General features: G+C 36.9%; 9 protein-coding genes and 1 long non-coding RNA gene across 12 annotated transcripts; 5 read left to right on the top strand and 5 right to left on the bottom strand.

The window, feature by feature from the left end:
* Positions 1-817: 817 nt before the first annotated feature.
* Positions 818-2,749, bottom strand: LOC144196108 (uncharacterized). 2 transcript variants are annotated; one of them, XR_013326214.1, is made up of 5 exons: positions 2,662-2,749; positions 1,995-2,103; positions 1,258-1,335; positions 1,117-1,194; positions 818-1,053 (listed from the first exon to the last, which is right to left on the bottom strand). It is a non-coding gene; the product is annotated as an uncharacterized LOC144196108 (long non-coding RNA). The 2 variants fall into 2 exon arrangements; XR_013326213.1 differs by lacking the exon at positions 2,662-2,749 and adding an exon at positions 2,247-2,635.
* Positions 2,719-4,533, top strand: rnf181 (ring finger protein 181). The gene is made up of 6 exons (XM_077716098.1): positions 2,719-2,853; positions 3,064-3,155; positions 3,540-3,670; positions 3,749-3,864; positions 3,939-4,013; positions 4,072-4,533. The coding sequence occupies exons 2-6, from the start codon at positions 3,070-3,072 to the stop codon at positions 4,129-4,131; spliced, it is 468 nt and encodes a 155-aa protein (XP_077572224.1). The 5' UTR covers positions 2,719-2,853; positions 3,064-3,069; the 3' UTR covers positions 4,132-4,533.
* Positions 4,534-4,623: 90 nt separating this feature from the next.
* tmem150aa (transmembrane protein 150Aa) lies at positions 4,624-10,400 on the bottom strand. Its single transcript, XM_077715344.1, has 7 exons — positions 10,253-10,400; positions 9,446-9,493; positions 9,294-9,380; positions 8,725-8,792; positions 7,826-7,953; positions 7,071-7,248; positions 4,624-6,997 (listed from the first exon to the last, which is right to left on the bottom strand). The coding sequence occupies exons 1-7, from the start codon at positions 10,315-10,317 to the stop codon at positions 6,696-6,698; spliced, it is 876 nt and encodes a 291-aa protein (XP_077571470.1). The 5' UTR covers positions 10,318-10,400; the 3' UTR covers positions 4,624-6,695.
* Positions 10,401-10,450: 50 nt separating this feature from the next.
* idua (alpha-L-iduronidase) lies at positions 10,451-25,645 on the bottom strand. Its single transcript, XM_077715348.1, has 15 exons — positions 25,103-25,645; positions 24,608-24,748; positions 24,425-24,507; positions 24,253-24,360; positions 24,070-24,165; positions 23,785-23,987; positions 23,393-23,572; positions 23,102-23,312; positions 22,401-22,619; positions 22,186-22,307; positions 21,974-22,099; positions 21,836-21,912; positions 21,657-21,757; positions 21,116-21,229; positions 10,451-10,540 (listed from the first exon to the last, which is right to left on the bottom strand). The coding sequence occupies exons 1-14, from the start codon at positions 25,237-25,239 to the stop codon at positions 21,129-21,131; spliced, it is 1,905 nt and encodes a 634-aa protein (XP_077571474.1). The 5' UTR covers positions 25,240-25,645; the 3' UTR covers positions 10,451-10,540; positions 21,116-21,128.
* LOC144195598 (potassium voltage-gated channel subfamily V member 2-like) lies at positions 13,144-16,274 on the top strand. The gene is made up of 2 exons (XM_077715342.1): positions 13,144-14,986; positions 15,583-16,274. The coding sequence occupies exons 1-2, from the start codon at positions 13,658-13,660 to the stop codon at positions 15,847-15,849; spliced, it is 1,596 nt and encodes a 531-aa protein (XP_077571468.1). The 5' UTR covers positions 13,144-13,657; the 3' UTR covers positions 15,850-16,274.
* Positions 16,406-17,681, top strand: atp5meb (ATP synthase membrane subunit eb). The gene is made up of 4 exons (XM_077715347.1): positions 16,406-16,549; positions 17,068-17,122; positions 17,195-17,293; positions 17,393-17,681. Exons 1-4 carry the CDS (start codon positions 16,514-16,516, stop codon positions 17,416-17,418), a joined length of 216 nt encoding a protein of 71 aa, XP_077571473.1. The 5' UTR covers positions 16,406-16,513; the 3' UTR covers positions 17,419-17,681.
* On the top strand, positions 18,910-21,012 carry LOC144195601 (purpurin-like). The gene is made up of 6 exons (XM_077715346.1): positions 18,910-19,077; positions 19,152-19,265; positions 20,004-20,140; positions 20,232-20,344; positions 20,428-20,640; positions 20,720-21,012. Exons 2-6 carry the CDS (start codon positions 19,152-19,154, stop codon positions 20,728-20,730), a joined length of 588 nt encoding a protein of 195 aa, XP_077571472.1. The 5' UTR covers positions 18,910-19,077; the 3' UTR covers positions 20,731-21,012.
* A 591-nt stretch (positions 25,646-26,236) lies between the features above and the next one.
* On the bottom strand, positions 26,237-37,246 carry LOC144195597 (poly [ADP-ribose] polymerase tankyrase-1). 2 transcript variants are annotated; one of them, XM_077715340.1, is made up of 28 exons: positions 36,761-37,246; positions 35,836-36,060; positions 35,433-35,528; positions 35,269-35,305; positions 35,039-35,114; positions 34,147-34,167; positions 32,770-32,864; positions 32,619-32,685; positions 32,346-32,532; positions 32,127-32,248; positions 31,766-31,857; positions 31,587-31,665; positions 31,345-31,516; positions 31,180-31,259; positions 30,920-31,065; positions 30,287-30,452; positions 29,988-30,207; positions 29,278-29,387; positions 29,008-29,196; positions 28,674-28,920; positions 28,512-28,594; positions 28,300-28,420; positions 28,138-28,235; positions 27,967-28,041; positions 27,396-27,501; positions 27,059-27,245; positions 26,806-26,962; positions 26,237-26,737 (listed from the first exon to the last, which is right to left on the bottom strand). In XM_077715340.1, the coding sequence occupies exons 1-28, from the start codon at positions 37,191-37,193 to the stop codon at positions 26,651-26,653; spliced, it is 3,774 nt and encodes a 1,257-aa protein (XP_077571466.1). In that variant the 5' UTR covers positions 37,194-37,246; the 3' UTR covers positions 26,237-26,650. The 2 variants fall into 2 exon arrangements, with proteins under 2 accessions (XP_077571466.1, XP_077571467.1); XM_077715341.1 differs by lacking the exon at positions 34,147-34,167.
* Positions 34,645-57,595, top strand: htr7c (5-hydroxytryptamine (serotonin) receptor 7c). Its single transcript, XM_077715343.1, has 3 exons — positions 34,645-34,771; positions 39,265-40,000; positions 56,167-57,595. The coding sequence occupies exons 2-3, from the start codon at positions 39,537-39,539 to the stop codon at positions 56,903-56,905; spliced, it is 1,203 nt and encodes a 400-aa protein (XP_077571469.1). The 5' UTR covers positions 34,645-34,771; positions 39,265-39,536; the 3' UTR covers positions 56,906-57,595.
* Positions 57,596-94,983: 37,388 nt separating this feature from the next.
* On the bottom strand, positions 94,984-99,992 carry LOC144195371 (outer mitochondrial transmembrane helix translocase-like). Its single transcript, XM_077714964.1, has 9 exons — positions 99,757-99,992; positions 99,589-99,687; positions 99,319-99,439; positions 98,399-98,599; positions 97,909-98,015; positions 97,084-97,173; positions 96,889-96,939; positions 96,636-96,808; positions 94,984-95,832 (listed from the first exon to the last, which is right to left on the bottom strand). The coding sequence occupies exons 1-9, from the start codon at positions 99,925-99,927 to the stop codon at positions 95,703-95,705; spliced, it is 1,143 nt and encodes a 380-aa protein (XP_077571090.1). The 5' UTR covers positions 99,928-99,992; the 3' UTR covers positions 94,984-95,702.
* Positions 99,993-121,896: the final 21,904 nt, after the last annotated feature.

The raw sequence follows: 121,896 nt of genomic DNA, 5'->3' as shown, positions 1-121,896 counted from the left end.
AAAGCCTTACTATACTATGTCGTTTTTTTGAAGAAAAAAAGCCTTACTATACTATGTCGTTTTTTGAAGAAAAAAGCCTTACTATACTATGTCGTTTTTTGAAGAAAAAAGCCTTACTATACTATGTCCGTTTTTGAAGAAAAAAGCCTTACTATACTATGTCGTTTTTTTAAAGAAAAAAGCCTTACTATACTATGTCGTTTTTTGAAGAAAAAAGCCTTACTATACTATGTCGTTTTTTTGCGATAAAAAGCCTTACTATACTGTCGTTTTTTGAAGAAAAAAGCCTTACTAAACTGTCGTTTTTTTTTGAAGAAAAAAGCCTTACTATACTATGTCGTTTTTTGAAGAAAAAAGCCTTACTATACTATGTCGTTTTTTGAAGAAAAAAGCCTTACTATACTATGTCGTTTTTTTTTGAAGAAAAAAGCCTTACTATACTATGTCGTTTTTTTGAAGAAAAAAGCCTTACTATACTATGTCGTTTTTTTGAAGAAAAAAGCCTTACTATATACTATGTCGTTTTTTGAAGAAAAAAGCCTTACTATACTATGTCGTTTTTTTGAAGAAAAAAGCCTTACTATACTATGTCGTTTTTGAAGAAAAAAGCCTTACTATACTATGTCGTTTTTTTTTGAAGAAAAAAGCCTTACTATACTATGTCGTTTTTTGAAGAAAAAAGCCTTACTATACTATGTTGATTTTTGAAGAAATTGGAATAAGAAGAAAAAACCTTGGTTCAAATCCTGCTAACTTTTCCCACTGAAAGGTACCACAAAGTACTAAGTATGATTCTGGGAATGACAAGAGACAAAACAACAAATACTACTATTTAATCTTGAAGAGTGGTGGCACAATGGTTAAGTCATCAGTTTCCCACTTCACTGGTCTTGGGTTCAAATCCAAGTGCATGCAAAGATTTTCCCAATATATTATTCAGGTATATGATTGAGGTAAAAGTACAAGTGCTACTCCTTTCTCCAACAGGGTGGTGGCCCAGTGGTTAAGTCATCAGTCTTCCACCTCTGTGGTCCTGGGTTCAAATCCCGGTGCCTGCAAAGATTTTCCAAATATTATTCAGGTAAATGAATGAGATAAAAGTATAAGTATTACTACCTTCTCTCACAGAGTGGTGGCCCAGTGGCTAAGTCATCAGTCTTCCACCTCTGTGGTCCTGGGTTCAAATCCCAGTGCCTGCAAAGATTTTCCAAATATTATTCAGGTAAATGAATGAGATAAAAGTATAAGTATTACTACCTTCTCTCACAGAGTGGTGGCCCAGTGGCTAAGTCATCAGTCTGCCACCTCTGTGGTCATGGGTTCAAATCCCGGTGCCTGCAGAGATTTTCCAAATATTATTCAGTTAAAAGAATAAGTTCTAATGCCTAAGTGTTTAAGTGTATAAGTCTTCACTGGTGGATGAAACATTTTAACAAAAAAATGACTAAGTGTTTCACCCCATTTCCTTGGATAAAACGTTTCAACACCCATGTATAAGTGGGGCACGAGTTGGTGTAGTGGGTTGCACACTCGCCTTTGCACGGAGAGAACGTGAGTTCGCTTCCCGGTGTCGGCGGTTCACTGACCAAGCAAGCGGTCGAGGGTCGGCCGAAGGCCGACCCGAGAACGCCTTTCGCACATACAGGTCCATCAAGTGTCTTCCGAACTGCCGAAGGCAGTTCGGAATATAACCTTTTGCTGAAAAGTATGACTAAGTGTTTAATAAAAATTAAAAAGTTTTTCTTTTTTTTCTTCTTCTTATTCCAATTTCTGAACTACATGCTGTAGTGATCAGCCAAACGACAGCGGGATTCGAACCCAGGTCTCCCAGACGGGAGTCCCGTGAACTAACCTCTGCGCCAACCAAGTGGCTACACTTTTCTTTGTAATCATTTGAGTGTCTTGAGAAGAAGTCCACAAAAACAACTAAGTGAAAAAGTGTCCCAACCGGGATTCGAACCCAGGTCTCCCACACGGGAGTTCGGTGAACAAACCTCTGCGCCACGAAGGAGCTACGATTTCCTTTGTCATCATGTGAAGATCTCCTCTGCCACCGGGTCAGGTTGTCCTGAAGTCAGCTGGGCTCATGCACCCTGCGCGACCCTTTAGGGGACAAAGCGGTTCAGAGAATGAATGAACAATCAAAGTTGGTCTCATTTCATCATGCTATCAAGTTAGGTGATGCTCGTTGAAATCGGCGTTTCAAAATGCAATAAATAAGATTTCATGTCAAAATAGCTCAGTACTTATCACTCTTCCGTCGTTCGTAGACGCATTGTTAGAGTTGGGTCGCTTTTCTATCGACTTTAGCATTCTTTTTTTCTATGAATTATGCTTCATCTGTGACCTAGAGACGGTTTCTGTCAACAATTGGGCAACTCGTGTTGTTGTCGTGCACCGTCGCACGCCGATGACGTCGAATGCTGCGCTCCAATACGATTTCGTCTGAGTTCTTAGGGATACATCCACATTAAAACGTCACTGGTAGCCATTTTTTGTGTGGCCCCTTGCGGGACTAAGTCAGCCCTTTGCTATGTGGCAATGGGTCGACTCGCTGGTTTCCATTATAATAATATAGGAATAGGTCAAATTATGTTATTGAGACTGTTTCTTGATGTCTTTGAAAAGAAGACGGGGAAAAGACAGAATCCTTACTCTTACCTTCGTCGAAATAACTTGCTTGTCGTGAAAGTTGCAGGACATGCTTTCTTTCCAGCCCCATCGTGCATCTTTTCCATCAGCGAAGAAGAACTCAGTAGCGCTGATTGGACGTGAAGCAGAACACGTGACCGAGCCATTGGTACCCGGAAGAATGACAAATGTTTATTGTTGCAAGCGATTTGGATTTTTAAGGTAATAAGTCGTCTCTATTCCAAGAAAACGTGTCTAATCGCAGTAATGTTACGATATATTTTCTCATTTTTTAAAGATAAGTGGGAAAATATTCTCAAAAAAACAAAGAATTGGAGCATTTTAAGGGGTTGCAGCTGCGTGTCACATTTTTGACCTCCCAAAAAGTTCTTTTATTCCATCTTAATCGTGATTTTCCTATTTTATCCATAGAACAACATGGCATCGTACTTCGACGAACATGACTGTGAGCCCACTAACCCTGAGGAGCAGTACCGTCAGAATGCGCTTCTGGAACTTGCCAGGTGACTTTCAAATTAGGTGGCTACAATATTGCCCAGTTCAAAAAAAACAACAACCAAAAAACAATCAATATGATCATAGTGTGGCCTAGGCTGATATTCTTGACTTTTTTGCTGTTTAAAGTAATGATCTCTTTTTTATGCAAAGTATTATTTCAGTAGAGTAAATATGAGACTTCTCCCAATCACATGATTAGACATCCGTTTTTTTTTATACCATTCTTATTGGTTGAAAATTGTCGTGTTTGTAAGATTTTTAGGGACTACAAAAAAGATGACATGGATATTTAAAGTAGCCAAATTTGTTTTATACTATGCCACACATTAATTAAAAAAGAGAGATAATCAAGAAATATCTGGTAAATATAGTTCTATTACCATTTGAAGGTCCTTGATGCAGGGTTTGGACTTGATGGACTCTGGAGATTCATCAGACTGGAACCAGCGTCTTCCTCCTCCTGCTGCCAAAGTAGCTGTCCAGACCTTAAATGTAGTTGTTATATCTCCTGAGCAAGCAGGTACTTGAAGTGAAAGTACAGTTTTAGACAGTCAAATTACCTGTTGTTGTGATGCTTTTTTTTGCTTTGCTTTTGCAGACAAAGCTCTGAAGTGTCCTGTTTGTTTACTGGAATTTGAAGAACAGGAGACAGTTCGGGAAATGCCTTGCAAGCATCTTTTTCACTCTAGCTGCATACTACCATGGCTCGGCAAGGTACATACACATATACATTCATACACACATACAGCTTTTAATATAACTTCTATTTTGACTTTTAAAAACACAAGACTAACTCCTGCCCGCTGTGTCGACTGGAACTTCCGACTGATAATCCAGACTATGAAGAATTCAAGAAAGACAAGGTAAGTGTGTGTGTCCGGAAGTGTGTGTTTGTGTTAAGTGTGTGTCTCTGTCATGTAGGAGAGAAGAAAACAGAGGGAGCACAGATTGGAGGACCTCCATGGAGCAATGTACACATGACCAAGACAAAAAAAACTCTTATCAGTTGGAGAAAGTATACCAATGCACATGTTTGTAGCCTTCATTATGCAGTAGTGAATCTATGTTCTTTGTATAATGACAACCAAACTCTTAGTGTTATATAAATTGTCAAATCCTCATTTTTTCATCCTCCAAGTCCAATTCCTATTGATTTCCATTTTTTTAATTTAAAAAAAATGCAAACCACAATCATTTTACATGACTAAAATTATTAAAATGTTGATATATTTATGAATAGTAGGCCTTTTATTTAAAAAAAAACAACTTTTCTGTTCTTTATGGCCAATGTGGTCAATGTACTGTATCATCTAGAAAATGTTTAAAAGAGAACTAAAGACTTGAAAGTTTAGAATTTTGAATAAAAATCCATTTGTTCTACGATTCAAACTTTTTTGAACATTTTTTTAACACCAGCATTTTTTTTTAAAGATTTAGCAAACCACCAAACCCTAAAAAATCCCCAAAAAGACGTCCATAATTTAAGATTTTATTTCATATTGAATATAAATCTCTGTCAAATTAAATACCTAAATTATAGACAAGGCATAGATATTTACAGAATGTTAAAAACAAACCAAAAAGTGATTTGGAGCTTTCATTGGACATAGTGACCGAATTATAGATATTAATCACTTAATATTTTCCATCAATTTTCTATTGAGAAGCACATGAAAATGTTTTACTTTCAGTCATGGGCCATTTAAAACAAAAAAAAAAGATATTTTTGCACATTTTTCGACCAAAAAATAAGTCCAGTGTTCAGTGGGACAGATTGTATTGATAATAACGTTGAATTATGAATCCAAACATGTTCTAAATGAATACAAGCTGCCCATAAAAGTCACAACTTGCGACTTTGGTTTTGAAATGTTGAACAAGTTTAAGGCTCAACACAAAAGAAAATGTGTTTCCCTGGCACATAATGAGGGATAAGGCTAGAATTTGTTTCATTTTCTTCAAATAATATCACAAAAAAACAATAAAAATTGGCAAGGGTGCCAAACGCAAGTGGAAAAATCAATTTTGGATGATTTTGCGCGTAATATTGAGTACAAAAATGGGCTCAACAAACAAACTAGCGTCAAAAAGGTCCAGCCTGGCTTCAAATGTGGTACTTGTAAATATATTTTAGGTCAATTTCTCATTTTGATGGCTTACAACTGTTGAAAAAAAGGAGTTTGGCAACAAAGACATTAGCATTAAAACTAATAACTTTTTTTTATCATTTGTGACGCACATGGTAAGAATTATGAAGTATAAATGAGGTTAGAGTGAGGAGAGGGCATAATATTAACCCCTGAAGTAACAGGACAAAGTGTTAATTCACTTTTTTTGTCTGTGGGACGAGTTATGAGGTGAAAGGTTATGTGGTTAAAAGATGAGGTCAGATTACTACCTGGATCAGAATATTTAGCGCAGTGAAAAATGTTGAAATCCAACGTATTTTTGGCGAGTTTTTTCAGTTTTGCGTTACACGCCGAGTTTCTTAAAAAGGCATTTTTGATAGGATTTCAATCAACTACGATTTAGCCTTTAATGGTCACGAATTATTTTACTCTCAAAAATATGAATTCCTATTTTCTCCTTTAAAAAGTGCAGAAATCCGTAAAGAATTGTGGAACTTTAACACAAGGCCGTAGGAGCTAACAGGATAAAAAAAATTCAAAAATAAAAATAAAATATTAAACCCTCTATCATCAAGGCAGCCCAATTTTTTTTTCAAAATGAATGTCCCCACATACCTTCCTGTCACATTTTGAGCCTCCCATGGAATGTTCCCCCAAAACGTCTGCCCCCGTCTTAGCGTCAAGCTTCCAGCCAATCCGCTTCAAGTATCATGCTGCTAACAGAAAACACAAAAAATGTTACGCGCGAGAAAAAAACAAAAACAGACTAACAAACTAACTAAATATCCTATGAGCAACCATCTAGGGAACATTCCACCATCCAATCAGGACCATCTACCAGAACATCTTGACAATTCCTGATGGAAAAACAGGCTCGCTCAGTCGAAGCTGGCTCTCTTATTTTGAAAAACACATCCATTGGATGGTTTGTCTTTCGTGTGGCTTCTTTCAATTCTTGTGAGGAGTTGAATCCGTGACCGAACGTTTAGTCACCGGACGTTTGGTCGCCGGTCAAATATACTTAGATATTAATTTCTCTCTCTTAGATATTAATCTCTCTCTCTTAGATATTAAACTTTCTCATGAATATAATTTTGAGAGCTGGTTTCAGCATTAAACTCTGTCACCATTTGACCGGCAACCAAACGTCCGGGCGACCAAACGTCCGGGCGACCAAACGTCCGGGCGACCAAACGTCCGGGCGACCAAACGTCCGTGCGACCAAACGTCCGTGCGACCAAACGTTCAAGCATCAGTTGAACCTGCTTAGCATTCAAGCTAGCTTATACCTTGAAGGCTTCCAGTGGGGGGGCTGAAGGGAAAGATATCACAGATGAATGTTGACTGAATTTGTTAGAAAACGCAACAAGTCCTTCTCTTAGCATGCTATCCCAGTCCAATTTCCAGGTGAGCCTCTCACAACATGGCTATACTCTCGGGGGTACAGTTGAGATGCGTGGATGTACTGCTACCCCCAGGGGATTTGAGACCCTTGGTGGCCCCGCTCAACGCCGAGTCCCTGGTCCCGGGGCCCAGCATCACCCCCGAGCCGTGGCGCAGGCACTGTTGCAGGCCGGCAATCATGGTCTCGCCGGTGACCGTCCCGAACTCGTAGGTGAAGGTGCCGTAGAAGACCAGGATGTCCACGGTGAACACCCACTCGCAGATGGCGGCGGCGTGCTGGAGCATGAAGCTCTCGTGGACGAAGAAAATGCCGCCTGGGGAGACGGGGGAGTTAAGGAGTGACGGGGGATTTACGGGCTTTTTGATCAACACGGGAAAAAAGGATACTGAGCACCAGGGAGACCATGGCCGCCAGAGCCAGCGTCACGCGGAAATGGGCCATCCAATAGTCAAGAGCGCTCACGGCCACCCGGTAGGTGAGTACGCACTGCAAACACACGAAGAGAAGACCCGCTGGGAAGGCCACGCCGGCGCCCACGTAGTGAAGAGACTTGGCGTGGTCAACCTGGCAACAAATAACATGCGTACTCATCTAGGATGTTCAAAACAGCTGGATTGAGAGTACCATATTTTCTCGCGTATAAGCTGTACCCTTAAAATTGTCTTAAAATCAATGAATTTTACAATTTCTTGCGTATATGCCGTACCCTTAAAATTGATGAATTTTACGTATATTCACAAGTTTGACCTCCAGATTTATTGTTTTAGTAGAGAGTACAAATGTATTACTTTGAAGGGAAAACCTTAAGAATAATCATCGCACATGCAATGGCAAGGACAAGTGAGCTATTTCACGTTTTATACAAGATACGTTTTTGTTCTTGAATTTCATTCATGGACATCAAAATGAATTTTGTCAAGTGTTTTATCTGATCTCATCTTAAAATAAATGACTACATGGCGTTTTGTGCATGGCCAGTCTAATTTGTGTGCATATAAGCCGTACCCCCAATTCAGTCATCTTTTTTTTTTAGCAACAAATATGTCATGTATGCTAGAAAATACGGCTATATACTCGTGTCAAAAGAGTTCAAATACACAGTGCATGCACAGAGCCAATGGACTGAGGAGTTGCCATTTACCTGGAAGTTGCCCACCATAACGAGACCCACTGCATTGGTGCATCCCGCCACTAGGGCGCTGGTGTTGATCCAACATCTGTGGCTGTGTTCTACCAGCTGGGCGTAGCGCAAAAGGCACACCATCACCACTGCGGAAAAAACAAGCCATCACAACAATCGACAGGGTTTCCTTCCAAATCAATAAAACACATTTTAGCCCGTCGTAAAAGACATTCATAAAAAAACTACCCATTGTGACGTAGCTTTCGGCTAAAAAAAACATACAAAAATACATAAAATCTGAAATATCAACATTGCCAACCACATGGCGGCCATTTATACACTGCAAAAAGTTATTTTAACAAGATGTGGGAAATCTTTTGTAGGTTGATTTCCTTCACTTAAGCATTTTTTTTGTAGTTGACCACCAAAAAATAGTTTGGGCTGGGCTTATATACTTTTTTTTCGGGAAAAAGATCCGGATGAGAAATAGAAGAAGGCTATGGAGGTTGCATGAAGGAGACAAGGCAGTGAACATATGTGGTGTGGTGGAAGGAAGGAAAGCACATTTATTATTGATTTAGTGAGCTCAGGCTATTTCAAGCCCCTCGGCAGCTCTAGACGCTGACATGGGCACCATGCAGCAGCACAATTACAGACACACACACACATACTAATGGATGACAATCATATTCATACACACATTATTTCTATGCGTGTGTAAAACTCTTTTTAGAAGCTTCGTAGTAATGTGAATTTTTTAGTCAAAATGCTTTTATAGTATTTGTTACGTTTCATTAAATTTGTTTGTTTATTCTTTGTAACGTAAATTAACTTTGAACATGGTTTAATATTAGTGTACGTGCACAAGAAAAACAGCATTTATGTTTGTGCTTATTTGATGTAAGTGTTGGTCTTACCCATAAAGGCTCCAACATTGGCGATGAGGCTAAACAGGCAGCTTTCAGGGGGGTAAGAACCACATTTACTGCAAAAAAAAAACAAACAAAAAAAAACAAGAAGACAAAACTGTTAACAAAGCTTAACGCACAGATCCAAGATGGCGGTGCTTTGTTTTTCCTCAGTCTTCACTAATTTCATTATCTGCAGCTATTGTAGAATGAGAATAAAAACTTTTTGACTTGACTTTGTGTATATTACATAAAAAAATAGGCAAAAAAATGGATCTTTGATTGACCAGTTTTGGCTTTTGGTGGCCATTTTCAAGCAATTCTCTTTCATAAAACTTCTATATTTACTTCACCATCCCCCTATTCCACCATATTCATTTGACATTGACCAATAAAGCATGAGAATTGGAAACAATGTGTAAGGGGTTGGAATAATTGTCTAAATAACATCTTTGGGTCTCGTGTGAGCAGGACGGCAATGAGAATTGCCGATATTAGCGAGCCGTTACACCATGTGCTTATCGAAATTTGTTATTAAACGTATCTAAATCGCTGTAGAGAAAGGTAGAAGAGCACACCTGATGAGGGGGATGTCCTGGATGGTGCAGCAGGTCTTGGGCAAGCCTGGTCTTAGAGGCTCCTCTGTGCATGTGACATTGTAGGACCTGAAACCAAGCTAGCTGTTAGCTTGTGGCCACATTTCTCAAATAAAATAAAAACATTCACTTACCAGTTCTCCACAGGACAAACATGGCGATTCATAACGGCCATGGCATACCTGGAGAGGAAACACGTCAAGGTTAGATAAGAACACAGATAGCCAATGAGATGCTAGCTGGTGGAGTGTCAAATTTCCTCGCATATAAGCCCTTAAAATTGCTTTAAAATGGTTTAATTTTACAATTTCGCTCGTATAAGCTGCCCCCTCATTAACAATTTTCATAGTCATGGTTTTAAGGGTACAAATGTGTTACTTTGAAGGGAATCTTAGAAATAATCACATATTGCATTTCTGAGATTCTAAGTATGAATCGAAAAGATCGTCCGCATTCCGAAAGGGTGTTGCCTGTTTGTAGAAATTTTTTTTATGCAAAAATAAATTTTGTTTAGTGTTTTATGTGTTTATCTTTTGTCTATTTAGAAATAAAATTCTGTCAACTTGCAGTTTTGCGCGCATATAAGCAAGCCATAGCCTTGATTCAGTCATTTTATTAGCGACAAATACAGCTATTATGCGAGAAAATACAGTAGATAAACGCCATAGTTTAAATTAAAGTAGATAAGTACACTATTTTCTGAAGCAGTACTTGCAGTCCTGCTCATACTGGAGCAAAGTTATTTTAGTAAATCAATTTTCGTGGGTATACAAGTGGCTTTACAAGAGTACTTCATACCTAACATGTTTCAAAGTTTAACAATGGGGCATGGTCAAGTACTTTGTAGAATGCGTAGGAAAAATACATTAGGAAAAAAAGCAGCTGTGAACACACAATGTAAAATATAAAGGATTAAAATAAATAATAAAAACTGTACTCACACTATCCATATCCCTGTGATGGAGAAGGCAGACAGGCTGACCGGAAGGACGATCCAGGCAGTCATTGGGCTGGTGGTGAGCTGGCTTTATCCCAAGCATGGGGTGAGAGGGTGGCTTCGGGTTGGAGTGGCGATGCGACACGGGCAATCAGATGGGGGCGGGTGGGGTCGCGGGGTGACTAACATACGGGGGGACACACGGGGAAGGGGGGAGGGAGGAAACGAGAGGATAGAAGGGGGATGATGACACGGCGCGCCTGCTTCAGGAACCTTGCGTCCCGCCTTCAACCTAACAGAAAAAAACAGAAAAGTGTGTTGACTAACACATTATGTAGTATATTTTCCTCCTAATACAAATAGGGATGTCCAAATGTTGATTTTTTGAAAATTATACTTCAGATTCCATCCCTTTTAAACATTTGGGTGATTTAAAAATCCAACACCCATATTTTTAGATTAGTAAAAAGAGGCAAAAAAATGTGACCAGTAAGTATGAGTCCTTTTTTTTAGTGGATTCTCTTTAAAAAATGCTGTGTTTACAAATATTAAATGACGCTATATAACAATCGTTGGTTGCTAAGGAGTAATAGTCGCACTGAATGGACAATATTGCTGAGTGGTTTAATTTACAGTAGTAAAATACGACTAATGTACAGGATCTGATCTTGTGACTAAATCTGATACTGTCCAATACTCTAAAAATAGCCTTGTCGGGCATGGATATTGATACTGTAAGATAACATTAAGATAAACTGACAAAGTCGCTTGGCAATTGCTTGACAATTGCTTGTTCATATTGTATCAGTTTTTGCAAGTATAAAAACATCTTTATCATAAGAAACTTGCCCAGAGTTTGGTCGTTGTCATGGAGACTTGACACTGATTAATCAGACTTTGCCCAAAGTTTGGTCGTTGTCATAGAAACCATACTCTACCCTGTTTTCCTATATAAAGACAGACCATCCTCTCAGCTCTCCCCGATCCTGCAGTCTGGTAATAAACCTATTCCCTATTAAATTGATCTCATTCTTTCTTAACCTGCTCCTGAAGTTGTATTTCAGATCTATCAGATACCAAGTATTAGATCATGGAATCACTAACTACAATGGCAATAATAGCATGTTTTTGAAATAATATATGTCCGAAAATCAGAACTGATCATGCCATCTGTGTAAATGGAGGTTGAAAGTCATCTTGCCCAGACATTTAATTGATAAAATAGATTCATTCAGAGCAGAGTGTCGTCTTTCCGTCTGCTGCTTGTTTGGTGGACAAACCTGAGGTTTGTTACAAATGTCAGCGGAATTTTTGTTTACACACAAACCTCCCAGCAAGCCTAAACAAACCGGATGTTTTCCAGCTTTCTAGTTAACTAAGGTAGTAAACACTAAGATAAGAAGTTTTTAAAAATGTGGCAGTCTTGCCTAGTAGTGGGGCAAACCATTTACATTTTTCTCAAACTATTTTACACATCAAAACATTTCAATTACATGTATTTTCACTTTAAGCAAGATTCTTTCTGCCGGAATACACTTGGTAAAAAAAAAAATATAAGTTTTAAAAATTCAATTAATTGATACTTTGTGCCAATATATTATTCTATACCTTAGAGAAGGCCAACAAAAAACAATACATGAGTCCAGTTAGAAAACCCCTTCATTCTTGACCATAACACCCATTTTAACAGGTCTTTTGAGTTATAAGATAGCGTTTAATAGGGAAAAAATATAACTTGTCATCCTTCCATTCTACATCAATGTGATGAGCAAGCAACAAAGTCACGTGACACTATTTGCAGAGAAGGACCCTGAACGCAACACGGAGTGTCTTCTTATGTGTTAGGGGCCACCACAAACACAACTCGGAACCGAGCCCGGTTAACTAAATCTCTCGGCCCTTCAATGAAAAGAGACACGAATTAACTTAAACACAGTCAAATAGATGTTAAGATCGCGATTCTTGAATGTCCAGACTGCTCAAACGAAGTGGCGTTAATGTTAGCCGCGTTAGCTCGGACATCTCTAATTATAGGGTGCACTTGTCTTAACCGGGTGGTCTTTCCGCTTGCCTGCATCCCAATTCCCGCCAACCACTGCTAAACTGCTCGGCAAAAAAAAATCCAGTATTAGGCTCAGAAGTAGATGTATACACGGAATAAAGTGTTTTTGTGGTTTTGTACCTACCTCCAGCCTGCAAGACCCTCAACCGCACACAACCTTGGTTTCCTCTTTAGGAAAATAGCGTTCTAAGCTAATCAGGCGTGCTGCAATTTCACTTCCGTTTTAGTCTTCAAAATAAGATAGAGGCAGTTTTATGTGTGCATATTAACCTGCATTATTTTTTGGAAAGAAAAGGAGAAATAAACTGAAAACGCTATTCATAAGACTACAGATAAAAACCCATGTAGTTTTTGCCACAGTAATTTCGGGAATACGTATAGCAAAAAACTAGATGGAATCATAAAAGTTCTTAATGAGATGAACAGTTTTGCCTTATTTTTAAAGAATCACAAATACTGCTGTTTTAATGTAACTTAACTCACGCAGGTCCGGTCGATTCAGGCAGTACACCAACAGTAAACTAATTAAAATAAAACTGAAAAAGTCAAAACTAATAAATAATTACATTTAAATCTCTAAAAATACATCCAAACATGCCAAATTTTGTAATCTACCAAATGTTGTTGATTTAACAGAATCCTAAACAGCTCCATCTCCAAAATATCAGTAAAAAATAGTTTTAAACCTGACCCTTGTGAAGCAGAAACCCACTAAAATACAGAAAAATACATGCTATTGTACACAAAAAACAACAGATTAATCTGCAAAGGCCATGACCTTTGCACAACAGTGGAGCTGAACCCCCCTTCCCCTCATTTACGTATAGAAGGGGGCTTAATACCTTAATACCACAGTCCTTCTTAGCCTAAGATAAATGTAAACCTTGAATTGACTATTCCATTGTTTTCTAACCAAATTCTTCTCCATTAATCATAAAAAAATCCTAATTTTGACTAATTACATGCGACGAATCTCACAATAACAACCATTAAATATAAATTTTACTCCGATATGAGCATATTCCAAACTTGCACCAACATGGATGCCATTTAAAAAAAAATGTTTTACTCATAATCAAAAAACACAATGACCACCAACCAATGGCATGAAATATAGCTTATAATAAAGGCGGTATTGTTGAAATATGCCAGCCTTTCCACATTATGGCAGACTGGGAGATCAGCAGGGGATAATAGTATTTAAATGTCCTGTAAGTACATGGATCCTCTCAGTCAGCAACATTAATGGGGCCACGCCACGAGGCATACAGCTCACATCCTCCATCCATGCTTAGGTAAAATAATATTCCTGCTAGCTAGAAGCAACATTGGTAGCCTCTGTCTGGCATGGGGAGCACCGACAAGGTGTTAAGATTCTTCAACAGAAGACAAAGTCTCTTTCCCAACTACAAAGTCAAAGATTCCACCAATAACCGGAGATCCTCTGAGGTCGTTTACCCATCGGCAAAGGAGAGTTGCGTGAGAACATGGAACTCTTTACAAGAACTCAGCAAAGACATCTACGATATCTACGCTGAATACGAAGAGGAAAATGACGATATCCAACATGGCAACTTCAGACAGATTTCCCCATCCAAGAACTATACAATCAACATCAACGTAGGCGGGACGCCATTCCAAATCGCCTACAAGATGGCAGCCAGATACCCCAAAACCAGAATCGGACGACTAGCCACTTACACGGACCACAACATGAAACTGGATCTATGTGATGACTTCAACGTGACCAACAACGAGTTTTTCTTTGACCGAGACCCCGATATCTTTCATAGTATCTTCAATTTTTACCGTACCGGCGTCTTGTGGATCAAAGATGAACTATGCCCTCGCAATTTCTTGGAGGAGATCAACTACTGGGGTGTGAGGATCAAGAACACCCATCGTTGTTGTCGAATCTCCTTCGAGGAGAGGCAGGACGAACTGAACGAGCAACTGAAGATCCAGAGGGAACTAGAAGCCGAAGTTGAGATCGAGGAGAATGAATCGCTTTTCCAAGACATGTTTTTGGGCCACAAACGAAGAGCCATCTGGAACTTAATGGAAAAACCATTTTCTTCTGTCAAGGCCAAGTTGATGGCCGTTACCTCCAGTCTGTTCGTCCTTATCTCACTGGTCGCCATGACCTTAAACACAGTGGAAGAAATGCAGTACAGAGCTGCAATGGGCCAACTCAGTGGGAAAACATACTGGGAATATGTAGAGTCGCTTTGCATTGCCTTCTTCACTATGGAGTACCTACTACGCTTGGTATCGACCCCAGACCTCAAATCCTTTAGCAGAAGCGTTCTCAACACTGTGGACCTGATTGCTATTCTGCCTCAGTACCTCCAGGCTATCCTGGAGTTCTTTGACAACAAGGAAAACTACTTAAAACATGAGGCGGACATCCAAGCTGTGGGGCAAGTGGGAAAACTGGGGCAAGTTCTGCGTATTATGAGACTGATGCGGATTTTTCGGATTTTGAAGCTGGCGCGACACTCGACTGGTCTGCGGGCGTTCGGGTTTACCCTAAGACAGTGCTACCAACAAGTGGGATGCCTGTTTCTTTTCATCGCCATGGGGATTTTCAGCTTCTCGGCTATGGTTTACACTGTGGAACATGATATGCCGCAGACAAACTTCACCAGTATTCCTCATGCGTGGTGGTGGGCATCTGTGAGTACCTCCAATCCAATGTATCTAATGTAGTTATTATTATTTTTTTTAGTATGATTGAGTTCAGTACCCGGACGTTTGGTCGAATGGACATTTGGTCGATGGACAGTTCTCTCTCTCTCATGATTTTTTTCATGAGAGAGATTACCAGGTAGATGCCTTTCAACAGTAAACTCTCTCTCTCTCTCTCATGATTATAATTTGGACACCGAGCGAATCCGGCGACCAAACATCCATTTGACAAAACGTCCGGGGACCAAACGTCTGGTCGCAATTGAGTTCAATGGTGTTATGCCTGGAAGTTGTCCTTAAATATTAAAAAAAGCAAAGTGCTTCAATCTTAAAGATTATTTTTTTGTAGTTTAAAGTAAAATACAACAGAACTGGAATCCATTATAGTGCATTTTTTTTTATACATTTTACTGACTTTTGGCCACAGCCTGAAAAGGTTCCCAGGTTGGAAATTATGCTACTCAATCTTTCAACAGTCACTTTCCATTAACATATCATTATAATATTGAAATGTAGGTATGGTCATCTTATCAAAAATTATCATGCTTACCATTGCCGTTCTCTCCGTTCGTTACCCCTGGCAGGTGAGCATTTCCACGGTGGGCTACGGCGACGTCTACCCCGAGACCATCCTGGGTCGTCTCTTTGCTTTCATCTGCATCGCTTTTGGAATCATCCTGAATGGTTTACCCATTTCCATTCTCTTCAACAAGTTCTCAGACTACTACTCCAAACTCAAGTCCAACCAGTACACAGCCTCTCTGAAGAATCGAGGAAAAGTGAGGTTTGCCGAGAGGTCTTTTCAGAAGATCAACGACTGCTTTGGAAGTGGACACCACCATTCCGACTGAAAAAACGGTCTACTTGAATACATGCGGGTCCTATATTGAAGTGTCATCTGATGTCATCAATCAATCTGACGTCATCAATCAATCAATGTCATCAATCAATCAAATCTGTCATTACTTTTAGTGAAACAAATCATAACCAAAACACCAATAAATTAATTGTTGTGCTCTGTTCCCACCAAAAAGCATTTTTTTTGCGCTTTCATCGATAATTTTCTCTTATACTATTATTTATTTATATATTACATGCTTTATTATTTTTGACATGTACTGTTCTGCTGTTGAGATCAGTTATTTTCTCAATTTTGTTGTTTTTGTTCAATCATAATAAATTAATTCAGATTCTACACAATGTGATGTATGCATTGTGAATTGAACCATTTATGACGTGTACATAACGTTTTTATTTCTAAATCATTTTTTCTTTCCCTCTAATAAAAATCTAGCATGCCAAAAGTTGACTACTTGTACTTAAAAAGTAGATCTTAACCACCACTACTAAACGTCAAGGTCGCATTGTTGTTGTAGTGTACTTATTTTCCAGAAAACGGCGCTATTGAGCGATGTCGAGTCTATCCGCATTAATGGCCGAAGAAGTAGTAAATCCAACCTCCCAGAATTCATTGCGGCGATAAAGTGACCTCTGCTACTAGCCTATCGTTGAACCATGGCTCCTCCGGTTGCAGTGTCTCCACTAATTAAGGTTTGTTTACATTGCGATGTCGTGTAAATGGCAATATCGTTTCTTTACATAAAATTTTATAAAATATTTAAAAATATTTATCTTAGATTGCCACCTTAAAGCTGCACGGAGTGATTGAGCTAATGCGCCTGCTAGCTAAAGGTGGATGTGTTGCGCTTTCTTCTTGCATTATAATAACCAAATCACAATAAATCATTACAATTTTGACCTAAAACGAGATTAACATGATGTCAAAAAAATTTAAAGGCGTTGAAAAAAGAAGCGGAAATTATCCTGTTTTGGACCTAAACCGGTCCTCGGTTTACGACGGATGACAGCTCGTAACCCGAATTTGTTAACCAAACGCATTAGTCTCATCCCAAAATTTGAAAAAGGAAACATTCGACTTATTTATTAGGAGTTTTAGGTCAACCCTTTTAAAATGTTTCAATACGCCCATCAAATAGTCTTTTGTTGACAGATCTCCAAGAGAATAATGTCAAATGCCAATTTGATTTTGAATTCTGTTTGTGTTCCAGACCGCCAGGTATTCCGCATTAATTGCTGGCATCTTTTACGGCAAGAGGAGATATGGTAAGATACCCCGATCGACCACCTATTTGAGACATCTACAATCTTAATTAATTATCTGCTTCTCTCTTTTAGATCATTTGAAACCAATCGCAGCGGAGGAGAGGAAGATCGAAGAGGAGGAAAAGAAGATCCGTGAGGAGCAAGAACGGATTGCTAAGCAGCTAGCAGAAGGTAAACAACTATCTGACATTTTTCCGACAAACTCAACGGTGTATCATAAAATGTTGCACTTGTAAACATAACTAACAATATTAATCTCTCCCTTAACAGCAAATGAAGACACTATCCTGAAATAAAGCATCACTTTCAAGTCCAGTTCCTGACTCCTCACTTGTTTCTCGACCATGCAATTAGCTTTTGTTTAGTTTTAATTTATTTTTATTTTTCCCTGCTCCTCTTAGTAAACATGTAAATAAATGGCGCCCAACCTTGTTTACGTACATCGTTAAAAAACATTTCCTCCATCCATTATGACATGTTACATAATTTGAACTACACAATGGCAAGTTTTAGTGTGTACATATAAGAAAATGTGCTCTGGAATAAATTCATAATGGCATACCTTGTCTTGAAACTGCTTTTTAATGTCGGAATTTTGTTTAAAACTGCCCATGAAATGTGTAAACATGATAAACTGTCCGCAACGACCTCACATGACGCTTATCCAGACAACGTGAGGTCATGAGCGGGTAAGATGTTGTGCACAAAGACAGAACTTGGCCTTACCTAACAAGTCGGTGGAGTTTACTTAAAATAGCGTGTAGCTTTTACTTGGCTAAATTTAGTACTCACCTATTGGTGTGCTTACCTGGCAATGTGTATGTAAATAGCTTTACTGTAAATGTTTCTTTCAAGTGACATGTTGTGATCTTATAATATTAACTGGTACATTTGCAACGTAATAAAAATAAGTGCTTAAATGGTGGTCTGTTTCAAACAGGTTGTTTGTAGGGGCGCGTTTTGAGGAAAATTAATGTTAGAAATGTTACATACATAAAATATGCTCTCCAGATGGGAAGTAAATTCACATGAATTGAATCAGTTTGTAATTTTAACCAATTTTCTATTAAAAAAGACAGTCTTTCAATTATTTAGGTTACTTATATTTAACTACTATTAAATAGTTACATGGGGCTACAAGCAAAAGGTGCACAGGAACTACAAATATTGCAAAAATGCACAATAAGTAGACAATTTATAAGGTCATTTCAAAGAAAAAAGTTAGCCAACAACATACGTAAGACTATTGAACACATTCACTGCCAACCCAAGTCACACAATTTGTCTTATAGTTAAGAAAAGAGGGGAATTAATATTGAAAACGCCTCATGACAACAATGGATGTCTAATCCATTTAAACTGGGAGCGATTTAACAATAAATCAAATACAAATACATCAATTTCTGATTACAGAAACTTTAAAAATGGAATGGGAGAACATGCAAACTCCACACAGGTTGACCAACCTGGATTTGAACCCAGATCCGCCACTGTAAGGGCGACATTCTAACCACTCATCCACCCCCCCCCCCGAAAAAAAATCTAAATAGTGCATATAAAGCTAGAGTAACTATTTAAAATATTTTTTTAGCAATTGTAATATTTATAAGCAATCTATTATTAATATTATTGGAGTATTTTCCATGTGTCTGGGGGTCCAGACAGTTTCTCAGCCCACCTCTCAAGACCAATCATTATGTATGTTATTATGTAGCGCTGCAAATAATTACATAAAGCCAACACGCGGCTGAACGTGGACGCTCACCAGATTACGACAGAGGATTTTTCTTAACTGGATTAACGGTAGATTTGTGCACTGCATTTAGGTTGGAGACATGAAAATAAGCTATGAGTCAGAGCGGGGTTCGGGTATAAAAACGCTGCAAATGCTGACTAGTGACTGACAAGGCAACTGGACATTTCTGCCTCAACTTCTCGATACGCCAGAAAGAAAGGTAAGGCGATGCGGTCTTGTTTGCTAATTTTTATTTTTCCTTCATGAGACTAATGTTGTCTTTGGTTTAAAAAGATGGATTTCCAAATGTACGCCCTGGTTATGCTGCTCCTGGCTTTTGTGGAACAAAGCCTGGCGAGCTGTGTTGTGGACAGCTTTACGGTCAAACAGGACTTTGACCCCAAAAGAGTGAGTATATATATTATTATTATTATTTTTTAAAGGTATACAGCAGCTGTAGTCTCTGCAGAAGTTATTTAGTGAAAGTTAAGTTCCTTGGATGTACTGAGTTATCTCCTGTACTTTATTATTTGTATTATTTTTAGTTAGGGAATGTAAGGAACCGTATTCACCGGACTATAGACTGCATTTTTTTTCGTAGTTTGATCAGGGCTATGATAGATATTAAAGGGAAACTTAGAAATGTGTTTTTTTTTCTCTCTGTCTGACCATGATAGTCTGTATAGATTTTTTTTAGGTTAGAAGTTATCTAAAAAAAAACTGTTACCAAAGCATACTCAGCTCGTTTTTTCCCCTTTTGCTATTTTTACAAATTGTTTCTTATCAAATAAAAAAATAAACTTATATATATATATATCATATATAATATACATTTTCCTCTTCATTTTGCATTGTTTTGGTACTAAAAGTCATAAACTAGTCTGGCACAGTACAATAAAAATATATGTCTCACTCCTAGAACATTAAAAAGTCTCAAAAGTCTGTGCAAAATATTGCTTTTCTGCTCTCCTTAAATTTTCCATTTTAAATATCACTTGCAAAAGTATAAGTAGCTAAATTAGCAGTTTTATCTCGCAATTAGAGCAAAAACAATGACCTATCTAAGAAAGTATTTGTACTCCCACCTCTATCTTCGTGACTAAGCGCATTTGTTAAGAATGTTTCTATCTTTACTTTCGCCACCAGTATGCCGGAAAGTGGTACGCCCTGCAAAAGAAGGACCCCGAGGGCTTATTCCTTCAAGACAACATCTCTGCCGAGTACACCATCGGAGACGATGGCTCCATGGTGGCCTCCTCCAGGGGCAGAGTCACTTTGTTTGGGTGAGTAAAGTCATTTTCACCCAGTATTGAACTGCTGTTATTTCCTCCTTATTTTCACTGTTTAACTTGTTTCCCAACAACATTCCTTCAGATTCTGGGTTGTTTGTGCTGACATGGCCGCTCAGTACTCTGTGCCTAATCCCGAGAATCCAAGCAAGATGTTCATGAACTACCAGGGATTGGCTAGCTATCTGTCCAGTGGAGGTATGTATACACCCTCAAAAAATCTTTTAAAAAGACAATTTACGAGTTCCACTTCAATAAAAATGGCTTCCATCCTCCTCTAGGTGACAACTACTGGATCATTGACACCGACTACGACAACTACGCCATCACCTACGCCTGCCGTACCCTGAAAGCTGACGGAAGTTGCGAGGACGGTTACGCCCTGGTCTTCTCCCGCAACCCCCGTGGCTTGGCTCCTCCCATCCAGAGAATTGTACGCCAAAAACAGGAGGAAATTTGCATGGGTGGGCAGTTCCAGCCTGTTCTGCAATCCGGTATGTATTCACAAGGCCGTTTAGATTTGCATTAAATCTAATCTCATAGACTATAAATCCATTTATTTTCTGTTTTCAGGAGCTTGCTAAAATGTCCCAAACAACATCCATCTAGTCACCGTGCCAGGAAGGAATTCAACCCTCCGTAAAAAAAAGCTGAGCCAAGATATACGAGAATAATCCGATTTCAGCTAAAAATTGTAATTGTTATTTCAGTTTTCATGAGGTTAAAATATTAAGGCAATAATGATTGTATTAAATCCCATTCAGTTGAACTGTACAGAAATGTTAGTGTTTTCTAATAACAAAAACTACAATGTCCATGACTTCATTCAAAAAATAAATTACCGTCACAACAAAGTGAAAAAAGAACTTTCCGAGTACGACTCTCATTTGACATTAATTTTTTTTTTAAAAAGAATTCAGAGAAAGATGGGCTGAACAATTGGGTGTATAACTGCTTAAAAATGAATACCTTATATATGTGTTTAAAGCTCCTCTGAATACTGCTCAGGCAGGGAGTACATTCCGGGCTTGTTCCAGTAATCCACAGCCCGAATTCTGTAACTTCCGCTCACCTCCTGGTCCCCTGAAGAACACAACATTATTAACATAAGGCTTACATTTGTGTATTTTATTTTTCAGAAAATAAAACAGTGCATAATAACTCATACTGCCCAGTTAAATTTAAAAAAATAAAAAATGCGGTTTATAGTCCGGATAATACAGTACTGAAATTGCAATAACGTAAACCCCACATAAGACATTTTTAACATAATCTATATCACTACCAAATCCATGAAAGTGCTAAAAATAAAAAGTTAACTACATTTTTGTACTTGGAAGAAAATGGCAAGTTATAATCCGCAAAATACGCTAGTTATAATTCATGTTAAAATTGTTTTACCTCTGCTCACTGTTGCCAAGTTTTATTAATGTCCTTTAAATAGGAGTTATATGGCAAATACTTTAGTTTATTGAGTGGTGAAAATATCCAAAAAAACCAAACATCTTACCGGGTGAATAAACAAATGATGTAAAAATGGTGTTGTGGCTATTAATCCTCCTGAAATCCTTGTGAATTGAAGAAAACTCCACCTCAAATGTTTGAATGCACCTGAAAAATCACAAAAAAACACTGTAAGGAACTCATACCACCATTGTATCCAATCACAAGATGTGTTTAGGCACCCACTTGGAATCCACACAGCTATCGGACCAGATGATGAGGACTTGGCCTTTGGTGATTCTGATGAATCGCAAACCATTGACCTTGAAAAGAAAAATTGACATGCGAAATGACTATTGGACATTTTTGGGCGCTAATACCCACCTGGTTGGGAACTGCTTTGGGTCGGGCACATAAATGTATCAACAGGACCGAGGGAACTTGCAGTTTTGCTTTTAAAGTGAGCGTGTCACCTTCGGGGACCGGTAGTGGTCCAACAATGACGGGTTCCTATGGGTCCAGGGGTGTCAAAGGTCAAAATAGACATATCAGTACTCTTTCAATACGGTGTAAATAAAATAGAGCCATCTTCAAACCTGGGCTTTCCTAATCTCCATGAACTGCTCTCTCGTGGGGTAACTGGGGCTTCCCATCTTCTGCCATGTTTGGTAAGGGTTACTCACATTATTATCCATAAGGTAGGTGACATAGACCAGCCCTGAGAAGCAAATAAAGAGGATTTCGAGGTTGGAAATAACTGTATTTGCTACAATTATAGTAATAGTGAGTCAACAATAAGTATGCAAATTACCTTTGTGAGGCTTTAGTCCTTTTAGAGACACGACGACAACGTCAGTGGTGGAGGATGTACGGTTATCGTCACTGTTGTAGACCAATAAGACTGCCTGCCAACTATCTGGACCTCGGGGGAATTCCGGTTGGTGGGTACTTGCCAGGACTCCTAAGGTGCCACTCTGAACATCATTGGCTTGTGAGGAGTTCGAAACTTGGGCTAAGACCTGCGTCTCACCTGGAGGACCAATTACGAATTGCATATTAGGTATTAAGGAGCATTTGAATGAATTAAAAAAAAAAAGTTTCTATTTATACAGTAGACAGGGTTGATTTTTTTATGATGTTTGATTACAATTTTTAGGGTTCTCAATGAAATTTTTGGAGAATTTTGCAATACACAGGACCATTTACGAATTGCATATTAGGTATTAAGGAGCATTTGAATGAATTAAAAAAAAATTAGTTTCTATTTATACAGTAGACAGGGTTGATTTTTTTTATGTTTGATTACAATTTTTAGGGTTCTCAATGAAATTTTTGGAGAATTTTGCAATACACTGTCAATATTTGTACAGATAAGAGCCCAACTATATAAAAAAAATAATAAAAATCCTGGAATTTATAGTCCAGAAAATAAAATGACGTTTAAGGTAAAAAAAGTGTCATATTTGATGGAAATATCATGCAAGATATAATGAATCGGAGAAGGTCAGTTACCAAGCAGAGCCAGAAGGCCCATGACGGTGAGAATGGGTTTTCTGATGAGTTGCACGTGAGGAGGCTGAGTGTTGTTGACCTGAAAACGAGCGGTCAGAGTGCGCTGAGTGAAGGGTTGAGGGTGATAGCTGAGGAAGGCGTTATCGTTGCTCAGCAGGGCATAATTCACGCTAGTGTTTGCAGACAGCAATTCCTGATGCTGACTGATAACCTGTTGACATACAAAAAAACAGTATGCCATCAAATTTACTAATACAACACAGGAGGCACTGGATAATCAGGTATGGTTACCTTAACTGCCATGGCAGCATAGGTCACATCTCCTCTCCACTCCTGAGGTCGGGACCAGCCCACCAGTGGATCGGCCTCATCATTAAAGACAGGCCGGCTTTGGAAATGAGGAAAACGTTCCTGGATCTCCTCAACAGTCTGCATCTCCTGCTGCAAGATTGGCAAAGACTGACCTCCTCCCTGGAGGACAGAAAAATGAACAGATTGCGTCATGATGACTATTGATATGATTCTGTTTGATTTGACTCAATTAGCGTACAGTACTTATAAAATGTGGATGAAATTTTGCCTTACAAACGCATATGGAAATTAACAGCAACTTGAATCAAGTCAGAAAAATGGAGAAATGCGATTTTCAGGAGATATTCATGTCACGTTAATTCCCTGAATACCTTTTTATGTAGGGCGATGTAGTCAATCCGGACCCCCGTTTTGCCAGTAAAGTAGTTGGTGCCATTGTAGCAGTGTTGTAACATAGCCCAGCAGAAGGGTGAGCGTGGGGGTGAATGACAGGAGTCCCCTGGACCTCCAAATCGAATTAAGTTGCTGATTGCCCGTAGGCCCTCCGAACAGGCATCGTAATAATTCAGAAACCCTGACGAGATAACATGAGGGTCGGATTACAGTTAAAAATTGGAGAGGCAAAATGTGTGTATATGTAATAATGAGTTGTTCACCTTGAATTGACATGCTGACATTATCAAAGTCATGGTTGTTGGGTTCGTTCCAGGTTTCAAAGTTCCATTGGGAAACGGTTCCAAGACCATATTTTTCTGTAAACAAAAAAAATTAAGTTATCTTTAATTTCTTAGAGCTTTGTTATCCTCCATGGAATGATGTTGTAACTGGTATTCACTTACCAATGTATCTCTTAGCTATAAGAGACACCAAATTCCTCCACTTGAATACCTGAGCTTTGTCTTCAAAGTCAGTGAAGTAGTTTGAAACACTTCCCATTAGTTCAAAACCTGAAAATTAACATCAAAATGTATCAGGAAAAACTAATAACTCTCATTTTTAGGATGTATCAACCTGGTCGGAGTCCATTAATCCATAAGAGATCAATTAGCTGGTCTAGTTTTGTAAAATTGTATTGGGGTTGTCCTCCAATATCTCTGAAAACACAAAAGAAAACGACGGTTAAGAACAATGATATGTTTGATATGTTACTGCAAATTTGTCTGAGGATCTTATTATTATTTATGTTTCACTTACTGGGCAGTGACCAGCTCCAACATCCAGTGGATTCTGACCTGCTGGATCCCTCCATGGGGGACGGAACCCACATAGGCAAGGTTCTGTTGCTGGTCTATGCTCAGGTCAAACTGGTCTGCTTGAGTATGAGGGAGTGGGGGGCTGCAAACAAAATATGGATTTTACCAGCCGTCCTAAACAGGCATAATCATTAAAAAAAAAAAAAACAGTAAATGGGATTTCCAGAATGCACTACTCCAAACATAACATAATTCTCAACATTAGTTACTTTGATCCATATGCTATATTGGGGAAAAATCTAGATTAATGCACAGTATTCTGTCTACCAAACATTATGTGGTATTGCATTATTTAAAAGTCGTTTCTTATTTGTTTAATACAACACAGGTAAATCTCATTATGTACTTGTAAAATGATAATACTATAAGCATTCAATTTAATACTCACTTGCCGAGGAAATAGTTTGGTTCATTATTGGAATGATTGTTTACTTACCAGAAACCAGTGCTTTTCCAAAAGTGTTTTAGTGGTGCTAAAGGTTTTCCAACGTCAACGTTGACGACAAAAAATTGAGGAAATGCGTCTGTGATATAGAAAATGAGTGAGAAGGCAAGCCATGTGTTGTGCTGCATTTCTGCAGCGAACGACTTAAAAAAGCTGCGTTGGATTGACTTAAAAAGTAAACAAAGTATAAATAAAAATGAAAATAAGTATATAATTTAACTATAGGAGATAACAAACTTGCATTAAGTGTATACTGAAATACCACCAAAAGACGAATCGACATCTATTAAAAAGCAGAGACGCCGTTTTCGGAATCACATGACCAGGATGACGTCAACATTCCGCGACTTACTTGTAGTTCCCTATTTTTCTCCTAGTTAAAAACATTTGGAAATTTCGAACAGGATTCACAATTAAAATTCTACATGACAAAATGTGCAAATAAAATACTTACTTCTTTGCTGTAAAAGTAACAAAAATATTGTCAAACTAGTTGTCAAACTACAACACAACTATATACTCCCCAGAAAACAATTTTAAAAAGTACTAACAACAAATTGTTAATGTGACATTTATTAAAAAACAAACAGACAAAAGGAAGTGGGGGTAGAGAAGGCCTAAAAGGAAAAAAAACAATTAAACTTATGTTCAACTCATGATACCGGTGAACAGTTATAAACAATTTACACAACCTGTACAAATATTTTTATCTGAAATTTTCCATTTAAATTCAAAATAACTTAAATAGGTTTCTATGTAAAAGTGCAAATTCTTATGCTTGAAAGACCAACGGTAACAAGAGGGATGCATTGAAGAGTTCACTTACTATCAAGTTTAACATCACAAGCATATTTCAATACTAAGCTATTCCGTCATATATAATGCATTAATTGTACAGCATCCATACATATAGAATACCCTTAATATTACACGGGTGGGGGGGCGATTGTGATCAAGCTGTGTTATTGAGTGTACTGTCACTCTCGACAATATTATAATGCCGATTCAAAATATACCAACTTTCCCTCAAGTTGTGCAACAAGTTAAAAAAAAATCTGAACCATTATTTTCCGTATACTCATAGTCCACGTTACAGAATATCAATTTTCATTGTTTTTTTGTTTCTTCTAATAAATGTCTACCTTAAATCTTCTGTACATCATGAATCCATATGTGGTTGTATTTATAGTCCACATGATTAAAAAACAAAACAAAAAATAAACCTGGCACTTTAAGCCAAGCTTGTTTATCCACAGGCTTCAAGCATTGATACTAAAGTTTGCCAAACTATCAAGAGAAGTGACCCACACACTACTGGGCCTAACATGCTCCTGTATTAACATGCAACTGATGCACAACAAGTGAGAATAGGAAAAGGAGAAGAGTATTACACAGCACTTTAAGTCATGATCACTTTAAGCAGCTACTGGAGAGGAAGAAAAAAAAACAACAACTGGAAATGTATCACGTGACTCCGGCTTTGCTGCACTGTCAAAAAGAAAGAAAAAAAAAAGCACGGATTCATAGTGAAGAGACCAACTATGACTTCTGCTCGGCTCCTGCGGCAGACTGGGCTGCACTCTCTGGTTTTAAAATCTGGTAGGTGATGAGGTACTCTGGGAAGGCCTGGGTAAAAAGAAAGAAAAATATGAAATTTTGGGACTATATGTGCTACTTTTTGCTTTAAAACGTACCTGTTCGCCTCTGTAAATCACATACTCGGCATAAGCCAAGCCGTTAACGCTGGGTCGCCCAATCACGGAGTGATGTCCTGGGGGTGCATGAGCCATTTTCATGGCACTGAATTGTAGGAAGGATTTTCCAAGAGTTACCCTGCAGAACAACATCTGCCTACAAGTAAAAAGAAAATTAAGAAAAGTTAGAAAAAATGATCTGTTTAAAGAAGATAAACATGAGTTTTTGAATTTTTTGCAATGGTTGGTTGACCTGTGGCAAAGGTAGCAGGATCGGTCTTTGTGTGTTGGGCAACCTGTACCCCCGCCAATGCCGTAAACATACTGGTTGCTCTTGGAGGAGTTCTCAGCAAAGTAAATGCCGGCCCCGAACATTCCTCCAATGTAAGCGTGACGCTCATCAAATCCTTTATGGATGATGGCATTGATAAATGGGGAACCTGTGGAAGACAGTCTTAAGGTGAATTGGTTGGGAAGGTCTTTAAACTTATGTTCTAAGCAGAACTAATGCAAAAAACACAACCGGACGTTTTCAAACAGATAAGCCAAGAAATTCAACAATGAATAGTTGTGTAAAAGGATGAAAGTACCATGAAATAGCATGCGCTCATTGTGGTGGTTGTGGTTCTCATCTGCAATCTCCTTCTGCCTGTGTGTGTAACGTTCCCTCAACTTCTTGTTGACCACTTTTTGGATCTGTGAACCAAATATGAACATTCAAGACATAATTTGTAGTGAAATATATATCGGGGTGATTCAAAACACAACTAAAAAGAAAAATACACGACAGCAATATTCCCTCTAAACTGCACGCATGCGCAATTGCGCACTAATCTCGTCTTCTCTGCGCAGCAGCAATCATATGGCGGGCAGTAAATAAAATCAAATTTTTTTTGACCCCTTTCCCCATGATAGCGCTGTTTATACAGTAACCAGTGGGAGTAGCTCTGTCCACTCTTACGTTGTTTGTGTTTTACAGCATGTTTTACATGAAAAATTAGAGGGAACATTAACATGCACCTGCTTATGGCAGGTGTGGTAATGATGTGCCCATAGCAAGCAATGATGATGTCACTAACACTGTTACTCAGTGCGCTCAAGGAGGGTTGTCTTTCTGCCCAGACCAATGAAAAATTAGAGAGACCATTGCACAACAGATACCTTAATGATGTTGTATCTGCTGAAGACGCCACCCGCATTTCCACCATCTCTGTGCTCTCTGATGGTGCTCTGCATCTGGGCAACACAAATCAAAGACATTGTTTAGAATTGCAACGATGTAATCCATCATCATTACCCAAGTGAACATCAATCAGTGCATCCCCGACTCACTTCCTCCTCCACTGATTGGTACTCCTTGTCGTCTGGGGCAAGGTCTATGAGAATAGTGCCCTGGCTAGCGCAGTGGAATGTCAGATATGGATTGGCTCCTGCAAAGAGACAAAAGCGGTTAATTTCATCAAAGAGCTAACAACCTTCCAATGTCCTTCTCGCCTTGCTGACCGCCCAGCAGCCTCTCGACACCCTTGATAAGTTTGTGACGGTGCCCGTAGGCGTTGATTCCGATTTCCTTCAGCTCTTCGTGGCCCATGTCCACCAGGACATCCAAAGTGATCTAAAATAAGATGACAGGTTTAAGAAAAGAGCTTTATCTGAAACTATGATTAGAAACTTCCCCCAAAAATTCAACACAGTCCATTTCCCACCTGCTCTCTTTCAAAAATATCCCTCAAGTGCTCCAGGCCCAAACTCTTCATGAATTGACTGATATTCATGTCCAGCATTGTCACTATTTCAGGAAAAAAATGTCACATAGTTAGTTATAAAACGACATTAAATAGAAAAAGAGCAAATTTGGCAAATCTTACATTCTCCTTCTTTACGGTCATTGCCTGCGGCGCCATCTGCCACGCCTGAGCTCCCACCGGCGGCCCCGCCGGCCAGCTCGTTAAGCGGCCCGGCCAGGTTGTCTATACTGCTGGCGGCTGATAAACACGAGGGCGTGGACGCCGGGGATATGACGGAGGCGCTGACCACCGTGGCTTGTGGCTTGAAACAGCTCGGTAGAGCATCTGGAGGCATGGCGTCCATAAGGAGGGCTCTGATGTCGTCGGCCTAAGGGCGCACACACACACAAGATGAGATGATTAAAAGTGACGTGACCTGAACAACCGTGGGATAGAACCTTATGATGTTACTTACCGTGGCTAGGTCCAGGGCAGTTTGCCCTTCTTGGTTCTTCATGGTCGGATCAGCTCCGTGAGCCAATAGCAAGGCACAAAGCTGCGTGCGGCCCTTCTGGGCGGCCTCGTGCAAGGGTGTGAAAGCCCATTTGTCGGTGGCGTTCACGCATGTATTGTATTTGATGAGCAGAGCGGCGATGTCGACGTGCTGAAGACAAAAAAAAAAGAAAAACGTTTAAGTGACAGCTTTATGTTTGGATGTGTGGGAATAAATGGAATTGAGCCTTACGCCATATGAAGCAGCATTATGGAGCGGTATAAGGCCTCCCTTGTCTTGGGCGTTGACGTCCGCGCCATGTTCGAGCAGATATTCAGCAACTTCGAGGTTGTTGTAACCAGCTAGAGAGAAATCAGGAATTAATGGAACATAATTAGCATAGATAGGAGTTATGAACTCAAACCAGACACTTAAGATATACAATTTGCAAGGTTATTATAGGTCATGAGAAAATGAACAAAATGGCAAAAAGCGGCATTATTTTGTCAACTGCAATAAAAATGAAGGAGGAAAAAAAACCTAATTGTATTTTTTATTAGTCCATTGAACTGAGCTTTGAAAAAAATAAATAATAAATAACACTAGGAGCTCTCTTGAGAGACCAGACCTTTAAAAGGTAGTACCGTATTTTCAGGACTATAAGGCGCACTTAAAAGTCTTAAATTTTTTCCAAAATAGACAGGGCGCCTTATAATCCAGAGTATTTTATACATGTAAAAAAAATTAAAATGTGTTATTCATTGAGGGTGCGCCTTATAATGCGGTGTGACTGATAGTCGTGAAAATACGGTAATTTATTTTTAACTTGTTCTTATTTCTAATTCAGTGAATGGTTTTCATTTTAATTTAATTGTTACAACGACAAATACAAAAAACATACGTAACTATATATCATTATTCTTCTCTATTCTATACAAGCAAGAAAACTGAATATTTATTACCTGCCAGGTGAAGTGGTGTGGAGTTTCGACCTTGAGTGTCTCTACAGTTGATGTTTTCCGGGGAGCAAAGTTTCTGGACACGAGCTAGGCAGCCTTTTTTGGCGGCATCCAACAGCGCAGCGTCACCCCTCAGCAGATCCTGGATGTCAGTGTCTCCATCCTTTACCATGTCTAGTGGCATATTGCCGTCACGGTTCTTCTTGGAGGGATCTGCTCCATGCTGCATGACGAGACGTATAACAAGACCATGAAAAACTTCAAGTGTTACTGCATAGATCAGGAATTGAAAGGGTTCTCACTTTGAGCAGCAGTTTGCAAATCTCATATTTTCCCTTTGCTGCTGCCTCGTGAAGGGGTGTGAACTTCCAGAGGTCGGCGACGTTGACCGAGGCTCCGTGTCTTACCAGAAGCTCAGCAACTTCATAGTGTCCATATGAGCATGCATTGTGAAGAGGAACGAGGCCACTGAGGGGAGGAGAAAGGGAAAACTTCAACAAGATTTCACGTGGGCTGGACCATTTGATATAATATTTAGATTTTTTTTTTTTTTAAATAAATAGACTAAAAGAACTGGATTAAAACCCCTGAATATTCATATATATACATTAAAGATCTAAAACAATGTTTATTTCAGCTTTTTAAAATATATTTTTAGATTTTACAAATGTTTTTTGAACTAAAAACAAAAAATTGATTAAAAAATTACAATTAGTGATTTAAAAGGGGGAAAATCATGAAATTGAATATACATCTATACTCATTTTAATTTGAAACAGAACGTGATTTACTTTCCCGGGCCACACAGAATGATGCGGCGGGCCAGATTAGGCCCCCGAGCCGCTACTTTGACACATGTGTTTAATATAATGAGATTTAAAACTTTCACCACATAGTGCAAAAATAACAACAGACAAAGAATAAATGCAACGCACCCCTTATCCTTGGCATGGACATCAGCTCCATGGTGAAGCAGGTATTCCACGACAGCCACTCGGTTGTAACCAGCAGCAAAATGAAGTGGAGTGGAGTGACGGCCTTCCAGATCCCGACAGTTAACATTTTGAGGGGTGCACAGTTGCTGCAATACAAAGAGTTCAGGTGTGAATATCGGCAAAAATTTACAAAACATTTTCAGGAAACCAAATTTGTTTCTTAAAATACACCGAAAAGACCTCTCAAGGCACCAACTCACTTGCACCGTATCCAGATCGCCGGCTTTAGCAGCCTCCAGAAATCTGTAGTCCACATCAGAGTTCCGTGTAGGAACATTTTCTGGAAAACAAAACAAGATATTCAAATGACTGGCAACGAACCAAAGCTGGAACAACAGTTGTTGACAGGAGTCCAATTCAATTACCGTTGAGAATCTGTTGTACGGCTTCGTTTCCCATCTGGGCAGCGGTAAAACCTTGCAGTGAGACAATGGACGGGTCGGCGCCATAGCTTAGCAGCAGCTTGCAGGTTTGGATGTGTCCGGCTAGAGCAGCTCGGTGCAGAGCGGTCTGTCCCAGTGTGTCCACTGCATTCACCTGAGGTCGGATTAAGTAAACGGGTAAATGTCAATGTAAAAGATTTCTTGAATGAAATAGAAATGCTCACCTTTGCTCCGTGTTTCTGTAGCACCTCCAGAATATCATTATGCGCTCTCTCAGCCGCAACATGCAATGGAGTCATAAAGCTGCGACAAATAAGAGAACAAATTGACCCTCGCTCTACTTTGTCATAGCCACAGTTATAAACATGACAATGTAAAGTGTTGAAACCAATTGTAGGCTTACTCTTTGTTCTTCTCATTGATGTTTGCACCTTTACGCAGCAGCAATTCTGTCACTTGCTTCCTTTTTGGGTGGGGGGAAGCTACTGCACAATGCTGCAGTTAAATAAAAAGGAAAAAAATATGAGTAAACAAGCTCTACTACATTTAAAAATAGAGTTTTGAGGTTTAGTGTTTAATTACAATTCAATAAATAGTTGTACTGAGGCATCACAGTATGTTTTACCACAAATGCTGGTTATTTTATAGTATGTGTATTAGTGTTGTTTCCTTTTGTGTTGAAGTTTTTGATTTTCTTATTACTTTATGACTTATAATATAATATATAATATTTTTTGTTAAATAATAATAAGAGAGGTGTTTACCAGAGCTGTTTCATTAGTTTGAGGATGTTTGAAGCCGATGATTTCCAGAGCCAAGGTCTTCTTCACTTTAGTCATGTCAGCTTCCCGAGCTGCCTGCAGCAGTGAATGACCTTTGAACTCATCTAGATGGAATGAAACAATCATTTTAGGACACCCAACCATTTCCGGTAAATAAAAAAAAAAATGCAATTTCAAAGTTTGCATCTTGAAACAACTCACAGCTTAGCCTTTCTTTCAACTCTGGTGTTGGAGCCATGTCCACAGCACTTTTACTATGACAGTTGAGTAATGTCGGGTCAGCCCCGTGGCTTAACAGCAAGGAACAAACTTCCACGCGATTCTTAGACGCCGCTTCATGGAGGGGAGTGAATTGCCACAAATCCATTGCATTGACACATGCGCCATGCTGAAAAACAACAAAAACATTTAAAAAATTAAGACTAAACCTCATTGACAATCCTAAAAATGCAAGTCAATGCCCTTTTAACTAACCTTAAGCAGAAGCTCAGTGACTTCAAAGTGACCATAGGAACAAGCATTATGAAGAGGAACCAGTCCGCTGTAGAAAAAAAAAACAACTCCAGTTGAGAATCAAAAATAGCAACAATTTAGCAACATCCAAGAACATTTACTGTAATCTCACCCTTTGTCCTTGGCATGAACGTCAGCTCCGTGTTGAAGAAGGAGTTGAACAATGCGGACTCTGTTGTAGCCGGCTGCCAAGTGGAGGGGCGTTGACTATATAAAAAAAAAGATAAAAATAAAAAATAGGGGCATATTTGCAGCAAACTTTGAAATAAATATGGCTAGTGGACTTGTAGACTTTTGCGTTGCCTTCGATGGCCATAGGAGAAAGCGGCTGATTGTGAATCATTAATTATCATGTGGTAACAATCAGAAATTTTACTCAAATTGTCATCTGACAGAAATAAAATAATAAACTCAATCATGAAACCTAAAATTGGGAACAAAGCTTCTATTAGGCTAGCAAAAATTGCATAAAAAAATTATAAAAATGACATTGATACAATCTGAAGTAATCATTTGGCCAGTTCTAATAAGGATATAAAAAAAAAATAGAAGGGCATGCAAAGAGCTGTTGAAAGGAAGAATAATTGTTCATGGAAGAAGCATTTAAAGCAAAAGTGCTAAACCATAATGTATTTTCAGCCAAGTGCGATATTTGAGTGAAAGCCATGTCTTTAAAAAAAAAGTCTTGCAAAGATTGTGCTTTCCGGTCATTCTCAAAGAAATTTCCATGCAGGGGATGAAAGCAAGGGAAAAATAAACAATTCAGTCATTCTCAACCTAGAAATTCCCAGCAGTGATGATTTATGAAGGAAAAAAAAAGCTGGAAAAGGAAACTGGCAACCTGACCATCCTTAGGTTTACAGAATCAAATGAGAAATGGCATTTGGTCAAGAATGAGATGACGAGCAGTCATTGGCAAGGAAATTAAAAAGAAAACATGGCCATAGCACTCCAGAAAAGTTAAAAAAAAAAACATTTTTTTGCATTCCAGCAAATTGATTAAAAGTAAAAAGTTACCAAAATTCACCAAACAAAAGAACAAGCCTTTAAGCATGCACAAGCCCTCCTCAAAAACCAACCAAGAACCCAAACAAACAACAAAAACCCCACCAAAAACAGTGTTCAGCCCGGATGAGTGAAGAAGAAAAAGGACAGATGTGAAAATAAAGCAGGCAGTGAAACAAACTGATCTCTTCTCCAAACCACCCCCCAAAAAAAGTTATCACCATTAAAAAGGTCGAGAAACGCACTCACATGCCACACACCCACGCAAACCCACACACGCACATACACGGACGAAGGAGCATCAGGGGTGTGATACATGAGTGACCCACGCACCCGTGATGTGCGATTAATCGAGTGACAGCCAGCTTATTGTACAAAATAAAACAATGGATTAAATAAATAAAAAAAGGGCGAGGGGGCGGGTAGGGAAAGACCACAAGAGTGCAAATCAATCAAGTGGCTGTTATCAACAAGGTCAACTTACCAGCATTTTTTGAGATGTTGACTGATCGACAAATGTTGCCATAGTCACACAAAAAACAAAATGGGAAATAAATTACAAAACGGTAGCATCGGGTCACAGACAATTCTCCCCTCCAAAAAAAAAAAAAAAACACCAAAAACAACAACAAAAATGAGGCAAAATCGCAAATTACCATTTGATTTGCCACTGAGTGACAGCCCTTGTTTTTCAGTGTTATACGATTGGAACTCATTAAATATGAATTAATAACAGCACAGGGAGGTATGAATGAAATAAGTTAATATTTGGTACTGTTAGCAATTTGAATGCAGACCCATTTTTAGCACTAAAAGAGTGAGGTCTTATTAGTCTATATGACATGGCAATGAAATGGAAATAAAAGGTTACATCGACATTAGCGATGCTTTATGGTGACGTCCGAAAATATGCTTTGAAGTGTACGGTGTGTTGTCCTAGTGCAATTGATATTGCGTTAAAAAAAAAAACGTTGCAGAAAGAAAAAGACAATAGTAGCTATACCTGTAACCTGAGAAAAGGGAATTTAATGGGGAATCTCACTTGGGAGAGACGAAGTGTTAATATAAGTGATGCTGAGAATTACGCAAAGAAGACACATTTCAAAAAGGTGAGGACAGCAATGCTCCCAAAAAGAAACTATATATAAATATATCTGCTAAAAATGAGGCTTAAATAAGTGTCAACTCAAATGTTACTACTCGGATAAATAGACATGTTTAAGTTAGAAGTGCATTGTTACTAAATATTTTTGCTAAAAGCCTAATTATACATGATTAAATTTAGTGAAAAAAAACATACATTGATTTTTTTGTCATTTTTTATGGTTATGGGGATTTTTTTTTTTAGGAAGTAGATGTAGTCATATTTAATTTACCTTTCGACCATCACTGGCATGACAGTTAACGTTTAATGGTGTCAGAAGAGCCATCAGTTTTTCTTCATTTCCACTCCTGGAATGATAGTTTATTGACAGAAAACAATTCCAAATCAATAACAAGACAAATAGCAGAAACTATCATAAATGAGATCAACTAGGAATGGGTTATATCTTCATCTATTATTAGTTTCATTAGTGCCTTTTGAGTGTATTTGGTCTTTTCTCACCTTGCTGCTTCCAGGAGTTCATCCTTCTTGTATTCTCCTGTTTGGAAATTGATTTTTTTAAAAACGTTAGGTGATTTCATATTTTAAAATCTCACTTGACAAATGAGTGATGCTCATTTACAAACTAAAAATATATATATATATATAGTTGGGTGGAAAGTTACCAGTAAGCACTGTCTTGGCAGAAGGGTCGGCAAGATCCAGTGCCGATTTTCCATCAGTGTTGCGAATGTTTGGATCGGCCCCGTGCTGGAGTAACACTACATTGGAAACAACAACAAAAAAGAGTTATATGCTTAAATTTCAAATGTAGGTCAAAATGTATAAGGAAAAAAAATCATCCAAAACAGAGAAACATTAGAATTCCTGCAAATTTAAAGCCTTAAGGCCCTAAAAAATGTATATTCATCTTAAATGACATTGTGCAAATTGGTATGTTCCAAACACCTCATAATAGCAGTTGTAGTGACACCTTGGATTGAAAAATAAAGTTCAAATCATAGGCTTTTATGCAAAATAAACATTATTTTGGTTGGAAAAAAAACATAATTGGAAAGTAAGCCTTACCTATGCACACGTCAATTTTTCCTTTAATGGCCGCCTCATGCAGAGGAGTGTAATTCCAATTATCTCTGGCGTTGGGGTCTGCACCCTGGCACAGAAGGAGGCCCACAACCTCAGCATGACCGAAGGAACACGCATTATGCAAGGGGATGAGTCCCCCATCATCCCTGGCATGGACATTGGCCCCAGTTTGGAGGAGATGCTCCACCACATCTTTTCGACCAAAACCTGAAGCAAGAACATTTAAGATGTTACTACTTATAAAGACAAGGAAAAAAAATCATGTAACGAAAAAATAGGTGGTTCAAGTTAGAAGTTTTAGCATCATAAATGAAAAAGAATGAATTGTAAACATTAGCTGGCTTAATTCCTTCTATATACTTAATTCACTAAAACCCTGGACAGAAAAAAACGAGGATTATCTTGTTCTATTAGTTTCTTACATAAAACAACCAATTTCAGAATAACTGGTTTAATTTCTTGAATTTGACAGTATTAAAACTAAATGGAAGAGGATATACATAGTGCGAGAAGTCCAATCTATCGGAATGTTAAGTAAAATCGGCCTTTACAAAGATTGGTTATCGTTGCACAACTAATTCAGACAATTGCAAAATAGAAGTTGTGTTGCTAACGTTTAGGCTAAATAATGTAAAATAAAATACAATTATTAATCTGGATGGAAAACCACATCCTGTTGTCCCATTTTTTTTCTGTACATTGGATGCAACACGATACGACGTAGTTTAGTTAGCATCTTCTGATGGATTATCTTCTTAAGGCGTCAGCATCTTTCTCTAAAAACATTATATCACTTGATCTAATAACAAAAAAAATAACCACAAAAGCATTCCACAATCATTCGAATTAAACAAAAAGGACAATGTAGCCGATTGCTATCTCGTTAGCCTAGCTTAGCTATACTTACCCGCAGCAAAATGCAGAGGAGTCGATTTTCGGCCGGCCATATCTTTTGCGTTAACATTCACCGAGTCGACGAGCCGCTTCACTCTCGACACATCTCCATTGCGACAAGCTTCAAACAACTCCCGGAAAGCACCACCGACTCCGTTGATGGCATCGGCCGGGCTTGTGGCCCCAGAACCGGGGCTGGAGACGGCGCTACCTCCGGAGACTGTCGTGCTTGAGCTCGCGCTGTTTGCCAGGACCGGGGCAGGCGGGTCCGGAGAGGCCAGAGCGCCTTCAATCGCTCCGTTGGATTCCCGATCGCTCTCATGTGGCGAACCGATCCCTGCCATCGGGCCAACAGCCGAAACGGCACCCGAGATAGAAGTGTTTCTCGGTGGGGATTGTAAAGTAGTCTGTTGCTGCTGCGCTGCTGAGCGACGAGACACCGCCATTACAGCAGCTCGCAAGCAACAATAAACTCTGTTCCGCCTTTCCGGTGAAAGTGGTCTTACTTCCGGTCCTCTTCACATACTCATAAACCAATTCCAATGCAACCAAAAACTTTTCGAAACTATTACATGTCTTTAAACTGTTATATATATGGTAATGCTTTCTGAATCTAATCAGTAGTACATCCAATTCCACTGATATTAAAACCTGTTTTAATTCCTCTCAAACAAACGAGACCACACATACAAGTAGACTGGGCATTTAATGCCCTCTACTGGTCAATACCAGTATCTGCAAGGTCAATCCATGTGAATCAAAATCCAACGTCCTCAATCAACATTATTATGTATCATATGAAAACAGGCCATTTATACACAAGAAAAACACAATACATCCATTATAAATGAAAATGAAAGAAAATCATGGATATAAAACTGTCATCAATAATTCATGAAACATGTATAAAGAAATCTACACTGAGCTTCCAAGTTATATTAAGCCAAAAGTGGGTCTTTTCCTTTCTAGATCACAAGGTTTCAAGGGAATCAACTTAATCCTTTCAACACAGGCAAACAGCAGACTGTCAGACAAATACGACAAATAAATCATGAGTGATAAATATACACAGTTTGTCATGGTATAATCTCATAAAATGCAGTCTCCTAACTATAATAATATCATGATATTCAATGTATTTAGTAGTATTCCTATTATAAGGCACTAAAAACTACACTGACCTTCACAATGGTTGATTTGTGTCAGCAGCAAGAGTTTGCCTTGCATTCTTTTCACCCGGGAAGTCTGACCCATCCTCCCTGACATGTACAGATTAGTAATAGCCTTAGTGTAAATGGACCAAATTTTCTTGACAGCGGGAAGCCTGAGAGAAAATGGCATTTATCTGATGTGACAGTCATTACAGACTTGCCTGTCACGACTGCACAGTAGATAATTAGGAGTCAGCAGCTGAGGCAGTCGTTGGCCGCGTCTTGCGGGTCACACCACAACTGTTTCTGCCTGGATGAAAAAAATAATGATGCAACATAGCCAAACTCCCTCTTAAGTTTTACAAGCTGTTCTAAAGGCATCTAGTAAATAATGCCATTTCGAGCATTGGTCTGCAACCGCCGGTCCTAGGACCGGTACTGGACCGCGAGCCACCTGGTGCCGGTCCATCAGGGAAGTAAATATTGTGTTTGCAATCTCGTCCTCCTGCTTAAAATGAGAAAAGTTGTTTTAATAATATTAAATAATTGCTGTTGTGCCTGTTATTTAGTATATGAAATGATGCTAATAACATTGAGTGTGTGTGCATGTGTGAGAGAGGAGTGAGAGAGTGATACAGAGTAAGAGAGAGTAGGAGAGGGAGTGAGAGAGGAGAGTGAGAGAGAATGCGACAAAGTGAAAGATTGAGAGAGTTGGAGAAAGTGAGTGTGAAAGAGACCGAGAGAGAGAGAGAGTGTGGAGTGAAAGAGTGATAAGAGAGTGAGAGGGGGAGTGAGAGAGGAGAGAGAGAATGTGACAAAGTGAAAGATTGAGAGAGAGTTGGAGAAAGTGAGAGTCAAAGAGAGTGAGAGAGCGAGCAAGGAGTGAAAGAGTGATACAGAGTAAGAGAGTGAGTGAGAGAGTGAAAAGATTGAGAGAGTTGGGGAGTGAGTGAGAGAGAGAGTGAGAGGTGGGAGAGAATGCGAGAGTAGGAGAGTGAGTGAGAGCGTGACAGAGTGAAAGATTGAGAGCAAGTTGGAGAAAGGGAGAACGAGAGAGTGAGCAAGGAGTGATAGAGTGAGCAAGGAGTGATACAGAGTAAGGGAGTTGGAGAGAGAGAGTGAGAGGGGGATAGAGTAAAAGAGAGTGAGCGAGCGAGAGCGGGACTGAGATAGAGCCAGAGAGAGAGAGAGTCGGAGAGGGAGAGAGAGAGAGAGCAAGTGAGGGTGTGTTTGAGAGAGAGAGAGAGAGAGAGAGAGAGAGAGAGAGAGAGAGTTGAGTGTACCAGGCGACACGAGTCGACGTCATTCTCGTGACACGCAAGTGAGCGAAGGAAAAGGCTCTTCACATTTTGCCATTTCTTTGCAGTTGAAGGGAACCGTGAGCCCTGTAGGGTGGGTACGCCACCCCGAGGGAGCACCTTTACAAGTCCCCATTACTTACCCCCAACCCTTACCCCCACCCAAGTGCGCGCACCGTGCCCCCCCGAAGGAAGACGAGGACAGCCGCCTGCCTGGACGTGGTGAGAATCGAAGGAGGAAAAGCAGGTCCCACTCCCAGACCTCCAAATATGCGCGTTGGAGTGCGCTGGCGAGCTGGCGAGTCGTCCTTTCTTCACTCCATCCATTCGCCTTGTCGTGATGTTCAACAGTTCCGCGGAGCTCCCTCGCAACAAGAAGGAGGACCACTTGGAAGTTCTCAATGGCACTTGGCAACTTCTTTACAACGTCCTGGAGAACGTCGCTCCTACCACTATGCGCAATGAGACATGCGGGGAGCAGCTCCTCCATTTCAGGCGCCCCGAGAAGATCCTCATCGGGGTGATGCTGGCCGTCATCACGGCCGTGACCGTCATGGGAAACACGCTGGTCGTGATCGCCGTGTGCGTGGTTAAGAAATTAAGACAGCCTTCCAACTACCTCCTGGTGTCCTTAGCCGTGGCCGACTTGTCCGTGGCTATTGTGGTCATGCCGTTTGTCATCGTCACCGATCTGACCGGGGGACAGTGGCTCTTTGGCGAAGTCTTTTGCAACATATTCATCGGCATGGATGTCATGTGCTGCACCGCCTCTATCATGACATTGTGCGTCATCAGCGTGGACAGGTACACTTAACATGGCCCCTAATGAACTTAAATTACCCTTTCAAAAAAAATAAATAAAATAAAATAAAACAGTGATTGGACGTTTGGTCGCTGGACGTTTGGTCGCCGGACGTTTGGTCGCCGGACGTTTGGTCGCCGGACGTTTGGTCGCCGGACGTTTGGTCGCCGGACGTTTGGTCGCCGGACGTTTGGTCGCCGGACGTTTGGTCGCCGGACGTTTGGTCGCCGGACGTTTGGTCGCCGGACGTTTGGTCGCAAGTCTTTTGGTCCCTTTTGGTCGCCGGTCAAATGGTGACAGAGAGTTTACTGTTGAAGCCAGCTCTCAAAATTATATTCATGGGAGAGAGTTTAATATCTACGAGAGAGAGAGAGAGAGTTTAATATTTAAGAGAGAGAGAGTTTATTATCTAAGAGAGAGAGTTTAATATCTAAGAGAGAGAGTGTAATATCCAAGCACTGTTCAATATCTAAGTACTGTTTATCTAAGTACTGTTTAATATCTAAGTACTGTTTAATATCTAAGTACTGTTTAATATCTAAGTACTGTTTAATATCTAAGTACTGTTTAATATCTAAGTACTGTTTAATATCTAAGTACTGTTTAATATCTAAGTACTGTTTAATATCTAAGTACTGTTTAATATCTAAGTACTGTTTAATATCTAAGTACTGTTTAATATCGAAGTTCTGTTTAATATCTAAGTACATTTGACCGGCGACCAAAAGGGACCAAAAGACCAGCGACCAAACGTCCGAGCACAAAAAAAACTGTGAATTTACGTCATCTGTTGCTAAAAATTGTCTGTCCAATCCATCCTTTGTGCGCCCAGGGGTGCCAAATTGCAGCTAATTCGCATCCAGACTGTAATTAATTGACCATGCGCTTTATTAGTCATCTTGACCAGATCATGGGAAGTGTTTAACCAGGCGTTTAGGATCAGCACACTGCACAAATGCAGCTGTCAGATTTTTTTTGTAGATGTTCCACGTGCAATTCCTGTGCATGTTGCTTCATCATTTCTTGCCCCAAGCAAACTAAAGTACTTTGATTTCATCTTATTGCAGGTTTTGATATATCCAAACATGCATATATATTATAATTATATTAGATTATATGAATTTGGGAACATGTAGAATTAGTAAGTGGTCTGGTGATGAGTGGTTAGTGGGTCGGCTTTGCAGTTCTGGGGTCTGGGGTTCGATTCCAGGTGGGTTTTCACTGTGTTCTCTCTGGGTTTGCATGGGTTTTCTCTGGGTACCGTATTTTCAGGACTATAAGGCGCACTACATTATAAGGTGCACCCTCAACTAATGACATTTTATTTATTTTTTTACATATATAAAGCACACTGGATTATAAGGCGCCCTGTCTATTTTGGAGAAAATTTCAGACTTTTAAGTGCGCCTTATAGTCCTGAAAATACGGTTTCATCCCCAAAAAAGATGCAGGTTAGCCTGGTTGAACACTGAATTGGAACTAGCTACAAGTGATAAGTTGTCCGTCTTCTGGTGACCTGCTATTGGCTGGCCACTAATTTAGGGTGTCCCCCGCCTGAAGTCAGCTAGGATAGGCTCCAGCACCCCCTGACCCTGGTGAGGATAAGTGGTTTGGAAAATGAATGGATGTATATTTGTATTGGATCCTATGGTGACAAATAAACCGGCTATGGGTGTTGAAATTTATAATGAAAAGTCAAGAGATTACGGTTTAGATTAATCCAAACGTAACATCAAATCTTGTAATGTTGCTGAATGAAAATGTGCCGCGTGAACGCAAGGACGCATGTGAGTGTGGGAGAAGGTCATCCAGCCAGTGTGATTTGTTCAAGATTGGTAGCCAGTCATTTCTCATTAAAGGCACATTACGGAACTAATGGACATGATAACAGAAGGATAACAGCTTTTTGTTGAATTTTAAAATGAATCAGTGTTGGGCACAGGTGTCGAAGTGGTGGCCCGCGGGCCAAATCTGGCCCGCCACATCATTTTGTGCGGTCCGAGAATGTAAATCATGAGTGCCGACTTTCTGTTTTAGGATTAAATTAAAATGGAGATTATAGATGTATATTATATTTCCTGATTTTCCTCCTTTTAAATCAATAATTGTATTTTTTTAATGATTTTTTTCTGTTTTTAGTTTAAAAATCATTTTGTAAAATCTAAAAATATAGAATTTTTTTTAATTTTCCACTTTAATATGGAACATAATGATTAAAAGAGATTTTCCATTACTAAGCAAAAAAAGCTCAAATAAACATTGTTTTAGATCTATAAATAAAATAATAATTAGGGCTTTTCATCCAGTTCCTTTAATCCATTTATAAAAATAAAAAATCTAAATATTATATCTAAAATGGGCTATTTTTTTTATTTTTAGTAACATGGACATGCAATGACAGGATTCTTTGTTTTGGATGAGTAAGTTGGTAGGAATGTATTATGTCAGTCTTTGTGAGTTTGTTAATGTTATAGACATGGTGGAGCCAGATCCGTCGTGTATAGCCCCAATAAATATTTAATCTTAAGGCTTACATAGATGTTTTTTCGAGAGCACTCTGGCGCAATTCATGATTTTCTGACCTTCCAAGTTTAGAATCTAATCACAGCCATATAATACAACTGCAATCCCAAGCGAATTGCCAAGTCTGGGCTCCCAATAACAGCCACCACCACTATGTTAACATTAAGTTAGTACTTTTATCAGCTATGAACGTGCGTCATCTAAACGCGATTTCACTGTGGCTGTTTGTGTAGAAGAATTTTATGACATTTTAAACACGCTTGGTTTGTTTGATAACTGACTAGAGCTGCTATGGTTTCAGGGTAATTCATTGACTTGGATGGGATGGCCATTTATTTGGTGTGAAAGTGTTCTTCACATCACATCATTTGCCTGCAATGGCGTCTTCCTTTTAATTATGAATTTTTTTTCTCCCTCATACATTTTATATCATTGGAAGGACATTTTCTGCAAATGGCAGTTCTGTGCACTTAAGGGGGGGTCAGGAGAGGTTATAAAATGAAGAAAATCTCTATAGGAGAAATTGTTTGCCAATGGTCGGTAGAGTGTTCACATGGGAATGGTTCGACATAGAAAAGCTTGAGCAAAATGTGTTTGTTTTATTATTTTTACGTTACAAATTACCATATTTTGCTGTTTAATATACCCGGGTATATTAAATGGCAGGGGTATATTAAATGGCAGGGGTATATTAAATGTCGGGTATATTAAATGACAGGGGTATATTAAATGGCGCACAAACAGGAAGGTACGATCCACTACGCGACAGGTGTCAAAGTGGTAGCCCGGGGGCCAAATCTGGCCCACTACATCATTTTGTGAGGCCCGAGAAAGTAAATCATGAGTTTCTATTTTAGGATCAAATTCAAATGATGATAGATGTACATTATATCTCCTGATTTTACCCCTTTTTTTTTAAATAAATCATTGTTTTCTATTGTGTTTCTAGTTCAAAAAGTATTTTGTAAAATCTAAAAATAAATATATAAATATTTTCCTTTTTCCACTTAAAAAATTATTTAGTTTGCATTTGAAATAAAAAACATGATTGAGAGACATTTTCCATTACTAAGAAAAAAAGATCAATAAACATTGCTTTAGATCTATAAAAACAGAGCTCTTTTAATCCAATTTTATGAAAACATATTAAATGGCAGGGGGTATATTAAATGGCGCACAAACGGGAGGCTCAAAAAAGCAAGAATCATTTAATAGACCCGGGTATATTAAACGGCAAAATACAGTAGTTTTGCCACCATGAGTCGACTAATCGACAAATATCGCCTTAGAATCCAAAACTCCCAAATATAATTTTTCATATCTATCTTGATCCTCTTTTCGTTTCTCTTATAACTCTTCTGTCTTCATTGGCTTTTATTCTTTGCTTCTATCTACATGAATTTATAATTCTTGTGAATTTGGTTGGAAAGAAGTGTCCTTGAGTCTCAAGGCACTTTAAAATAAAGTGTATTATTGTTAATCATGTATCCAAATGGATCGACAACTTCTTTTATCGTCTTTTAACAAACATTGGGTTCTCATTGGGATGTTAATAGTGGTGGCGAGAACCTTGGCTAACATAAACGACATGTCACAGCCGCTTGTTAAGTCGTTCTTTTAAAAGACATTTGCCGCGACTGTGCTTCAATTCGGCGTCCTTTTGTCGATAATGAGAGTGTTAGCTACCCTTGCTATTAACTCAGTGGCGAGAATCAATGATAGTGAAAACATTAGCGTGAATGTTCATCTCTTGTCATTATTCGGTGAGCGGAGTGTAGTCAAGTTCCTTAGGATAGGCTAAATTACAGGTGTCAAAGTGGCGGCCCGGGGGCCAAATTTGGCCCTCCGCATCATTTTGTGCGGCCCGGGAAAGTAAATGATGAGTGCTGATTTTCTGTTTTAGGATCAAATTAAAATAAAGAGTATAGAATGTATATTAAATGTCCTGATTTTCCCCCTTTTAAATCAATAATTGTAATTTTTTTAATCATTTTTTTCTGTTTTTAGTTCAAAAATCATTTTGTAAAATCTAGAAATATATTTAAAAAAGGTAAAATAAACATTGTTTTAGATCTATAAAAAACTGAATATTCAGGGATTTTAATCCAGTTCTTTTAATCCATTTATATAAAAAAATATTTAAATATTATATCCAAAATGATCCAGTCCACATGAAATCGAGTTGACGTTAATGCGGCCTGCGAACTAACATGAGTCTGACACCCTTGGGCTAAATAAACAAATTGCAATAAAAATATACAATACAATGAAGTCAGAACTGCTATCTTAATTGGCAAAGTACTGTACAATAATTGCCTTAGCGGGTAAAATGTACTTTCATGGCAATCATCGTTAAGTACATTCAGATTCTAAAGTACAAAGACATTATATGGTCGTCTTCTAAAGAAGAAATGAATTCCCATTAACATTGTATTATATTCTCCATACATTTAAAGAAAGATTGACATGTATGTACTCCATTCTGACCCTTTAAAAAGTTCAAATCTGTTTTGGTTTCATATTTTTTTTTATCTTCCCTGTGAGTAATATGTTACACTTTAAATAATTCAAAAGTCAAGCATAAATGATTGATTCAAAACAGTGGGTAGAGAGGATGATTTTTTTTTTTTTTGGGGTTACCGGTCGTTCCTTAGATGTCTAAGAAAAGTCGTGTTGACGGAAGGTAGGACGACCAAGTCGAGAAAAAAAAATCACTTAAGTGAAAAAGTAGAAGTTGGAGATTCTATTTTCATAGCCAGCGTAAGTGCGGTGTTCTATAAATCGCATGTGAGTGGATTTTCATTTTAACGCAAAAGTACATGTACTTCGAAATTGGTTTGTTTTACTACCGTATTTTCATGACTATAAGGCGCACTGCATTATAAGGCGCACCCTCAATGAATGACATTTTTTCCATATATAAGGCGCACTGTATTATAAGGCGCACTGTATTATAAGGCGCGCTGTATTGTAAGGCGCACTGTATTATAAGGCGCACTGTATTATAAGGCGCACTGTCTATTTTGGAGAAAATTTAAGACTTTTAAGTGCGCCTTATAGTCGTGAAAATACGGTAATTGCTATTGACTTCCAGGTATGAAGCACTCACTCACTACACAGTCACCTCTAGAGCCAGCCATTGTTGATGTTTTGTACAAAATCTTGCAGTGGGGGAGGAGCTATGTGATGTAAGATTTTGTAAACTAAGATGGCATCTGCATATTTAACAGTATTGTTTCAGTTCAGGCCTTTGTGTATTTTTTAATATCCGATAGTGGTGGTTTTTCGTTTTTGGTTTTCTGTTTTTCCATATATAAGGCGCACTGGATTCTAAGGCGCACTGACTATTTTGGAGAACATTTAAGACTTTTAAGTGCGCCTTATAGTCGTGAAAATACGGTATATCTAGTGTCAAAGGAAGTACTTTGGCTTCATGTTTTATTATGATTTCTTTTTTTTTTGGGGGGGGGGCGACCACTAACTGTCCCTATAGCGAATGTAGCTTGGGAATATCCACACACACAAAACACACACACATGACCTGACATGGCTGACGCATCCTCAGGTAATTTGATGTGACGCCCAACTCTGCTCTCAGGCATTTTTCTTTCAAACTTCTACCTTTAGATGGATTAGGTTCTCCCAGCAAACTAACACGATCCGATCAAAGGCAGTTCATGTTTGCGAAAGAATTCTTTGAAAAAAGGGCTGCATGTGTGTACGTGTATTTTTTTTAGTCAGGAAATACAATATTATTGTGCCGGAATCCTAGGGATCACAAGCATAGTTAATGCGACAAAGTCGTCGCTATTTCATGCTGAGTACACTTCCAACTTCAAAGCGACCATTCAATTGAATTCCATCTGTGCCAGTTAGCTGGTGGCTATCCTTTGCAAAGTTTGTGTCAATGAATATTTTCAAATCCCATCAAATAAAAAAATGGTTGGGGGAAGGCATTTTGCTGGTTAATCATTGATAAGTGCTGCTTGTACTTCAAACTGAAGTTGTTTTCTCTTCTGTTTGACTACCGGTTTGGCTTTTACGATTACAAAATAACCTGAAGTCAAATAATTTATGTGTGTGTACGTGTGTATGTGTGTGTGTGGTTGTTTCAGATGTGTAAATTTGAATATGCTGGCAATCTGCTTTGGGAAAGTAGTTTCCTCATTAAAAATCCTTTTCTTGTCTTCCTAGGAAATATTTAGTATTGTATTTATATTGAAGTATTGCTACTTTTGACATGTATTCTATTTTAAGGAGTGTAAAAATAATTGGGGAATGCAGATATAAGAAAATACATTTTAGACATAAATAAGTAGGTAATAAATAAGTTAATATATAAAAAAATACAAAAATATGTATAGATAAATACATAAGCAAGCGTGTTACTGGAAAAAAAAAGAAAAAAAAAAAGAAAAAAAAAAAAATATATATATATATATATATATATATATATATATATATTTTTTATATATATATATATATATATATATATTTTTTTTTTATATATATATATATATATATATATATATATATATATATATATATATATATATATATATATATATATATATATATATATATATATATACATACATATATACACACATATATACATAAATAGATATATATATCCACATATATACATATATATATACACATATATACATAAATAGATATATATCCACATATATACATATATACATATACATATATATATATATATATATATATATATATATATATATATATATATATATATATATATATATATATATATATATATATATATATATATATATATATACATATATACACACATATATACATAAATAGATATATATATCCACATATATACATATATATATACACATATATACATAAATAGATATATATCCACATATATACATATATACATATATACATATATATATATATATATATATATATATATATATATATATATATATATATATATATATATATATATATATATATATATATATATATATATATATATATATATATATATATATATATATATATATATATATATATATATATATATATATATATATATATATATATATATATATATATATATATATATATATATATATATATATATATATATATATATATATATATATATATATATATATATATATATATATATATATATATATATATATATATATATATATATATATATAAATAAATACATAAATAAGCGTGTTACTGAAATATATATACATTGTCAGGCGTGTAAAAATAATTTTAAATGCATATTTTCCCATCAGATTTTCTATTTTTATATTTACTCTCAGTTGAGAGAGAGTTTTAAAGGCATTCAGTTAGTTCTTCCTGTTACTGTTGACCTTCCCCTTTTCAGGTGATTCTAAACCACAGAATTTGTTACCGTACTCGCATTTTCTCATGAAAACAACTGCGCATTTGAAAATGATGCCAGGAAAGAACTTTGCATCTGTTGCTGATGTGTCAGCGAAAACCACATACTTGCTCTTAGTTGTTTAAGTCTTACTTTGAGTTTGTGTACATTCTATGTCTGATAAAGCTTTATTTTTTTTAGAGAAAAATAAATAGAACGACCGCACAGAAGTACAATAGGAATGTTCCTTTCTATTATGAAACTTGACATGGAGGATGATGGATTACTAATAACCAGGAAGAATAAAAAAGGGTGAAGTGCTTAGTGAGTTTTGTATTGCACAAAACAAGCTTCAAGTTTGTATGTTACAATGATGGAATCCATTATTAGTCCATACTAAACACGAGGCTAGTGAGTGGTTTTAAATTGGGTGAGATAATGGATTTTTGTGTAGTCTTTTTGATAAAGAAAGATACATTGCCTTCCTAAGTGAGGGCTCTTAGGCAAAGGTGTTCATTTTTAAAGTCATATATATTTGAATACAACATTATGGGAGTGTATATTTTATTAATATTGTTGAGGTATATAATGTAAATTTGAATAGATTGGGGAAAGATAGAAGTTTAAAAATAGGTGTGAGGATCGTTTTGTGTTTAGGGCGTGAGAAATTAGATGTTTTATTCATAAGATTGAACATAGTTTGTATTCCAGTGGGGAAATTATCTAATCTATTGATAAATTCTACTTGTGTAAGTCATTGCAAATTAGAAGTGACCTCTAAATCTACGGAATATTAAATTCACTTGGGTCTGAAATGATATTATACAGTCAATTAGCAATTGCCCTTTCACTATTATTAACTCCTCTCGTATCAAATTGTTACCAATTTATCAAATGTCCAAATAATTATTTTTACACTAATGGAACCAAACTACAAAACAAAGAGAAAATCTTCCAACAACAGAAAAAAGTCCAAAAAAATCACAACCAAAATAGCTCAGTTTATCACATTAGATGAGTCTTCAGTTATAATTTTATCAATGTAAAACATAATGGAAATTCTCCTTAGTTTCTTACATTGTTGATTTGCATTGTGGAATAACTTAAAAGTGGAATTGTGGCTTTGGTTAGTTTCATGGTAATTTGAGGTAATGTGGTGTTCTGTCGGGTCATTTTGTAGCCTGGTTTTGCTGTCACGGTTCAAATAATGAAGGCACATTTAAATGAAGGAGTTCAGACAGGAACTCAATTAGTTTACATTTAAAAGCCACAAGGAGCATGACGACAATTACAATAATAACCACAAGTCTAGCGGCCTGCTCGACGAGGGGTTAGCCGGGCAAGGGTGTCAGACTCGGGTTGAACGTCAACTTGATTTCATGTGGGCCGGACCATTTCAGATATCATATTTAGATATTTTTTTAAATAAATGGATTAAATGAACTGGATTAAAAACCCAGAATATTCATTTTTTATGGATCTAAAGCAATGTTTATTTTAGCTTTTTTAAATATATTTTTTAGATTTTACAAAATGATTTTTGAACTAAAAACAGAAAAAATTGATTAAAAAATTACAATTATTAAATTAAAAGGGGGAAAATCAGGAAATATAATATACATCTATACTCTTCATTTTAATTTGATCCTAAAACAGAAAATCGGCACTCATGATTTACTTTCTTGGGCCACACAAAATGATGCGGCGGGCCAGATTTGGCCCTCAAGCCGCCACTTTGACACCAGTGCTCTAAATTGTATGAATGTGACGGTTGTCCTTTGTCTCCTTGTGCCCCGTGATTAGCTGGGATAGGCTCTAGCACCCCCACCAAGTTCAGAAAATGAATCAAATCTACTGAGCCATTCTTTGTAAAGCTTATCCTCATACAGTTTACAGTTCTTCTAGATCTTATTCTAGCTGACTTTGAGCAAAAATACTGACCCGACAAAAGAAGAGAAGATGGACGATGCAAAAAATCATCATCATAAAAGAAAAATAAATCAAACTTACCAACTTTGTTGTGGAAATTACGAGATTCATGCGATGAAAATGGCCGGAATCTTGATCAAATAAATGCCTTCAGTGTGTACTGCACTAAAACATCAGAAAACAAAAAAGGGACGTATTTTATAGCTTTCCAGCCATAGATTCGTCTCCACTACCCTGAAATGATCCGTTTTTTTTATATCTTGTACATGGAAGTGCATATAACAAGCTCAATAGAACAACAATCACACCTGAATAGTCGTCCTTGAGTTTACTGCTCGAGCTTCAGTGACCTTTACTAAATTGGATCGGTCTAACCAGTGTTACTCAATTGTTGTCACAGCTGTGTTTACTTCTCTGAAATGCGACGCCATTTGCCAGTTCGTCTTTTAAACTAATGCATGTGAAGATAAATCTGGTCAATGCGGGAAAAATGCTTTCATAGCTGACTAACGATGAATTATTTTCTTTTTCTTGCGACACAGAATTGGCATAAACATCAGAATATGTTCTCCTATTAAAAAACCGTGTGATCAGTCATCGTTTTTTTTGGTGTGTGCGACAGAAACATAGATTCTATTTCCATATTTTGTATGTTGATTGATGAGATTGGTGGCAAAAATCGTTGTGTTTAATGTATTTCGTTCCGCAATGTTGCAGTCTCTCTCGTCTGTCTTGTTTTATGTAATCAACTAGTACATGTTTTTCATTTTTTTTTTGGACAGCATATTTCTCTATCAATGCTTTTACTCAATATTCATCCTATTATGACACAATCCACCGCAAAGTAGGACAAGATTAGCAACTACAAAGTGGAAAAATAGAGCACGATTTTAGGGTGAAACAAATGGACTTTTTTTGAATAGAGTTTTAATGAGATGCTTGAGTTTATTTTTATCATACGGGCAGTCAAAAAAATGTTTTTTTTGAATATTAAATGAGATATAACAAATAACTCATGTTAGTCTATTATTCAACTACAATGGTACCTCGAGATACGAGCTTAAGGCGTTCCGGAACTGAGCTCTTATGTCGATTTACTCGTAACTCAAACGTTTCCCATAGAAAATGAACTAAAAACCAATTAATAGCTGTTTTGCATGGCAGCGTGCTCGTAACATAAGAGGCCAGAGGAAAAAAATCTAACTTGCCTTCCCTCTAGAATGACATTCATAGGCCGCCTTAAACAAAAGAAAAGTGCTTTTTTTTATTTTTTGGGATATCTCCTGAGACTTGGGGACATATTCATATAGAGGCCTCAGGGAATGTCCTGTCACAGAGCAACAGTGTGGCCAAACTAATGGAGAGTTTCATTACTTCCACTGGACGACCATCTAGGAGTCCAGTCAAGCAAATTATTCTCTACACCGTCACGCTGTAATCGGTCACAGTGCGCAACAGCCTCCAGTCTCTGGGGCTATCTCTCAAACCTTTTATGTCTGAGAGGGAATACTTGGTGAAATATTTACTCAGCTGTGGTTGGTTTTGGGTGGCTGTGTGGTAAATTTAGAACTGCAAAAAAAGAAGAAGAATGGGACTGGAAGGGAGGCTTTACTTTTTCAACTCGGAACTTTTGACCCAGTGAGGTCACGGTTCATTTGTATGGCTTTAGTTTGGGTGGCGTTGGGATCGATGCTAACCGTCTAACACGGGTATATTTGACTGACTAGAGTTAAGTGCTAAAACAACCACATTTTTTGGTGACATGTTTTTTTTGTCACTTGGGCAAAGCGGTCTTTGGCAAAATATTTGGCCAAAATTTTGATATGTTTTTGTCACTTGGTCAAAGGGGTTTTCAGTAAAATATTTGGCGAAAATACGGTGCGTATTAACGATTTTTTGCTAAAATTATAGATGTTTTTGCTAAAATTATATTTTTTTGCTAAAATTAGAGAATTTTTGCTAAAATTATATTTTTTTTTGCTAAAATTATAGATTTTTTGCTAAAATTATTGATTTTTTGCTAAAATTATAGATTTTTTTTGCTAAAATTATAGATTTTTTTGCTAAAATTATAGATTATTTTTAAACATTTCGCGCCACAGCAAATAAATTAAATGGAAAAGGGCACAGTGCACAAAGACACTGTACGCCATTGATGTCACTCAATAACAACTGTCGTTTTCTAAACAACCGCAAAATTTAATTAAAAACACGGGTATATTTGACTTCAGTTTATTGCCAAAACAACCAAATTGTTTAGCCACGCGTTATTTGTCACTTGGTCAAAGCGGTTTTCGGTAAAATATTTGGCGAAAATACGTCGCCTATTAACCATTTTTTCTATAAAATGATTGAATTATTTTTTAAACATTTCCCGCCCCAGATAATAAACTAAATAGAAAAGGGCAGAATGCACAATGACGCCAAACACCAGCTATGTCACTCATTAACAACTGTCATTTTCTAAATGACAGCAAAATTGAATTAAAACTGGGTTTTTTTCAGCGCTTTTTAAAATTTATTTTTCCAAGAAAGGAACTATGGGTTATAGTTCCTTTCTTGGAAAAACAAACCAAAAAAAGTGCCCAAAAAACTCAGTTTTAACTATATTTTGCTGTTGTTTCATTTTGGATTAGCAAAATCCAATCTATCGAATTCAGTTAACCAACAAATATAGCAATACTCCGACTTTAAGGGTAAATCAATTTTCTAGTATATTCTAATAGATCCTTGTATATGTTTATAAATACAATCTAAGATCAAAGTATATAGTATACAGTATATATGTCTTTAATAATAAATGTAGGCACTATTACTTTGGGGGACTGTCAATTATTGAGTCAAATCTGGCTTCATCCCTAATCTATACAGGCAACTTTTTGTACACAAGAGCCAATCATTTTAATGCATTGCGCATGATATTGCCTCCAAGGAAAAAGCAAAGGCGGAATCTAAATGTTGATTCATTAGATTTCCTATGAGTAAATAAATCCCCAACTGGATTAAATGTTGGAAAAACTGACAGCAAATCATCAAATCCATTACAGATAGTCACACTTTTTTTTATCACAGTTGAATAATGACATTGAATAAGGTATTTTGTACCGCAGGCAAATAAGCAGAAGCTAGCAAGGACATCCGTCTCTGTTTCCCTGTCATGAAAATTTGAGAATGAGTGAATGAAATATCCCTCCGTATTTGTCACCTTCCCTTCGGATCATTTCTCTGTGAACATTTTGAAAGCGAAATAAGCTCGGAGGAACTTTTCATCTCGACTCAATTTACTTTTTGACCTTTAACGAGAAGGGTTGAGCAAAAGATGGGCAGAGGCAACCAGCCACTTAGTATCTCTCAGGGATATTCCAACCAATACTCATATTTTCCGGTAGTGTAAACCTTCATTGTGTCTTTATTTTTTCCTCAATTTCACTCTTCAGCTGCTACGAACTATGAGAAACCTCTAATCCATTTTTGACTACCACCTTCAATCACATTGAATGGGTTCATAAATAACCTAAATGTCACCCCTTCACAATTCTTAGACTTTTTTTCACTCCCACTTGCAAATGGCTGTATTGACTCTTAATGTATGAAAAGATATTGAACTTTTTTTTTTTTTTGCTGGCATGGCCATGAGCAAAACTGTTATAAATGCATTCGTATTATCGGCAGCAAGGAGCGTGGGTGTAAATTTAAAAAGAAGAAGGAATGGTTCTCTGTTTTAAATGTCATATTATCAACTAACAAGCAATTTCTGGTGGTATTTACGACTTGTCTAAAGCCACTTGCGATAAGATATAGCTCATAAAATGACTCTGAACAGGATAATAGAAAATCAAATACAGTGGTACCTTGACATACGAGCAATTTGAGATACGAGTGTAATTTGGAGCAAATATTTATCTTGAGATAGGAGAAAATTTTTGAGCAAATATTTATCTTGAGATACGAGACAAATTTGGTGCAAATATTTATTTGAGATACGAGTACCATTTGGAGCAAATATTTATCTTGAGATACGAGACAAATTTGGTGCAAATATTTATTTGAGATACGAGTATCATTTGGAGCAAATATTTATCTTGAGATAGGAGAAAAATTTTGAGCAAATATTTATCTTGAGATATGAGACAAATTTGGGGCAAATATTTATCTTGAGATACGAGAACATTTTTGAGCAAATATTTATTTTGAGGTACGAGTAAAACTTTGAGCAAATATCTTGAGATACGAGACAAATTTGGAGCAAATATTTATCTTGAGATACGAGACAAATTTGGTGAAAATAATTATCTTGAGAAACGAGTAAAATTTTGAGTAAATATTTATCTTGAGATTAAAAATAAGTTCAATTATTGATTTAAAAGGGGTAAAATCAAGAAATTTAACATCTATACACTTCATTTGAATTTGATCCTAAAACAGAAAGTCGTCACTCATAATTTACTTTCTCGGGCCACACAAAATGATGCGGCGGGCCAGATTTGGCCGCCACTTTGACACCTGTGTGCTAACCACTCGCACCACTCGCATCTACAAATTATAAATTATTTTAAAGTGACATCAGATTTCATGTCATATTAACATTTATACTATATATAAAATGGATTTGATGTGTATAACAGTTTTTTTGATTGTTTAAATACACCTGGGACTATTTTGAAGACAATTTGGAGCATCTCCATAGATTTCCAAGAAAATAAAAATAACGTCCGAGGGTGTTTCAGTCCACGTGAATGAAGTCATGCTTTTGAAGGCTTTTTCTTTTAAACCGGAACATAAACTCCACTAAAACAAACATAAATATTCTGCTTTGCTGAATGATTCATTGAAGAACGCTGAAGGCATACAACCAAAACATGGCGAGAGCAACATACAGTCATATGCGCCCTACCCAACATAGCAGCTATTTCCCCAGCTTTTTTCAAGCTTTGTGGCACCATTGTTTTTTTTCTCTTCACACTTCAAACGCAATTTGAATCCACGGCGGTGCTTACTTGATTGACGGCTCCCCTTTCAGTAGCTACATTCCGTCCAAGTTACAAAATTACAGCTAATAGCACAATTACAGCTTACACGAGTTGTCTTTTTTTGTTTGAAAGGACACAATGCCACGACAGTGCACTTAAAGTAAATTGCAGGGATTTTTTTTCTCACCATAAATTCATGGAATGCTTTGACCCTGACAATTAAATCAATGAGGTATGATGCTACCACATATCTCAAAGTGAAGAGTTAAACTTTTTTTTAACCTACAGGCGTAGTTAGAGATTTGATTCATTTATAATCAACCCTACCAGGTGTAAATAATAATAATAATAATCGGATATAGGCTTTGTCATTATCATTGACTCGAAAAAAAGCCTAATTGTCATAATTTCTGGGTATGATGACAATTAGGCTTTTGTTGAGTTAATGATGATGATGATGATGACAAAACCTATGTCCGATTATTATTATTATTATTATTTTCACCAGGTAGAGTTGATTATAAATTTATAAAAAAAGTTTTCTTTAGTCCGTTTATTTTTCATTTCTATTTGCACATTTTTGGATCACGTAAGAAATTCGAGTACAAAAGGTAAACAAAACAACTCAGGCAGAGTTATTGTCATGTCTTCAGTTCTCGTCACTTGTTCATTGATTCCTGAGTATTTTTAGAATGTTGTCGAACTCAATTGTCTGCTAAAATCCACTGTACGAATTGGCCAATATTTCAACTAATTGGCCATTGTGCTTCAACTCGGACCTTATTTTGTAAACACCAACTTGGGTATCCGGACGTTAGGTTGACAGACGTTTGGTCGACGGACACTTGGTTTCCGGACGTTTCGTTGAACGGACGTTTGGTCGACGGACAGCTCTCTCTCTCTCATGGTTATAATTTTGAAAGCGAGAGATTACCTGGTTGATCGCTATCAACAGTAAACTCTCTAAAATGATTATAATTTTGAGAGCCAGCGAATCCGGCAACCAAACGTCCGTTCGACGAAACGTCCGTTCGACCAAACGTCCGTTCGACCAAACGTCCGTTCGACCAAACGTCCGTTCGACCAAACGTCTGTTCGACCAAACGTCCGTTCGACCAAACGTCCGTTCGACCAAACGTCCGTTCGACCAAACGTCCGTTCGACCAAACGTCCGTTCGACCAAACGTCTGTCGACCAAACGTCCGTTCGACCAAACGTCCGCCGACCAAACGTCCGTCGACCAAACGTCCGTTCGACCAAACGTCCGTTCGACCAAACGTCCGTCGACCAAACATAAGTCGACCAAACGACCAGTCAACGATCAACTTGTAATCCTGTTTCGGTGTCCTTCCAACAGGTATCTGGGGATCACCCGACCCCTGACCTACCCGGCCCGCCAGAACGGTCAACTGATGGCGAAGATGATCCTGGGCGTGTGGCTGGTTTCGGCATCCATCACCCTCCCCCCCTTCTGCGGTTGGGCCCAAAACGTCCACACAGCCGGCGTGTGCCTGATCAGCCAAGACTTTGGCTACACCATTTATTCCACAGCCGTAGCCTTCTACATCCCCATGCTGGTTATGCTCTTCATGTATTACAAAATCTTCCGGGCAGCCCGCAAAAGTGGTGCCAAACACCGCTTCACTGACCTTTCCCGCCGCGAGCGGTTGGAAACGGTGACTAATGAGGCGCTCCGAATGCAAGGCCTGAAGCCTCCTGGTGTGGCGGAGGAGTGCGCCGCCTTGTCCCGACTGCTGAACCGTGAACGGAGAAACATCTCCATTTTCAAACGAGAGCAGAAAGCGGCTACGACGCTGGGGGTTATCGTGGGGGTCTTCACTGTGTGCTGGCTGCCATTTTTCATTCTGTCCACCGCCAGGCCCTTTATCTGTGGGGTGGTGTGCAGCTGTGTGCCCATCTGGCTAGAGCGCACGCTACTGTGGTTAGGTTACGCCAACTCCCTGATGAATCCCTTCATCTATGCCTTCTTTAACCGAGACCTGCGTTCTACGTATCGAGACCTTCTTCGCTGCAGATACCGAAACATCAACCGGAGACTGTCGGCGGTGGGCGTACACGAAGCCCTTAAGGTTTGAAGGAGTTTTGGCGCCGACCTTGATTTAGAGCGCCTTGATTTTGCCAAGGAACGGGTGGGCCTTGTACATAAAACTCATTCTGACAGGACGTGAATCACTGTCGCCGGCAAAATCTTTTCTAGGTTTCTTTGTGCGCCTGCGTCAGAGAGTTAGAGACTCGGTTCTGCTATTTTTGGCGAGAATCACGGAGCCAACTTGTGAAATATTCAGATCGGCGCTGCTTTTGAGCATTTACTGGCTGGCAAAAGCTGTGTTACATCATCTGCCATGGCGTGGTCTTCATAGATATGGAGGCTCATCAATTTCTGTATACTACGAAACCATGTTGGAAAAGGGAAATGTGTATGTCGAGGTCTTCTGTCGAACAAACCATGTGTATTTTATTGTGCACTCAAGTGTGGCCCGCATTTGTTTTTCTTAGAAGTCTTAGTTTCAAAGTGGTTGTTTCACTACATAAACGGATAAACCTAAATGTTTCATGCATTGTTTAGATTAAGGGTGTCAGACTCGGGTTGGCTCGCGAGCCGCATTAACGTCAACTTGATTTTACGTGGCCCGGCCCATTTTAGATATAATATTTACATTTTTTTTTAGAAATGGATTAAAATAATTGGATTAAAAGCCCTGAATATTCAGTTTTTTATAGATCTAAAACAGTGTTTATTTTAGCTTTTTTAAAATATATTTTTAGATTTTACGAAATGATTTTTGAACTAAAAACAGAAAAAATGGTTTAAAAATTACAATTATTGATTTAAAAGGGGAAAAATCAGGAAATTTAATATAAATCTATACTCTTTATTAAAATTTGATCCTAAAACAGAAAGTCAGCACTCATGATTTACTTTCTCGGGCCACACAAATTGATTCGGCGGGCCAGATTTAGCCCCCGGGCCGCGACACCTGTGGTTTAGACTATGATGATGAAAGATGACATGGTTTCACAAGTGATAACGTCTTTGGTTTGTGTGGTGTTTGCCTTAAAATATCTGTCCCGCATTCATTCCCCTTTTTTAAAATGGGAACACATTCAATGTCACATTGCCCCATTTTATTTTTTTTCAACTGCTTTTCATTTTCAAACCACAGTTGTCTTGCTGACCTTGGCAAAAAATAGGCAAGTAAACTTGGTCTGATTAGATATTGTGATTGCCAACTAGGTGAGTCGCGGTGCCATCTTGGATGGATTGCGGAAAGGTCATTAAAACCCTTAGGGACCCTCAGTCACGGTTTTACATGCAGTATGTCTATTGACATTGCACTTTACTATAAAGAAGAAATTGGCGCCAATATATTTATTATTGTACATGCTGTTGTCATATTCAACCATAGGTTGTTAAAAAAGTGCACGTTACACTTGTTAAAGGGTATTTGTGTTTAAAAATGTGAGCTTTTCCACAGAAATCAGACATTTTAAAGTACAACAAACTCCCATGTGGCACATTAAAACTTTTCGGCTTAAGACAACCTTGATTTGACACCGTTTTATGACTAAATGGGACAGGTTCAAAAGTATTTCATAATCTTGAATTTCCTCCAATTTTAAGGAGAAAAAATAGGTTTACTTTGCTAATTTGGATTTCATTTTTTTTGGTAGATTTTAAAGGTTGTCAAAAGCACAAAAACGATCAATTTATTTTTTTTTTACCCGAATTGTGGTTTCAGAGGAATGGTTCGCAAACAAAAATGAGATTTTTAAAGAATTAATTAGAATTTTTTTTTTAATGTAAAAATTTGACAAACTGGGTGAGAATAAAAATGCCAAAATAAGAAATTAATATGAGAGTCTTACACTGCTACTCTATCTTGTGTTTCTGATAAAATATAAAGACTTTTATGACAAGCCTTTGTTCACTTGTACAAATTTGCATTGCGGGTCATTAGTTAAACTGTGTGTGCTGATTCTACCTCGACTTTGACAATACTGTACATTACCTCTAGGCTGATGTGACTCACTTTTCTTTTTTTTTTGGAATCAACAGCTCTTTTTCAATCACTTCAAGTGCATCTCCAACTGCTCTGTAATTCTCCTCTTTCAACATTTTGTCATTATTATCTTTAGTGGAAAGTTATCTCCTAACTTTGTAAATAAAGAAACTCCTCGTCATAATGCCACTGTGACATTGAGTTATCAAAGTCATTTTGGATCATTATCATACTGCATAATATCAATTTGAGTACCCATAACTCGAGTTTATGAAGTCAAATTACCTACAAAAACATAACTTGACTTGTCTACCTAAAATCTAAAGTTAGCATGACTTATATAAAGTTGCTTTATGTTTATTTATTTATTATTATCACAATGCTTCTGTTTCTTTCCAAATAGTAGCCATTTAATTTATGTGATAAATGTCGGGATTTTGTTGATATATTTCCTAACTTTGAGTATTTTTAGTCGTAATATACCGATATTTCTGTGTAGTCAACGTAAAAACTGTTTTTAGAGAAACTGGTTGTTAGTTTTATCAATAATTATATATATAATAATGCAATTTCTTAAGCGTCCTTCTAGGTCTGCATTTTGGGGTAAAGGTCAGTCCTATCTTCCTGTAAACAAAGTACTCGGTGACATGATAATACTATTACAAAATAATTCCAACACTAGTTCATGGAATCAATATGATAGGTTGATTTTACGTGGGCCGGACCATTTTAGATATAATATTGACATTTTTTTTCTATAAATGGATTAAAATAATTGGATTAAAAGCCCTGAATATTCTTTTTTTTTTTTATAGATCTAAAACAATGTTTATTTTAGCTTTTTTAAAATATATTTTTAGATTTTACAAAATGATTTTTGAACTAAAAACACAGAAAAAATGGTTTAAAAATTACAATTATTGATTTAAAAGGGGGAAAATCAGGAAATTTAATATACATATATACTCCATTTTAATTTGATCCTAAAACAGAAAGTCGACACTCATGATTTACTTTCGTTAAAAATATAAATGTACTCACATTTGCTTGAAAAACTTTGAGTTGCTGATATTCCATCGCCCTCCTTGTCCATACAACGTAAATATATCCCTGAAAAAGAACATATCCGAGTATAATTATCTATTTCACAGCAAGAATCTTTCCAATCCCGAGGCACACACAACACCAAGCCTGTTCAGAATTCTAATAGAAAGTACTTAAAGAGGGCTTAATGGCCTAGTGTTGGACTAGTTCCAGTAGTTTTGACATTGAAAGAAAATATTTGAATGTTCCCTAAGTGTAAAGTAGAGGCTTTTGCTCTGCCGGCATGTTGACCTTTTGCTCAGTTGGACGTGGAATAACAGTGAAATGCCTCAGTGCTTTTGAGAGGACCGCAACACAAGGCCCAATATCTGAGCATCCGTGTCAACAGATATTATACTTGTGGTCACTGTGGTTTGGATTTTGAGCCAAATTTCTGTGCCATGAGTGAAGAAGCGCAAATGTTCATGTGTTGATGGAAAATCAGCATTTTTGGGTGCAGCAAAGTAGCAGATGAGCCAAAATGGAAGCTGCCCAGGGGCCATCTTGACACTGGCGACAAGTGAATGCATGCACACACTTTGCTATTTTTAATATGCACTTTTAATTAGGCCATGAAGTGAGCGGTGATTTATTTTAGGGAAATGCCGCGTCTCCTTGATAAAGACAAAAAAAAACACAGTATGATAAGAAGTTATCATCAAATATTCCCGGAAAGTGTAATTCGGAACATTATTCATTTACTAATTAAATGTCTTAAGATATTGTTGTGTTCTTTTGGAGCAAAGATTGTTTAATTAAGAGATATTGGCATTCATTTTTTGTGGAACTTTAAGCACATAAATGAGATTTCAGGGTAGGTGGTATATGCTGAATTTTGTGGGTATTCGTCCAATTTACTTGTGGAGAAACCTTGAATGATTATAAGGTAATCAGACTAGGTGCCAAATTGGTAAGAGCCATTTTCCAATTAACTTAGCAAAAACCAGTGGCGAAACGAGAGAAAACGAGGAATCAAAGCCAATTGGTTCGTTATCCAATTTCATTCAAAAGTTGGGACAATTAAAAGTGATGATTGGAAACTCATGAAAGGCAGTTCACCATATTATTGTAGTATGAAATACAAAATCCAATTTTTTCTTTTTTGTTGTTGTATTTTCATCATAAAATCAACTAAAAGTTTGCTAAAAAAAGACAATTTTTTAATGTATATTTGCTGTCAACCTTGGCCAATTGCTTCCCTTATAATTGATTGCAATTCCTCTTATTAAGCCATAAAAAAACATACAAAAGAAATATTTACCCACTTAAATGTCTAAAATGTTCTCCAAATTGGACATGGTGTCCAATCAGTATGCACTAAATTCAATATTCTGTAGATGTCGCTGTTTGCCGCTAATACCTAGACTGTCTAGGTACATTGCTTGCTGACACGCTATATTTATATAGTGAAAAGGCAGACAGGTGAATGTATGACAATATTAGTAGTCGGCAAATACGTTTTATGTCTGCTATGAGTAACCAAAATGGCCGAAATGGGTAAAACGAGATCAGTTTTACAAAAAGTACTTACAATAAGTACTAAAAAATCCCGTACTTAAGTTGTTGTATGGCGTACACAATCTGAAATAATCAAAAAAATGTATAAAATATGTGAAAAACATAAGTGAAGTTGGTATGACATTATATTGTCAGTTTAAATGTTTCATCTTGTAGCAGAGAAGAAAAGTTGAAGCCTGCTTTTGTATGTATGCGTTTTGGTTGTTGAAATACTCTCTTTGTTGTTAGTTACTTCCAACCCACTCAGCCACAGCGGCACATGTACAAAAGCCGCAATTTTCTTGTCTAAAAAGCCTTTACATTGATTGCCTGTTAACCTCAACTGTGAAAAAAAAATGTTTTTGTGTACGGGGGTGTGTGTAACTTTGTAGAATATGACATTTTGGCCTGTACAGGTTCTAAAGCAATTTTTTTTTTTAGATATCCTGAGAAGAGTGTTGGGATGAGATAGAAAGGTAGGGACTGTTGTACTTTAGATATAGAATAGACGTTTTCGTACGACTCTTATTGCCATGAATCAAAACAATTTACAGAGTTGTTAATCATTCCATCACGTAGGAGTAAAAACAATATCTGGGACTACAATAACAATCAAAGTATTTTACCAATAACAAAAACAGGAGACTAGACCTAAACAACATTTAGATTAGAACAATTATGCCTTCCTTGACCTAAGAATGATATAATAATTACATAAAGAAAAACCTGAAGTGCGTCACAAGTGTTATGGACGTGGCAGAAACGATATCTTTGTTATGGGCTCCGTTGCTGGAAATGGCAGATATCCAGTTTATGGAATTAATTTATTTGTATTTTGATCATTATTAATGGATCGTAGGGTGGTTTTAAGCTTTGGCAAAAAATAATCTAAACCAATCGTGTCAGACTCGGGTTGGTTCGGACCATTTTAGATAAAATATTGAAATTATTTTTAATAAATGGATTAAAAGAACTTGATTAAAAGCCCTGGATATTCAAACTATGTTTATTTTAGCTTTTTTTAAAATATATTTTTAGATTTTACAAAATGATTTTTGACCTAAAAACAGAAAAAAATGACTAAAAAATTACAATTATCGATTTTAAGGAGAAAATCAGGAAATTTAATATACATCTATACTCTTCATTTTAATTTTATCCTAAAACAGAAAGTCGACACTCATTATTGACTTTCCTGGGCCACACAAAATGATGCGGCGGGCCAGATTCGGCCCCCGGGCCGCCACTTGGACACCATGATCTAAACTATATATCTGTTTGCTGACTCAAACTTAAGTCAGTTTTATAAAGCCTTTGGTTTCTCATTCAAAATCCCCCCAAAAATACATAACCTTACAGTATTTCATTTATTTCTACTTCCCTCTGTATAAAGAATAATGTTTTTTTTGTGCAACAGCATTTTGGTGAAAATGTTTGACAATGACAAAACCTTAATCTCCTTATCACAAAAACATGTTATTCATAAAATGGTGTTTAGACTTTTCTTCCACTATATCTTATAGTATCATTCAAGTAGCAAATGTCGTCTGAAAACATTCTTACAGTGAGATATTTTACACAAATTCACCATCTTGGCCACCCACAATCCTACAATACCTCCTACACGAAAAGCTATCGATTGTCTGGAAATTGGTTTGCAGTGCGTCATGCAGAAATATTAATGTGTGTGCGTGTATGTGTGTTTTTATCTGTATTCCAAAATTCATTGTGATTTATTTCTTCCATAAAAGCTTGTACATGTTTAAAGTAAACATGAAGAATTGCATATTGATGCACATATCCTTGAGGCATAATCCTAGTTGAGCTTACTATCATTTCCATTCTATTCTTTAGAGGAAAAGTAAGAAGGCATAAAGTTTGTTTTTGTAGCTGTTAACGTACAACCTGTTTATTGCGTTTTCTAAGTGTTAGATTTGATTTAATCATTTATAACCTCGGAACAACAATACTAGTTGGAGTTACACTTTCATTACATTATTTACAATAGCATTTAAAATGACTTCCCCACTGCTCTCATCTCAAATGTATTATAATGCATGAAGACAAACACAACATCATTTGCATACTGAATGGATTTCAGCCAAACACTACATAGCGTTCAACTCTTTTGGAATATATTAAAAAAAAAAAACGCCCAAAAGTGAAAACAATACTGAGCTTTACTTTCCTAAGTCTTCGTTAATGTATGTAAAGAGAGCACTGAATAATTTGTGCATTACTCAAACCTTTCTATCATATTTAAAAAGGAGCGTCTTGTTTTTGGGGGAGGAAAATCTGTCTCTACATTTCGAGTTCCTTCTAACGAGTTCAATTCTCTTGACTTTCTAAACTGGCAACAGATTGGCATGGTGTTGTTAGCCCAGCTATATGTGAGTAAAATTGCTTGGCATATAACCCTTCCCTGTTTTATTTGGTTTTCATTGTCTGTCTCCCACTGGATGTATCCTTGGCTATAAATAGAACACCACTGACTGGAAAGGAATCCTACTACTATCGACACGATTCAACTCCTAGGGAAAAATGATGCAATTTTGGAGAAATATTGTAACTCAATTCATGTTAAATGAATTGAAAATATCACGATTCTGCCTTCAAGAAACTTCCAAAAAGATTATCGTAATCTGTCACACTTGACTTTGACTATGGTAAGGTAATCATTTGCCTAAAAAAACAAGATCAGATCTGGCTATATATAATACTATGTAGATTAGATTAGAATTTTATTTCATCAGGTTTTCAGGAATGTCCCTCGGTTGCAGTAGTAAGACAATAGAAAGCAAAGACACAGAAGACATTGTAGACCTAGGTCAAAAAAACTGGAGCCAAACACATGAAGTCCACGGTGCTCGGACGTTTGGTCGTTGTTCTTTTGGTCGCCGGTCAAATGTTGACAGAGTTTACTGTGGAAACCAGCTCTCAAAATTATATTCATGAGTTTATTATCTAAGTACTGTTTAATATCTAAGTACCGTTTGATATCTAAGTACTGTTTAATATCTAAGTACTGTTTAATATCTAAGTACTGTTTAATATCTAAGTACTGTTTAATAGCTAAGTACTGTTTAATATCTAAGTACTGTTTAATATCTAAGTACTGTTTGATATCTAAGTACTGTTTAATATCTAAGTACATTTGACCGGCGACCAAAAGACCGGCGACCAAAAGACCGGCGACCAAAAGACCGGCGACCAAAAGACTGGCGACCAAAAGACTGGCGACCAAAAGACCAACAACCAAACGTCCGGTCACGGAAGTCCAGAAGTAAAGGCTAACATGTGAAGTTACGGATCTATTTGAGTCTTGATAATTCATTTTATATTTTTTTTTGTGAAAACTGCGATAGAGGACTTTGAGATAGATATCAAGGACATTACTGAAAGCTAAAATAGCTTGCTATGCAGGATTTACGCAGGCTGAGTATAGACTACTGTATAAAATATCATTTCCAGGAAGTCTGGCCGCCACCCTAAACCAGGTTTGAAAGATAGGAAGGAACTAGCTCACCTTGCCCATCTTAATATGCTAAAGGTCGGCGTGTGCTACAGGATGAAGACTGACAGCAGCAAGTCTGTAAGTGTAAACTCAAGTATGCTCAGGTGCTCCATGCTGTCCAAAGTTATTATAGAAGCAGTCAGTCTGCACTTTCCTCTTGTCACGGAACGTTATTCCTGATCTCCGGTGCTGAGCTCGTCCAAAGATTTCCTGTCCTCGCTCGTTGTCTCACTGCTCACAAATTTCACCTCTATTTGTTCCTTTATTTTCTATACCCACAGATGCCCTTTAGCTGCTCACCTTCAAAACGCTATCAAGACTTAAGCAGACATTCTAAGTACCAAACTCAAAACATATCTTGTCCAATGATACCTTGCTTGATCCTCCATTCGGTTTATGTTATCCAACGGATTTTGCTTTAAATCAGAGTTTAATTTGTAGTAATATTACATGTTGCTTAAATTTTAGTCTATAAACTACTGGAATAAAACATTTGGCCTACCTCAAAGATCTTTTATCACATTTATTAATATAACCTAGCACTGTGAGTAATGGTGAAGTCATTGTAGTTGCACACAATACAATGAACCACAGTACCATCATTCTTTATCTTAGCAAAACAGCCGTATATATTTATACAACAGTATATTCTGCTATGAAGTAAGTTTATTATTTCTGTTTGTGACTGCCATTACGCAAACAGTCCTGACTGCCTGAGACGAGTCATAACTAAAAACTTATTGGCCTATTTTGCCACCAGAACCAATCAGAGTACTCCTTACCGAACACATGTTTTGACAAACATGCATCATACACGGCTCTATCTTTAAAAGAAACAATAGGGTATTTTATCTGCCTCGAGCATATCGGAGAACCGTGATCAATATCAAGAAGAGATTTCCAAAACCATCGAGAGATTTGGGATGTCTGATTAAGGAATATAAATCCCCTGCAACCTTGGTGGGACGTCCCTGCAAACCCAATGAGGACAACTGGCTTAGAAAATGAATAGATGCATTTTGATTAAGGCTTAATGAACCACACCGCCTGCAAAATAGATACTAAAGACTTGCTAGTATTGAATGATAATATACATCTTAAAATTCTAAAAAAAAAATGTCCAAGACTGTAATATTAAACTTTCTTACATGGAGAGTTTAATCATACAGTGAATTAAAAAATATATGTCCCACTTTCTCAATACTATTCTCAATAGCAGCATGACGTATTTATAGTTCCAGAAGAAAAAACAAAAAGCCTTTTTATACAACATTGATTTTTTTTGAAACCATCTTGCTTAGGCACTGACACATTCGTGCTTTGAAAAATTTGTATTGCGGTGTTGACCCTTTCGTGTGGGTAGCGTTACTTCGCAGAGGCTGAATGCAACTAAGACACGGTGGAAATGACCTCCAAGAGAGGACACAGTAAGACACGGCTCTCTAGTTGACGCAAGATACTCCTCTATTTTACTTCAGTTTCATTTACTATCCTTTCCACAAGTCAGGTGGGTTATAAGAATTGATTATTCAAACGACTGAACTCAAATGTGTGAGTCACAGATCATGTAACTACTATAAAGACCCGAATAATCATATGCCTACGATTATTTTTTCAACTCAAATTTTCGCATGCCTACGATTCTTATTCGGGTGCCTACGATTATTAATTTTTGCCTCAATTAAGTCCGTGCAGCAGCAACATTGTTCTATATCAATAACTTTCTACGTGTAAAGCACACGTGCTGTTTTTACTAACGTACTAGTACTAGTAAGAACGTGCAATTGCCACTAGTAGAGTTGCAATGTATACATAATTACAATGTATTGGTAGGCTTAATATATACGAGAGTTACATTATACGCAATTCATTGCTGCAATTTTTTGCAACTGTAATACAACTTTGCAACACGATTATCCGTCACTAATTATCTCATGCCTACTAATATTCATTATTTTTGGAATTTTCCACTGCCTACTACTATTCCAGTGCCTACTATTATTAATTCATTTGGAATTTTCCACTCCCTACTATTATTCCAGTGCGTACTATTATTCGGGTCTTCATAGTATTGTAGAGGACACTGTAACTGCCTTAGGTGTGCAAAACTTTGCAAAAATGTACTTGGTTTGAATCAATTCCACCCAAAAAAACATATAAAAATCCAATTTTCCTTTCATTTTTGCCAGTGGTGTCGAAACTTAACTTGGTCTTTGGGTCAGATTCATACCAACTTGACCTCTAGTTTTATTTTCGGCCAGAAAAGTGAACTTTAAGTGAACATCATTGACGGTGGTAGAAATCCAATCTTGAAATACTATGTGTAGAAAAGATCCTAGTTGTTTTTTTAAAATTCAAAGGCTACTTCAGATTCTTAGAAAGCTGAATTTTAGGTTACATCTAGCCAACGAGGTCTCCTAAGGGAACTGAAAGTCAGAGAAAATGGATACGGGTCGACCATTCAAGCCCTCAAGGAAGCCGATGGATACATTTTGGCTGTGGATGAAGAAAAAGGACCCAGCTGGGCTAAGCAAGAGTCCAGTACTATAAAGAGTTGTTGTGGCTTGACGATGGTCCACGTGCAGCCTGATTAGCCTACTTTGAGGCGTCCTCATTAAAAGTCACAGCAAGTCAACACATTGCTTTTTTTTCTCATTTCTGTTTCAACATTTACAGCAAGGCATTAGTCACAGATTTCAAAATTTCCAACCTAAATACATCCCGTGTACTACGCTACTAAAAATACGCTTTTGACAACAAGCGGTTAATGCTTGCACGGGCACGGCATGCAAATGATGCCTTCGGGTCATCTGTACAAAACACTTTTTAAGAACATCCAGGAAGAAAAAAAAGGTTTTGATGTTGTGTACTCATGCAGTAAGTCACAAAAAAAGTCGTTATCTGTGCTTTAGTGTAGTTAGAATGTATCTGTGTGGGATAATGTTACATATTTCAATACTTTTTAGAAAATGTCTTGCACATTAAGGTCATTCATCCTTGGTGTTATCTGTCAATTTAACATTTATGTGCTCTTTGCTGAAGATAAAGAAAATCCCTCTCAACAAAAATGAAGCCCTAAACCAAGTGTGTCAGACTCGGATCCTATTTTAGATATAATATGTCGATTTTTTTTTAAATAAATGGATTAAATGGAGTGGATTAACGGCCCTGAATATTCAGTTTTTTTATATCTCTAAGACAATGTTTATTTTAGCTTTTTAAAATATATTTTTTGATTTTACAAAACAATTTTTGAATTAAAAACACAGAAAAAAATATTTAAAAATTACAATTATTGATTTAAAAGGGGTAAAATCAGGAAATTTAACATACATCTATACTCTTCATTTTAATTTGCTCCTAAAACTTAAAGTCGGCACCCATTATTTACTTTCCCGGGCCACACAAAATGATGCGGCGGGCCAGATTTTGCCCCCAAGCCCCCACTTTGACACATGCTGTAAACAGTGACCATTATTTTAGAAGCATGAAAACCGAATTAAATTTTATGATTCGTAGCTTTGCCCTCATGTTTAAACTTGTTTGACTGTTGGCCACATTTTGAACTTGCCTCACACGTTGTCACTTTAAGAGCTTCAACACAAAGGAGTCAATTTTTAAGCTATGAGTGCTTTATTGATTAAATTAAAGCACCCTTTTGGGCCTTGGTTGGAGTTGTATTTTCTGCTGTCATAAGTTGTTTACACTGTGTTTTTCCTCCAGTAAATGCCAGTTTTGCAATTAAAAAAACTATGTAACATGAATGCCTCACAATCTACAGATTTTTAATATTTTCCCTTGGATAAAACTCATTTCCATGCTCCATTACACAAAACAACAGCCATCTTCATTTTAGATTCTATTCAGTTATATACAGTTAACTTTACATCCTTCTGTCTACTATTGAAAGGAAAACATAAAGACTTCTCTCTAATGAATCATTGAATATCATTATGATGCTAGTTTAGCGCCTCATTAGCCAAGTTATTTTCGCCAAGTTCTTTTGGCTTATTATTGAATCCTTTGGAGTTGGTCATGGATGACATTGTATAACACAAAGCACTTGTCTGAGGTGTTACCATGGCGCCCAGCTTGTTGAAAATACGACAGTAAAAAACCACAAATAAGAGGGAAAAAAGCCAGCTTTTCAACACTAATCCATTCTTAATTTAACAGTCATTCTATCAGCCTTTGTATTTTGTTAATTAAACCCAAAGTATGTATTCTGCATCTGTTTGCAATAACATTAATGCGGGATATCTTTGTGTAAGACTTTAGCTGTCATAAATATAATCAACTTTTTAAGATTCCTATTTATTCTTGCCACACTTTGTGTTCTTTTAACCTCTACAGAGTTTGCACGCAAAGCCTTTTTGCTGCTAATCTAATGTAAGACGGAACAATGCTTGAGGCTTTAGTCGAGGAAATAGAAAATCCTCAGCAAAAAAATGGAAGATAACAGCATCATAACAAACCAAAGTATCGTCTTATTAAAAGGGAATAGAGCAATTATAAACCATCCTATTATTTTTCTATGAAAGCAACACCGTGTATGTAGTTCCACTTCTACCTTTTTTATTGTTGTTACAGCAAATGTCAGCATATCAAAGGTCACTGGCTTTAAAAAAAAAGTACATTCAACCAACAAGAGTCTAAATTCGATTGATGTTTTAATGCAAGGCATTATCTCCAATCAAAATGGAACACAAATGAGATCAAACCCTCGTGTCCTCACCTTGTCATGATAAGATTTAATGTAATTGACCATAAAATCAATACTTTCAATCCAGCCTTGGCTTTGCCTTCTTAAAGCAACACTACGAAACAAAGCCTTTATTTTTTTTCGCTAAACAAAATGCATTAGCAAGTATTTGATGTCAAATCACTCCATCTTCTATGGAGGGGAATACCGTATTTTCACGACTATAAGGCGCACTTGAAAGTCTTACATTTTCTCCAAAATAGACAGTGCGCCTTATAATCCAGTGCGCCTTATATATGGAAAAAAACAGAAAACCAAAAAAACACCACTGTCTCATATTAAAAAAAACACAAACGCCTGAACTGAAACAATACTGTTAAATATGCAGATGCCAACTTAGTTTACAACATCTTACATCATATAGCTCCTCCCCCACTGCAAGATTGTATACCAAAAAATCCAAAACATCAACAATGGCTGGCTGTAGAGGTGACTGTGTAGTGAGTGAGTGCTCCATACCTGGAAGTCAATAACAATTACCGAATTTTCACGACTATAAGGCGCACTTAAAAGTTTTAAATTTTCTCCAAAATAGACAGTGCGCCTTATAATACAGTGCGCCTTATATATGGAAAAATGTCATTCATTGAGGGTGTGCCTTGTAATGCGGTGCGCCTTATAGTCGTGAAAATACGGTAATTAAATCCCTATCAACTAAGAAGAACCCTCTCATGTTTGTTTGTCTTAAATCTAAAATGGATTAGAATTATTTTGGCATGGCTGATAATGGACACAAATTAAATTGGCATATGAATACTTGCTGTAATGTCAAAAAGGCAAAACCCCCATAATGGCTTCACATCTGGTGTTCAGTCGCCCATGTTGCAAACTCTCGTTGGGTGAATTTTAAGTGCGGTAAAGCTCCGATCTAGAATCACAATTTTTATGGAGTGGCAGTAAAAATATAACACGTTTATTGTCACTGTTGACATTACACATCACATTTGACACCTCCGATCCTTTAAAATGGATAGTGTGAAGTGTGTCTATTTCTAGACTGCATCCTTTTCATTCTTTACAGTTCGTGGAATTCAGACCATACATTTTTCCTCCTATAGATGAAACACAACTGCATTCTATGCAACACTTGCAACTTTAATTATTGATTTAATTTAATCAACCATAGACGATAACAAAAAAAAAAACCCAACAACAAACAGTCTATACCAAAAATGTCCATCTCAGTTTGATTCTTGGATCGCATTCATGCCAACTAGATCTCATGTGGGCCGGACCACTTTACTTTTCACCCAAAACTTTAACTAACTGGCCGCTACCAGAAGAAATCAAGGCATTTGATTATGTATATAAAGTATGAATGTGCTACCAAGTGCTCATGAGTCCAAACAATGCTGCATGTGGGCCAGATCGGACCCCTTAGCGGCCCACTTCTGGCCCACAGGCCGCACATTTACCACCACTGTTGTATACTACAACCACATGGTTGATTGTAACTGTCAACATCTGCCAATCAGTGAAAATTTAAATAAATTATGATAAAAATATATCAATTATCATGCTTAGCACACCAATTACAGCTACCGTATTTTCACGACTATAAGGCGCACCACATTCTAAGGCGCACCGTCAATGAATGACGCATTTTAATTTTTTTTCATATATAAAACACATTGGATTATAAGGTGCCCTGTCTATTTTGGAGAAAATTTAAGACTTTTAAGTGCGCCTTATAGTCGTGAAAATACGGTAGTCAGTTTGCCAAATTGTACCTCTTCATTGATATCCAAATTTAGATATTCCACTCAGCCTTGAAAGTTTACACACGCAGGCTAACAACATTTAATTGAGAAAAAAATATTTTAACAAATGTTGTGATTATTAGAAACATAGGTGCTACAAACGGTGATCTTTCTCTAACAGCTGACTGATCCTTGTTCCACACACAGCGTGGCTAGTGATAAAATGCTAAAGAGAATGACTCACAGACACAGACAAAAAAAAAACACCTCGTTTAGACACCCGCAGTTTTCACACTTGCAAGATTAACAAATATCACAAACCGTTCTAGTTTGTTCTTCGCTAAGAAACAGGAAATGCTAAAACAAAGGATATCAAACACGGCCAAATGGCGTCGTCATTACGCAACAACGGAAGTACGCTCCGACTCCAAAACCAGGGAGACGTGTTACAATATTTATTGACCCCAAAAAAATAAACAGATGCAAAAACAAATGGAAGTCACGAAACATTTCTGTGACAAAACGTCGACAGGGATCTAAAAAAAGGGTAACTGAGGTTGTAGGCGGAATCCCACAAGAGAAATGCACCAAAAGTACTAAAGATAAAAAACAAGACTGCAACAAGCAAATCAAAAACACAACATAACACGCATCAAGCCGACGAAACCAGCAAAATACAAGACTACGAACGAGATAGGACTCCTAAAATGGGACCCAGGTGCGTCCCAGGAAGCTCTGCCCACTACCAGACACACCTGTGCTCTACAAATCTTATTCTATGCCCAACCTACCGTATTTTCAAGACTATAAGGCATACTGCATTATAAGGCGCAGCCTCAATGAATGACATTTTTTTCATATATAAGGCACACTGTATTATAAGGCGCACTGTCTATTTTGGAGAAAATTTAAGACTTTTAAGTGCGCCTTATAGTCGTGAAAATACAGTGGTTGCTATTGACTTCCAGGTATGAGGCACTCACTACACAGTCACCTGTAGAGCCAGCCATTGTTGATGTTTTGGATTTTTTTTGTATAAAATCTTGCAGTGGGGGGAGGAGCTATATGATGGAAGATTTTGTAAACTAAGATGGCATCTGCATATTTAACAGTATTGTTTCAGTTCAGGCGTTCTTGTTTTTTTAATATCCGACAGTGGTGGTTTTTCGTTTTTGGTTTTCTGTTTTTTCCATATATAAGGCGCACTGGATTATAAGGCGCACTGTCTATATTCGAGAACATTTCAGACTTTTAAGTGCGCCTTATAGTCGTGAAAATACGGTACATTCAAAAAGTGAACTGAAAGCACAGCTTTAGGAACCAAACATCGAAACAAAGACAAAGTAACCGTGGCAACTTGACATGATCATCCCTTAATCAACGCCGTCAGCACAGCCTGTGAGTTGCAAAGTTTTTTGTAGCACCAAGATATTAGATCTCACTTTGTCCTTCATCTCATGTGACGGATTAGCCGGTCACAAACAAGAAGACATTCCTATCTATCATTTAGACTTTGTTAAATTCCGTAGCCAAAGGGACTGTCCAATTTTCTCTGTCTACATACACAGCATTTAGAAGTATTAGTTCTACTAAAAGGTTTCATTTAATATTTTTTCAGATGCCTACACTTTCAAATAACTATGTTAAGACCCACTTATGTGTTTCTATTGGGGTTATACTACACATGAATGTTATTAAAAAGGATTCTTCTAAGTTTGTGTCTGTTTGGGAATATTAGAGACTTAATCTTAGACAAAACCCGAATGTGACATGTCTAAAATTCTCTAGACAGAAGATCTTTAATAGCTTTGGCCCATTTAAATCACAGACGGCATCGGTAAGGGTGTTATCTAAAGCTACTCGACATGGGTGACGTGCGTAATCACAGTTATTTCGAAGCAACGGGGGCAAACAACAAACAAACAAAAGCAGTAATACCTGACAGGGCACACAGGGTGAAAACTGAACAAAAAAAACTCTTTCTAATTCTGTTATTTTATGAAATACAGGGTCGACATGCAAAAGCTTCTCTCTTTCGTCATATTAATTTTCCCATCGCTGTCATATTCAATTCTCCCCTGAATATATATGTGTGGTTCAAAGCCCTCTAGGCAAATATGATTGAGGTTCCGAAATAATGTTTTTCTTTTTTTTTTTTACAATTCAGCAAATATTAAAGGATATGTACCCAGTCTATTGATGGATATGATTAATTTTAGTAGTATACTAATGGGAATAGATTTTCTGCCTGTACAGTTTCTTTAGTATTCAAGTAACTTGCTTTAAGTCAAATATATTACAGTGTGTGTTATATATAGAATGATGGATTGTAAATGGTAAGTCAAGGAAAATTAATCACCCTTTGGAAAATGTCATTAGTGAGTTTCTGCAAATATTTAGAGAGAAAAATGGAGGTTTTGCGTCAATTATGGACATGAAACAATATAACGGGTCTAAAAAATGAAAGGTAAAGACATGTAAGAGACATATTTTTTAATTTTTTTTAGCAAACTGGACCCTTTGCTCCCGTATATCCATTTTAAAAGTATTAGTGTATTGTCGGCAAACTCAAGACAATTATTTTGAATTTTTTTTTTTCAACCTCAGAGCAATACTTTGGAAAGCAGCACTTTAACCGAGCCATGTGTGAATCATGCGCAAAAAGTAATGACTCACACAAGACAACAACTTTTAGAAAAGGTGTTCTAAGAAACGCAGACAAAAAAAACACACTGAATTAACACATTGTCTATGGGAAGGAGCCAATCAATATAAAGTGGAAAAGCATCATAAGTTTAAGCATTCTGTTTTCTTGTTAATAATATGAGTGAGTTTTTAACTATTTGTCCCTTACTAGCCAAATATCATCCCATAGTTTGAGAGCTATGCGGGTGACAGTGACATATTGTGAAATAATTTCAAATTAAACTTAACACTAAGGCAAGCAAATGTGCAAAATTGAATAATTACAAAAATGGTACCAGCTCTCCCTCTACTTTGAATAAGGAAATGTGGTGGAAAATGTACGCATCTCTCTCTCAAAACAACATTTCTTCCCTCCTCTTTTCACTGTAACTAAAAAATTAGCCACATTAAGGCAAGCAAATGTGAAAAATTGAATAAATACAAAAAAAAATGTACCAGCTCTCTACTTCAAATAATGAAATATAGTGAAAAATGTACACATCTTGAGCTCAAAACAAAATCTTTTCTCCCCTCTTTTCACTTTAACAAAAAAAATTGCCACAATAAGGGAAGCAAAGGTGAAAAATTGAATAAATACAAAAAAAAAAAATTGTACCAGCTCTCTACTTTGAATAAAGAAATGTGGTGAAAAATGTACGCATCTTGAGCTCATAACAAACTATTTCCTCCCCTCTTTTGACTTCAACAAAAAAATTAGCCCCAAAAAAACATCCGCACTCCCTGACAAACACATGAAAAAAAATACTTCAGACATATCGCCTCTCGTAGAAACTGCAGTGGGATATAAATCAAGTCGAGACAGTTTTGCTCATTTACGTCAACATATGCGGCAGTACATATTGTGGAGTTCAACTCTCAGATGGACTGCGGCAGACGTGATCGAAGTGAACATCTGGTTATCCCCCAAAGATGAAGCTTACGAATACTCCCCGAATAGCTAGAAAAACATTGCCCATTAATGTGCATGAGTGGAGAGTATGGTAATTCCTCTGGATATGTCAGCTTTGAAATATAGTGTCATGCATCACTGTGTGAGTGATTAAAAGTTGTTTTTTTTTCACAAAGTACAAGCAAACAAACCCTGGAGACTGTATGAATGTATCCCTTAGAGGCAGTTTGGTGGTATATAGTTATAGTTTGCCATTTGTATACAACGGCATCCGCTATAACTTTCTGGAAGACGCAGTGGGGGCGTGTTTGGAACTAGGCAGGCAGTCAGGAAGTCATCAAGAATGGATTTATTGAGAGGTGAGAGAAATGTGACCGTGGGAAGTTCAAGTTCGTTCCTGACGTTTTCATCGCCGAGATTCGAGGCTGATGACACGAAACAAAAGACAAGAAGAGGACGGAGGAGGGTGTTTTGATCTGATTGAGAGTGACGCCCACTCAACACTGCTTTAGCATCTGTGTTTTGTCACGATGTGACCAGAGGACTTGGAAATCCCACTGAGGCCTCACGGCTGCTTTGACACATAACGCATGTTGGAAACTCTTGTGAATAATCAGAAAATTATAACCTCCCTATTTGTCTGATTGTCTTAATCTTTCTGGTCATGAAATTAACATAACTGTCAACTTCTGGCTAATTGCTCCTCTTATTAATGATTGCAATTCCCCTTATTAAGCGATGATAAATTGTACAAATGCAAAGGGCAGGTACATGTTTGCTCACATAGGGGGAGGTTAAAAAGCTAAAATTTTCGCAAAAGTGGATGGGGTGCCTAATGAGTCGGTGTACCTTTTGTATGCACTAACTTCAAGATTCTGTAGATGTCGCTGTTTGATGATGACATTGGTTGCTACTATATTTATTGTAAAAAGGCTTAAAGTATGACAATATTAGTAGTCGGCAATGACATTTTTGTCTGACTGAGACGATCTGAAGCCGAAATGGGTCAAACGAGGTCAGTTTTTTACAAAAACATACTAAAAAAATTCCATTTAAAAACTTGTTATCCGGCATACACAATTTGAAATGATCAAAAAATGTACAAATTAAGGGAAAAACAGATCATTTTCTCTTATACGCCACCAAGACGACAATTTGGCAACACCATTAGTCTGACTTTTTAAAGTATTTTGGCCTCATTACCATTGAATAATACAAAGAAATTAACAGTTCAAATTTAAATGACCGAAGACCTTCTGAACATTGTTCTTATTTTCCTCATATCATTTGCTTGGTGAAAAAAAGACCTACACCATCGCAACAATCAGCTCATTACTGCCTCTCACTGTAGTGGATGTGCAACTACACTTAATTCTAACAAAGCCACAAAAAAAAAAAAATCCCAATCCCCAGGCATCGCTACTATGTAAAAAATACTGAATTAATTAACTGATAAAAAGCCCCTAGGAAAAATAAACTGATAAGAGAAATTAAAAGTATTAAAGATTAAAAGAAGAATATTTTTTCTCTCCCTCCCATGAAGAAGAAAAGCTAGTTTGGCATTAGGCATAGGAAAGTTCCTGAAATAACAAGGTGTTACCTGAACACCAGCTGAAGTTAGTTTGTCTAAATTCACTTAATTAGAAAAGACTACCGCCATTGCACAGACTAATTGGATAGAGGATTGTCATTTATTGCATTCAAGCACACTTTTGGGCAAACATTAAGTATTCGCTCTGCAGCACTGAATGTGCAAGATATGACAATTTCAAAATGAAAGCCCCAGGTGGCGGGCAGCAGCTGTGGCAAACGTGTAATAAGCATCCTCAGCAATGTGTGTGTGTGTGTGTGTGTGTGTGTGTCATTCTTAGCTATATGCAGTAATTGAGGCAAATTGGAGCCCAATGCCCATGAAATAATAATTACAGTATCCAAGGTAAAACGCAGATATTTACATCAAGTCCGACTACATCATGTTTTTACACACTAATTCAATGATAGAATCCGGATAAAGAGTATCATATTTTCTGGACTATAAGTCGCACTTTTTTCACTTTTTCACTAATAATCAAGAGCGATTTAATTATTTTTCTCTCCGACCAATGAAAGCTTGTTATTTTTTGTAGGCTATCGTTGCCCAATTAATTAAAAATATTATGTTAGCGGGTGCCTATTGAGCCCATTGTTCTCCATTTACCTAATTTTACTTTAACATGTGTTTTTCTTGGTTTACTCCAGTGGGATTTATATTAAAAAAAAAATCCTTTTCGTGGTGAATTATTTGGAGTATCGTATTTTCCGGACTATAAGTTGCATTTTTTCTACAGTTTAGCCTGCGGCTTATACTCAAACGTAAGTTTTTCTTGGTTTACTCCACTGGGATTCATATAAAAAAATGTTTTTTTATGGTGAATTATTTGGCTGATGCGACTTATAAAATCATTATGACTGGAATGTTTTTAAAGGAGCACTTTTAGCAATTCCTATGTTAGTGTAAACTATTTTTCTCTAACAACATGTCCATTGGTCACTTGGACAAAGCAGTCTTCTGTGAAATGTTTTGATCAAAACAACAGAAAAAGGTGATCTACTTCCTTCTCGTACGTGCTCAATTTACTCACTTTACCTCTTAGCCCAATGGAAAAAAAAATAGAAGCTTGAATGGGCATTGTTCGTGTTGGAGCAACTTGCTACACGACTTGTGTTAACCATTTTCCTGATAAAACGATTGAATTTCTAGGAAAAAAACAACTAAAGTGCAGGCTGCCACAGCAATGAAACTAAATGAATAAAAAAGCCTACCTTGTGCTAACCACTAAATCTGACTTATCTGGACAACAGCAAAATGAGATTAAAACTGTGTTTTGTGCTTTTTTTGGGGGTTTATTCTATAAAGATAAGGACTAAAGGTCTGATTAGTAATTTATTCGAAACGACAGGATTAAGTGAAGTGGGAAGGTTCCATTTAAAATGAAGAATGCAAAGGCACTTTGTAAGCAATTAGCGAGGAAATTGTAAGCATGCGCTCACCTGGATTCCTCATGGGAAAGTAGCTTTTCATTGAAAAGGTCGTCGTCTGTGTAGCGGTATGGCGCTCCACCCACACAACTTTCAACAAGGGGCCTTGCCTCGGGCTTCATCTCGGCTGCCAGACCCATCTCTCCACTTTTATATTATGAAATCACTGTGAAGTGAAAAAAAATGCACTCTTAGAGCTGCTATTTGTGTGCAAGAGAATGATCGACTAATAGTTCACATTCATAGCACTTCACCATGTTGTCTGTTCAGGTGTCCTCCTACTTGTTTTATTTATTTATTTTTTTAATCAAACTATAGGTCATATTTCTTTTTTTTTTTTTTATAGTTTGGCCAGATGTTTAATTTATTCTATGGAGCAGCTTATATGGAAAAAGCCTGATTTAAATAACACATTGCTTCTGTATGTTAATTTAGGTATAAATCATCTATATTATCCAACATTTAATGCAATTTAAAATGAATACTTTTATTGTCATTATACAAGTATACTGAAATTTAAAGCTTGACCATGAAGTGCATGAATAACAACAACAAACAACAAACAAATAAGCAATAAATAATAACAAACTAAACAAAAGAGCAATAAATAATAACAATAACAAACAAACAATAAATAAGTAGGGAAATGTACACTTAACACAAACAAACAAATCAGCAATAAATAATAACAACAACAAACAAATAAGCAATAGATAATAACAATAACAAACAATAAATAAGCAGGGAGATTCACACTTAACACCAACAAACAAATAAGCAATACTTAATAACAATAACAAATAAACAAACAATAAACAAGTAGGACAGTGTACAAATAACAACAACAAAACAAATAAGCAATAAATAACAACAATACCACATAAAATAATAAATAAGTAGGAAGTGCACAAATAACAACAAAAGTGGATTTTTTATTTTTTAAATAAATGGATTGAAAGGGAGGTTTTGCAAAACAGAAACTCTACCTTGAATTTCACACTAGTTGATGAGCAAAGACTGACTATATGTTGTTCATTTAATTGTTTCCCGTCTGTTGGCTCGTCACTGTTTGTGTCACAATCACACGTTCTTGCTATTTGGCAGTTTGAGTTCAAAAGTGAGCTGACACCAGCAACAGGCAGCTCGGGTGCTTTTGGTGACACTTGGTTTCAGTCTCGCGGTTTCATGCCGCTCAATAATTGCTCTTTTTTCCTCTTTCTTTCCTACTTCATAGTGCAGTCAGGTCAAGCAATATTGTCACATTGTTTCTGGGTAATGGCTCCGTGATACATGAGTTTGTGTACATCAGCATTTCAAGACTGTATTTGTCATTTTTATTTCTTAACTCATAGAATTTTCCGCACTATATGGCACAACTTTGACTTTCTCAAAAGCTGGCAGTACCCCTTAGATATGGATCAATATTACTTAATTATTGTATGAAATAGTTTTTGGCACAAATCCATCTATTTGATGCATGACACAACTCCTAACCACTGCTACTTTTACAGCTCTATCAAGTGGATGTATAACACAACCCCTACCAACACTACCACAACCCCTACCAACACTACCACAACCCCTACCAACACTAACACAACCACTACCAACATTCACACAACCACTACCAACACTACCACAGCCACTACCAACACTACCACAACCGCTACTAACACTACCACAACCGCTACCAACACTACCACAACCACTACCACAACTACTACTAGTACCACTACTACCAACACTACCACGACCAACACAGCCACTACCAATACTACTTCTACTACTATTACTACTTCTACTATTACCACCACGACCAACACAACCACTACTACTACAATCACTACCAACACTACCACAACCAACACAACCACTACTACTACAACCACTACTACAACCACTACTACCCCCACGACCAACACTACCACTACTACGTCTTATAATCAAGTGTACTTTATATATGAAACAAATTTTAAGATAGGCCATTCATTGGAGGTGGGCCTTATAGCCAAAAAATACGGTACACATATCTTTTTCTCCAAGTGAAAGAATAACAGGAGAGCCAACCATCTGTCCACAACACCGCCTATCCCATTCGGGGCAGGGGGTGCTGACTTCAGTGGAAAGGTGGACACGGAACTGATCTGTCAATTGCGGGGCACATTTGCCTGGAGGTCTCTTAGAGACTAAACCAATCAAACCGATAACAAGGTGGGAAATAAAAATGCCAGAGGGAGGGAAAGTGGAGGATAAATAAAAGCAATCAGTGGGCTGCTGACTGAATGTCAAGAGCAACCCTTGTTGAATCAGCACAGCGAAAATAATATCCGGGGTTGAACAAACTCCACACTTTCTGAACCCAAAAGTCACCAGAAACACAAAGATAGGACAAACAACGCAAAAGGAAAGCCCACACCACTGCCATACAAAAATGTAAAGAACATCCATCTCCCTCAACAGCATGCATGAGTAAATTAGGTTTACGTAAATAACCTGAGATTCCATTTCCTATTCTTTTGTGGGGGTGGCAAAGCTTAAGGGCCAATAGCATATTTCAAGATCATTTACTGTCCAAATGAAATGCTCTAATACAAGGGTGTCTAAATCTGTTTAGTACACGGGCCACATTGATGCCAACTAGATTGCCTGTGGGCCAGACTTGTTCATTTTTGGCCTAAAAAGTTCACTTACTGACCACCATTGATGGCGTTAAACATCCAACTAGTCTTAATTCATTTCCCTCTACCAGTCAAAATGGATTGGATTTTTAGCGCTGACAATGGGAAGGAAATGAAGGCATCCACAGCCATTTTAATTGAATTGGACATCTATCATTGTCAATAGCAGGCAATGAGTTTATTTTGAATTACTTTCTTCTCATTTTAGGCTACTTACGGATTACTTTATTTCTCAGCATGTGACAAATAAGCTCTTTTGAAAGAATGCCATGGGCTAACAATCACTTTATTCATTGACTCATCATTGCCACATAATTATCTTCTGCTACACAATTACTTTCTTACCAAAAAAGCAAAACAATCATGCTTGAAAAAAAAATGTTTACTTTAAAACCTTCCTTATTTTATGATCCATTTGTGCAATACAACACATGTTAAGAGTTTCTTGTGCCTGTTTTTATTGCTTTGTTTTGTTTAGAGGTCAAACTATTTTGAGAAAAATACAAGTTCCATTCCAGAGTGTTTTTCAAGTGTGTGTGTATCTGTGAGAGGCAAACACGGTTCAATTTAATAAACAGGTGTCAAAGTGGCGGCACGGGGGCCAAATCTGGCCCGTAGAATCATTTTTTAGCGGCCTGAGAAAGTAAATCCTGAGTGCCAAGTTTCTGTTTTAGAATAATTAAAATTATAGATGTATATTATATTTCCTGATTTTCCACTTTTTAAAAATCAATAATTTGAATTGTAATCATTTTTTTAGTTCAAAAAATATTTGGTAAAATCTAAAAATAAATCTATAAAATTATTTTCTGTTTTCCAGTGTAATATTGAACATTTAAAAATTGTTTTGGTTCCTTTTAGAAATATATTTTTTTAAGAGTTCAAAAAAAAACCCAACAAAAAAAGGGCTTTTTATCCATTTCTATTCATCTATTAATATCTAAATATTATATCTAAAATGATCCGGCCCACATGGAATGGAGTTGACATTAATGGGGCCCATGAACCAACCCTTTGACACCCTTGATTTAATATAAGAAGCGCTTATCAACGTGAAAAAAACCCGACAAAGTAAACTTTACAAAAAACAGGGTATAAGTACAACTACCTTCAAATTAGCAATTGAAGTGGAATGAAGCTGCCGGCTATGTAAACTCTTCTATTTTTATGTTTATTTATTTTTTCCCCCATTGACCTTCTTTACAATCTCACAGCAGCTGTTGATGAGTGCATCCCATCAATCAAGTGCGACCCTGCATTGATCCAACTTTTGTATTACCGCCCACAAAAAATTGCACAGAGATTGGCTACACGCTGCGAGAGTTGAAATACGTCGCTGGGTTGAATCAATGAGGCACCCAGTCAGTATCTGTCAGTTCACAGTAGGAGGTAGATGAGCTCTCCAAAAAAAAAACTGTGGATTTTAATAGAATAAAATGCGAGTCTAATAAAACAAGATATGGAACATGGAAAAGGCAGACAAAGAAGGCCAGAGGGGGAAAAAAATTGATAACAAATGATTAGAACAAAGAATCCTGGGGAAATGAAATGAGGAGACTTGCACTCATTTTCCAGACTGATCAACCATAGCCAGCCTTTACTTAACCTCAAAATGTATTAGCTTATTTCATTCATACGAAGAGAACTGAAAAGATGATTATTTAACAGACAGGAAATTAATTGCATGAGACACTTCTTCCATAGATATCCCATTTGAAATAGACGTGCTTGAGCTAGAGAAAATAAATGAGATGGAAACTTTATTATTTTTTTTATGAGACCGTTCAGCTAGGGACAAAATGACACTGAAAAATGGCATGATTCACCCTGTTGTTATTTTTGCATGGATTTTATTTATTTTTTACACACTGATTATTTTCCACAGGAAGCAAATGAACGCCTTATAAAAAAAATGGGGAAAATGAAATATGCGAGTAATATCTTTGAGGTTCTAGTGTCTAAACTTATTTCTCTGAGGGTGGCTTTAAAATAAGGGATCAGAATCAAGGTTAAAAGTATTAACTAATATATTGTACTATAATGCTCATTTAGTATCTATTTCAGACATGGGCAAACTACGGCCTGCGAGCCACATACGGCTCAGCCCGCCGACGTTGTCCAAATAATGTCTTTTCCCCCAAGATGGCGCCGTCACGCAGAAGCCAGTGGCAGTAGCTATGTCCACTCTTATTTGTTTTTCGTGTTTTACAGTCTTTCTATTTTTGTTTAAATTTTAATACTTCTTAATACATTCCTTTTGACTTTAATTTGTACTTTATACTTTTTACCTAAATGATGAGTGATCAGTATGTTAATACTTTAGTCCTTTTTTTGTTTATATTTATATAAATACTGTTAACGGATGCACTTTTTTATATGTATCGTATCTTGTGCTGCCCTGGCCCATCTGTCAATTTTTTAAAGTCAAAATCCCCCCCTAGCCTAACCGTGGCTGAAGCGAGATGATGCAAATTAGTCGGAATAAAAGTGAATTCCTATGAAATAATTGGCTGTAGTTTTGTGTGAGAGACAATGTGAAAGATTGACGTGACATTGCCAAGTGTCCGTGTGTCCCACTGCACTGAACTGAACTGAACTGTGTGGAGAACCGTTTGATGGAGCGGCGTGACATTTACAGCAGACACAAGCTGATCTTTGCAAATCAATCCCAATGACATTAGGCAGCTGTTGGTTTTGAGCGAAAATGTCTTGACATTGCTACAAATATCTCACAATGAAGTCGCTTTAAGACCTCATTTTAATGTCACCATCGGGGCAGTGACGGTATTTTTGACCATTAGGTTTGTCTCTATAGAATTACTGTGACAAAATTATTAATTTGTTCATTTTCCAAATTGCTTATCCTCAAAAGGGTCGCAGAGGGTGCTGGAGCCTATCCTAGAAAACTATGGGAATCAGGCAAAGGACATCTTGACCCTTAACATAGCTGTGAAAATGTCTCAAATCCAACATTTTTGATGAATTGCATTTTGTTATTGGGTTTAAAAGATAATCCATTTTCTTCAGACTTTTTGATCAATTTTGACCAATTTACACCAAGATGTTTTATCAGTACCGTATTTTCACAACTATAAGGTGCACCGCATTACAAGGCGCACCCTCAATGGATGACATTTTTCCATATATAAGGCACACTGTATTATAAGGCGCACTGTCTACTTTGGAGAAGATTTAAGACTTAAGTGCGCCTTATAGTCGTTAAAATACGGTAATTGCTATTGACTTCCAGGTATGAAGCACTCACTCACTACACAGTCACCTCTAGAGCCAGCCATTGTTGACGTTTTGGATTTTTTGTATAAAATCTTGCAGTGGGGGAGGAGCTATATGATGGAAGATTTTGTAAACTAAGATGGCATCTGCATATTTAACAGTATTGTTTCCATTCAGGTGTTTGTGTTTTTTTAATATCCGACAGTGGTGGTTTTTCGTTTTTTTTCTTTCTGTTTTTTACATACATAAGGCGCACTGGATTATAAGGCGCACTGGATTATAAGGCGCACTGTCTATTTTGGAGAAAATGTAAGACTTTTAAGTGCGCCTTATAGTCGTGAAAATACGGTAATATGCAGTCAAAAAAGGCTTTTCTATGCACATCTAAATATACTGACTAGCAAATATAGGAAAATAGAAGAGGCTCTTACTTAAAGAAATAATAGTTCATCAAATATTTACACAAAAATATATAAATTAGGCAGTTTAGAAAACATACAAGAGTAACATATACAAAAATAATATTTGGCAAACCCCATAATGCTCTTAATAAATGTAGGAGAGGGAAAGAGTCTGAAAAATGTGCATATACTTCATAATAAATGTATCACAGAGCTTTTCAAGACATCGCAAAGGACCTAAAGAACCAATAGAGTGAGATTTTTTTACACAAAAAAACCCATTACTCGGAGCGAAAATGGCTTCATCCAATTTCAATTCCATATCAAGGATTGATTTCACAAAGAAAAGAATTTCAAAGGAGCAAAAATATTCTGTATGCACCACAGGAAAAGCCAGTCAGCCACTTTAGTTGGCATGGATAAAAATATTGAACCCCTTTAGCATGTTTGAGGGTTTACAGTCAAGTTTTTTTTTTTATTAAACAAAAAATCTATCTAGCTATGATATATGGAGAAATGTGTAAGGTATTTAGCATCCAGAAACAGCAATTTCAGCTCCTTCTTATCAGCTCAGATCCTTCAATTTCTCAAAAAACATGGCCTTTATAAGGGAGGAAATGCATTGGGCTCTACCATTGACTTTTAAAGTTACTTTATCGGAACTGCTTGATGGTCACATGGGTCTTTAGGCATAAAAATCAAAGGATGTCAAGGCCAATTTGAAATCTGGTCAGTATATTATTTGCTAGTTAGATATTTGGAATCAGGTAAAAAAATAACAACCTTGGTTTAAAATGTATTTTAAGTATTAACTTACTAACTGCCATTAATAGGGATAGGGATAGAAATCCAATCAATTTTGACTGGCAGTTAGACATAGATCACGGTTGTCAAAGTGGCGGTTCTGGGGCCAAATGTGGCCCGCCGCATCATTTTGTGTGGCTCGGGAAAGTAAATCATGAGTGCAGACTTTGTGTTTTAGGATCAAATTCAAATAATTATAGATTAAAATTACATTTTCTGATTTTCCTCTTTATGAAATCAATCATTGCAATTATTTTAATCCATTTTTTTCTTTAGTGTTTTTAGTGCAAAAAGAATGTTGTCAAATCTAAAAATAAATATACAAATATTTTCCTGTTTTCCACTTTCAATATTGAACATAATTTAAGAAAATATTTTGTTTCCATTTGAAATTAAAAACATGATTAAAAGAAATTTTCCTTTAGTTAGAAATAATAGCTCAAATAAACATTGTTTTAGAACTATAAAAACAGACTATTCAGGGCTTTTGATTCAGCTCTTTTAATACAATAAAAAACATTAAAAAAATCTAAATATTAGATCAAAAATGGTCGTTAATGTGTCCCACAAACCAACCCGAGTTTGACACCCCTGACATAGATTCAATACCAGCTTTCTAAGTTGAAATATATTCAATATCTATAACTCTCCTAGCTCCCTCTAGTGTTAACACCGAGATTGCCACATTGTAGGCTGAATTTAAGCTTCTTGTGCGGGCCACATTTTATAGAATTTGCTGTGGGTCAATAAAAACTGGGCATTGTGCTGAAATTTCCCCATGAACTGTAATTTGACACCCTGTTTCTGAACAGGTGATCAATTATTTCGAATTTTGTTGCAAACAAAGAAAAAACATCTTGTTTTTTTTGGCCTGGACATGAAATCTAGACAAAGTCAATTTTTTTTCCAACTCAATTTTAGTTCCATTACAGTCCTTTCTTTTCTTGGCACCTGTAATGAAGGGGGGGAGATGGAGCCCCGCCGACTAGCCAACCATTGGTGCTGTCAAACTGCCAGTACTCATGGCCGCAATTAAAAGGTGTCAATAGTCGAGGCGCCAGCCAGGTAGCACAAAAGAATAGAAAAAAACAAAAAAGCTATTTCTAAAGATTTTATGCTTGAACCGAAACAAAGTCCCATAGCAAAACTTGACAAAAATAAATGAAAATATAGGCCTGATGCAATGCATTGTAAACGTTGATTACAATATCACTCTCCATTTTACCCACATAAACAAGACACCAAAATACAAAAGGAGAGAAGAGAAAGAGAAAAAACATGTCCCATTTTTATGAAAACAGGTCCATAAAAGACAGCATGTATTTCCAGAAAGCGGCCGCCAATTAATGTGAGCAAACATTTTAGCAATTCAGGTGCTATTTAAGCCAGAAAATGAGAGTATCCCAGATTTGTCTGGGTAATTGGATCCTCTCAATGTTAGATGACTATTACAACTAAAATGTAGGTTTACAAATCTTTTTTTGTGGCATTGAAAGGAGGTCTAGTTCTGTGACCACAACTTTTTCCCAGAATTGGTCACTAAGGACTATTGTGTTTGTTTTTGTCGGCCACAAATGGCCAACCATTTATTGGCCTGGATCATTTCATGATAGGCAAACTAAGGCCCACGGGCCACATCCGGCCTTCTAGGCCTTTTAATCCGGCCCGCCGGCATTGTCCAAATAATGTTTTTTTTCTCTCCCCAAGATGGCGCCGTCACACGGAAGCCAGTAGCAGTAGCTCTGTCCACTCTTATTAGTTTTTTTTCGTGTTTTACAGCCCCTCTATCTTTTTTTAAATTACATTTTTAATATTTCTTAATACATTCCTTCTTACTTTACTTTGTACATTATACTTTTTACTTTAATAATAAGTGACGAGTATGTTAATACTTTAGACCTTTTTTTGTGTTTATATTTCATATGTACTGTTAACGGATGCACTTTTTTATATGTATCGTATCTTGTGTTGACCCCGCCCATCTGTCCAATTTTTAAAGTCATTTAAAGTGTCATTTAAAAAAGAAAAAAAATACACAGTATGCTGTGTGTACTAATTAATAAATGATTAGACGTGTATAAATAGGCCTTCCTTCTCCCTGTGTAACTAACTTTTTTTGCATCAATGCCGTGACTTTAAAAAAAAATGGAGTCTTACTGAGATAACCGTGTCTCACTTGACATCCACTCATCCAGAGTGGAAGTGAGTCAGAATATCTCGCTCCTGTGTCGGCGGCGGAGAGACGAACAACATGACGGCTGCCCTCCCCTGAATGAATAATTAGTCATCATTATCCCATCTCCGTTTTCGCAACGGCTGCTGCGCTTTTGTCCTCTTCTTTATGATTTTCGCAAGATTGGCTCCTTCTGATGAGACTCTATACAATGCGAGAATGTGTTCAGCGGTGGTCCGGCACAGCCTGTCCCAGATCTTTATTGGATCAGTGTGGTCCTAATGTTTCTTCTTCCTGTGATGATGATGATGATGTTTGAAAGCAGGAAGGGAAGGAAGGAAATGTTCCTTGTGTAAAAGGCAGAAGGCTCATTAAAGTAAGAGGACTTTGGCAATGTGCTTTCCTTCATATTGGAGTGCAAGATGGAGATAAAATGATTAAAAAGAGCCGTATGGAAGAATATGGCAAAGGGGTCAGGATGTCCAACTATGTGGGTTTTCAACGGGTAGTCCAGTTTTGTCCCACATCCCAAAAACATGCATGTTGAACACTCAAGGATGTCAGAGTCGGGTTGTTTCGCGGGCAGCTTTAACGTCAACTTGATTTCACGTGGGCCGGGCAATTTTAGATATAATATTTTGATTTTTTAATTAAATAAATGGATTATAAGAACTGGATTAAAATCCCTGAATATTCAGATTTTTAAAGATATGAAACAATGTTTATTTTACCTTTTTTATATATATTTTTAGATTTTACTAAATGATTTTTCAACTAAAAACACAAAAAAATGAATTAAGAATGTACAATTATTGATTTAAAAGGAGTAAAAGCAAGAAATTTAATATACCTATACAACTAAAATATTGTATATATTTATTTTTAGATTTTACAAAATACATTTTGACCTAAAAACACCAAAAGAAAAAAAATGGATAAAAAATTGCAATTATTGAGTTAAAAAGGGGGTTAAATCAGGAAATGTAATATACATTTTTACTTTTCATTTTATTTTGATCCTAAAACAGAAAGTCAGCACTCATGATTTACTTTCCCGGGCCACACAAAATGATGCGACGAGCCAGATTTGGCCCCCGGGCCGCCACTTTGACACACGTGCTCTAAATTGTTCTAACATATGAGTGTGAGCTAGAATGCTCATCCATCTCATTGTGCCCTGCAATTGGCTGTCCACTAATTCAGGCTGTCCCTCGCCGGGGGTCTATAATTTGCTGGGATAGAGTCCAGCACCTCTGCGACCCTCCCGAGGATAAGCGGCATGAGAATTAAATGAATGATAAGTTATGTAAGACTGTTGGGCAAAAATCATAGTGCAAGCTGAAACCAATTATTTCAGAGTACAACATGATCTTCCCGTCGGTTGCCAGATAAGCAAAAAAATCCTCCAATATTGAATTTCAATCCAAAAAAAGTCAGTTATTTTTTTAATTGCACTGCAATTATAAATTAGTGCAAAAATATAAATAATATATATTTTTTGACTTAAAGTAACACAAAAGAGAGGTTCCTCCACAAAAATAGAGTCAAAAAGGGGGTGGGCAATAACAGGTAAAATGAATGGGTAACTACACAAAGGGGAAAAACCCAAGAATATTGATAAACCCCAAAGGAACCTAACCCAGGGTTACTTTGTAAAATCCACACAGAAAGCCGTAAGAATTAGCCAATGGAACTCTTGAATTTAGATATATAAGGTAGACATGTCAACACTTTACAACTTCATGCAAAAATATTCAATTTTTGGGTGGGAAATCCATGCCCAATGCTCCAAAACGACGACAAGTCTCCCATCTTTTTCCCTACCCAAGATAAACATTGCCTTTGATTTCTACTACAAGTTTTCTCATCTCCAGAAGTAAAAGTTGTTAACAGCAAGACTAGATCCCAAAGGGCTGCTCTATGCTTAGCTCAGCCATACACTTTTCCGATTAGCTTTTATCCACTATATGTTCATGACACACCCCGATCAACTAACAGTCCATACGGTGAAGGATGACAACTGAAGGTTACAACAAGGAAAAAAAACTAAATCATAACACACAGCTGTTCAATTACCATTTTAAGATATGGGTTTTTAAATTTAGACTAAAGAGGCAGTATTCAAGGTCATTGGCATAAATGTCAGCTCACCTAAATTCTGCTCTTATTTATCATAATTGAGGGATTATGGCAAAAGGAATGACAGAAAAAGGATACTTTGCTATGGTCTACTTTCTAATTTATTTCTATCTTTATTAGTCAAATTGCTGTTTTCATATTTGGATGTTTTTTTTTCTTTCCTTGAATGTTTTTGCATATTTTTGAAGCAAAAGCAAGGATTAAAATAGTATTGATGTTATAGCAAAAATGGGGAAAATGTAATGGGAATATTTGTTTACAAGTAAAATGCTTCCTGGATAAAAGTAGTAGGAGTGTATTGGACTTACCGTTTTTGGGGTTGAGGGTTCGATTGCAGGTGGGTCATCACTTTGTGGAGTTTGTATGTTTTTCCTGGGTTTTTTGATCTGGGTTTTCTCCAGTTTTCTCCCTGCAATTGGCAAATAAATGAATGAATAGTAAAAAAGGACAAATGAGGTCAAAGAGAACTGGGCCATGCGGAGGGATACACATAAAAGTGTAGGTAGCAGTAGTTCTGCACTGGTTATTTATCACTTGCGTCATTGAAATAGAAAGTCTTTGAGTCATTTTTCAAGAACTATTGTTGTATTTGAAATCCATTTTTCACTAACTTTAACTTTCCTCTCTTTTTATAGCCTCCTGAAGGTTGTAGGAGTCAGTTGGGCATTAAGACTTTGACTTCCACAAGAACAGATAATTGATGAACTACTTTCAGAAAGAGCAAAGGGAGTCACTGTGTACTAAAGTACAGGTATATATATATTTTTTTGTTAAATTACCGTATTTTCACGACTACAGGTGCACCGCATAATAAGGCGCACCCTCAATGAATGACATTTTTTCCATATATAAGGCGCACTGAATTATAAGGTGCAATGTATTATAAGGCACACTGTATTATAAGGCACACTGTATTATAAGGCGCACTGTCTATTTTGGAGAAAACTTAAGACTTTTAAGTGCGCCTTATAGTCGTGAAAATACGGTAATTGCTATTGACTTCCAGGTATGAAGCACTCAGTACACAGTCAGCTCTAGAGCCAGCCATTGTTGATGTTTTGTATACAATCTTGCAGTGGGGGAGGAGCTATATGATGGAAAATTTTGTAAACTAAGATGGGATCTGCATATTTAACAGTATTGTTTCAGTTCAGGCGTTTGTGTTTTTTAATATCCGACAGTGGTGGTTTTTCGTTTTTGGTTTTCTGTTTTTTTTCCATATATAAGGCGCACTGGATTATAAGGCGCACTGTCTATTTTGGAGAACATTTAAGACTTTTAAGTGTGCCTTATAATCGTGAAAATACGGTAATAGTAAAAGTACTCATTAAATGGATTAGGGTTAGGGTAAAAAATAACATATAAATGAAATAGAGTCTGAAATGTTCAGTGCAAAAGTAATGCATACATAGTTTACCAGTATGCTGTCCTTTCAAACTGTATAAAACAAATGCGGCTAGACAAGGACAATATTATGCATATTTTGTTGATTTGCTCCTGCTGTTTTTTCCTTGGTGGGTTTTATGTCCTTAATTTAGCAGCACTCACTAATGGAATCTTAACATTTCCTTTGCTGAGTCTAAAAATTATTCAATTTCCCATTTTTTTAAGTTATAGCCTCAAATATGTCATCCCAGCAGTGACACATCAATGCAAAAACACCAGATATGAATTGAATCTGCCCTTATATTTCATGAAACTGCAAAAAACAGAAAACAATATATGACTTGTACACATAAATCATCTCAGAATCCACAGACAAACCAATCCTATAAAACACAGCCATTAGAATTTCCTTCACGTCATGCACACCAAACTTTAGGAACCAATGAAAATGTGCCGTTACGCCAAACAGAATCTAACTCAGTTGCTAAAAGGTGCACTCAAGTAACCTAGCAACACTGCCCGGGTCTTGTCCTTAATCATGTTTTGCTAAAAGCGACCAAGCTAGCTTTACCAGTTAGTATTTACAATAACATAATAATTCACAGTTTAGATCAGACGTGGGCAAACTAGGGCACGTGGGCCACATCCAGCCCGTGAGGCGATTTAATCCGGCCCGCCGACGTATCAAAATAATGTTTTTTTTCATCCCCAAGATGGCGCTGTCAGACGGAGGCAAGTGGCAGTAGCTCTGTCCACTTTTATGTTTTTTTTTGTGTTTTACAGCCCCTCTATCTATTTTTTAAATGACATTTTAATATTTCTTAATACATTCCTTTTTACTTGACTTTGTACTTTATACTTTTTTACTTTAATGATGAGTGACGACTATGTTAATACTTTAGTCCTTTTTTTTCAGTTTATGTTTCATATGTACTCTTAACGGATGCACTTTTTTATATGCATCATATCTTATGCTGACCCCGCCCATCTGTCAAATTTTTAAAGTCAATGTGGCCTCCAACCGGGCCCAAAAGGTTGCCCACCCCTGGTTTAGATAGACCACCAACTATAATTGGTTACAAAACCAGTAATCCCTCAAATATCACGGTTAATGTAGACCAGACAAGACCGCGATAAATGAAAAAACACTAAGTATGACCACCCTTGTTATTAGTCATGTTTTGACACCTACAAAAATACACAATTACAATTATTGCATATCAAAAGACTGTAATGTATTGATATATCTAAATACAATGTATATACATACAAATATAAATACTTTACTGTACTCACAGTGAAAATAGTTCCTCTCCGCTTCATAAATCTCCCAAAAAACTGGTTAACAGGAGTTTTAGTCCAAGTCCTTTGTCTTCTTTTGGTCATGGGTCCATTGTCCACAATATTTGGGGGATTTCTGTACAAGAAGAAAACCTTGGAATGTAACCGCTTACTTGCTTTTTAGAAGACTATTTCTCTACTAGTTCTTTTTTTACTCTCAAGAAGATGGCCTAAAATCAGTTTACATTTTTGAAAGAGCCTCACCCAAACAATGAGCATAACAATAAGCAATCTGTGTCTATATATCTGATTAAATTTCAAGCAAAACCTTGCATTTAGCCTAATTTTTTAACAGAAGTGTAAATATCACCTTACCATCTGTCCATGCAACAGGATCACACTTTCATTTGAACACATTCGGCTTTTGGAGGAGGTTGTGCATGCAAATGCACTTTGCCTGTCAACATGATTAACTGCATTATATCATGACTAATCGCCATTAAAGGTGCTGTTTAAATAGATCTAACAGAACCACACCTTGTGAATAAGAGACATGTTCATTCTATAGACCTAATAAAATATAGATTATTAATGATTACATAACAACTATGACCAATGAAGAATTACAAGTGCTCAATTAGAGAAACAATCGACCCTACAAACATAATTTATATTTAGCATTCCTGTGGGGAAATTGTTTTCTCACTCTTATTTTTCAGATAATCAAACAAAAGTGAAAATCTGATTATGAAAACCAAAGTAAATATAAAATGTTGACTTTAGATTCAGAGGAAAAATCCATTGACAAACTTTGGCTCACCATATTTTTAAGGAAAGTTAAATTCTGAATGGCATAATTGGCTTCAGACATTTTTCCATTCATTCTTTTTGAACAGTCCTTTATCTGATCAGGGTCATGGGGTGCTGGAGCTTATCCCAGCTGACTTTAGGTGAAAGGCGGACTGGTTGCCATTAAACTGTCCCCTGGGGAAAAAAATCCATATAAAAAGGGTCATTTTGAAGACATTTTGAATCAATAAACAGAGCAATTCGTGAAATGATTTTAATTCAACAAGAATGTGACGACATTTAATCGTTTTAAAGGCAATCAATATCAGTAGCAGCTGTTCGTGCCATTACTGAGATTTAATCAAACATAAGCACATCACACTAAAGGAGATAAGCAGCCATCATTACCCTCGGATTGCTGTTATGTCAAAAATATTCAGGTTCTTACAAGGTCTTTTTTAAAAACCAGCAAGTAATTTGTAATTCACGACCTCTGACCTTATATAACTACTAGAGGCTCCAATTTTGTGGTATGTTGTCCATCACCAAGTTAAATGAGAGTGTTATGGAATAGAATTAACACCGGACCATTGTTAGATATTGTTCTTTTTGGACTTTTGTTTCTTAGCCTTGGTTCCAAAAATAAAGCAGATGAATAAATCAGTCAAACAAAAGAACCTCAGTTCTTACTTCTGCTGATCCATCATTTTATTGGATAAATGATAACTGTATTTTTTACCATTTCACATTTGGTTAACCCAATAGTTATTGTACTTTGACATGATTATAACAGCAATGACCGAGATATCATTTAAATCCATATCTATATACCATCTAGAGTTTGTGTTTAACACAATAAAAATGATTTGCAGAAGATGAGCATAAACTGCATTCAAAGAAATAATGATTAAATAATAAACCCTCTTTAGAAGGGATTTCTCAAATAGTCTCAGTGAGACCATTACTGATTTAATTGGTAATATTTTGACATTGAATTGTGACCTGTGGCATTCAAATCAAACCACAAAAATATCTAATTATCAATAAATGACCTAAGAGAAAAAAAAACATGGTGGCCTTATTGTCACATTAATGATGGAAGAAGAATTACTTAAACAAAAACAGCTTAAGCATCATCAATGTGCCTGAAAAGCAACGCAGCTTTACCGCCGCCTGCTGCTTACTTGGAGGAACACAGCCTCATGGACTGCTCATCAAGGGTAAAATAAAACATCAGACTATAAAAAAAAAACATGTGAACAATGTGATTGAATAATAGATGATAAAAAAATAAATAAAAACATTTCCTTGTTACAAACTCACACAACCATTCAAGCTCATTCCAAGGGACAATTTAGACTCTAAATTGTCCAAACGACCGGTGACCAAACGTCCGAACACCAGGGTTGAACACTCGAAATTTTAGAGTGTTCAACCCTGGTGCTTGGACGTTTGGTCGCGGGTGAAATATCTAAAAGAGAGAGTTTAATACCTAAGTACTGTTTAATATCTAGGTACATTTGACCGGCGACCAAACATCCGGCGACCAAACGTCTGGCGACCAAACGTCCGGGCGACCAAACGTCTGGCGACCAAACGTCCGGGCGACCAAACGTCCGGGGACCAAATGTCCGGCGACCAAACGTCCGGCCACGTTCAACCATACATGTTTTTGGGATGTTAAAAAAAAAAAAAAGAAAATGTCTTTTAATGCAATTTGAAAACATCTGGCCTAAATTTTAGTGCTGCCTATATTGTATTATTACAAACAGAAAAACAAAGTTTTCTTGTCAAATTTGGTGGGCGTGTCTTTATCATAATATACAGCATTTTAAAGTAAAGATACATATACATAACATAAATATTCTGTGGTGACCAACATGCGAGTGTCAATATTTTACATTTCTGGACATGAGTAGTATATAAACATACCTTAGTGCTTTTGCTTGGTCCTTCCTGAATGTTTATTAGTAGTTGTTTCTTATTTTAACTCCCTTCTTTTGTAAATTAAATTCAAACCATGACTGGTGGAATTTAATGGATAACATTAAATGGCTTTACTGATGAGAAAGAAAAATGAATATGTATGAGAATTAAATCTGGTAAATCCATTTTTAATGTCAATGCTTGAAAACTAGATAGACTTTCTATTAGCAATGTCATTTCTATTTAAAAAAATTGACTTACCTTTTCAAAAGTAGTATTTGTATTAACGATGTACAACAGCAGAAAATACTTAGGCCAACTTTGTCCTTCTACTGTATCATCTAGGATATCGAATCATCCATTTTGATAACGCTTATCCTCAATGTTGTTTACCAAGACAATTTACATAAAATCACTGCAGTGGCAGATTGCATATTTTGTAATACTTAGTGTCTTTTTTAGTTGTTGCCATGAATCACCATTTAGAAACCAGAAGCCTCATTCATATGCATTAATATTCTAGTTCTCTGAATGGAGCAGTTATTATTCATGTTGGGCACGAACAACTTATTGTTTCCAAACATCCGACATTAAAGATCTCTACAAAAAAAACAACAACAACATGCCGATGCAGCAAAACTAATTCCCCAAAACACATTACTCCCTTTGCTTACAATATTATACATAATTTGATCTACTGCTTGTGTTTCTAAACATGCAAAACTACAATCTAAACCAGAGTAGCGATAAAGGTCAATGCGAGTAGTGGAAGTATCTCGCACAATTTGACCTATGACCTGCAAACCCAGTTCCACCTCCATTTGAAAAAGATATGTGTGACAACAAAAAGGATACTTCATATGTTGGTACTTGATCAGCTTAAAAAGCCGTTCAGTCCAGCGGAACTTCAGACACAGTCGGCAACATATTCGCTGTTCCCCGTTTGGACTCCCTCATCTTGTCCAGGCCAAAATGGAGGTCAAGTTGGGTGATTGGACGTAAGCTATCTTCATCTAGAAGGCTAAAAGAAAGACAATTTTATAGTGACTTAGGACAAATACCCATATACTATGAAGACCCGAATAATAGTAGGCACTGGAATAATAGTAGGGAGTGGAAAATTCCAAAATAATTAATAATAGTAGGCACTGGAATAATAGTAGGCAGTGGAAAATTCCAAAAATAATGAATATTAGTAGTAGTAGTACTATTATTCCGGTGCCTACTCTTATTAATTCATTTGGAATTTTCCACTCCCTACTATTATTCCAGTGCCTACTATTAATTCATTTGGAATTTTCCACTCCCTACTATTATTCCAGTGCCTACTATTATTCGGGTCTTCATAGTAACTGTGTTAAATTCTCTATATTTTTGGAAATAGGGATGTGTTGGTGTACTCCCCCAGTATCAGCATGATAAATGATACTATAGACAGACTATTCATGTCCAATGATCCCTCTAAAATGTGCATGTGCGTAATTGCGCACTATTCTCGTCTTCTCTGCGCAGTAGCAATCATATGGCGCGCAGTAAATAAAATCCAAACTTTTTTTAAAACCCCTTCCCCATAATGGCGCCATTTACGGGGCAGCCAGTGGCAGTAGCTCTGTCCACTCTTATGTTTTTTTGTGTGTTTTACAGCATGTTTTACATGAAAAATTAGAGGGAACATTGACATGCACCTGCTTATGGCAGGTGTGATACTGGTGTGCCCATAGCGAGCAATGATGTTGTCACTCACACTGGTACTCAGTGTGCTCAGGGAGGTTGTCTTTCTGCCCAGACCAATGAAAAATAGAGAGAACATTGTTCTTGTCATACTTTTCCTGTTCTTGGACGTCTCCCAACTGCTGAGCAATTTGCCTCATCTGTTCCTTGCGGACGTAGTCTCGAACTCTGTACAAGGCGGCATCGCGGCAAAGTTCTCGCAGGTCGCTACCGGAGTAGCCTTCCGTTTTTTCAGCCATCTCCTTTAAATTAACAGTGTGGCTCAACTGCCCAAAAGAAAGTCGAATAAAAACATGTAAAAACAATTGCCAGATTCACAATGAATATTGAGTGAATTTTATCTTACATTTTCTTCTGCTAATATTAAGCGGAGGATGTCATATCTTTGTTTTGAGTCCTGCAGAGAAATAGTTGAAGTTAATGAATAATTTTGGAGTGTAATCATGCTGTGATGACATCATGAGGAAAATACTAAGTGGCTTTAAAAAAAAATGCATTTTACTGAGAAACTGAAATGTTCTGGACTGAATAAGATACTTACTGGAAGGCCGACGTGAAATGTTGTGGGCATTCGACGTAGGATAGCAGCGTCCACATCTTGGGGCCGGTTTGTTGCCCCCATGATCATGACCTGTAATACAAAATAAAGGATTTTTGTATATGACACACTGTGAGCACATAGCCACAACTAACAGAGAGCAATTAAAATATGCCACTATTACAAAGATATACCTTCAATCATAGATATACAGTATTCCCTAAAATCCGCGGATCATAACATCAACTCAATTTCATGTCGGCCGGACCATTTTAGATATAATATTTAGATTTTTTTAAATTGGATTATAAGAACTGAATCAAAAGCCTTAAATATTCAGTTTTTTCGGTGTCTTAGGGGATGCTAAATTTTCCTGTGGGTGGGGGCAGCTTGGCGGCTCTTTCTGTTCAAGCCATCTGGCACCGACTGTATTTTTAGATTTTACAAAATGATTTTTGTACTAAAAACACAAAAAATGATGAAAAAAATTACAATTATTGATTTAAAAGGGGGATAATCAGGAAATTTAATATACATCAATACTCTATTTTAGTTTGATCCTAAAAGAGAAAGTCAGCACTCATGATGTTTGTTCCCGGGCCACACAAAACGATGCGGCGGGCCAGATTTAGCCCCCGGGCCGCCACTTTGACACGTGATTTATATCATATGTGCGTTTTTGCATCCATAAAATATCAAGAAGTGTAGATATTAAACGTGACACTATTATATGCAAAGGTAAATACTGTAATGTTTTAATATTTAGAAATGGAGGGTATACAGTTGAAGGAAAATGACAGTATTGAAACTACAGTGTGAAAGTGTTACCTGAGTGGCTGACGCTGTTTCTAAGCCGTCCCACAGGCTCATGAACTGAGCCTTCATCATGGCGGTGGCCTCATGATCAAGGCTACAGCGATTCCTGAGAAAAGATTCTGATGGAGACAAAAACATGAATTATTCATTCTGAAGATCAAAGTGGGATTAAAAGATGTTTCCCCATTAGACACAATGATTGTTAAATTCAAGAGTTCATTGAAAGATTAAACATTACAATTTAGGGAACGGAAAACCACTTAAAATCCAATAGTAAAATCCAGTTTTCCCATGCATTGAAATATACATGATAAAAATAATATCACTGTATATTACTATTACTATATTAGGTGAATTTTAACCGCTATAGTACACGGTTTAGCTTTCATTCTACTTTAATTCTTCTTATACACTTGCAATCTATGGGCCTGTGATGCTATTGTCAGGACAAAAATGACCTTTGTGTGTGTGTGCCGACATTCATTTTGTTACATCCACTCACCAATTTCGTCAATAAAAATGATGCAGGGCTGGAGTTTGACCGCCAAAGAAAATACAGCAGCTGTCAGCTTCTGCGATTCTCCGTACCACATATCGGTCAAAGTGGATGCCTGCAGGTTGATAAACTTGCAGCCAGATGCTTTGGCTGTTGCCTTAGCGATCATGGTCTTCCCACATCCTGGAGGACCAAATAATAAAACACCTGCAAGGACACAATTGTAACAGGGCAACGTTATTTTTTATTTTTTATCGTCTATTATTCTGTTCAGCTTTTTACGGTTCTTTCAATGTCAACACCACACAATTGCAAAAAGACACAGTACACAGTTATAGAGTGGCTGACAAAAAAAGTCATAGTATACTTCATTTTTTACAAAATACTAGATTAATCAAAATTTTAATGCTAATTGGGAACATGACGTAACCCTAACCCTACTATAATGTATTTTTGGACTATAAAATTACCCCAAAAATGCACAATGACATGTTGGAGGCGAATTTTATTTGATAAACTATTATTATTGAATATTTAAAAGGCAATATGAACATATCATAATGTGTAAATCATTTCATACATAAGCCACCAAATTATTTTTCTAAAATGCGACTTATAGTCCGGAAAATACGGTACTCCAGATCATCATTACTGTATAAATAAAAGACCAAGGAAGCAATGAATGGTTTCCTGGCAATTATTAATGCATAAACAATATAAAATAAACAAAAACATATTTAGACTTAATTCTTACAGAATGAGAGGAGAATTTTTAGATGTTACCTTGTGAAACTTTTTACCACAACAATCCTGTCCGTGAGTGGTGAGTTAATATAAACAAAGTATAATTTTCTATCATAATTGCTACAAGGTGTAACTACAAGTGTTTGTTCAATGTCACTCTGTTTAGAACCAGTGAAAGTTACCTTTAGGTGGCTGAAACAGTTTGGATCCAGCCAAAAGGTGCCTTTTCTGAAAGGGCAGAATGACAGTGTCTTGGAGCTCATTGATGATCTCATCTAGACCTGCTATATCACCCCAAGACACCTGCAACAAAACAAATACATATTAAAAGCTGCCTTATAAATCATTGCCTGGCGTTGATGAGTTGCAATTTGCCCAGATGTGGTCATTAAAATTGGGGTTTTTACGCTTATTGGCAACAACTGATGATGTGGATGATCTCTAACCCTTACCTTCATTGTTCGCGGATCCACTAGTTGTGATGCAATGTTCATCTCATACTCAGTTAGTTTGACCCCCTCAACACCAATTCTTTTCATAACCTGCTCCGCCTGTGGGTATAGTTATCATTTATATTGGGTCATACATAAAAATAGAGTAAAATAATTGAGGAAAAATACCCTTTTCTTGGCTTGACTTTTCTGTTTAGCAGTAGGGTCCATTGCATCCACAACCCATTTAATGCTGTAGTAGGTGGCCGCTCCAAAGATGGTCAGCCTCAAGAGCATGCCCACCACCTCGGTTCTGGTCAATGGCCGCAGAAGAGCCTCTCGAGGAATATCGTTCAACATCTTGGTGGGCTAATATCAGTCCATTGGTTTACAAAAATGGATAGAGGTGAACACCGAAAATGCAGAGTTCCTAGTAGTGCAAAAAAGGGAAAATAAAGATTTTTAAAGACAAGTAGTATGGGGGTCATCATCAGAGTGCATATTAAAAAATATCATTCATTAATAGTATTACTTCATGAAAGTATTATTATATATGTGGCTAACATAACTGAAATTGTAATGTCCATACATAAGATGCAAACGGCAAGTATTTATGGGGTTATTGTTTTTAAATACAAATATAATAACTTTCCTTCTCATGGGATAAAGACTCGATTAGTAAGTTTTAATAGCCGATTTTTTTGCAACATTGCTGGGCATAATATTACTTACTAATACAACTAGTTATGTGGGATGAACAAATGGAAATATTTAATATTTAGTGTTGGTAGTGCCTTAAAATAGTCATGATGATGCAATAATTATATCACAAATATTCCCCAATTAAACATCATCCACATGCAAGGTGACCGAGCACCTGCGAAATAATTAACTTTTAAAATCCATAATAATAAATGATTTAAAGCGTTTCAATTTTGACTATTTCAGTACCATCCATTATACCTTTGTGTATTTAATTTAAAATTTACATTCACGTGTAGGTGCAAGGTAACCCGGCATTATGATGAAATCTAGGGCTAACGTTAGCCCTTGATCAGTAACGTGTGCAGTCAGAGCAGGAGCAAATGAAATATTCTCAAATTATTTTTAATGCAGCGCTATATATAAAAACGAAAACAAAAATAGCAATCAATCTTACCAAACAAGATTAGACGAGGTAAACACACTGGAGCCTGCAGTGCATCACAAATGTAAGTCGGGTAGAAACACAGTTCACATCCGGGAACCTCACTTCCACTCTAATATTTTTTGGACAAACCCCTAACCACACGGTGGCAGAAATCGCACAGGTTTCAAAATAAGACTCCACTGGTCAGCACCATGGACAGCGTTTAAATACTGTAACAGTGTGTGGTTTGTGATAATGGATTAATCCAGCTCCCTTTTGCAGCCTTTCAGATAAGACCTTAACAAATGGGTTTTACGCAGGAGTAATTTATCACACATGGGTCAACGTGATTTTTAATTGTACAAAATTGTGCAATAAATGAGGAACTGCCGTAACAGCATTTATGCAGATGACTGTTTAAGTTATTGTTTTCATTTTAAAACATAGAGGTTAGAAGGTCAGTATTTGGAAAAGTATACATACTAAATAATGCGAGTGGTTGGTGCGTCGGCCTCACAGCTCTGGGGTTCCGGGTTCAAATCCAGGTCACGTCCATCTACCTGACCCTTAATGTGACATACTCTTTATGAGGAAAAATATAAGAACACAGTTTTATTTATTTAATTTATTCTTCAAATCATTTGGACCTGTTATTAAAATATTTTGATTATAGAATGTGCTAACATCCCATTTATTAGAGAAAATATTGTACAGCGATTATGCAAAAATAACCACTAAAACAAAGGGCGTCATTAATAACAAACAGGCCTCGAAACTTACAGCTCAATAAAATATCAAATAAAACCCACACAAATACAATTAAAATGCATAAAAGAATTACACTATAGTCAATGACCCTCCAATAGCCCTCCAATAAACCTAATTTAACTGTCATTTTAAAATATCCTATCCTTTAAGTGCCCAATATCGAGTTAAAGAATAATAATTCACGCTTCATTTTATTGTTCATAATATTCCTGGCCTTTATTCCTCTATATAAACGTGAGTGATGACAAAGTATATAAAATATGAATCCTACAAAGTCTAAAGCTGCAGGCATTGCATGCTAAAAGTTCCAAGTGGCTGCTGAATATGGTACAAATAAGCGCTATCAAACACACCTTTGGCCCATAAAATGCTTCATGAAAAGGCTTAATCCCTCATATACCACTGCGGCCTGCCCCTGGGAGATAGTCGACAGCCAGGAGCGTGTTTGAAGGGTCTGGGCAGCAAAGTGCTAGCTTGTGTATTTGTAAAGTGCGACTGGGGTCCAATATTCCCATAACACCTTGCACCAAGCCCTAAACATCCACCCTCAAATTGATGTTACACTTCAGAAATCTAGGCTTACTGTGTGAACTTTGCTCCATCCAAAAAAAACATGTATTATACCGTATTTTCACGACTATAAGGCGCACCGCATTATAAGGCGCACCCTCAATGAATGACATTTTTTCCATATATAAGGCGCACTGTATTATAAGGTGCAGTGTCTATTTTGGAGCAAATTTAAGACTTTTAAGTGTGCCTTATAGTTTTGAAAATACGGTAATTGCTATTGACTTCCAGGTATGAAGCACTCACAGTCACCTCAAGAGCCAGCCATTGTTGATGTTTTGGATTTTTTTGGTATAAAATCTTGCAGTGGGGGAGGAGCTATATGTTGGAAGATTTTGTAAACTAAGATGGCATCTGCATATTTAACAGTATTGTTTCAGTTCAGGCGTTTGTGTTTTTTTAAAATCCGACAGTGGTGGTTTTTCGTTTTTGGTTTTCTGTTTTTTTTTCCATATAGAAGGCGCACTGGATTATAAGGCGCACTGTCTATTTGGAGAAAATTTAAGACTTTTAAGTGCGCCTTATAGTCGTGAAAATACAGTCCTTTCAGTGAAGTTTGTATTGCTATAAATGTAAGTTTTTAAACTGTTGTTGCTGAAAGGAACTATTCCAATTGAGTTAATTTCCCTTTGCGCCATTATCAGTGCATCCCTGCGTAAAATTGTAAATTGAAAAGAACAACGCGAAATTTCGTTTTCTCGGAGGAGAAATGTAAAATAAAACTATTGTTTCTAAGAAATTTCCATCAAGAAGCAGTGATTTGATCAAAAATGATGTTTTTTTTTAGAGTTTCAAATGCGAGAATGCACCTTTTCTTTATGATGTAATTAATACGCTTTATTACATGCACCTGTGCTCAAGTCAATCACTGAGCATGTGCGTTGACATAATTGATATGACACAATGGCTGAGTACATAATTGGTGTAATTTTGTTTTGGTTTAAACATGATTTCTCCATATTAAAAAGTCCAAGAAAATTGTGATTTGCATACTTAAATTCCTATTATCATGGATTTCTACAGATTAATTGAATTAAATGATAGCATCTTGGGAAAGTGTGTTAAAAAAATCAATTATTAAGAGTCACAATTATTCATGACTACTAGAATAACAGAATAAAAATGTTTTGGCACTTAAAAGTTGAAGCTAATGTAGAATTCGGTTTGGTTTGGCAGCTGAGACAAGGTTAAGAACTGGACATTTGGTCGCCGGACGTTTGATCGCCCGGACGTTTGATCGCCCGGACGTTTGGTCGCCGGGACGTTTGGTCACCCAGTAGTTTGGTCGCCCGGAGGATTGGTCGCCCGGCTGAATATAAATTTGAGAGCTGGTTTCAACAGTAGATATTTAGATATTAAACTCTCATGAATATAATTTTGAGATCTGATTTCAACAGTAAACTCTCTGTCATGTTGTCAAACGTCCGGCTACCAAATGTCTGGCAACCAATTTAATTTCTTCATAAAAAGACTGCCTTTCGTTTACATTACTTTCAGTAACCTACTCCTCACCAACAGTGAAATGAGATTAAAACCGGGTTTTGTGCTTTTCTTGGTTTCATTGACCAAAAAAAATGACTAGGAGTTTAACTCAGTGAAATTCAATCTATCAAATTCACTACGGCACCCCCTAAGGGTGTTCTTTTAATACTTTGAGCAACGATCTATCACGTGAAAGTCATTTTAACAGGATCTCCCCCTTTATTCCCATGAATAAAATACTTTAACTTTATTTCATTATGCCAAAAGACTATAGAAACATGTTTTGATTATTGCTATGCCAACTTTCTAAACTCCGTAACCTTTCTTAAACTTACTCAAACTCCAACATTTGTTGAAATTGATTACATGTGGCATAAATAGCAGTAACTGACAGAAGCAATATCTACGTGCAATGCACCACTGCTCAACAAAGCGATTTTCTAAAGGTGGCGAAGCGCTCTGTTCTCTTTATTCATTCTGTGACTTCACAAGAAAATAAAAGATGATTATAGTTCTTCCTCCTGAGTGACAGGGAACACAGTTTCCTTAACTCTTAACGGCCTCACCATGGTAACCAAGATACTGGCAAGAAGATGGAAGGAAAAAATATAGCGGAAATAAGAAAAAAATAAGAGTGAAAATTTGTTCTCTTCTATCCCATCAGATAGGTAAGAAGGCTCTGAATTCCCAATTGCCCTCACGAAATTCATGCATACAGATAAGCCTGATTTCAGAAGCGGTTTGAAGAAAAAAAAGCCTTGTTTGTTATTCAGCTGGATAAAAAAATTCAGAGAATATGCGGAGGAATTTGACAGTTCTTGCGTGGCAAGAAAGTAGTTTTCAAGTCATATTTTGTCAGGCTTAACTATGACGGATATAAATTTATAAGCAATATTCTTAGCTGAATTTGATAAGCAAGAAATAATGTAACCCCAAACTGCCAGCCATAAGCATTTTTTTTTGCAGGAAAGATTATGAATTATGTTTATTTGCTGTTAAATCCAACTGAGCAGCTTGCTATTTAATTAATGTCACATTAATTCCTTCTGTGCATTTCAAGCTAAGCAAATTGAATACAGAAAATATATTCATAGTTATCAGCCATTTTGTTAGTTTTAAAGACAATAATGGAACCAAGATTATCGATTATTTTTAAATGCTGATTGAATTGAATGCTTTTATTGTCATTTTAAAACTATGACGAGATTTAAAGCTTCAGCATGAAGTGGCCAAATAACAACAACAAACAAACAGATACATCATAAACAATTAAAAATAAATAATACTACTAATACTACTACTCCCGCTACTAATAATACTAATAATACTACTCCCATTACTAATAATACTACTCCCACTACTAATAATACTAATAATACTACTCCTACTACTAATAGTACTAATAATAATACTCCCACTACTAATAATACTAATAATACTACTCCCACTACTAATAATACTAATAATACTACTCCCACTACTAGTAATACTAATAATACTATCCCCACTACTACCACTACTAGTCCCACTACTACCACTACTAGTCCCACTACTACCACTACGAATAATACTAATAATATACCCCCACTACTACCACTACTAGTCCCACTACTACCAATACTAGTCCAACTACTACCACTACTAGTCCCACTACTACCACTACTGGTCCCACTACTACCAATACTAGTCCAACTACTACCACTACTAGTCCCACTACTACCACTACTGGTCCCACTACTACCACTACTACTCCCACCACTCCCACTACTCCCAATACTCCCACTACTCCCACTACTCCCACTACTCCCACTACTACCACTACTACCACTACTACCACTACTACCACTACTACCACTACTACCACTCCTCCTACTCCTAATAATAAAAATAATAAAAACAAGTAGTCAACATAGATAAAATATTCCTTCAGCAAATTACATTTACCACAAGCATAAAATTTAAATTTAATTGAATTCTTTATTGTCATTATTCAAGTATTATACAATTAAGTAAGAGTAAATAAAAAGTCCAAAAACGTTTTAGATAATGTCTCTAAATGCCAAAATAGCATGTAAATGTTTGTTCCTTTCACTCGAGTAGCTGTTTATCCAATAATCATTTCAGTTTTAGTGTTTTAATTCTGGTCAATTATACTCCCACACAGTTGAAGAATATAAAATGCCTGTAAAAACTATAAACAAAAAAAGGAAACAAAGTCCGACAGTAGAAATCGAGTCCACGACGACAATACCGTTATGACAAGTGCGCCTAAAAAACCACAACAACGACCAGGAAAAAACATTTGAGTTGAGTTCCATGTAAGACTTGTCCTATTGAGAGGAAACAATTGGCCAATTCCAGCTCCCGCTCATCAAAGTGACAGCACTTGGCTGCTTGGAAATGAATGAATAAATAACGTAGAATACATTGAGCGCTCAGATAAAGCCAAACCTGCTGGGACAGACAAACAAACGGACGCCATTGTTGAAGAAGACTGTCAACATGCATGCTATTTAGTCCTCTTTGGCAACAATCATTGAAACTCCAGCTGTCACTTTTCTGCTGTTTTCAGGATTATGTCGGCATCAAATGCATTTGATTTAAAAAGCTCAATCAGCATCCTAATATAGATCCTAATCCTTCTCTGACATTTACTGTGATATGAAATATATTTGTATGCATGTCAAGTGGAATTGTTTCATTCGGGACTTCTTTTGCCCGTTGAGCTATGATCTGCTAGATATTCATTATTGATTACGGCATTCCTTTATCTCTGCCGTTACCGTGGTAACCCCTTATGGATAACTAGCCCTTATCCCATTCGACATGGAAATAAGTGTACTTGAATACATAATGCTACCTTTTTTTTAAGCCACTCATAGATAATTGGATTCATATTCATTCTATGTGTGTATCAAAAATACATGGAATGAATAAGTTATGATTTTTTACAGATAAACATTTGCTCAAAGCATGAATTGATCGCTTATATTATGAGGGAATATGTTTTTTTCGGGGGAATATACTTCAATAAGTATGTATGCTACTTGAATGTTAAACAATAGTTTAGCGGAATGTATTTTAATTCAGTTTAATGAAAAATTTCAATTCATTTCATCTGTCATTCATAGCTAACTTCCCCTTACAGCATCCTTTCAGATCAATTCACATTTGAATGAAATGCATAGAAGCCCAAAGGGAATTTAATTCATTTTCTTTCCTAGGGATTAAAATTTCATTTTTTTTTTTCATCCGAGTTGGCTCTCTCATCTGTGGTGCATCATTTAGAAATTGACACCGCCATCATAAATTTGCTCAGGCAGATTAATTGCATGCAACTTTAGCCTGAGGTAAGCAACGATGAGGTAGCCTTTTGTTTTTGGCAGTATATACAGGCTCTTATTGATTATAAACATGTAATATAATAAACATGTTTATTTTTAAATCAATTTGCATCACCAACTATTTGTTTTGACACTTTTTCCATGTAAAAAGATTCATGGTAATAGTCTTACAATGTTAATAGAGAAATTTTATTGGACCTAACCTATATAAAGTTACTGAATAAATAACTACACTTACCTTTATATATATTGGGTTACAATATATAATATTTTGTTAGCATTACTGGTTTCTACTTGGTTTTTGCTCAAATATACAATAATGGTAGTTATTTCAAGAGTAGTGGTAATAGTGGTTTTAATATGTTATAAAGTCGTGAGATCTTTTAGGAAAATGTGATCTACACAAAACCTTAATTACTTAAGGGCCGGAATCTTCCAAAAAATTACAAGGATTTGGCATCAAATAACAAAATCAAACCTGGAAAGAGGTAACGAGGAACTTGGCATGGAAACTTGACATGAATCAAACAAGGTAGACCATCCAACTAACACTAACAAACATACAGGGTTTAAATAGACACACAAAGGCTGATAATTTTTTTATATAAATGGATTAAAAGAATTTTATTAAAAGCCCTGAATATTTCTATCTTTCTAGATCTAAAACAATGTTTATTTTGATTTTTTTAAAATATATTTTTAGATTTTACAGATTTTTTTTAACTGAAAAACACAGAAAAAAATGATTTAAAAATTACAATTAGTGATTTAAAAGGAGGAAAATTAGCAAATTAAATATACATTTATACTCTTCATTTGAATTTGATATTAAAACACTCATCATTTCCTTTCCCGGACCACACAAAATGATGCGGCGGGCCAGATTTGGCCCCCAGGCCGCCATTTTGTTTACGCTTTACAAATGGTGAGGTTAATGTAGGTCCCTGGAGGGTTTTAGATTGAAGTTGTACCCTCGACAGTAATACTTTGAAAAGGCCTTGGGTATCCTTTAAAAGTCCCAAATGCCAACTGTTGTGTTCAGTGCACTCATTTTATAAATTAAGTTTATTTTGATACTCATTAGAAATGAATTTAAAGTGGATGAAGCCTCTGGGGAATGTAAAGCTGGCGGTTGTGAAGAAGTGAACAAAAATCATCTTGTATTTCCTTTGACAATGCAAGAAGTCAGCATCAGTTAAACTGAGGCCATCTAAAAAATAATCTGTCAGTTCCAAGGCAACCAGAAAACAGTCTAATCCTTAAAGCCTCTATACGCAACAAACGATTTTCTAAATGCCCTGATGGGTCAAAAAAAATAAATACTTTGGAATTTTCAGGGGTTGACAGGACAGCCTTGGCTTCTAGATGAACTCCAGATGAGAGCAAGAGGAAGAAAGAGCGATTGAAGATCAGGTCAAAGTGTATTTCTGAGAAATTAGATGTTTGATTACGGGTAATAGCCAAACCCGTTGACCTTTTCGAATAGATAATGACTGTCTATACAAATCAAATGTATTCTTTAAAGTACAGCACAGCTAGCTAAAGATCACAAAGCGATAAAGTGTTCTTGTTCTTATCAACACCCCAAATAGTTCATCTACTAGTCCAGGGGTGGCCAACCCGCGGCTCCCGAGCCGCATGCGGCTCTTTGCCCGGTTTCATGCGGCTCTTACGTCCATATCAAAGTTTGTATTTGTGTTTTATTTTTATTTGCGTGTGCGCTTCGCTTGAGTTCAATACGGTATTTTCGTCCAATGCGCATGTGCTTGGGATGAAAATACCTCAAAGTTTCCCAGTAGGAGTAAGGTCATTTGAGTAAACGTTTTTAACAGAGTGGGAGAGCTCCCGTGAACCAGAAGCGACAATGAATGGCGTCGCGCACACAAAAGGTATCCCAAAGATCGAGCGTCGGCTGAAAAAGCCACACCCCCTGCGAGGCAGACCAATGGCGAGAGTGCTGAGCCGGGAGCAGCCAATAGCAGAACGAGGTGTACACCCACGTGGTGGGCACGCTAGTTAAAAGCCATTCATAATAAATGACAGCTCACAAGGAGCGAATGTTGCGCAAAAATAGGCTCTGATTTTATGACAGAAGTCCCACTAAGTAACATGCATAGTAAAAGAAAAACGCTATTGTAAATTATTATATTTTTGCTTGTTGACTTGGTTGAACTGAGAGTTTGTCTGTGTGAGACAGTGCACACAATGTTCATTGTTGATAATGACTGGCCTGTGCTGTTAGTACTGTAGGATTCAATTTATGTCATTACTATGCTGGAGTGTGACATTTACAATAAATCTGGCTGAGCAAAGGTATGTGTGTGATGTGGCTCTTTGCGGTAACACAGTAAAAAAATGTGGCTCTTTGCGGTAACACAGTAAAAAATGTGGCTCTTGGTCTCTGACTGGTTGGCCACCCCTGTACTAGTCCATGATCTTTTAACCTGGGTAAATGGAAAAAGTGTGTCAAAGTAGCGGCCCGGGGGCCAAATCTGGCCCGCCGCATCATTTTGTGTGGCCCGGGAAAGTAAATGATGAGTGCCGACTTTCTGTTTTAGGATTAAATTAAAATGACGAGTATAGATGTATATTAAATTTCCTGATTTTCCCCACTATAAATCAATAATTGTAATTTTTTAATCATTTTTTAATCATTTTTAATTATCGATAAAAAACTGTCATGTCCCCTTTTAAATTAAAAAGTGCTTGTCGTTGGATATATTAGCATTTTTTAACACGTAGTAAAAAATACTTTCAATCATCAAATTACTAAACTATTGACATCCTTAAAGTGTGCAGCTAAGGCAGTGTTTTTTTTGCTCTAAAAAAACTACAAATGAATAGAATAGAATAGAATTCTAAAGGCACTCCAAGTGTATCCAAAGTAAACTGTGCCTTTTATATTTCTTAAATGTCATGTTAGCGTGCTTGGTGTTAATCTCTTCTTTTGAAGCATCCGAGGATCAAGTGCCAAGGTGAAGTGCAGGATACTTGAACGATATGAGCTATGTGGATGTGTGACTCTTATGTTCCATCATCTGACAAATGACAGTTTGATTGCTCTCCTCTGGCTATAAACACCTCTGGCTATGGCTGGCTTTAGAAGCCTGCCTGTTTTTTTTCCCCACACACATTGAGAAGTCACAAGGGGCATTTTGTTTTATGACCTTTTTGATCAGTGTCACCACGTCTTGCTTTGACGGGTGGCCTTCACCCCTCTTTATCCTTCTCTACTGCAGATTTAACACAGCGGCTGCTGAAAATGTCCAATCGTTTTGGGAGGATTTTTCATTGATGTTGTCAAAAAAGGTAGTGATGTCATATAAAGTGTATTGGTCAAGAAAGCATGTTTTTTTTAGGTAAAATGAAGTCATTTTTTAAAAGTCGGAAGATATGGTGTTTGTTATATCATATTATATATCATCATGATTTAAAGATGGATGTATACCAGGGGTGGGCAATGTTTTCAGCCCGGGGGCCATATTGACTTTAAAAATTTGATAGATGGGCGGAGTCAGCACAAGATACGATACATATAAAAAAGTGCATCCGTTAACAGTACATATAAAACATAAACAGAAAAAAGGACTAAAGTATTAACATACTTATCACTCATCATTAAAGTAAAATGTATAAAGTACAAGATGGGCGGGGTCAGCACAGGATATGATACACATAAAAAAGTGCATCCGTTAACAGTACATATGAAACATAAACTGAAAAAAGAACTAAAGTATTAACATACTTATCAACCATCATTAAAGTAAAAGTATAAAGTACAAAGTAAAGTAAAAAGGAATGTATTAAGAAATATTAAAATGTCATTTAAAAAAAGATAGAGGGGCTGTAAAACACGAAAAACTAATAAGAGTGGACAGAGCTACTGCCACTGGCTTCCACGTGACGGCGCCATCTTGGGGAAAAAAACATTATTTGGACAATGTCGGTGGGCCGGAGTAAAAGGCCTAGTGGGCCGCATGTGGCCCGCGGGCCGTAGTTTGCTCATGTTTGATGTAAACACACAAGGTTGAGAAATTCTCTAAATGTTATGTATGGGAATTATGCATATGCAGATCTATCATATTCAAGTCTCAAGATGCTCATTAATTGTAGCACTGCTCTACGTGAAAGCATGTTAATTCAATGGGTGGATGTGCGTGATTCATCATAAATTTAGCATTATTTTGACATATGGTTTCTTAGAATTATTCATGGAACATGAAATTTATGGAGGAAGTGTGTTTTTTAAAAAAAAAATCATTATACTGACTTGTAAACCTTGGCAATATACAGTTGTATTTATTTTTTATTAGATAAGAAGCACTATGCTATCAAATTGTTTGTAATTTATAATCATAAAGTGTCCATAGTAGCACTTTTTGGGGAAGTTTGTCATCTAATATGCAAGTAAATATGAAAAGAAAATATGTATGCAAAGTATATGTCAGTGTGTTAGATAGAAAAAGCATATTTGTGAGGAAAAGGTAACAAATAAAGCTTTCTAATATTGAAGCATGTCTGACATTCGAAGCCATAAAAAAGTTGTTTTTGAAGCTAAAAAAAAATAGAAAAACACATTTTGAACTTTACGTTTCAAATTCATAGTGTTTGAATTGCATATGACTTCTTTACCACACTTATATTCTGGTGATATTAAAGTGAGAAAATATAGAAAAAAAAGCATGAAAGTAAGCTTTGGCTTTGAGAATTCTCTGCAAGTATGCCTGAGGACCTCTCATTAAAATGCAGTGCCTTACCTCACATCCTGCCTGACAGGGGTTTACTACATCAAGGCCGCATCTACTGTACAGTCAAAACTCCCAAAGTCGATCACAATCTTCTGTGACACTGGCTAGCTTTCACATCTTCGTTCTGTCAAAACAAGCATTCCAATGGATTTTAGGGCTATTTTCTTTCAATTACATCACCCTAGCTGCCTCGTCGTCTAGAGGTTCACTCGCCTGACTTCGATACGGGCAGTCGCGGGCTCGATACCCGAGGGTGAAGGTATAATTGGCACTGAGGATGGCCGTTTGTCTCTCTTTATGCGCTATGAGTGACTAGGGACCAGTCTAGGGTAAAGTCCGCCTGGCGACTGGGTAAAGTCCACATGACGACCAGTCTGGGGTAAAGTCTGCATGGTGGCCAGTTTAGGGTAAAGTCTGCCTGGTGACGAGTCAGGGGTAAATTCTGCCCGGTGACCAGTCAAGGGTAAAGTCGGCCTAGCGACCAGTCTAGGGTAAAGTCTACATTATGACCAGTCAAGAGTAAATTCTGCCTGCCAACCAGTCAAGGTAAATTCTGCCTGATGACCAGTCCAGGGTAAAGTCTACCTGGCGACCAGTCAAGGGTAAATTCTGCCTGCCAACCAGTCAAGGTAAAGCCTGACTGGCGACCAGTCAAGGATAAAGTATGCCTGGCGACCAGTCTAGGGTAAAGTCTACCTGGCGACCAGTCAAGGGTAAATTCTGCCTGCCAACCAATCAAGGTAAAGTCTCACTGGCGGCCAGTCAAGGATAAAGTATGCCTGGCGACCAGTCAAGTATAAAGTATGCCTGGCGACCAGTCTAGGCTAAAGTCTACCCGGCTACCAGTCTAGGGTGAAGTCTGCCTGGCGACCTGTTAAGGGTAAAGTTGACCTGGTGACCAGTCTAGGGTAAAGTCAGCATGGCGACCAGTCTAGGGTGAAGACACCTGGGTTAGGCTCCGGCAACCTCCGCAGCCCTTTCGAGGATGAGTGGTATGGGCTTAGAACATGTGGAGACCCTTAGAGCCAAGGACAGACTATTTAAATCAGCCCAAGTGAAGAAAGATAGCACTTGATGGAATAAGAAAGTTAATAATGGAGAAAGGCATAAAGAGGACAAAGAGTGGCCATTTGGTTGAGGTCAGGAGATCCCATATGCATTACTTTTCTGTCACATTTTCAAGAAACCTCTACAGTTTGACGATGATTAAATGTGGGAATCATAGCTTTGGATAGCTGATAAAATGTGGCTGCTAAGTAAGAAGCCAATTTTGTTGTTGTTTTCATATAAAAAAGGCTCCTGACCAAATTTATTTGCAATGGTTTCCCTAGTTGGTCATTCTACATCAGGGCGACGGAGCAGAAAGTATAGCTTCGTTCACGAGTCTGTCCCTTTTGAGAAAAAAAATTGCTGTAAATAAGTTGTTCCATCTTATTTTTTAAGAACTTTCAAAGCGGGGAGAAGGCAAAAAGAGCAACAAGGAAAGTATTCAATTCTTTTTTGTGAGTCACGGGTCCTTTTGGGACAACGTGGCATCTTTATAGCGGAATAAATTATAAAGTGTCTCCTCAAAAAAGAGAGATAGTGCTTTGACTGACTCAAGTGTGCTTGTTTCACTTCTCCATTAATCAAGTGCTGACTTCCACTTTAATAGGATGCTGAGGGGTATTTGGTGCTAGTTTTAGGACTATTGCCAAGACAATATAAAGATGATGCTGGAATCCATCCCAACTCTCGCCCTATTTGCCTGGAGGGATACGTGGCTTACCATGATAAAAAAAATAAAAATAGACAAACAAACCCCCCAAAAAACTTGACTATCCTATTGCAAGGCTCCAATTTAATGTTGCATCCTTCTTTTAGCTCTAAAATGTCAATATTTGGACCACAATGTGGGAGGAGCTAAGACAAAAAGCACATTAATTTCTGTATGATAGAACGTACTCGAGTATAAGCCGCCCATCTTAAAATTTCACAAAAACTAACGATAAATACATATTTATTTGCCACAGTTTACTAAAAAATCCATTTATTAACCAAATTAAACTAATTGGAGTGTATCCTCCACATATCCATTGGCCTTTAGAGGGCGCCACCCATGACAAATTCCTCTTAAAAATTTGATTGACTCAGGACTAACGATTTATAGCTTACTATCATAGAATCTTTGTTGTAGCAGACTGAGGGAAGACACCATTAACATCCCAACTGGAAAAAATGACAAACAATATTCAAAAATTGGAATGCCCTGTGCTGTTGTTGCCATCATTCAAATTTGAATTTAACTTTAAGGTTGAGTGATTCCGTTTCTCCCCAGCAGACGAAAAAGAGAATCAATTTGAGTCAAGAGCACCTGGCGCCACCATTTTTTGAGCGTATCAAAGGCTAACCTTCTCTCTCCTGAACAAACAAACAAACCATAAATCACTACTGATGCAGTGTGTCCACAAACAGGCTTCAAGACAAAGCGCCGATGAGTGAATGCATTTAATGAAGCTTCTTACCTATTATTTGAAACTGCAGTATTTTTTTTTTAGTCTCTTCATCCGTCTGGTGGCATTTCTTTGTCGATTTGCTCTGCAATTTTGGTTAAATAGCAAAGGCGATGATGGATGGATAGTCAGCATGACCGGACGTTTGGTCGCCGGTCTTTTGGTCGCCGGTCAAATGTACTTAGATATTAAACAGTACTTAGATATTAAACAGCACTTAGATATTAAACAGTACTTAAATATGAAACAGTATTTGGATATTAAACAATACTTAGATATAAAACAGTACTCCGATATTAAACAGTACTTAGATATAAAACAGTACTCAGATATTAAACAGTACTCAGATATTAAACAGTACTCGGATATTAAACAGTACTCAGATATTGAACAGTACTTAGATATTAAACAGTACTTAGATATTAAACAGTACTTAGATATTAAACGGTACTTAGATATTAAACAGTACTCAGATATTGAACAGTACTTAGATATTAAACAGTACTCCGATATTAAACAGTACTCCGATATTAAACAGTACTTAGATATTAAACAGTACTTAGATATTAAACAGTACTTAGATATTAAACAGTACTCTGTCACCATTTGACCGGTGACCAAAAGACCGGCGGCTAAACATCCGGCGACCAAACGTCCGAGCACCATAGTCAGATGTTTCCATTAAATCCAATTTTCCACCTAAAAAATAATACATTTTAACCCCATTTTCTGAATTACCATGACCATTTCAAACCCTATTTTGCCTCCATAAGAGGCAGGAAACTATACTTTTTCCTCCTTGGAGGAGTAAAGGACAAGCGTTGTCTATCACGTTTGTTTGTTGTGCAAATATCCACCAACAACGACATCAAGGGCATCAGTGACTGCATACGTTTGAGCAGACAAGCCTGATTATTTGATAGATAAAGGAACACTCATTTGTATTCCGAGATGTGCGAACAGGGCCAAGAGAGTCCATCACTCTCTAGCGGGACAGATATTTGCAAATGAGAGCAATCCGTAGGTCAAATCAATACCCTGTCTAGAATATTAGAGCAAAGTAGTGAAGCAAAATAATCTTTTTTCCTTAATAACACTTTATTCTTCACCAGTTCAATGAATAACAATCGTGTCAGAACTCTAAAGAAAAATCACAAAAGGCTTTTTGACCTAAAAACACCGAAAATGGATAAAAAATTGCAATTATTGATTTAAAAAGGGGAAAATCAGGAAATATAATATACATCTATAATCTTTATTTTAATTTGATCCTAAAAAAGAAAGTTGGCACTCATGATTTAATTTCTCGGGCCATACAAAATGATGCGGTGGGCCAGATTTGGCCCCCGGGCCACCACTTTGACACCTATGCTGTCGACTATTCGACTTTTTTTTTTAAAAATCCAACAAACTATGATATTTTGAATCTATACAAGTGAATTAGCTTGGCATTAATTTGTAAATTTTGCTTGTAAAGTGAACAATGAAACAAGTTCTGGATTTGATTCGATTAAACTAACTATGAGTAAATATAAATGTACAGAGTCTGTTGACATATAAAGGTCACTAAAAGTAATTATTGGCCTATTTAATGGGAGTTTTTGCTTAGGTTTTTCTGTTTCCATAGCACCCAAGTTTTCAAAGAGGTCGAGATCAACTATTTTAAACGTCAGGGAATAGAATAAGCATCCAATATTGATGTCAAAAGCAGGTCAAACCACCCACTTTCAAATACGCCTGCCAGCACGTGTCCAACAAATTACCTCCACTCGGTTTAAAATGCCTTTGCGCTGAGCATGAAAAATAGCCTAAATACGAATTTATAGATTCCACACCAAGTATGGCTATGAAACAATCGGTCACCCTACTTTTACTATTTGGTTAAATAGATATTATTGGAGAATTTGTTGCGGTGTTCTGACCTTGATATGAGTTGATGCTTTTTGAAGCCTGATAGTGATTGGAAAGATTAAAGAAAGATGTTGTAGACCGGCATCAAACAGGTTTAGCCTGCAGACATGTCATGTACAGGTATGTGACAGTGTTTGGGTGGCCATGTATATGAAACATTAAATCACAGGTGTCAAAGTGGGGGCCCGGGGGCCAAATCTGGCCCGCCGCATCATTTTGTGTGGTCCGGGAAAGTAAATCATGAGTGGTGACTTTTTGTTTTAGGATCAAATTAAATTGATACATATAGATGTATATTACGTTTTTTGATTGTCCCCCTTTTAAATCAATAATTGTATTTTTTAATCCATTTTTTCAGTGTTTTCAGTTCAAAAACTATTTGTAAAATCTAAAAATAGATAAAAATATTTTCTGTATTCCACTTTAATATTGAACATAATTAAAGAAAAACGTGGTTTCCTTTTAATAAAATAAATAATTTTCCCTTACTAAGAAAAAAAGCTAAAATAAACATTGTATTAGATCTATAAAAATGGAATATTTAAGTTGTAAAATCTAAAAACATCTTTAAAAAAAGCTAAAATAAACATTGTTTCAGATCTATAAAAACTGAATATTGAGGGATTTTAATCCATTTCTTTTAATCCATTTATTAAACAAAAAATCTAAATATTATATCTAAAATAGTTCATCCCACGTGAAATCAAGTTTACGTTAAAGCAGCCCGAGTCTGACATCCTTGGATTAAATGATCCTGTTATAATGACACTCAGATCTGGTTGAGTGTTTTAATCAGGAAAGTGCGGTGTAAAACTGTTGTATAACACAGATTATACTCTACAATGTGTATTTTAGATTACTGCACCTGAGCACCAGATTTAGTGCCGGTGCACTAAATCATGGACTAGTCTGCGAGCAATTGCAAGGCTTATATAATCAAATAAATGTTCATCTTTACAGATACATGGTTCCTATAGGGAAGGGGTCTACAAAGTTTGGCCCTTAAGGACACCTATCCAGTCTGTTTTTGACTGAAGTTGGTAACCAAAGCCAAAGACAGTTCTCAATTCATCTATTTTAAATACATGTTATTTTGATCAAAATTTCAGACGTTAAAAAGACAAGCCAACTCCACTCGGAGCCAAATTTCCATCTAAAAAAAAACATCTCTACTGTGAGTAAGAAGTTGAAACGCTGCTATTTGGAAGGCGTTCAAAGACAAGATATTAAAAAATGTAAAATTAGATTAAAAAAAAAATGGTAAATATAAAACCAAGACTCGTATTGGATGGCTGTTCCATAGAGAATATATTCTTGGATCAAAATGTATGGCTTTGATTCGACTTGTTCACCAAAATAGACAAATGTCTTGATATCCTATTATGACCTGACGACATGGTCTGATAGATTCCATTCATCCGTGTTATTAAAGACCTGGAGGGCAGCCAATGAACACACTAGTGTATGGCAAAGCAGAGCTCGTCTGACAATTCAATTAGCCTCCTCCATTTTCTCAGCACCTTCGCATGACCTGCGTCAGCATTTTTTTTTTTTTTTGCGGAGAGATGATATCTTGGGAGTTGGGACACAAATGCAACCTGCATTCTCTTTTATAAAAAAAAAAATCTTGCTTTTAGAGATTAACGTCTGGGGAATGGTGACTCAAAATCAGGTTCAATCTCAAATGACAAAAAACAAGTTAAGTCCCAGAGCATATGTGTCAAAGTGGCGGCCCGGGGGCCAAATCTGGTCCGCCGCATCATTTTGTGTGGCCCGGGAAAGTAAATTATGAGTGCTGACTTTCTGTTTTAGGATCAAATTAAAATGAAGAGTATAGATGTTCTTGCACATCTTTACAATCAAACTGACTGCTGCTGGAACGTCTAGCAACAATATTGACTTGACATTTGTAGTTTGGAGGGAACTGTCTGGACAAATATTGATTCTACTGTGATGTAATCCGGTCAAATTTTCAATCCTAATCCCAGTGGGTAGGTTTGCCTTTTGGATGACAGCGGGAAATTGAAATATATCATAACTTCCATCTTGCATATACATGCCACTCTTGTCTTCACCTTAAAGCAAGATTTTTTTTAATAAATGGATTAAAAGAACTGGATTAAAAACCCTAAATATTCCAATTTTTATAGATCTGAAACAATGTTTATTTTAGCATTTTTAAAATATATTTTTAGATTTTACAATATAATTTTTGAACTAAAAACACTGAAAAAATGATTTAAAAATTACAATTATTGATTTAAAAGCAGGAAAATCAGGAAATTTAATATACACCTATACTCTTCATTTTAATTTGATCCTAAAACAGAAAGTCACCACTCATGATTTACTTTCCCGGGCCACACAAAATGATGTGGCGGACCAGATTTGGCCCCCGGGCCGCCACTTTGACACCTGTGCCTTAAAGGGTAAAACAAAAATCTAAATCTCTTAACCAGACTAAATTTTGCATTCACACCAAAGTCGTGAATGTTTACCTCGACCTTATTTGCCATAGTTGATTTTCCACCTGGAAAGAGCAAGCCCTTTGGCATTAATCATTTTCTACACAGGTGTCTAAAAGCGTAACCTATCAAAATGACACAAACACATACACACGCACAAAAATCTTTCGACAGGGATACAAACAACAATGTGAACAAGCCTTGACACTAAAAAAAATGGGCTGCATTTTATTACAAAACTCCAGCAGTGATTTTTGACTAATGCCAAAACACTAGTCTACTCACAACATATAATTATAAGCCTGTATGAAACCACCCTTAGTGAATTTGTCTTTGGTTCGGTTTATAAATATCGATTTTTAAAATTCCACTTGTTAATCCACGTAAATATTTAGTTGTTGATATTTTGTTGACATTAACGGCTTCGCTGATCGAATTCGAAAAGCTTGAGGGTGACCTGTGGAGTGCCGCAGTTTAAAGAACATGGAAGCAGCAACCCGTATGAAACACTTCAAGAAGTACTGCATTTCCACAAAATGGTTCCATTGAAGTCAAAGAACATGGAGAGGGAAAAAATGAGAAAAGTTGACCTTGATGCCGCAAATTACCATATCACAGCACCGTAGGCTTTAAATCTCGGAGCAATGACGTGAATGGGAAAGTATAGTGGAATTCTAAGGCTTGACTATGATCTCTCCATATACAATTTCATCATAAAAAAAGGTGAAATAATTAAATAGAACTTATGCAATCCTTGTGCTCTTAGCATCATTGTTTTGCCAATTCACGAGGGTTGCGGGGGTGCTTAAAGCTATTCCAGACAACTACGGATATCTATCGGGAAAAATCCTGAATTGTTAGGCAGCCAATCACAGGGCATAATGAGACAAGCAACCATTCAGGCACATTGGGGCAATTTAGGGCATTCAACTATCTATCTTACCATGGATGTTTTTTGGAATGTGGGAGAAACTGGTTACCCAGGGGAACTCACACAAGCCCAGGGAGATTCCACATAGGAAGGTCCAAACCTTGGATTGAACCCGGGATTCAGGAACTGCGAGCCAGGAACTGCTAACCACTTGGAAACTGGGATACACTGAAATTATGGGATTAGTGTGACAATTAAAACAGATAAGAATAAATACATGACAATATACCGTATTTTCACGACTATAAGGCGTACTTAAAAGTCTGAAATTTTCTCCAAAATAGACAGTGCGCCTTATAATCCAGTGCGCCTTATATATGGAAAAAACTGAAAAACAAAAACAAAAAACCACCACTGTCGGATATTAAAAAACACAAACGCCTGAACTGAAACAATACTGTTAAATATGCAGATGCCATCTTAGTTGACAAAATCTTCCATCATATAGCTCCTCCCCCACTGCAAGATTTTATACAAAAAATCCAAAACATCAACAATGGCTGGCTCTAGAGGTGACTGTGTAGTGAGTGCGTCATATTGAATTATTAGTATTATCAGACTTAGTCAATATTGCTCAAATACTAGTGTTAGAAAAACTATATGACAATTTAAAGGACACCAATATTACAATTTGAATTCATATTTTCTGTGCCATTTTTATGATCTGTTATCTGCCAAAAAACACTAGAATGGCAAACTGGAATAAAAACTATATTTTTCTATAAGTAAGCTAAATATAATAGAAAAAAAATAAAATAAAAACATTTCTATTAAACACATGATAACATAAACATATTTGATTATTTTACAGTGGTTCTTCATATCAATGAAAAGACAATCCACATGCAACAATACAAGCTCTTTTAACAATTCCAATGTCTTATCCCACGCATATTTTTCTTCCCACCATTTCCAGATAAACAGTACACGCTTTAATGTGTCTATACCACGCGGTGATGGGCGAAACAGAGCACTGACAGTTGTACAAGATGACGGAATCTGCCAGTGAGTAGTGCCTGAACAGCTTGTGGATCTTCTAATGAGATCTCTAGAGATATAAGCACACTAGCTTCAAGACACAATTAGGCTTTTTTTTACACCCAATCACACTGTATACAGTCAACACATAGGTGATACCACCATGTTGTTATCATCTGCAAAACAATAAAACATCTCATGTTTCATTTCAACCTTGATTTTTTTGGGTGTCGAATCACATTAGATATTTCTGCCAAAATAATGAAGCCAACTACAGCTTGTGTAGTTTTGTTTTTGGCTGTGTGTACCGTACTTTCTTTCTCCTCCACATGTAGCTTCAGGCAAATTTGGAAACTCTGAAGAACCCGCCTCTCAGCAAAGGTCTCTGCACCATTTTGTTTGGGTCGCAGCTGTCCCACATACTCAAAGTAGCTTGCACGAAGTAGTAGAAAATAACTGCTTTAAAGCAATGAGGTGTGAAGATGCCTTTAGGCTAAGGACCAATACAGAGTAAGCATTCGTCTGTTGATGTGGGTTAGATTTTTAGATTTGTCAGGAGAAACCGTTAACATGATGAATAAGTTACGTCTTAATTGACCTTAATGACTTATTTATGGTAGAGGCGTGTCGGTCTGGTGAAATTTTGAATTAAAAATGTACACCCGACTTGGGAAATGTTGAAGACGAGTCACCTGTGTGGAGTTTTTTTGTAGAATGAGCCACTTTTTAGATGAGAAAATAAGTCACAATTTACTTTGGCTCGATCCCATGCGTGACCGGACGTTTGGTCGCCGGGATTTTGGTCCATTTTGGTCGCCAGGCTTTTTTTATCGCAGTAAAACACATTTTTTTGGGCGATTTTTGGTTTTACATGACCTGGAATCTGAAAAGAACGTGTCTTTTCATTCAGAAAGCAACGTGTCGGATCATTTCTGGCTCAGTGGCTGTTTCCAGACATGGTAGAGTGAGCAGACTGAACAATAAAATGGTCTAAATAAGTTATTCAAAACAAAAATTAATGGAAAAAGTATAAGCACACGCTATGGACATGGCCTATTACTTACCAAGGGATTTTTGCATAATTCAGAACTATAAACAAGTCAGACTTTGACAGAATTTGCTGTCCTAATCTTTTTTGTTCTTTGCTTACTTGTCAAAAATTCTTGTTCCATGATTTTTGAAGAAGATTTAGGAAATGACATATCAGTGTTGTCATCTCTGTCCAGTATTACAGTACAAATGGTCCAAAATAACTGGTTAGAACTGGTTGGTAACATGGGATGGAATGTTGGAGTAAAAATGATCTAATTATTTGACCAAAATTTTCTACAAAAAAGTGGGTTGGGCATTGCCTTTCTTTTGAAACAAGTTCTCGTAAGGTTATAATAAATGTCTACATCATGGATTATTGATAGCAAGGCAGATTCTTGTTCTATTATGAACTTTGACGATTGGAATTAGATAAACTGCTTACTTACTGGAGGGTACGAACTTGGCTGTCAATATCCCGT

This window comes from Stigmatopora nigra, chromosome 4 (assembly GCF_051989575.1).
Source record: "Stigmatopora nigra isolate UIUO_SnigA chromosome 4, RoL_Snig_1.1, whole genome shotgun sequence".
In the NCBI taxonomy this organism is placed as follows: Eukaryota; Metazoa; Chordata; class Actinopteri; order Syngnathiformes; family Syngnathidae; genus Stigmatopora; species Stigmatopora nigra.
The sequence above is the reverse complement of the archived record's forward strand: the minus strand, read 5'-3'. Positions and strand labels throughout refer to the sequence as shown.

Excerpts from the sequence above, each read along its gene's own strand:
- atp5meb (XM_077715347.1), top strand. The coding sequence starts at position 16,514 with ATGGCTCCTCCGGTTGCAGTGTCTCCACTAATTAAG. Across the intron at positions 17,123-17,194 it reads TTACGGCAAGAGGAGATATG|ATCATTTGAAACCAATCGCA; the intron begins GTAAGATACCCC and ends TCTCTCTTTTAG. Across the intron at positions 17,294-17,392 it reads TGCTAAGCAGCTAGCAGAAG|CAAATGAAGACACTATCCTG; the intron begins GTAAACAACTAT and ends CTCCCTTAACAG.
- tmem150aa (XM_077715344.1), bottom strand. The coding sequence starts at position 10,317 with ATGACTGCCTGGATCGTCCTTCCGGTCAGCCTGTCTGCCTTCTCCATC. Across the intron at positions 7,249-7,825 it reads TTATGGTGGGCAACTTCCAG|GTTGACCACGCCAAGTCTCT; the intron begins GTAAATGGCAAC and ends ATTTGTTGCCAG. Across the intron at positions 6,998-7,070 it reads CATGGTCTCCCTGGTGCTCA|GCGGCATTTTCTTCGTCCAC; the intron begins GTATCCTTTTTT and ends CCGTCTCCCCAG.
- idua (XM_077715348.1), bottom strand. The coding sequence starts at position 25,239 with ATGCAGCACAACACATGGCTTGCCTTCTCACTCATTTTCTATATCACA. Across the intron at positions 24,361-24,424 it reads GATTAATGGACTCCGACCAG|GTTTTGAACTAATGGGAAGT; the intron begins GTTGATACATCC and ends GTTAATTTTCAG. Across the intron at positions 21,758-21,835 it reads GATAGCTGTGTGGATTCCAA|GTGCATTCAAACATTTGAGG; the intron begins GTGGGTGCCTAA and ends GTGATTTTTCAG.
- LOC144195597 (XM_077715340.1), bottom strand. The coding sequence starts at position 37,193 with ATGGCGGTGTCTCGTCGCTCAGCAGCGCAGCAGCAACAGACTACTTTA. Across the intron at positions 36,061-36,760 it reads TCCTCTGCATTTTGCTGCGG|GTTTTGGTCGAAAAGATGTG; the intron begins GTAAGTATAGCT and ends TTCTTGCTTCAG. Across the intron at positions 26,738-26,805 it reads TGATTTACAGAGGCGAACAG|GCCTTCCCAGAGTACCTCAT; the intron begins GTACGTTTTAAA and ends CTTTTTACCCAG.
- htr7c (XM_077715343.1), top strand. The coding sequence starts at position 39,537 with ATGTTCAACAGTTCCGCGGAGCTCCCTCGCAACAAGAAGGAGGACCAC. Across the intron at positions 40,001-56,166 it reads TGCGTCATCAGCGTGGACAG|GTATCTGGGGATCACCCGAC; the intron begins GTACACTTAACA and ends TCCTTCCAACAG.
- LOC144195598 (XM_077715342.1), top strand. The coding sequence starts at position 13,658 with ATGGGGAGCACCGACAAGGTGTTAAGATTCTTCAACAGAAGACAAAGT. Across the intron at positions 14,987-15,582 it reads ATGCGTGGTGGTGGGCATCT|GTGAGCATTTCCACGGTGGG; the intron begins GTGAGTACCTCC and ends TACCCCTGGCAG.
- LOC144195601 (XM_077715346.1), top strand. The coding sequence starts at position 19,152 with ATGGATTTCCAAATGTACGCCCTGGTTATGCTGCTCCTGGCTTTTGTG. Across the intron at positions 19,266-20,003 it reads AGGACTTTGACCCCAAAAGA|TATGCCGGAAAGTGGTACGC; the intron begins GTGAGTATATAT and ends TTTCGCCACCAG. Across the intron at positions 20,345-20,427 it reads TAGCTATCTGTCCAGTGGAG|GTGACAACTACTGGATCATT; the intron begins GTATGTATACAC and ends ATCCTCCTCTAG.
- rnf181 (XM_077716098.1), top strand. The coding sequence starts at position 3,070 with ATGGCATCGTACTTCGACGAACATGACTGTGAGCCCACTAACCCTGAG. Across the intron at positions 3,156-3,539 it reads GCGCTTCTGGAACTTGCCAG|GTCCTTGATGCAGGGTTTGG; the intron begins GTGACTTTCAAA and ends TACCATTTGAAG. Across the intron at positions 3,865-3,938 it reads TACTACCATGGCTCGGCAAG|ACTAACTCCTGCCCGCTGTG; the intron begins GTACATACACAT and ends TAAAAACACAAG.
- LOC144195371 (XM_077714964.1), bottom strand. The coding sequence starts at position 99,927 with ATGTTGAACGATATTCCTCGAGAGGCTCTTCTGCGGCCATTGACCAGA. Across the intron at positions 99,688-99,756 it reads AAAGTCAAGCCAAGAAAAGG|GCGGAGCAGGTTATGAAAAG; the intron begins GTATTTTTCCTC and ends CTATACCCACAG. Across the intron at positions 96,940-97,083 it reads CATTTCACGTCGGCCTTCCA|GACTCAAAACAAAGATATGA; the intron begins GTAAGTATCTTA and ends ATTTCTCTGCAG.